Source organism: Oncorhynchus keta, chromosome 2 (assembly GCF_023373465.1).
Source record: "Oncorhynchus keta strain PuntledgeMale-10-30-2019 chromosome 2, Oket_V2, whole genome shotgun sequence".
Lineage (NCBI taxonomy): Eukaryota > Metazoa > Chordata > Actinopteri > Salmoniformes > Salmonidae > Oncorhynchus > Oncorhynchus keta.
The window spans coordinates 26,643,783-26,772,855 of record NC_068422.1 but is presented as its reverse complement, the minus strand read 5'-3'; the positions used below and the strand labels follow the sequence as shown (position 1 = coordinate 26,772,855).

General features: G+C 42.4%; 1 protein-coding gene across 2 annotated transcripts; it reads right to left on the bottom strand.

The window, feature by feature from the left end:
* Positions 1-9,432: 9,432 nt before the first annotated feature.
* LOC118361578 (golgin subfamily A member 7B-like) lies at positions 9,433-66,513 on the bottom strand. Of its 2 annotated transcripts, XM_035741617.2 has the most exons (5): positions 66,375-66,513; positions 43,315-43,440; positions 42,692-42,844; positions 27,491-27,592; positions 9,433-17,597 (listed from the first exon to the last, which is right to left on the bottom strand). In XM_035741617.2, exons 1-5 carry the CDS (start codon positions 66,384-66,386, stop codon positions 17,514-17,516), a joined length of 477 nt encoding a protein of 158 aa, XP_035597510.1. In that variant the 5' UTR covers positions 66,387-66,513; the 3' UTR covers positions 9,433-17,513. The 2 variants fall into 2 exon arrangements, with proteins under 2 accessions (XP_035597510.1, XP_035597519.1); XM_035741626.2 differs by lacking the exons at positions 9,433-17,597; positions 27,491-27,592 and adding an exon at positions 38,305-40,591.
* Between the last annotated feature and the right edge of the window lie 62,560 nt (positions 66,514-129,073).

Here is a 129,073-nt window from a genome sequence, read left to right as displayed (position 1 = left end):
GAATTACAGTTTCTTTCATTTGACAGAAAGGACACCCCTGCCCAATTCCCGGATCAACCCGTGCCAACCAGCTGTTAGTGGCCAGGGCTCCATGAAGAACCCTCCACTGGAGGTCCCCTGACCTCTTTGGTACTGGGGGTTTGTAGAGCGCCCTCCATCTAAAACCCACCATACTCTCCGCCCCACATACCCCCTGCCACTGATGTGCCTTCACTCCTGTTAGGCTTCTAATGCTCCTCACCTTAACGCAGAGGTTGTAGAGGGCTTTACCTCCCACCCCTCAAACTCCCCCAGGCTCGGAGTGTTAAAATCTAACAAGTCCTCCAGACCCCCTTGCCAGTCTCCAGTCTCTGCCGTCACCTGCAGTGGCGGGAACATTGGTGGCCCCTCTCCCTTTGGCCTCTCAAACACCCCCTTACCGGCTCAGACAGTGCCTCCTGGACCTCCTCCAGGAATCTCTCCAGCAGCCTAAGAGACGTTATTCCTGTTTGTTGCGCCAAGACCTCCGGGTTTTCCACCCCTCCTCTCCCAGCAGTCTCAGGTCACCCAGCCTTTGTAAACCCCCTGCCATCAGTTGCCTCTGCAGGGTGGCCGACTGAACCGATCTCAAAGGGATGGCTGGGTTGTGGAAGATGGGCTCCTCCCACACCCACTGCCCAGGCTCCACACCCCTTCTCGTGTGGGCCTTAGCAGCTGCCAGGCCCTCAGCACCGCAGAGTAAAACTCTGAGAGACCTGCTGTACTCAGCCTCTCCAGCTTCATGAGGAACAGCTGCCGGTCCAACCCTAATCCGCCAGCTCTCCTCAGCAGCGCGCATGCTGGTTCCCTCCAGCCAACATCAGTGTGGTACAGCAGTCTCTGCACCGCCTTTAGTCTGAAAGCAGCCATCCTGCTCTCCAGTTCCACCAGGCCCTGTCCTCCTTCGTGGACGGTCATGTACAAAACTGCTGCCTTCAGCCAGTGATGTCCCGACCAAAAAAAGTCCACCAGCTTGCGTTGCAGGTCTGCAAGCAGACCGGCGGGGGGGGTTGAGGACAGCCAGTTTATGCCACAAGGAAGATGCCACCAGGTTGTTGATTATCAGCACCCTCCCTCTATATGACACTTGGGACAGGAGCCACCTCCACCTGGCCAGTCTTGACACCACTGCCTGTGTCAGCCCCTCCCAGTTCTTGCTGACCCACCTCTCCGAGCCCAGGTACACCCCCAACACTTTAAGCCCTTCACAACCCCACTGCAAACCCCCTGGAAGCAGAGGAGGAGCCCTATCCCCCCATGCCCCACATAACAGAGCTTTGCTCTTTCCCCAGTTTACCTTAGCTGATGAAGCTCCCTCATACACCTTCAGACTGGTCTCTAGTTCCTGCATATCTTGCCCATCCCTGACCATCACAGAAACATCATCTGCATATGCTGAGACTGCAATTCCTGTCACCACATCCATGCCTGTCCAGCACACTCCCCGCAGTCTCCTGCGTAGCAGTCCTAAAAAAGGCTCAATGGCTAGTGTGTACAGCTGCCCAGATAGAGGGCATCCTTGTCTAATGCCCCGTCTCACCCAGACTGGCCTACTGAGCCCCCTCCCACCTTAACCATACATGACGCCCCAGCATACAACAGCTTCACACAGGTCACAAAACTCTTCCCAAACCCAAACACAGACATCGCATTAAACAGATACTCATGATCCACTCTATCAAAAGCCTTCTCTTGATCTAAAGAGACCAGTCCAAAGTTCACATTAGAACCTCTCGACAAGTCCAACATGTCCCTAATCAAGAACAAGTTGTCCGTGATTGAGCGTCCCGGTACACAATATGTCTGGTCCTTGTGTATTATAGAGTCCAGATGGGACTTCAGTCTGTTAGAGAGGACCTTGGCAAAAATCTTGTAGTCCGCACAGAGTAACGCCACAGGCCTCCAGTTCTTAAGTTCACACAAGTCCCCTTTTTTTTTGGGCAGGAGAGTCAGAGCCGCCCGACGGCAGCTCATCGGCAACTCTCCTACCCCTACGCATTCTCGCAACACGCAAAGAAATCCTGTCCAATTGTTCCCCAGAATTTTTTGTAAAATTCCACTGGAAGTCCATCAACCCCGGGTGCACGACCGGGGGACATCTGGGTTACTGCCTCTGCCAGTTCATGTGACAACAGAGGAATGTCCATTTCATCCCTCTGTGCCCGAGAGAGCTTAGGGAGTCCTGCGAACAAGACTTGAGCACACATAGGATCACACATTTCTGCCCTATACAATTCAGTATAAAACTCCACAGTCCGCTCCCGCATCTCCCCCACCACAGAGGTCACCCGCCCATCAGACAGCCGTAGACAATGCATACCCTTGGCTTCACTGCTCTGTCTTTCCAAACCAAAGAAGAAGGAGCTGGGAGCATCCATCTCCTTGAGCATGGAGAACCTAGCTCTTACAAGTGCTCCCTTTGCTTTAACCTGGAAAAAACTGCCCAGGTCCCTACGTACCCGGCTAAGTTAGCCTGGAGGCCTACATTGCCTTGCCCCACCATCTCTACCTCCATCTCACTAATACACCGCTCTAGTTCCCCCAACACTCTCCTAGCCTCTGAGGATGAGAGAGCTGTGTACTGTTGACAGAAAAGCCGAATTTGCACTTTCCCCACATCCCACCACTGACTCAGAGACTCATACTCCTCTCTTCGCTGCCCCCATCTTTCCCAAAAGTCTGGAAACCTGAGCAAAAAGTGGCATCTTGTAAGAGCTTTACATTGAACTTCCAATAAGATGCCTGCCGGGGCCCTGGTGAAATAGACAGCCGAGCCATGGTTATGTGGTGATCCGAAAACCCCACTGGGAGAATGGTAGCACTCAGAAGCCTATTGCTCTGATTCCTGGACATGTAAAAACGATCAAGTCGAGCTGCACTCACCCTAGCCCCAAAAACCTTCACCCACGTATACTGTCTTGTGTTTGGATGTTTAGTTCTCCAAACATCCACTAGGTCAAACTGATTAAAGATGTCCCTTAACACTCCCACTGACACTGAATGAGGCTCTTCCCCATTTCTGTCTTTTGTAAAATCCATTGTACAGTTCCAGTCACCTCCGATCACCAGCGTCTCCTCAGGCGCTACTTGTGAGAGTTCCTGTCTAAGACTCCCAAATAGAACCCCTCTTTCTCTCCCTGTGTTAGGCGCATACACATTTATAAAGACAAAACACATGTTGTTAATTTCTGCTTTAACAACAAGCAACCTACCCCTACACACCTCCTTTGAGGAGCAAATTTTTACAGCCAGACCCGGTGCAAAAGGACTGCCACCCCTGCACTAAGATTTGTCCCATGGCTCAACACACTTGCCCCTTTCCACCAGAGCCCCCAATCAACTTCATTCACCACATCACTATGCGTCTCCTGCAGAAACAACACCTGTACTTGTTTATGTTTTACATATTCACTCAACACACTCCTCTTTCCCGCATCTCTGGCGCCATTTATATTGAGCGAGCCTACCCGAAGAGTCTCCATAAGAAGTGGGAGAAAAGCCAGCAGAGAAATAGACCAATAGCAAAGCTCAAAAAGCCCCAGTGTCAGTAAGAAATTAAACATTTAAACAGTGTCTGAAGGTAAACCTTTACGCACTGTTGTGACCCACTTCCTCAACCTAAACCGTTTCTTGGGTGAGAGGACACCATGCCCCTCATTTCTCATAGCATGTTGTACTGATCTTACAAACTTTCTAGGATCAGGAAAAAAGCCTCAAGATTAACTTTTTTCCCCTTAGTCTCATTCAGGAACCTTGTCAGTTCTCTCAACGTGTACTTAGACCCCTCTGGTTGACTGGCTGTCAGCTCCGGGCCAATTGAAGAGGAGTCTGAAAAAAAATACCTCCTCATCCTCTTCCTCAGACTCACTTTCCTCCTCTTCTCTATCTCCCACCCTGACCACCTGCCCTTTCTCTCTGGTTAGGGCCTCACCCACAGCAACAGGCAACATTTCCATGATGCCTTTGTCCACACCCTTTTCTTTTTCCTCTTGACACCCTCCTCCTCCTCCCCTAATCTCTTACACTTCCCCACTATACTCTCCTCATCCACTAGAATAACCTGACTAGACGCAGTATCATCTGCACCACCCTCCATAGCATGACTAGGGCCAGCCTCAGCTACAACACCCTCCATAGCATGACTAGGGCCAGCCTCAGCTACAACACCCTCCATAGCATGACTAGGGCCAGCCTCAGCTATACCACCCTCCATAGCATGTCTAGGCCCAGCCTCAGCTACCCCACCATCTCTAGCCTGACTAGACCCAGCCTCTGCTTCTCCACCATCTCTAGCCTGACTAGACCCAGCCTCTACTACCCTACCATCTCTAGCCTGACTAGACCCAGCCTCATCTACACCACCATCTCTAGACTGACTAGGCCCAGCCTCTGCTGTCTGCATCTCCTTACCCCCTGCATTTTCACCTCGATTTCCCCCTTGCGCTCGTACCCTCCCCTTGTCTATGGCCTTTATGTGGGCACGCAAAGCTCTTGTGCCCCAAATCCCCACATTCAAAACACCGTAGACTATCTGTGCTGGCAAAACCTGCATAGAGCCCTTCCCCATGCCTCACTTTAAAATGCACATTTAGCTGTTGCTCATTATTGTTCAGAAACATAAACACTTGCCTCCTGAATGAAACAACGTGCTTAACGGCATCTGCCTGAAAACCTGCTGACAGTACACGGAAACCGCTAGCAAACTTACCAAAACGACTCAGCTCTTTCCTAATTTGATCATCCGTAATAAACGGAGGCAAATTTGCCACTACAACTCTTGTTGAAGGGGTAGAGAGAGTGAAATTGACACCAACACATCCCTTACAAATATTCCGCTAGCAATTAGCCTACCGACCAAATTAGCTCTTTTCATGAACACAACCACGGCCTTGTTCATTCTAGAAGCAGAATGTATAAACTCAGCTCCTACCTGTTCACCGACCGCGAGCAGAACCTCCTCCACCTTAACTCCGTTCTCAGGAACACACCTGAAACCATGCTGAATCGACAGCGTCTCTTGCGCACTAGGCTGAGAAGCCATTGCGCACACTATACCTTGCAACCCCCGGAACGTTACTCTGTCCTCTTCCACCCTAACTTTGAAAAAGAAACTTTGGATACCGCTAAAAACAAATATTGCATTAACCCTCCACCATAGAAAATAACATGTAAAGAAAAGAATAGAATCAAGAAAGTTAGTTAGGATAGAGCTTTCCACACCAAACACTCAAACTCCAAAAACACCCAGCATGCACCGAGAGAGAGAGAGAGAGAGAGAGAGAGAGAGAGAGAGAGAAAGAAAGAAGAGAGAGAGAGAGAGAGAGAGAGAGAGAGAGAGAGAGAGAGAGAGAGAGAGAGAGAGAGAGAGAGAGAGAAAGAAAGAAAGAAACTACATTATGTGTGGGGTCATTGGACTCAGCCACCTGCTTGGAAGTCCCATTGTGTGGTTTGAGATCACCCCAATACACAACAGTGGACACAAATTTGACCCCAATAACTACCGGTGGATATACGACAACAGCAACATTGGAAATATCCTCTGCATTATCATTTACATATGTGTATGTACAGCCGAAACACTGGCTCAGAAACATGACGTGAGCAATACAGTGAGCAAAAGTATTGGGACACTGACACATTTTGTTGTTGTTTTGGCTCTGTTCTCCAGCAAATGTAGCAATGACTATGAGGTTAATAAAGTGCAGACTGTCAACTTTAATTTTGGGGTATTTAGGAATTACAGCACTTTTTGTATATACTGTAGTCCGCCCATTTTAGAAGACAAAGTATTGGGACAAATTCAGTTATACCGTATGCGTGTTAAAATAGTAAAAAGTTGAGTATTTGGTCCCATATTCATAGCACGCAACGACGACATCAAGATGGTGACTCAACAAAAATTGTTGTATGCATTTGCCTTTTGTTTTGGTTGTGTTTCAGGTTATTTTGTGCCCAATAGAAATGAATGGATATGACCATGGTTACAGATAATCCTGAATGTATCATGAATAATGATGAGTGAGAAAATGACAGAGGCATAAATATCATACCCCCCTAAAAATGCTGGCCTCCTCTGTTATTGTAATGGTGAGAGGTTAGCATATTTTGGGGGACCGATAATTGTGCGTCTGTAACTTTCTCACTTATCATTATTCATGATTCATTCAAGATTATCCATAATCATGGTAGCATCCACATTACTGTGGAAATGTTTAGAAACACATTCTATTCTGAAACCTATTCTGAAACACAAGACATTATTTACCATTAATTTCTATTGGGCACAAAATAATCTGAAACCCAACCAAAACAAACAGCAAATATATCAAACAAATTTGAAGAATCACAATATATAGTCATTGCGTGCTATGAATATGGGACAAATATTTAACTTTTTACTACTTTAATACACATACAGTATAAGTGAATTTGTCCCAATAGCTTAGTTTTGGTCCCCTGGGGGGACTATGTACAAAAAGTGCTGTAATTTCTAAACGGTTCACCATCTGGATAAATATTAAAGCTGACAATCTTTACTTTAACCTCATCGTCATTGTATCATTTCAAATCCAAAGTGCTGGAGTACATAGCCTAAACAACAAATCATTTGTCACTGTCCCAATAGTTTTGGAACGGGGGACATGTCACATCTCGTCACGTCTGTAGGATGACTCCTGTCGTGATTTGGCCTCAGATTGGAGCTGCTTTGACCGTGATCGTCCTAGTACTGGCGTGTGTCAAATCAAATCAAATGTTACATACTTACTTACGAGCCCTTCCCAACAACGCAGAGAGAGCAATTAAAAACGTATCGAAAAATAATAACGTGAGGAAACGATACGTTGGCTATGTACCAGTACCGAGTCGATGTGCAGGGGTACGAGGTCATTGAGGTAGATATTTAGATATACTTTAGGTAGGTGTAATGGGACTGTGCAATAGGATAAATAATAAACAGTAGCATTATGTGAAGAGTGCAAAAGGGTCAATGCAGATAGTCTAGGTAGATATTTGGTTAACTATTTAGCAGTCTTATGGCTTGGGAGTAGCCCTGTTGGTCCAGACATGGTGCATGTCTTTGGTGGAGTCTTTGACAAATTGTAGGTCCTTCCTCTGACACCGCCTGGTATAGAGGTCCTGGATGACAGGGAGCTCAGCCCCAATGAAGCACTAGGCTGTACGCAGTACCCTCTGCAGCCTCTTGCAGTCAGATGCCAAGCATTTGCCATGATGCAGCCAGTCAATATGCTCTCAATGGTGCAGCTGTAGAACTTTGAGGATCTGAGGGCCCATGACAAATCTTTTCAGCCTCCTCAGGGGGAAGAGACATTGTCGTGCCTTCTTCACGACTGTGTTGGTTTGTGTGGACCATGTTAATTCCTTAGCGATGTGGACACCGATGAACCTGAAGCTCTCAACCTGCTCCACTACAGCCCCCTCGATATGGATTGGGGCATGCTCGGCCCTCCATTTTTTGTAGTCCACAATCAGCTCCTTTGTCTTGCTGATGTTGAGGGAGAGGTTGTTGTCCTGGCACCACACTACCAGGTTACTGACCTCCTCCCTATAGGTAGTCTCATTGTCATCGGTGATCAGGCCTACCGCCGTTGTGTCGTCAGCAAACTTAATGAGGGTGTTGGAGTCGTGCACGGCCATTTAGTTGTGGGTGAACAGGGAATGGCCCCCGTGTTGAGGATCAGCATGGCGGAAATATTGTTTCCTACCAAGGATCCAGTTGCAGAGGGAGGTGTTCAGTCACAGGGTCCTGAGCTTACTGATGAGTTTGGAGGTCACTATGTGGTTGAACGTTGAGCGGTAGTCAATGAACAGCATTCTCACATAGGTGATCCTCTTGTCCAGATGAGTGAGGGCAGTGTGCAGTGCAATGGAGATTGGGTCATCTGTGGATCTGTTGGGGTGGTGTGTGAATTGGAGTGGGTCCAGGGTGTCTGAGTCGATGGTGTTGATGTGAGCCATGACCAGCCTTTCAAAGCATTTCATGGCTACAGATGTGAGTGCTATGGGGCGACAGTCCTTTAGACAGGTTACCTTGACGTTCTTGGGCACAGGAACTATGGTGGTCTGATTGAAAAAAAATGTCAGTGAAGACACTTACCAGCTGGTATGTGTGTGTGTAACAAGTCAGTTCAGGGCTCTCCCACGCAAGATAATAGTCCAGATATCCTGTCCTGTCCCAAAGCCTGATCCACCACTATCTATCTACCTGTCAGCACCATCTTACAAAGTCCACATAAAAGATGAGCAGCTGAGTGCTGAGCAGTTACCCTAGTTGAACTCTTGGAAAGACAGCTACAAGATAAAAATCAACAAATGAAAGCAAGTAGTTACTGTAGGTACAAGGTAACGGAAACAGGACAACGGCAAGTCAATGACCACCGTTGTTTTTATCATTCGATTTATATAAATACAGTTTGGGAGTAGTAAAGGGAAAAGCATTTACTTTCATTTGACAAGGGAGAAATGTGAGATATGGAGAGGGAGAAAGAAAGAGAGAGAGGGGATAAGGAGAACATTTGAGGGGAAGAAAAAGATACAGACGGAGGTTTGAGAGAGAGAGAAAGAGGGAATGGAGAAAGAGTTAGAGGAAGAGAGATGTAGAGAAAAAGGAAAGAGAAGGAGATACATTTTCAAAATAAAGGGATGTTGAGAGGGAGAGAAACAGAGGCAAAAAAACAAGGGAAAGAAAGTGAGAAGTTGCGAGAGCGAAACAGATAAAGAGAAAAAAAGAGAGGTTAAGAAGGAGATAAATAGAGGGAAATAAAAAGAGAGACATCTCAGCTCTTACCTCAGATGAACTGGTGTCCATAGTGTTTACTGGGACTGAGGGACAACATGGACTCTGTTGCTAAACAACTGAAGGCTGAGGCTATTCCCAGGGACCAAGCATAACTAGGACACACACACACACAAAGACCAGCACACACACATAAACATGTACACACACACACACACACAGCCTGCCACAATAAATCAATCTTTGAAGTAATAACATTTTTTTTCCATTTACTGTTCAAACTTTCAAGGCTCACTTCAGTAATAATAATCTTTGTGAAAATTAAATACATAACTCTGACTGATAAATACTAAATAGGATTATGCAAATACATAAATAGGATACTCTAAATACATAAACAGTATTAAGTTAAGTTCCAAGATCCTCTTTTTCTCATTGCAGCAGACGTGAGTCGTGTTAACTCTTTGGAGATCCCTGTTGTAGACTACCTTATACAAGGAATAAATTATTTCAGCACTCAGAGTCAACAGCCTTAGCCTGGGTCGTATTCATGAGAGCAAAATAGTTTGCATCGGAAAATGAAAACAAGTGTTTCTATGGTAGTCCCTCCCTGTTTGTCTCTTTTCTTCTGTTTGGTGCCTAAGGAACACAAGCCAGAGTACCTGACTGTTTCTTTATTTAACACCATGCTACACTGTTGCATTGCCAACAACAGTAAGACAATGACAAGTTGACTGAAGCAGAAACAGAACCCAGCTTACTCAACATTACAAAACATCTGGTCCGTGTTCATTGGTGCAAGCAAAGGAAAACATTAAAAACTGTTTTACAACGAAAAATGTGTTACTTATTCGACACGTCAAGGTAGTTCTTCAATTTTTTTTGTCTGCTTTCTCCTGTTTCGAGCCTACTGAATACAACCGTACATTATAGGAAGATCGGATTATAACTCACTTTCACAGGTTTACATATCAGAACATACAGGTGAAGTCAGAAGTTTACATACGCCTTAGCCAAATACATTTAAAATCTGTTCAGCACAATTCCTGACATTTAATCCTAGTAAAAATAGCCTGTTTTTGGTCGGTTAGGATCACCAACTCATTTTAAGAATGTGAGATGTCAGAATAATAGTAGAGAGAATAACTTATTTATTTCATCACATTCCCAGTGGGTCAGAAGTTTACATACACTCAATTAGTATTTGGTAGCTTTGCCTTTAAATTGTTTAACTTGGTTCAAACGTGTCAGGTAGCCTTCCACAAGCTTCCCACAATAAGTTGGGTGAATTTGGGCCCTTTCCTCCTGACAGAGCTGGTGTAACTGAGTCAGGTTTGTAGGCCTCCTTGCTCGAACACGCTTTTTCAGTTCTGCCCACAAATGTTCTGTGGATTGAGGTCAAGGCTTTGTGATGGCCACTAAAATAACTTAACTTTGTTGTCCTTAAGCCATTTTGCCACAACTTTGGAAGTATGCATAGGGTCATTGTCCATTTGGAAGACCCATTTATGACCAAGAGATGTTGCTTCAATATATATCCACATCATTTTCCTTCCTCATGATGCCATCTATTTTGTGAAGTGCACAAGTCCCTCCTGCAGCAAAGCACCACCACAACATGATGCTGCCACCCCCGTGCTTCACGGTTGGGATGGTGTTCTTCGGCTTGCAAGCCTCCCCTTTTTTCCGCCAAACATAACAATGGTCATTATGGCCAAATAGTTATATTTTTGTTTCATCAGACTAGAGGACATTTCTCCAAAAAATATGATCTTTGTCCCCATGTGCAGTTGCAAACTGTAGTCTGGCTTTTTTATGGCGGATTTGGAGCAGTGGCTTCTTCCTTGCTGAGCCGGCCTTTCAGGTTATGTCGATATAGGACTTGTTTTACTGTGGATATAGATACATGTATACCTGTTTCCTCCAGCATCTTCACAAGGTCTTTTGCTGTTGTTCTTGGATAGATTTGCACTTTTCGCACCAAAGTACGTTCATCTCTAGGACACAGAACGCGTCTCCTTCCTGAGCGGTATGACGGCTGCGTGGTCCCATGGTGTTTATACTTGCGTACTATTGGTTTTACAGATGAACATGGTACCTTCAGGCGTTTGGAAATTGCTCCCAAGGATGAACAAGACTTGTGGAGATTTTTCTGAGGTCTTGGCTGATTTCTTTTTATTTTCCCATGATGTCAAGCAAAGAGGAACTGAGTTTGAAGGTAGGCCTTGAGATACAACCACAGGAATACCTCCAAATGACTCAAATGATGTCAATTAGCCTATCAGAAACTTCTAAAGCAATGACATCATTTTCTGGAATTTTCCCAAACTGTTTAAAGGCACAGTCAACTTAGTGTATGTAAACTTCTGACTCACTGGAATTGTGATACAAGTGAAATATGTGAAATAATCTGTCTGTAAACAATTGTTGGAAAAATGACTTGCACAAAGTAGATGTCCTAACTGACTTGCCAAAACTATAGTTTGTTAACAAGAAATTCGTGGAGTGGTTGAAAAACGAAGTGTATGTAAACTTTAACGACTTTAACTATACATACAGTACCAGTCAAAAGTTTGGACACACCTATCTACATTGTAGAATAAAATAGTGAAGACATCAAAACCATGAAAGAACACATATGGAATCATGTAGTAACCAAAAAAGTGTTAAACAAATTAAAATATATTTTACATTCTTCAAAGTAGCCACCCTTTGCCTTGATGACAGCTTTGCACACTCTTGGCATTCTCTCAACCAGCTTCACCTGGAATGCTTTCCCAACAGTCTTGAAGGAGTTAAAGCATATGCTGAGCACTTGTTGGATGCTTTCCCTTCACTCTGATCCAACTCACTCATCCCAAACCATCTCAATTGGGTTGAGTTCGGGTGATTGTGGAGGCATGGTCATCTGATGCGGCACTGCATCAATCTCCTTCTTGGTCAACTAGCCCTTACACAGCCTGAATGTGTGTTGGGTCATTGTTCTGTTGAAAAACAAGTGACAGTCCCAATAAGTGAAAACCAGATGGGATGGCTCATCGCTGCAGATTGCCGTGGTAGCCATGCTGGTTAAGTGTGCCTTGAATTCTAAATAAGTCAGACAGTGTCACCAGCAATGCACCCCCACACCTAGTCCTCCATGCTTCACGGTGGGAACCACACATGCAGAGATCATCCGTTCACCTACTCAGCATCTCACAAAGACACGGCAGTTGGAACCAAACGTTTCAAATTTGGAGATATTAGACCAACGGACAGATTTCCACCTGCCTAATGTCCATTAATCATGTTTCTTGGCCGAAGCAAGTCTATTTCTAATTGGTATCCTTTAGTAGTGCTTTCTTTGCAGCAATTTGACCATGAAGGCCTGATTCACACAGTCTCCTCTGAACAGTTGATGTTGAGATGTATCTGTTACTTGAACTCAGTGAAGCATTTATTTGGGTTGCAATTTCTGAGGCTGGTAACTCTAATGAATTTATCCTATGCAGCAGATGTAACTCTGGGTCTTCCTTTCCTGTGGCAGTCCTCATGAGAAACAGCTTTATCATAGCACTTGATGGGTTTTACGACTGCACTTGAATAAACTTTAAAAGTTCTTGAAATGTTCCATATTGACTGACCTTCATGTCTTAAAGTAATGTTGGACTGTCATTTCTCTTTGCTTATTTGAACTGTTCTTGCCATAATATGGACTTGGTCTTTTACCAAATAGGGCTATCTTCTGTATACCACCACTACCTTAACACAACACACTGATTGCCTCAAACGCATTAAGAAGGAAAGAAATATCACAAATTAACTTTTAACAAGGCACACCTGTTATTTGAAATGTATTCCAGGTGACTACCTCATGAAGCTTGTTGAGAGAATGCCAAGAGTGTGCAAAGCTGTCATCAAGGCAAGGGGCAAGGCTACATTGAAGCATCTGAAATATAAAATATATTTTTACACTATTTTGGTTACTACATGATTCCATATGTGTTATTTCATAGTTTTGATGTCTTCACTAATATTCTACTGTGTAGAAAATAATTAAAATAAAGAAAAACCCTGGAATGAGTCGGTGTGTCCAAGCTTTTGACTGGTACTTGTATATGACATTTTAACATCTACAATACATCTTAACTTGGCCATCACCACATTTGTGATGGGTTCCAGTTAGCAAGCTTACAGCGGCCTATGAGATTCAGTGTCCCATCAGATTTACAAAAAGCCAACGACATAACAACTGTTGGGGCTCTATTCAATATGTATCGGCGAGTGTTACAGGTTGCGTGATCGAAATGTCAAGGTCATTTTAGATTGTGCCAACATATGCAGCGTTTACGCAGGCCCTGCTGACACGAGAACATTGGCTTTAAATTTCAATCACGCTTTAACGCTGAACGCAATACGGATTGAATAGAGAGCCCTTGGTTAGTTTTCTGTCTTCCCTTCCATCTCCACAGTACAGAAACGTTCAGCACGAGTACATCCTCTTCTCTCAATATATACAGTTTTACGTCTTTACGTCTCTCAGTATGCTACTTTCCCATTGCTGGCTGAATAAAAATGCTACACAAAATATAACATGCTGTCAGTCAATACAGTATGTATGCATATCTTCTCTTTTATATATTTGGCACCTTCCACTCCTCCTCCCCTGAGTATCCTTCTCATCATCATCATCATCATCAAAGATTTACACAAAAACAAGACTTGGTCACTCGACTCCATGACGGCACTTTTACAGAGTAGATAGTAAATGGCCATGGTAGAAAAAAAATGGCAACATCATTCAAATGAATGGGCAAATGTTGTTGATTAGTGGTAAAGCACCATATATCTTTTCCTTTTTCTAGCATGGCCAGATAGTGACAATAGGGTCTACACATACAAAAGGTCAAAGGTTATTTAGATGTCCACTGATTGGTTCATATACATGTCCATAGAGCCCACCGGATGGCTCGTTGGCAGTGTTAGTCTATGTGTTGGTCAGTCAGCCCCAGGTTGGGTAACCAATTCAGAGGGATGAAACATGAAAGCATTAAAAGCATAGGAGGCTGGTCAGAGAGATTTCTAAGGTATCGAAGCAAAGGAGGCTGCACACCAAGCATGGCCAAACTGATATGAGTAGAGATTTAGAGGGTGTGCTCTGGAGGGTTTCTTGGTGGGTGATCTGATGTAAGTGCAGATTAAGAAGCATGTCTGACTGTTGGGGGATTTGGCTATAGGTTGCTCTTAAGCACAGCACTAGAATCAGATTATTCTCCCTAGATCCTAACCGTGACCATCAGTAGTAAATCACAAAACTGACCTTAGATCTGTGTTTTAGGGTAACTTGGTGGTAGCACTTCCTCAGTCCTCACACTAGAGGGTGATATAACTGTGCGTCACATAAAAAGGGAAAATGAAAATTAATAGTGAAATGAGGGATGACAATGTGAGACAGAAACTGAGACCACCTGTGTTTCCATGGAGACTTCTTTCGGAGACATGATTTTTAATACTATTCCTGTCAGCAGTGTTCCAAAGATTCAAAATTGCAATATGTGTGAGTATGTGTGTGTTTGATAGAGAGAGATAACGAGAGAGTGAGAGAAGAGAGAGAAAGAGCAACTACATTATGTGCAGGGTCAATGGACTCAGCCACTTGCTTTGAAGTCCCATTGTGTGATTTGATAACACAGAAGTTATACCCATGGCAATATTGCTTTATGTTATTTTATCCATCTCTATGGTTGACTGTGATAGCCAAGAGTCCACAGAGGAAAACCCAGTCAGACCCAGCTGGCATAGAGAAATGTAATCAGTCTCCACTTTACTCCTATTCAACTGATCTCTCTCTCTCTCCCATAGAAAGGCAGTCAGTTATGTCCATTGTGAGAAAGGCTCAATTATCCCTCTTTGTGTTTGTGTGTGTCTGTGTTTGAGAGAAAGTGTGTGTGCGCATGTATGAGTGTATGTGAGAGTGCATGCGCGGGGAGAATAATCCAACATACACACCAGGGGCCATCATTATTAGCACCCATTCATATACGGAGAGACCAGAGAACCAGAGAGCAGTCGTTATCCAGCTGTAGTGTTAAAACTACACTGAGTCAATCCGCTGTGAACCACATCTGTCTAAATAAGCTTTATACAGGCCTCGTTTGGAGCGACGAATAATCTGCAATTAGCCAGGCAGTTTAGCAGTGCTACAGGCCAGGGCAGGGACTAGCATGGCTATATTAAAGGGATGGAGGTTTGCTTGTGATTCCAATGAGCTGAGACCACAGAGAACACTGCTTGGCTGAGTGTGTGGGAGAGAGGGAGGGAGGAGAGAAGGAGAGAGAGCGAGCGAGCAAGAGAGAGAGAGAGAGAGAGAGAGAGAGAGAGAGAGAGAGAGAGAGAGAGAGAGAGAGAAAGAGAGAGTACAATGCATTTGGAAAGTATACTTTTTCAGCCTCATTCTAAAATGGATTAAATAGTTTTTTCCCTCATCAATCTACACACAAACCCCATGATGACAAAGCAAAAAAAGCAGGGTTTTATACATTTTTGCAAATTTATATAAAAAAATAATTCTGAAATATCACATTTACATAACTATTCAGACCCTTTATTCAGAACTTTGTTGAAGCATCTTTGGCAGCGATTACAGCCTAGAGTCTTCTTAGGTATGACGCTACAAGCTTGGGGAGTTTACAAGCTTTGGGGAGTTTATCCCATTCTTCTCTGCAGAGCCTCCCAAGCTCTGTCAGGTTGGATGGGGAGCGTCGCTGCACAGCTATTTTCAGGGATGGTGCCAGGTTTCCTCCAGACGTGACGCTTGGCATTCAGGCCAAAGGGTTCAGTCTTGGTTTCATCAGACCAGATCATCTTGTTTCTCAAGGTCCGAGAGTCTTTAGGTACATTTTGCCAAATTCCAAGCGGGCTGTCATGTGCCTTTTACTGAAGAGTGGGTGGAGTGCTGCAGAGATGGTTGTCCTTCTGGAAGATTCTCCCATCTCCACAGAGGAATCTGGAGTTCTGTCAGAGTGACCATAGGGTTCTTGGTCACCACCCTTCTCCCCCGATTGCTCAGTTTGGCAGGGCGGCCAGCTCTGGGAAGAGTCTTGGTGGTTTCAAACGTCTTCCATTTAAGAATGATGGAGGCCACTGTGTTCTTGGGGACCTTCAATGCTGCAGAATTTTTTTGGTACCCTTCTGCAGATCTGTGCCTCGACACAATCCTGTCTCGGAGCTCTATGAACAATTCCTTCAACCTCATGGCTTTGTTTTTGCTCTGACATGCACTGTTAACTGTGGGACATTATATAGACAGTTGTGTGCCTTTCCATCATGTCCAATCAATAGAATTTTCCACAGGTGGACTCCAATAAAGTTTTAGAAATATCTCAAGGATGATCAATGGAAACAGGATGCACCCGAGCTCAATTTCAAATCTCATTTGCTAACATTTCTAAAAAACTGTTTTTGCTTTGTCATTATGGTATTGTGTGTAGAGTGATGAGAGAAAAAAGATTTAATACATTTTAGAATAAGGCTGTAACGTAACAAAATGTGGAAAAAGTCAAGAGTTCTGAATACTTTCCTAATGCACAGTATGTGCCTGTGTGTGTGTGTGTGTGTGTGTGTGTGACCTGAGACCACATGGATATGTGGCTGCCAGGATATTGTATGCAGGAACCCAAGGCCAGTGGCCACAGGTGTGTGTGTGTGTTTGCGCATTTGCCTGTGTGTGCATGTGTGTGTGCGTGAGTGTATGTTTGCATATGCGCCTGAGTGTATGAATCTGTGTGTTTTGCACATGCGGCTGCGTGTGTGAGTGTAACCTTCAGTAGTGATATGGATCTTCAGCACCCAATGCTCTGAATGAGCATTGATAAATAATCCAAGGTGTTTCAGTTTGAAGTCCCAGACAGATACATGTAATATTACCAATAATAACTACCAGTCCTTCACAAACACACTGAAAGCTGAAGCAGTAGGTCCAAATAGAACAGGGCAGGACATGTCAACATTCACAATGCACTGACCTCGTTCTCGCAATGCCTGAAATGAAGCGTCTTTTCCAGAAGATTACCAGTAAGTTCCCAGCATTCAACGTGATAGTTATACTACTGCTGTAGTTATAATGTTGCTTCAAAATAGTCAATCCTAGTGATAACAATTGTTTCTTGCTGCTCATGATTGAATGTTGAACGCAACTGAGGATGACAGTGATGTATTGGATATGGCATAATGATCATAATTAAACTCATGGAAACACAGAGAATGGTGAAAAAGTAGAATGGTCATGGGTAAAGGAGTAGATGGTTGGGAAAGTGTGCAGAAATATGAGTGTAAGCATACCGTTAGATATTCAAAGATGTGTGTTTAGAGTGTTAGACTTGGTGTGTGCCTGCTTGAACATTATATCATTGCATGTGTCAGCTCCTGGCCTCATGGTACTTCAGTTTCCTGTTGAGAGTAGCCTACAAATCCTGGCCTTTCTCTCTCTCCTTCCTGACTCAGAACTATAGATAGTATATACATTCAATATATATTTCCTGTATCACATATACATCTATACTCAGAACAATAGATGGTATTTTGATTACATACACATCTATACTCATAACTAGAGATAGTATATTGATTACATATACATCTATATTCAGAAGCGTGTGCTCTCATGTTTCAGCATGCGGATGTTGGTGAGGGATCCGCTGCCTCTGTGGTGGTGGTGGTGGTGGTGTTGTTGGTACCCATATCCCTGGTGCTGTTCCTCCAGTCACCGCTGGCTGATTCCAGACGACACATTGCTGCTGGGGCTAGAGCCGCTGGAACCGCGGTCTTCAAACACACTCACCTCGATCTGGAGGGCACAGGGGTTAAGGAGTGGGAGGGAAGGGGGTAATATATGTACACAGATTGGGGATAAGGGGTATACTCTAGGCCAGGGGTCGGCAACTAGATTTAGCCATGGGACAATTTTATTCTGAAAGAATGGTCGGGGGGACGGAAAATCATTCTAATAATTTGTACACTGCAAATTGACCAAAACTAAGCCAAATAATAGATTGTATTTTAAAATAACAATAATTTCATACCTTGATTACATTGAGACATGATCACATATGTCTCTTTTTTTTGTTGTGGGAATACTTGGGAACAGATTTCCTAAATTAAACAAATTTTTGCTGTATTCCTGGTGATTTTAGTCTTAATTTATTTATTTTCATATGTTTATTTAAAACAAATACCTGTAGGCTGCCACTCAAAATAAAAATAACAGTAAGAAATAAATACAGCGTTTAGGTAATAATACATTCAGTATAAACAGGAAAAGAAAACGTAAAAAAATTGGGCCTCCACCATCAAACTCCCATTCCATTCCCCCAACCCCACCCAGCACATGTCTCCATCCAGAAGTATTTACAGTGCCTTTAGAAAGTCTTCATCCTTTTAAAGAAAGGGTAACCCATTTTGAATGTTGTATTGTTTTTGCCTCCAGTATCTATGCTGCAATAGTTTATGTATCAGGATGTAAGTTTATTTTATTTTAATTGTACCTTTATTTAACGAGGCAAGTCAGTTAAGAACCCTGTTATGGATGATGCGAATTTTCGCAGCTTTTTGTTAAAAATCGCGCAACATTTCAAAGTCCTGCTATTCATGCCAGGAATATAGTATATGCATATGATAAGTATGCGTGTATAGAACACACTCTGAAGTCTCTAAAACTGGTTAAATTGTGTCTGTGGCTATAACAGAACGTGTTTAGGAATAAAAATCCCAGGGAAAACTGTTCACCAAAAACACAAAAAAAATATTCATCCGCCAGTCAATGTATTGTCTAAGACGACAGAAAATAAACGAGGATCCCATTTCAATGCCTACAGCTTCCAAACGATGTCGCCAGTACTGGCATTTCATGGCTGCTTTATCCTTGGTTAGATGACATATAGGCACTTCCTGTCTTGGGGCGCACCGCAGGATGTTATGAAAGTGAAAACATGGACGATGATTTCAAGACTTGCTGCTATCGAATACAGATCGCCCCGTGATCAATTTGATAGATTATTAACATTTATTAATACCTAAAGTTGGTTTAGAAAAGTAGTTTGAAGTGATTTGTAAAAGTTTATAGGCAACTTTTGTAATTTTAAAAAGTGACGTTGCGTCTTGTAAGGGGGAATTTTCCTGGATCAGACTGGCCTTCATAAAATGACATTTTGGCTATACAATGACGGATTTAATCGGGGAAAAGACCCAATTGTGATGTTTATGGAATATATAGGAGTGCCAACAAAGAAGCTCGTCAAAGGTAATGAATGTTTTATATTTTATTTCTGCGTTTTGTGTAGCGCCGGCTACCGCAAAATCTTTTGTTTAGGTGTCGTTCAGCTATTTTGGGGGGTGCATGCTGTCAGATAATAGCTTCTCATGCTTTCGCCAAAAAGCATTTTACAAATCTGACTCGGTGGCTAGATTCACAACGAGTGTAGCTATAATTCAGTACCTTGCATGTGTGTTTTAATGAAAGTTTGAGTTTTATCGAAAACTATAGGTGGCGCTCTGAAATTTCCGCTGATTGATGTTCCTGCACTGGAACTACATTCCGCATCATCCCTAAGAGGTTTTTAAGAACAAATTCTTATTTTCAATGACAGCCTAGGAACAGTGGGTTAATAACTGCCGTTACTGCTGTTATGTCTGGACTATTTTTCCTGTGTTATCCGTTGTCCTGTGTGAATTTAAGTATGTTCCCTTTAATTCTTTCTCCCTCCTCTCCTGGAGGACCTGAGCACTGGGACCATGCCTCGGGACTACCTGGCCTGATGACTCCTTGCTGTCCCCAGTCCACCTGGTCGTGCTGCTGCTCCAGTTTCAACTGTTCTGTCTGCCTGCCCATGGAACCCTGACCTGTCTCTAACTCTGAATGCTCGGCTATGAAAAGCCAACTGACATTTACTCCTGAGGTGCTGACTTGTTGCACACTCTACAACAACTGTGATTTGACCCTGCTGGTCATCTATGAACGTTTGAACATCTTGGCCATGTCCTGTTATAATCTCAACCCGGCACAGCTAGAAGAGGCCTGGTTCCTCCCTAGGTTTCTTCCTAGGTTCCTGCCTTTCTCTGGAGTTTTTCCTAGCCACCGTGCTTCTAGACCTGCATTGCTTGCTGTTTGGGGTTTTAGGCTGGGTTTCTGTACAGCACTTTGAGATATCAGCTGATGTACGAAGGGCTATATAAATACATTTGATTTGTATAGCACTTTGTGACATCGGCTGATGTAAAAAGGGCTTTATATATACATTTGATTGGTTGATTCGATGTTTGTGCATCTCTGAGTGATATTCTATTGATTCCCTGTGTAAATATATGTTTTCATGTGTATCTGAGTTATTGGTGTTCAAGCAGGCAGAAATCTGGTATTTCGTAGCACCGTGATAAAGTCGCCTCACTACACTGGAAGTTAATAGGAATACAACTTTTAAATCGTGAAACCGTCTTTCATACAGATTTCAATACTCGGGAGGATGTCTTTTCTCAAATGAGCCATTGATCATATTTTTGCAATATTCCTATCTCAAGAAATTTGTCATTTAACTGAGGGTCTAGAACATTTTTCCTATGAATCTGCCTTTTTAGTCCAGGGTGCTTTGCATGTTGGAGTTGTCAGAGATATTATAGGAAGGAGATAGGAATCCAATGAATGAAGGAACGTATACACATTTACATTTACATTTAAGTCATTTAGCAGACGCTCTTATCCAGAGCGACTTACCCCATCCAGCAGACTGTCGACCAATTGCGTCCACGTTGTCATGCTGCATCATGCAGTTGCAAAGCTAATCGCCACGCAATCCCTTCTCATACAGTGTATACTGTATGTTGAGAAACATGCTTATTTTCCTCGATAGTATGTAATGTCATGATTCCAAAGCTATATGATACAACAGATAGCAAATTAATTATCGCACATCTCAGAAAATGTTTGTAATATTGTACTTCTTGTTGACGAAATTTGTGATAATGTTTGGTCTAATGCCCAATAGACTCCCATTTAATCCTTGAAGGATAGAGCTCCTTGTCCCAGAATCACCATTGTGAATGTTAGACTCCACTCTGTAAGTCACATCTACAGGTTCAACATGGCGAGATTGTAAACTCCTAAATTGATAATGCTGTTTGTTTAGGCAATTTTACAGCTAACTAACGTTAGCGTTAGATGCTGATATAGTCTTTTGAATTATTGTGTGTAGGTATGTTTGCTATCTATCTAGCTAGCTAGCCAGTCAGCTCATAGAGAGCATTGAACTGTGGATTTTGTAGTTGACATGAGCTGAAACAGATTTCCACAGCGATTTTCCATGTTGCTACCAACCTTATTATAACACCAAAATGAAACATTTGTTCACAAAAAAGTGTCATGGTGTCATTTAACACTGTAAATTAAATTGGATTTATCCTTAAACTTTGTCACGACTACCTCCAAAGTCAGTCCCTCTCCTTGTTCGGCGACGTTCTGCGGTCGACGTCACCGGTATTCTAGCCATCGCCGATCCACCTTTCATTTTCCATTTGTCTTGTCTTGTCTTCCCACACACCTGGTTTCAATTCCATCAATTACATGTTGTGTATTTAACCCTCTGTTCCCCACATGTCCTTGTCCGGTATTGTTTTTTTATAAGTGCTTGTGCACGTTATGTCTGGGGTTTTGTCCCATTGTTTATATGATTTTTGTTCCACTGTGATTTTTATCATTAAACTGCGCCCTTGTAACACAGTCTTTGCTCTCCTGCGCCTGATTTCTCTACCGCCAGTATGCACGCTTTACAAACTTATTATACATTTTGTTGTGTTACATCCTGAATTCAAAATGTATTCAATTGATTGTTTTCTCACCCATCTACACACAATACCCCATAATAACAAAGTAACAACATGTTTTTAGAAAATGTTGCACATTTACAACAAAAAAAAATACAGAAATATCTAATTCATATAAGTATTCACACCCTTGAAACAATACATGTTAGAATCACCTTTGGCAGCGATTACAGATGTGTTTTTCTGGGTAAGTTTTTGCATTCCTGGATTGTACAATATTTGCACATAATTATTTAAAACATTCTTCAAGCTCTGTCAATTTGGTTGTTGATCATTGGTACACAGCCAGTTTCAAGTCTTGCTATAGATTTTCAAGCCTGTTTAAGTCAAAACTGTAACTAAACCACTCACTCAGGAACATTCAATGTCGTCTTGGTAAGCAACTCCATATTTGGTGTGGTGTTTTAGGTTATTGTCCTGCTCAAAGGTGAATTTCTAGGATTTTGCCTATGCTTCGCTATATTCTTTTTATCCCCCAAAAATCCCTAGTTATGGGTATGCATACCCATAACATGATGCAACCACCACCATGCTTGAAAATATGAAGAGTGGTAATCAGTGATGGATTGTTTTGGATTTTCCCCAAACAAAACACATTGTTTTCAAAACATAAAGTTAATTTCTTCAGCACATTTTATGCAGTTTTACTTTAGTGCCTTATTGCATGTCACGTTCTGACCTTAGTTCCTTTATTATGTATTTGTGTTGGTTTGGTCAGGGCGTGAGTTGGGGTGGGTAGTCTATGTTCTTTTTTCTATGTTGTATTTCTGTGTTTGGCCTGGTATGGTTCTCAATCAGAGGCAGCTGTCGATTGTTGTCTCTGATTGAGAATCATACTTAGGTAGCCTGTTTTCCCCATGTTGGTTGTGGGTGATTATTTTCCGTGTCAGTGTTTGCTCCATTCTGTACAGGCTTCCTTCTATTCACTTTCTCATTTAGGTTAGTATTGCGGAGTAACTACAATGTTATTGATCAATCCTCAGTTTTCTACTATCACAGCCATTAAACTCTGTAACTGGTTAAAAGTCACCATTGGCCTCATGGTGAAATCCCTGAGCAGTTTCCTTCCTCTCTGGCAACTGAGTTAGGAAGGACATCTGTATCTTTGTAATGACTGGGTGTATTGATACACGACAATACATGACACCATGTATTGATACACCAAAGTGTAATTTATCATTTCACAATACTCAAAGGGATATTCAATGTCTGTTTTTTTTACCCATCTACCAATAGGTGCCATTCTTTGCGAGGTATTGGAAAACCTCCCTTGTCTTTGTGGGGTACAGAGATGAGGTAATCGTTCAAAAATCATGTTAAACACTATTATTGCACGTAGAGTCCATGTAACCTATTGTGTGACTTGTTAAGAACATTTTTACTTCTGAACTTATTTAAGCTTGCCATAACAAAGGGCTCGAATACTTATTGACTCAAGACATTTTAGCTTTTAATTTTTAAATAATTTGTAAACATTTCTAAAAACATAATTCCACTTTGACATTATGGGCCAGTATGTATAGGCCAGTGACACAACATCTAACAACAAAATGTGGAAAATGTCAAAGAGTGTAAATACTTTCTGAAGACACAAACTGCAGGGCACTCCCACATCATGAAGGAATATACCTACCTGATTTAGGGGACACAGACAACAGTTGGGGCTAATTTCATAGTAAAGCATTTCCTTGGTATTTTACCAAAACGCAACATGATTACATACACAGTGTTGGTCCCATGTTTCATGAGCTGAAATAAAAGATCTCAGAAATTGTTCATATGCAAAAGAAATCTTAATTTGCTCTAATTTTGAGCACAAATGTGTTTACATCCCTGTTAGTGAGAATTTCTCCATTGACAAGATAATCCATCCACCTGACAGGTGTGGCATATCAATAATCTTATTAAACAGCATGATCATTACACAGATGCCCCTTGTGCTGGGGACAATAAAAAGCCACTCTAAAATGTGCAGTTTTGTCACACAACACAATGCCACAGATATCTCAAGTTTTGAAGGAGTGTGCAATTGGCATTCTGACTGCAGGAATGTCCACCAGAGCTGTTGCCAGATAATTTAATGTTCATTCTCTACCATAAACTGACTCCAATGTCATTTTAGGGAATTTGGCAGTACATCCAACCGGCCTCACATCAGTAGACCAAGTGTGTAGTCGTGTGGCGAGCGGTTTGCTGATGTCAGCGTTGTGAACAGGGTGCCCAATGGTGGCGGTGTGGTTATGGTATGGGTAGGCAGGACAACAAACACAGTTGCATTTTATCGATGTTTTATCGATGATTTTATCAAGTTGAATGCACAGAAATACTGTGATGAGATCCTGAGGCCCATTGTGAGGCCCATTTTTTTTAAAGGTATCTGTGACCAACAGATGCATATCTGTAATACTAGTCATGTGATATCCATAGATTAGGGCCAAATTAATTTCAGTTGACTGATTTCCTCATACGTACCCATTTCAGAAAACTAGGTGTATGTCGCAAGTCATGACTTCAAAGGAGAGCCATTTTAATTATATATATTTTTTAATCAAAATGCGTTTTTTGGCAGAAATGCCTTCTGGAACATGTGAACTATCATGTGCCTTAATAACAACTTTAATGCCATCTGTAAATACAAATACAATCTTTAAATTACAAGCCTTACCACTAGTCATGATTGTCTGACATTAATGAGTGTGCATGCCGAGAGAGGAGTTTGGATTGGTCTGCCATATAGAAGGCTTATGTCTATTTGAGCTGGTCAGTCTGTGTTGGGTAAGCTTTTTTTCAAATGTATCGTGCAGTGGAGCTGAATAACTGTCACTCTCCACCTGGAGGATCAAGTTTTGAATTTGATAGCTAAAGAGATGGAGACAACATCTGTCTCTGGATTACATCTTCAAACTAAGGGCAAACGTGGCATGGCATCCGTGAAAGGGAGACACATCCATCATGCTTGATGATATATATATACGGGTAAGATAGTCTAGCTAGCTACATTTTCAGATATTACACGTTTGTAATTTTGACAGAAAGTGGTTTCATTTCAAGCTAAAGTGTCCTGTTAGCTAGCTAGCTAACATTAGCTGGCTGGCTCCCTAGCTAGCGTTACTTAATGTGACATGTGTGATCTTACACATTGTTTACCTAGCTAGGTTCATTGTTTACCTAGCTAGCTAGCTACATGTCTTAAGCTAAAGTGTACTGTTAGCTAGCTAGCTAACGTTAGCCGGCTGGCCTCCTAGCTAAGGTTACGCATATGACGTTATTATTCGTATCCAAGAGCCATTTGCGTTGCTAGTTAGAGCCTAATGTCAGCTAGCTAACATTGAACCTGGTTGGTTAGCTTCCAGCAGATTCATGCAGGGTAGTAACAACATGATTTGGCACTAATTACATTGTTGTTTAACTAGCTAACATTATCTGTCTGGCTCGTTAGCTAACGTTATGTGAAGTGCGTGATCTTACACGTTGTTTACCTAGCTAGCTTCATTGTTTACCTTGCTCGCTAGTTAGCTACATGTCTTACACTAAAGTGTACAACACCCGTTGAATATGGCGTGTGTCAGTAAACGTCGGCAAAAAAAGCGCAATGAAATTGTTGCCAGCAGAGCTGGTTAGGCTCTTTCATGTTATCCAGAGGTAAACAAATCATTGGCCAGAGCGTCAAGTGTGCGCTCTGAACACTCCAAGAGTGAAACGAGATGGGTGGGGCTAAAGCTTAAGAGGGTGCGAACAATGCTGAATGGGTGTAGCCAAAGAGCTCTTCACTAGATACCAAATCATTCAAAGGCCATTTTTTCAAAAGTGAGTTTACAAGTTTATCAATTTCAAAGCAGAATTACTTTCCCATTATTCCTCAAAAAAGTGTATGATATAGCATTTTGTAGCCTCTACTTTTATCCAATGTAAAAAACACAATTTGAAATGTTGAAATGTTGCTACATAAGACCAAATCCTTGTGGTGAGTTACATATGAACTGTAACTAAGTAAAATCTTTCAAATTGTTGCATATTGCGTTTATATTTTTAGTCAGTATAAATACAGTCTGTGAACGAACTAAAAATATATAAGGTTCTGGTTTGGATTAGGGGATGCCAAGGTCATTTTTTAAATATTATTTTCCAGTTAAAGGGTGTTTCAGATTCAATTAGGTCTGTGAACCATACTTTTTTAATGGCTAGCTCAGAATATGAGCTTTCCAAAAGTTGTTTATATATCATAGAGATCAGTCCTTTCAAGAGCTGCCATGGGAAATTACATAATTAGTCATGCTATTCCTTGTTTTACAGCTTAAAGAATAGTCTCTTGTTATATGCTTGTGTCTTTCTAACCTGATATAAACTTTGTGGGACTTAGTCATAAGACTGGGCGTATAGCTAAGGTCAGTTTGGGTGTGACCGCAGCATGTGACATCCCGTGGGTTTACTATCTACAGAAAGTCACATGTATGGAAACTTGCAGAAAGGAGCACATTATAGTGTTTTTGTGAATGCAGTTAGACGGTTCAGACCTCAGGCTATCAACCTTGTGCTATCTTAAATCTGCACAGACAACTAATTGCCTTTTACACACTATCTGCTGACTGCCACGTCTACAAAAAGCATGTGCTTCTCTATAAAAGCTGAGAACAGACACTGTTCGTTGAGCCTTAACTGCACAACTGTTTTAGTGCGTTGTTAACTGTTAAATTTTTGCAAATCTTATAATAAAGTGCTGTTTGAAAGAATCTGCAGTCTCTCTTCCCTTTGATTAGAATTTCTACGACAGAGCCCATATAGTTTATTTATAAATCCCATAATTGGAAAGAAAAAAGGAGTTGCCTGGTAATGTGTATGTATCTTTCAAATGTAGGAATGTTCTCAAACCATTACTGTACATGATATCGGCAAGGGTGCAGTTCCCACAGTTGGAGCATTGGGAGGATGCAAAAGGCTGCCCTTCAGATCGCAAGGCATTATTGTGAAATATTGGAGTATTACATTTCCATGATCATTGTAGAATAAATTCTTCATCTTTTCTGACTTTCATGGTTTCATAGACCACTCACAAAATAACCTATTGGCCTACAGCAAGTTAGTATAGGCTACCATTCGTCTAATCTCTCATTTAACTGGACCCAAGACACAGTAGTAAATAGATAAGCTAATGTAGATTCAGTGAAAAAAAGTGAATGCAAAACATTATTGCATTCAAGCGATCTGTTTACAGGTCCACAACTATTTGCAATTGATTTTGTCTTGCAGAAACGGTCAGAAACAGCAAATGTCACTTTTAAAAAAACATTCTGCCGCCACAGATATTTGATAAAGTTTGCCATTGCTATTTCCCCTAGATACTGTATTGCCCTAATTCCAATACTTCCAAAGTATACAGCAAATAAGGGCATTATTTGTCACCATAAAAGGTGAATTATGGGCGTTATTCAACTGGAATTATAATGTACGACAGGACTTGATTTATAACGGGCACGTGTATGTACGGGGTGTGCCAAGTTTATAAAACTCAATATTTTTGTGCGTAAGCAGTCTTATCAGAAATGTACAATAGTGTTACATTTATGCAACGGTTATAAATGAGGCCTAAGAGGAGAGAGCAGGGCCAGGAGGGAGAAAAGGATGAAGAAAAACAAGGTCTTAATAAAACTAAAACTATCTTTAGTGAGCTACAACCACACTGAAGTCGCCCTAACCCTCTAAACTTTTACTCTACGAGGCTTTGCCTAGTCACTTTAATCACCAGCAGTCAACTTTAAGGAAATCTATGTCTTGTAAGACACCTAACCTTAACCTCTATAATCAAATCGCTAACTTTTGGTAAGAAGACCTGCCGTGACAATAGATCAATATATTTCTCAAAAAGGATACGACTCTCATGCCTCTCTCAACAGGATCGGTCAGTAGCAGACCTCTGGGAGCGTAGATCTTCTCATTCTGTTCCTGGATATACCCTGAGATCTTCTTCAATACCTGATAGAGTGAGGGGAAAGAGAAAGAGGCAGAGGGAGAAGAGAGAGAGATGGAGAGGATGTTGCTTAGAATAAAATATGTAAGAGGTGAAATGAGGACAAGGCTATAAATCCCTGCCCCTTGCTTTTGCATTTGCACCCCTCTTTACCCTCCCCCTCATGTGCCCCACAGAGTGGAATAAATTATGGATAGAAGAAATGACTTGCACTAATTCTTTCTGTCTATGTCTGCTTGTCTTTCTGTCTACAGCTGCTTGTCTCTATCCAGTCTAAAGCACAAACATAAGCAAAACCCAGTGTATTTCTATTATGCTCTAAGGACACTACGTTATTCTAACACACACTTCCAAAGAACTCATGTTGAGTGAGACCCAATGAGTTAGAGAAATCAGAATTGAAGACTCAGAGTTTTTCACCATTTGAACTTTTCTAAACATTTCTCTCTTTTCCATTTAAAAGCTTTGGTCCATAATTTTGAGACATTGGTTGGTAATTGTTGAGATGCCCTTTTGTCAGTGTAATTCCCATTTTTGGATGAACTGTATGCAGTGTTTGGTTGAACTTCCTGGGCCCTGCTTCCTGTCCAAAGGGTGTACTTGTACATCAGCTGCCTCACGCTACAGAAACAGGAGATAAGCTCCTGCTCCTGCCAAGGCTTATGCAAGGCTAGTTACTGGGTTGTTAAATCAAATCAAAATCAAACAAATGTTATTTGTCAGATGCGCTGAATACAACAGGTGTAGTAGACGTTACAGTTAAATGCTTACTTACAAGCCCTTAAACCAACAATAGAGTTTTAAAGAGATAAGAATAACAAATCATTAAAGAGCAGCAGTAAATAAAACAATACCGGGGCTATATACAGGGGGTACCGATACAGAGTCAATGTGCAGGGGCACCGGGGTCGAGGTAATATGTACATGTAGGTAGAGTTATTAAAGAGACTATGCATAGATAATAACAGAGAGTAGCAGCAGCATTCCATGCAAATAGAATTGGAAGCCATTTCTTTAGCTGATGCAACCCGTCAGGATGCTTTCGATGGTACAGCTCTAAAACCTTTGAGGATCTGAGGACCCATGCCAAATCTTTTCTGTCTCCTGAGGGGGAATAGGTTTCGTCGTGCCCTATTCACATCTGGCTTGGTGTGCTTGGACCATGTTAGTTTGTTGGTTATGTGGACACCAAGGAACTTGAAACTCTCGACCCGCTCCACTACAGCCCCGTTGATGTTAATGGAGGCCTGTTTGGCCCGCATTTTCCTGTAGTCCACGATCAGCTCCTTTGTCTTGCTCACATTGAGGGAGAGGTTGTTATCCTGGCACCACACTGCCAGGTCTCTGTCCTCCTCCCTATAGGCTGTCTCATCGTTGTCGGTGATCAGGCCTACTGTTGTGTCATCAGCAAACTTAATGATGGTGTTGGAGTCATGTTTGGCCACGCAGTCATGGGTGAACAGGGAGTATAGGAGGGGACTAAGCACACACCCCTGAGGGGCCCCAGTGTTGAGGATCAGCAAAGGGCGATAATTGTGCACCTTACTTCACAATTGAATTTAAATTAGGCCTAACTGAATGATAAGGAGGGTGAAGAGGTTGACTTAATTTAGAACGACAATAATTTGACTGCGCGTCATGGCGGTTGATACCATTCTCTTTTACATTTTACTTTGTACAAATAAGCTGTTAGTGACTGTTTTATTTACTATAACTCTATTACTAATCAAATGTATTGTAAGGGAAACAAAAACATGCTACATGTTGCAGTAGGCCTTTAGAATAATGCAACACATATCATTGACTCTATCCAGCGAAGGAAACGATGCTAGCCCACTGAATGAATAACAAATGGATGGATGGGCAATAAATGTGCAAGTTACTTTACAATCCAATTTAAATGAGGCATAACTGAATGATAAAGAGGGTGAAGAGGTTGATTTAATTTAAAACAACAATAGTGTAATGATGAGTTTGTGTTATGCCTATACATCAGCATTGGCGCTCATGTTAATAATTCGTTTTATTCACTGTAACTTACTCATTTAATTTAAAACATGCTATGTGTTACAGTAGGCCTTTAGAATAATGCAAAACATACTGTATCCTTGACTCTGTCCAACTTGATGAGCGGGAAACAAATGAAGCCAGTCAGCCTGCACAGCCGGCCCATCGAAAATACACCTAAACTATACAAAAACTCATTTCACACATAATAAGAGTTAGCCTATAGACAAGATTACATGGACAATAATCTAATGGGTGACACTATCAGGCCTATCAAATTGTATATGAAGAGATCTGTAATTTACAGATGCAGGGAAAGGATCATCACTTTATCGAATCTCATGTAAGTAAAACATTTTGATTTCAATATAGTACCAGAAAGAGCATATTCTGCAGTTTCTATTACATACCTTAGTCAAATAATCCTCATAAATCAAGAGGTGCAGCTCTATTTCCAAATTTAACTTTTTTAAAGAATATCCACGCTGTCCATGCATTCAGCACATGACCACTCTGGCTATTAAGCAAAAACAAGTAAAATAATAAACATAAAAATAAAATATGCCATTTATTTTCTAAAATCATCCTTTACAATTGTTTATGCACTGGTGGTTTTATTTAGGAAAACAGCAAATAATTTCAACTGTCCACCTGGCTAGTTATATTATTATATTATTATTTGTTTCAATTTGTCAAAAGAATCTGTAACGGGACTTTTTAAATTATTATTATTCATTTTGGGATATATTTCCACAAATATTTCTTCATGCAATTAATCCTTTATAATAGTTTATGCACTAATTATCAAGCATTGAAGTCGGGATTTTACATTCATCTTAGCCAAATACATTTAAACTCAGTTTTTCACAATTCCTGACATTTTATCCTATAAAAATTCCCTGTTTTAGGTCAGTTAGGATCACCACTTAATTTTAAGAATGTGAAATGTCAGAATAATAGTAGAGAGAATGATTTATTTCAGCTTTTGTTTCTTTCATCACATTCCCAGTGGGTCAGAAGTTTACATACACTCAATTAGTATTTGGTAGCATTTCCTTTAAATGTATTAACTTGGGTCAAACGTTTCGGGTAGCCTTCTACAAGCTTCCCACAATAAGTTGGGTGAATTTTGTCCCATTCCTCCTGTAAGGCCTCCTTGCTCGCACACATTCTCTCAGTTCTGTCCACACATTTTTATATAGGATTGAGGTCAAGGCTTTGTGATGGCCACTCGAATACCTTAACTTTGTTGTCCTTAAGCCATTTTGCCACAACTTTGGAAGTATGCTTGGAGTCATTGTACATTTGGAAGACCCATTTGCGACCAAGCTTTAACTTCCTGACTGATGTCTTGAGATGTTGCTTCAATATATCCACATTATTTCCCCTCCTCATGATGCCATCTATTTTGTGAAGTGCACCAGCCCCTCCTGCAGCAAAGCACCCCCACAACATGATGCTCCCACCCCCGTGCTTCACGGTTGGGATGGTGTTCTTCGGCTTGCAAGCCTCCACCTTTTTCCTCCAAACATAACGATGGTTATTATGGCCAAACTGTTCTATTTTTGTTTCATCAGACCAGAGGACATTTCTCCAAAAAGTACGATCTTTGTCCCGATGTGCTTTTTTATGGCGTTTTTTGAGCAGTGGCTTCTTCTTTGCTGAGCGGCCTTTCAGGATATGTCAATATAGGACTCATATTACTGTGGATAGAGATACTTTTGTACCCGTTATCTCCAGCATCTTCACAAGGTCCTTTGCTGTTGTTCTGGGATTGATTTGCACTTTTCGCACCAAAGTACGTTAATCTCTAGGAGACAGAACGCGTCTCCTTCCTGAGCGGTATGATGGCTGCGTGGGTCCATGGTGTTTATACTTGTGTACTATTGTATGTACAGATGAACGTGGTACCTTCAGGAATTTGGAAATTGCTCCCAAGGATGAACCACACTTGTGGAGGTCTACAATTTCTTTTCTGAGGTTTTGGCTGATTTCTTTAGATTTTCCCATGATGCCAAGCAAAGAGGCACTGAGTTTGAAGGTAGGCCTTGAAATACATCCACAGGTACAAGTCAAATTGACTCAAATGATGTCAATTAGCCTATCAGAAGCTTCTAAAGCCATGACATAATTTTCTGGAATTTTCCAAGCTGTTTAAAGGCACAGTCAAATGAGTGTATGTAAACTTCTGACCCACTGGAATTGTTTTACAAGTGAATTATAAGTGAAATGATCTGTCTGTAAACAATTGTTGGAAAAATTACTTGTGTCATGCACAAAGTAGATGTCCTAACCCGACTTGCCAAAAATAGTTTTTTTAACAAGAAATTTGTGGAGTGGTTGAAAAACGCGTTTTAATAACTCCAACCTAAGTGTATGTAAACTTCCGACTTCAACTGTATGTTTGCTGCACCTTGCGGGTTGATATGCATCTGATGCATACTGCATGCTAAAGGGGACACCCAGCAACATTCTCTAGTGGGTACTTATAAACTGAAAGGCCAGGCTGTTCTAGTGTTAACACACACAGATCATGCATGCACATACATGCTCATAGACGCACCCACACACACACAGTAAGTATTCCTGGCTGGGTATACATTATCTTTATCATCAGTCATCTGTCATTTACTGAGATTTTATCAAATCTAGTATAAATAAACAACTTTCCTCACATGGCCAATATGATCTCGAGATCTCCATGTTGCACATATCTTATCTGACAAATATATTATCTTAAAATGACATGGAAGGAGAGCACAGAGCACACTTCTGCTTGGCTCAAACCTGAATGGCAATGCATGTCTTGATTCCCTTCCAGTACTTTTGCATGGTTTTGATCCAAAAATGCTTTAAAAAACAAACAGAAACATACATAGAGATGACTTCTGTGTGTCTCGATTTGCTGTGTGAAAGAACGTTTATGAGAACATTACAGAAACATGGAGATGAAAGTTGTGTGTGAGAAATAGCGAAGAGGGCCAGGCTGGGACTTTTTGATCTCTTTAACGTCTTGCTCTGTCTGACCTACTAACACACACACACACACACACACACACACACACACACACATGCACACACAGCTGAGGAGAGGATTAATCAGTGCGTGTGTTTGTGTGTGCATGTGACCGTAGGGACATCAAGAGAAAGATTAATCCCTTCATCAGTTGTGTTTGTGCCTGTCATTCGCTTTGACGGAACACACACAAAAGCCATGTTATGGTTGGAAGGGCTGTCCATGCCCACCGGCACCCAGGTGCCAGCTGTATGACACACACACGCACGCAAACACACACACACACACACACACACACACAAAGCAGTGGACAGCTGAAGGCAACATAGTGTATCAGAGGCTCAATCAGACCTTATCACAGAGCCTTTGGCTGAATGTGTGTGTGTGTGTGTGTGTGTGTGTGTGTGTGTGTGTGTGTGTGTGTGTGTGTGTGTGTGTGTGTGTGTGTGTGTGTGTGTGTGTGTGTGTGTGTGTGTGTGTGTGTGTGTGTGTGTGTGTGATGTATACGTGTGTCCAGCTGATAAGAGGCCACACACCAGTGAGCATGTATGAGTGGACAGATTCCCAGGACTACCCACGGTCTAGATCAACATCTTTGTCATCAAAGCACACTGATTACGCATAGCGTGTCAGAACAACTACAAAAAACAATGTTCTCTCAGCCGACACTCATAACTAATTCAGGTTATTGAACCAATTCAGTTTATTTCCCTGCGTCAAATGGCAGGTTTCCAAACTCGTATTGGTAACCAGTCAAACCTTAGTACACGTGCTATCTTAATTTGACCAGTTTCTTACAGCAGGAAAATATTCATGCAGCAACAGAAATTGTGAATTTTATGTGGATTATAATAAATGTATATTTTTGTATGGAGTGAATACAATTTTAGTTAGGATATATCAAGTCTGACATTTTAAAGTGGAAATTACACACTTGAGAAGGTTTTTTAAATCTTCAATACTATAATTTCCATTTCCTGCTGCAACAAAGTGATCAAATTAAGATAGAACACCTGTAGGTGGACGTCACAATAAAACTTGCTTACTTCAAGAGTCAGCAATTGCTGTGCACTTGCACAATGCAAACTAGCCATACAGACAAATGCAGCATGTCAGAACAGTTGTAATTCAACTGTATGCTTCACCATGCTACAGTTCACACCTCTGAAGAGGTGAGGCATTTCTGACACGTCCATTCTGTGATCCCTACCCCTTTCTCTTTAGCAGAATGTCTCAGTGTTTCATGTGAACTTCCCATGCCCATAAGATACCAGCCTTTAGACCAACTGTTCTTAGTGTCACCCAATACTGACGCTACATTGGCACTCTCAATGTCAAATTAGTTCAAATAATCTTGCTCCTCACAAACACAAGGCTACCAGTATGTGTGTATTTTCGTGTGTGAGTGGGGTGTGTGCGTGTGCGTGACAGAACCTCTCTGATCAACTCACCTTGGTCTCACAGTGTATATAAAACCCCATAGAGCCTGATCAAACTGAGACATTGTTAGATTGAAGTCAGCAGAAGCATGGCCCATCAGCATTGTAACTGCCCACAGGAGCATGGAGTGCTGCATAAGCAATCCAGCCGCTGTGATCGATGTTAGGTTAGCGTAGCATGTTAACGAAGATGCTACGCTAAGATGCTACGCTAACGTGACATCAATAACAGCATGGAATTTAAAAAAAATATATATTTCACCTTTATTTGACCAGGTAGGCCAGTTGAGAACAAGTTCTCATTTACAACTGCGACCTGGCCAAGATCAAGCAAAGCAGTGCGACAAAAACAACAACACAAAGTAACACATGGGATAAACAAAAGTACAGTCAATAACACAATATAAAAATCTATATACAGTGTGTGCAAATGGAGTAAGGAGGTAAGGCAATAAATAGGCCAATAGTAGCAAAGTAATTACAATTTAGCAAATGAACACTGGAGTGATAGATGTGCAGATGATGATGTGCAAGTAGAAATACTGGTGTGCAAAACAGAGCAAAAAAAGTAAATAAAAACAATATGGATATGAGGTAGGTAGTTGTATGGGCTATCTGCAGATGGGCTGTGTACAGCTGCAGCGATTGGTAAGCTGCTCAGATAGCTAATGCTTAAAGTTAGTGAGGGAGATGTAAGTCTCCAACTTCAGCGATTTTTGCAATTCGTTCCAGTCATTGACAGCAGAGAACTGGAAGGTGTTGGCTTTGGGGATGACCAGTGAGATACCTCCTGGAGCGAGTGCTACGGTTGGGTGTTGTTATGGTGACCAGTGAGCTGAGATAAGGTTGATCCTTACCTAGCAAAGACTCATAGATGACCTGGAGCCATTGGGTACAGAGCATACAGGTCGTAGTGGTGGGTGGTATATGGGGCTTTGGTGACAAAACGGCACTGTGATAGACTGCATCCAATTTGCTGAGTGGAGTGTTGGAGGTTATTTTGTAAACAACATCGCCAAAGTCAAGGATCGGTAGGATAGTCAGTTTTACGAGGGTATGTTTGGCAGCGTGAGTGAAGGATGCTTTGTTGCGAAATAGGAAGCCGATTCTAGATTTAATTTTGAATTTTCTAAGTCAGAACCATCCAGAGTAGTGATGCGAGACGGGTGGGCAGCAATCGGTTGAAGAGCATGCATTTAGTTTTACTTACGTTTAAGAGCAGTTGGAGGCCACGGAAGGAGTGTTGTATGGGATTGAAGCTCGTTTCGAGGTTTATTAACACAGTGTCCAAAGAAGGGTGAGCTGGATCAAGGAATCACCCGCAGCAAGAGCAACATTATTGACATATACAGAGAAAAGAGTCGGCCCAGTGCCCCCATAGAGACTGCCAGAGGTCCGGGAAAAACGCCCTCTGATTTGACAAACTGAACCCTGAGAAGTAGTCGGTGAACCAGACGAGGCAGTCATTTGAGAAACCAAGGCTGTTGAGTCTGCCAATAAGAATATGGTGATTGACAGAGTCGAAAGCCTTGGCCAGGTCGATGAAGACGGCTGCACAGTACTGTCTTTCATCGATGGCTGTTATGATATCATTTAGTACCTTGAGCGTGGCTGAGGTGCACCCGTGACCAGCTCGGAAACCTGATTTCACCTCGGAGAAGGTACGGTGGGATTAGAAATGGTTAGTGAGATCCGAGCTGGTCACGGGTGTTTGTTATCTTGGGTTTCGAAGACTTTAGAAAGGAAGGGCAGGATATAGATCTGTAACAGTTTGGGTCTAGAGTGTCACCCCCTTTGAAAAGGGGGATGACCGTGTCAGCTTTCCAATCTTTAGGATCTCGGACGATACGAAAGAGAGGTTGAACAGACTAGTAATAGGGGTTGTAACAATGGCGGCGGATAGTTTTAGAAAAAAGGGTCCAGATTGTCTAGCCCAGCTGATTTTCATGGGTCCATGGGTTTTGCAGCTCTTTCAGAACATCAGCTATCTGGATTTGGGTGAATGAGAAGCTGGGGAGACTTTGACAAGTTGCTGTGGGTGGTGCGGAGCTGTTGGCTGGGGTTGGGGTAGCCAGGAGGAAAGCATGGCCAGCCGCAGAGAAATGCTTATTGAAATTCTCGATTATCATGGATTTATTGGTGGTGACAGTGTTTCCTAGCCTCATTGCAGTGGGCAGCTGGTTGGAGGTGCTCTTATTTTCCATGGTGCAGAGCCAGAGCGCACTGCTTAGACCACTATGCCACTGCAGTTCACAATGTTCTAGCAAGCCGTGAGAATACTTGATGGTGATAGCGCATCGTTTTTTATTATTTTGTTAAGACCCCTAGATCTTGACATTGTGTGAAGTTGAGGCGATTATGAACGACAGACCAATTACAACTGTAACAAATGACCCTAATGATCTAGAACCCCTGACTCCGAACCATCTGCTCCAGCTGAAAGCAAAGCCAGTCCTGCCACCAGGACTATTGCAGAGAAGCAACCTATACTCACGAAGGAGATGGAAGCAAGTACAATATATCACTGACCTCTTCTGGAAGAGATGGATCAGGGAGTATCTTCCACTCATGCAGGACCGGAACAAGTGGAACAAAACTAAGAGAAACTTCAGTCCTGGTGACCTTGTTTTCATCATCAATGACACCACCCCAAGGAACTCTTAGCTAATGGGGCGTGTGGTGGAGGCTTTGCCAGGGGTCAATGGTCTTGTCAGGAGCGTCATGGTTAAGACCAAGACCAATACCTATCAATAAACTCTGTCTGCTCCTTGAGGCGGTGGAGTGAGATACACGCACATACATACACACACAGTGCTCCATCTTTGAATCATGTGCCCCTTCTTATTCGTGTATGTCGTACTCTTATATTCTTTGATGTCGTAGTCATACATTTTTGGGCGTCAAACTCTTTACATTATTGGAAGTTGAACACCTGAACACTTCAACTCAGACTGAGATCTATGGACTCATTTCCTATATGGGACCTTGTATATTTGTATATAGCTATGAACTGTAATAGTTATCTGGTATAGAATGATTTGTGTATTGGCTCTACGTTTGAATATTAAGTAATAGTTGTGCATTCAGTGCAGTTAACAATTAGGGGCCGGTATGTTAGAGCCGATTTGGACATATTTGTGTAAAAGACAGAACATACAGAGCTCCCATGTACGTTTGTGTAATAAATGAAATATGATGAAATATTAGGTACCTTCATGATTTATATTTACCTGATTGAGATGTATTAATTTGTTGTTAGTGTAACTTTGTTTCTGCCCCCCTCTTGCCCATTCATTGTACTGTGGTAGGTGTGTTAGGATAAAGGCAGGAAGTTCAAATCAAATCAAATCAAAGCTCATTTGTCACGTGCGCCGAATACAACAGGTGTAGGTAGACCTTACAGTGAAATGCTTACTTACAGGCTCTGACCAATAGTGCAAAAAAGGTGTTAAGTGAACAATAGGTAAGTAAAGAAATAAAACAACAGTAAAAAGACAGGCTATATACAGTAGCGAGGCTATATACAGTAGCGAGGCTACATACAGACACCAGTTAGTCAGGCTGATTGCGGTAGCATGTACATGTAGATATGGTTAAAGTGACTATGCATATATGATGACCAGAGAGTAGCAGTAACGTAAAAGAGGGGTTGGCGGGACACAATGCAGATAGCCCGGTTAGCCAATGTGCGGGAGCACCGGTTGGTCAGCCCAATTGAGGTAGTATGTACATGAATGTATAGTTAAAGTGACTATGCATATATGATAAACAGAGAGTTTATCGTAAATAAACAGCCACGAAAGGGCCCTCGGGTGGGGGGAGGAGTCCTAGCTAGACGTGGGAGTGGTATAGTATTTTTGACCATACAGACAGGTCATATTATGTATTTTCCATGTCAAGTAATCTATGATTTAAGTTGATTGGAGTGTCATTTCTTTGTTATATATAAGAAGAATAAACCTTTTTGTTGCACCATATCCCTGGATCGCATTGAATGTTTTGGCGGTTTGGAAACCTTGAGTGTGGACTGTATGCGTACGAAACAGTCCCGCTTCAGGATAGGGCAGTGGCTATGGTAAAGAGGAAAGGAAGCCACTACAACTCCCTTTATGTTAACAAGGCCCTACTTCAGAAACGTTATCTAACTTTGCTGTTGAAGTATAGACACCTGAGTTGCCTAATCCATTCACAGGATTGGTTAACTCTTTGTAACAGACGCAGGGAGTCAGGATGCAGGTGCAGTTAGTGAGTTTAATAATAACAAACATGGCACGATACAAAACAAGAGAAGCGTCTGACATAGAAACAAAAACAATACCATCTGAGACTGATAACAAAAGAGTGCTATATATAGGGTAAGTAATCAATGGAGTAATGAAGTCGAGGTGTGACTGATGAGACGCAGGTGTGCGTAATGATGGTTGCCAGGTGTGCTTAAAGATGGGTTGCCAGGACCGGTGATTAGTAGACCAGTGAAGTCAAGCCCCGGAGCGGGAGTGGACATGACACTCTTGCGGTTTCTAGGATCTCCACGGAGCTAGGCAAATCTATATTGAAAATATATTTAATCTTTATGTTCTGGTGCTGTTCAGGCAATTTAAAGTAGGTAGGCATTCCGGAGGTCAAGTTTAGAAAACCCTGTGACACCATGGAGGGGGGCAAAAGCAACACTGATAAGTGACAAGGGATACTTCTTCATGACAGTGATGCTATTCAACCCACAGACGTCTATGCATGGCCTCAGTGACTCATCCTTCTTCTTGACAAAGAAAAACACAGCTCCCACCGGAGAAGAAGAAGGCCTGATATGTCCGACAGCCAGGGAGTCCTGGATGTATTCTTCCATGGCTTCTTGCTCGGGGCGAGAGAGGTTATACAACCTGCTACTAGTGAGAGGAGCTCCAGGCTGAAGCTCGATAGCACAGTCGAAAGGTCAATGAGGCTGCAGAGATGGGGTGTGGGGCTTACTGAATACAGGAGCTAGACTGATATTCTGGAGGAACAGAAGACAATCAGTTGGGTCTGGACACTGTTTCATTCGATTCACCTCTGGATGCCAACGCTGTCAATGGAAAGCTACTCTTTTGTGTTTTGGAGAGAACTGTCCCTGTTATCCTGTGTCTGCAAATCACCAGGAAAAGATCAGTTTCCACATAATCGACTGTTCTCACTCCTCTCTGGTTCTGGGTCATCCATGGTTAAAGCTACACAACCCACAGTTTGACTGGTCCACCGAAAGGGTAACTACTTGGAGTACATTTTGTCATTCTAATTGTCTACAATCTGCCCTTCCTCCTGCCTTGTCTGCACCCCAGTCCATTCCAGAACCCCCAATCCCAAGTTCCCCACTACTGCTGAGCCTCCTCTTTTGCTGGACACAGGGAACAAGTGGAGACCAGGTGACCAACCTGGCCATAATATAGACAGCTCCGCTACCTCTCCTCTGGAGATAGACGGGTCTGGCTGCATGGGTACAGGATTAAAACATGCCTGGAGGCACTGAAGCAGATGTTATGGGACATGCAACTCTACCTCCCCTCTCCCGCCGACGCTCACAGAGATGGTTGTCAATGCGGATAGTGAGAAAAATGACTTCATCAAATCCATCAGGCTCCTCTCTGGACACCAACTCATCTTTGAGGGTCTCAGTGAGTGCGTTCCGGAATACTCCCTGAAGGGCCTCGTCATTCCAGCTGCTCTCTGCAGCGAGGGTGCGGAACTCACATGCCATTTCGGCCACACTCTGGGAGCCTTGACGAAGGGACAGAAGTCATTTAGCGGCATCCTTTCCACAGACAGGGTTGTCGAATACCTTCCTCATCTCATCTGTGAATCCACCTTAGGAGAAGCAGATAGGTGACTATCTCTCCCACAAGCAGTGGCCCAGGAAAGAGCTGCTCCACAAAGGCAGCCAATCAAAAAAATAATTTTGGCTCATTCACTAGCATAAGAGTAGGGCTGTTGCTCAAATACTAGTGAACATTGCACAAGAAAGGCTCTGCAAGTGCCAAGATTACCATCATAGCGCTCAGGAGTCGGAACAAATGGCTCTCGGGGTGGAGAAGAGGGACTTGAGACGGTTGTGAACTCGCGGAGGTTTGGACCTGTAGGTCAGACAGGGTCCGTGAAAACTCCTTGATGTTCTCCAGTAGGGCTTTCAGGGCTTGGTCATGTTGCTCAAATAGGCCGCCTTGACCAACAATACTGTGGTGAAGAGTAGTGGAGTCTGCTGGGTTCATCTCTGGGCCAGATTGTACTGTTAAGCAGAGCGACACAGGGGAACACAAGAGCAGACTCAGATGAGGAAGCAGGGATGAATGAACCAAAATATTTATTGTTACACTGGGAGATATGGTGTGCAGATCCGGAGAAGCTCGGATGAGTTGCAGAAAAACCAGATGTAGAGACGGAGGTTGGAGTTAGCTGAGTAGAACAGGGTAAACAGGTTCTGAGGGGAATCCAAGGCAGCGGTGGTGAGTAAAATCCAGAGCAAGGTAGTTGGGTGGTGAGATGTGGAAGAGGAGCCAGAGACAGAGCGGTAACTGCAATGAGAGGATAAACGGTGTCAGGCAGGGAAACAGGCACAGCAGAGTAACAGGATCTTGAATAATCATAAATGGCTAGAGTCGTGAACTGACTGAGCAGAGATTCGATCTGGCAGAGGGGAAGTGGCAGGACTGAGTATTTGAAGAGATCTTGATTATGGACTGAGTTGCAGCTGGTAGGGATCTGCTCTGACTCCAGCACACCTGGCTCCAACCACACAATCACACAGAGAGGGAGAGTGTACAGGGGGAGTAACTGCAGGTCAAGAAGACCCCGGATGAACACCAGAGGGTGTAGCAGGAGCAGATGTGACAGCAACTGAGCCAGGTTTGTAGGCCTCATTGCTTGCAAATGTCTGCCCACAAATGTTCAATGGGATTGAGGTCAGGGCTTTGTGATGGCCACTCCAATACCTTGACAACTTTGGAAGTATGCTTGGGGTCATTGTCCATTTGGAAGACCCATTTGCGACCAAGCTTTATCTTCCAGACTGATGTCTTGAGAAGTTGCTTCAATATATCCACTTAATTTTCCTGCCTCATGATGCCATCTATTTTGTGAAGTGCACAAGTCCCATAACATGATGCTGCCCCCCCGGTGCTTCACGGTTGGGATGGTGTTTCTCGGCTTGCAAACCTCCCCCTCTTTCCTCCAAACATAACAATGGTCATTATGGCCAAACAGTTCTATTTTTGTTTCATCAGACCAGAGGACATTGCTCCAAAAAGTACGATCTTTGTTCTCATGTGCAGTTGCAAATGGTAGTCTGGCCTTTTTATGGTGGTTTTGGAGCAGTGGCTTCTTCCTTGCTGAGTGGCCTTCCAGGTTATGTTGATATAGGACTCGTTTTACTGTGGATAGAGATACTTTTGTACCGGTTTCACAAGGTACAAGGCATCTTCACAAGGTCCTTTGCTGTTGTTCTGGGATTGATTTGCACTTTTCGCACCAAAGTATGTTCATCTCTTGGAGACAGAACGCGTCTCCTTCCTGAGCGGTATGATGCCTTGGTGGTCCAATAGTGTTTATACTTGCGTCCTACTGTTTGTATAGATGAACGTGGTACCTTCAGTCGTTTGGAAATTGATCCCAAGGATGAACCAGACTTGTGGAGGTCTACCATTTTTTTCCTGAGGTCTTGGCTGATTTCTTTTGATTTTCCCAGGATGTCAAGCAAAGAGGCACTGAGTTTGAATGTAGGCCTTGAAATACATCAACAGGTACACCTCCTATTGACTCAAATTATGTCAATTAGCCTATCAGAAGCTTCTAAAGCCATTACATAATTTTCTGGAATTTTCCAAGCTGTTTAAAGGCACAGTCAACTTACTGAATGTAAACTTCTGACCCACTGGAATTGTGATACAGTGAATTATAAGTGAAACAATCTGTCTGTAAACAATTTGTGTCTACACAAACCACTTGTGTCATGCACAAGGTAGATGTCCTAACCGACTTGCCAAAGCTATAGTTTGTTAACCAGAAATTTGTTAGACTGGTTGTAAAACAAGTTTAATGACTCCAATGTAAGTGTATGTAAACTTCCGACACTGTATATACAGTACTTAGTCAATGTGCAGGGGCACTGGTTAGTCGAGGTAATTTAGGTAATATGTACATGTAGGTAGAGTTAAAGTGACTATGCATAGATTATAAACAGAGAGTTGCAGCAGTGGAAAAGAGGGGTCTGGATAACCCTTTGATTAGCTGTTCAGGAGTCTTATGGATTGAGGGTGTGGTAGCAAAGAGAACAATTGACAATTTTTAGAGCCTTCCTCTGACACCGCCTGACATAGAGGTCCTGGATGGAAGGAAGCTTGGCCGCAGTGATGTACTGGGCTGTACGCACTACCCTCAGTAGTGCCTTGCGGTCGGAGGCTGAGCAGTTGCCATACCAGGCAGTGATGCAACCAGTTAGGATGCTCTCGATGGTGCAGCTGCAGAACCTTTTGAGGATCTGAGGACCCATTCTAAATCTTTTCAGTAACCTGGGGGGGAATAGGCTTTGTCGTGCCCTCTTCACGACTGTCTTAGTGTGTTTGGACCAGTCTTGCGTATGTCTATGTCTGGTGTGTATGTGTGTGTGTGTTTGGTACCTTTTCATAGCGTGTCTCCATACAGAGGAAGATGAAGTAGGCTGTAGCGCACGCCAGACATCCCTCCATGTAGGACTGGCCTCCGACCTTCTCTGCCTCTGCATAGTAGCTGTTCAATGTCTTTACTGTGTCCTCAAACAGAGTCCGCTCGATCTACACACACACACACACACACACACACATCCACGTAGGCGCACACACACAGTTAGCAAATCAGCACTATTAGAGTGAATGCTCCATCTGTCAGAAGACTGCAACACAAACATACACACACGCACATACACGCCCACGCCATATGTATACCAGCGTGAGGCTTTTATGTGACACTGTGTGAGCCATGATACACAAGCTGTTCTTCCACCACTTCAGGACACAAACACACACACACACACACGCAAGCACACACAAACACACAAATACACACACCACCAGGCACATTCTGTTCTCCCAAAATACCCTTTATTCTATCGATTTAGAAATACATGCGTCACTTGTGGCATTCAAGGATGGACAAAAGAACCTTGAAAGGCTCCAATTCTAGGAATGTGAAAACAAAGTGGAGTCATATGTCTGTGTCTGTCTCCTTCGTGTACCTGCCTGTGTGCATGTGTGTGTGTGCTCACCCTGCTGCCCAGCTCGGAGGGGAACTTGATCTGGAATCGGCAGACGGTTCCTTCGCTGTAGTCTCTCTGGATGAACACCTTGGTGGCTAGAGACGGACTCTGCCTCAACTCCTGAAGGTTATGGAACTGTGGAGGAAGAGAGAGAAAGTAGTATGAGAGATATGGAAGAGGGGGGGTGTCAGAAAAAAAGGGGTGAGGAAGAGCGAGGAGGGAGATACATAGAGAGGAGAGAAATAAAGACATGGGAGATACAGAGTGAGGGGAGAAAGAGAGAGATGAGAGAGACAGGAGGAAGGGGAGGAACAGAGATTGTCAAGGATCAAGGAGCCAAAACACACTGACAAAAATTGAAATTGAGAAAATACTGCAATGTTAGATCGGTCTTATACTGCCCTTCAGCCATTGAATGAAGATAGGTGGGTAAAATAATGTCTCTGAAGCACAAAGAACTGAAGCCAACCAGAAGAGTCAAGCATACTTACAGTATTGGAAGAAGGATTGGTCTACGGCAGTTTCACTGAACTGTGTGGTATTTTATATTATAAACCGGGTAGTTTGGTTCCTGGATGCTGATTGGCGTCAGCCCTATGTATATCAGAAAATATACCACAGGGATTACACAGAAATGATTGTTTACTGTTCTATTTATGTACAGTTGAAGTCTATATACACCTTAGCCAAATACATTTAAATTCAGTTTTTCGCAATTCCTGACATTTAATCCTTATAAAAATTCCCTGTTTTAGGTCAGTTAGGATCACCACCTCATTTTAAGAATGTGAAATGTCAGAATAATAGTAGAGAGAATGATTTATTTCAGCTTTTGTTTTTTTTATCACGTTCCCAGTGGGTCAGAAGTTTACATACACTCAATTAGTATTTGGTAGCATTTCCTTTAAAATGTTTAACTTGGGTCAAACGTTTCAAGTAGCCTTCCACAAGCTTCCCACAATACGTTGGGTGGATTTTGTCCCATTCCTCCTGACAGAGCTGGTGTAACTGAGTCAGGTTTGTAAGGCCTCCTTGCTCGCACACACTCTTTCAGTTCTGTCCACACATTGTATATAGGGTTGAGGTCAGGGCTATGTGATGGCCACTCCAATACCTTGACTTTGTTGTCCTTAAGCCATTTTGCCACAACTTTTGAAGTATGCTTGGGGTCATTGTCCATTTGGAAGACCCATTTGCGACCAAGCTTTAACTTCCTGACTGATATCTTGAGATGTTGCTTCACTACATCCACACCATTTTCCCTTCTCATGATGCCATCTATTTTGTGAAGTGCACAAGTCCCTCCTGCAGCAAAGCACCCCCACACCATCGGTGTATGCTAGCTAAAACACTTATTTACAGCAATCATATGCCAAAGCACATCCCAGAAAGCCGCTCAATCCCTAACAGGTACCATATACCCACACATTAATAAATTAGTGATGTACAGAAAACTTGTACACATTGTAAAATAGAAAACAGTATTCACAATGTGACCTACCCCTTCAAACTGGGAAGACCTGACGTTCGCGATCTCCCCCTATCTGCAAGCGGGGCCAATCACAACACACCTTATTGTCATCAGAGTTGAACCAACCAATAAGAATGCTTCAACATTAAATACACCTTTCTTTAGAGGCAAGTGGAAACATTTTTTAAAACATTTTATTTCACCTTTATTTAACCAGGTAGGCTAATTGAGAACAAGTTCTCATTTGCAGCTCCGACCTGGCCAAGATAAAGCATAGCAATTCGAAACATACAACAACACAGAGTTACACATGGAATAAACAAAACATAGTGAATAATACAGTAGAACAAAAGAAAACAAAAATTATTTTTACAGTGAGTGCAAATGAGGTAGGCCATTGTGGCGAAGTAACTACAATATAGCACTTAAACACTGGAATGGTAGATGTGCAGAAGATGAATGTGCAAGTAGAGATACTGGGGTGCAAAGGAGCAAGATAAATAAATAAATACTGTATAGGGATGAGGTAGGTAGATAGATGGGCTATGTACAGGTGCAGTGATCTGTGAGCTGCTCTGACAGCTGGTGCTTAAAGCTTGTGAGGGAGATATGAGTCTCCAGCTTCAGAGATTTTTGCAGTTTGTTCCAGTCATTGGCAGCAGAGAACTGGAAGGAAAGACGACCAAAGGAGGAATTGGCTTTGGGGGTGACCCGTGAGATATATCTGCTGGAGCGGGTGCTGCTGTGGTGACCAGTGAGATGAGATAAGGTGGGGCTTTACCTAGCAGAGACTTGTAGATTACCTGTAGCCAGTGGGTTTGGCGACGCATATGAAGCGAGGGCCAACCAACGAGAGCGTACAGGTCGCAATGGTGGGTAGTGTATGGGGCTTTGGTGACAAATCGGATGGCACTGTGATAGACTGCATCCAGTTTGTTGAGTAGAGTGTTGGAGGCTATGTTATAGATGACATCACCGAAGTCGAGGATCGGTAGGATGGGCAGTTTTACAAGGGTATGTTTGGCAGCATGAGTGAAGGATGCTTTGTTGCGATATAGGAAGCCAATTCTATATTTAATTTTGGATTGGAGATGCTTAATGTGAGTCTGGAAGGAGAGTTTACAGTCTAACCAGACACCTATGTATTTGTAGTTGTCCAAGTATTCTAAGTCAGAGCCGTCCAGAGTAGTGATGCTGGACAGGCGAGCAAGTGCGGCAGTGATCGGTTGAATAGCATGCATTTAGTTTCCCCTGCGTTTAAGAGCAGTTAGGAGGCCACGGAAGGAGAGTTGTATGGCATTGAAGCTCGTCTGGAGGTTAGTTAACACAGTGTCCAAAGAGAGGCCAGAAGTATACAGAATGGTGTCGTCTGCGTAGAGGTGTACCAGAGAATCACCAGCAGCAAGAGCAACATCATTGATGTATACAGAGAAGAGAGTCGGTCCGAGGATTGAACCCTGTGCCATCCCCATAGAGACAGCCAGAGTTCCGGACAACAGGAACATAACCAACCCTGTTACTCAAGGATGAACCAAACTTGTGGACGTCTACAATTTATTTCCCTGAGGTCTTGGCTGATTTCTTTTGATTTTCCCATCACATCAAGCAAAGATGCACTGAATTTGAAGGTAGGCCTTGAAATACATCCACAGGTACACCTCCAATTGACTCAAATTATGTCAATTAGCCTATCAGAAGCTTCTAAAGCCATGGCATAATTTTCTGGAATTTTCCAAGCTGTTAACCTCTCTGAGATCTTTCAGATGCAAGCGTCCCACCTCGCCAACAGCCAGTGAAAGTGCAGGGTGTCAAATTGAAAACAACAGAAATTAAAATTCCTCAACCATACAAGTATTTTACACCATTTTAAAGATACACTTCTCGTTAATCCTACCACAGTGTCTGATTTCAAAAGGCTTTTCGGCGAAAGCAGAACATATCATTATGTTAGGTCAGCAACTAGTCACAGAAAGCATTCAGCCATTTTCCAACCAAAGAGAGGTGTCACAAAAAGCAGAAATATAGATAAAATGAATCACTAACCTTTGACGATCTTCATCAGATGACACTCCCAGTACTCCATGTTACACAATACATGTATGTTTTGTTCGATCAAGTTCATATTTATATCCAAAAACCTCAGTTTACATTGGCGCCATGTTCAGAAATGCCTCCAAAACATCCAGAGAAATTGCAGAGAGCCACATCAAATAAAATAAATACTCATCATAAACCTTGATGAAAGATGCATGTTTTACATAGAATTAAAGATAAAACGTGTTCTTAATGCAACCGCTGTGTCAGATTTCAAAAAAGCTTTACGGCAAAAGCACAACATTCAATAATCTGAGAACAAGTTCAGCCACAAAAGCCATACAGTTACCCGCCAAATTGTGGAGTCAACCAAAGTCATAAATAGCATTATAAATCTTCACTTACCTTTGCTGATTTTCGTCGGAATGCACTCCCACTTCCACAAGAAATGTTTGTTTTGTTCTATTACGTCCATACTTATGTCCAAATACCTCTGTTTTGTTTGCGCATTTAGTTCACTATTCCAAAGGCACAATGCGCGAGCGCAAAATCAAGACGATAAGTCAAAAGAGTTCCATTACAGTTTGTAGAAACATGTCAAACGATGTTTACAATCAATCCTTAGGGTCTTTTTATGATAAATCTTCAATAATATTCCAACTGGACAATAGGGTATTTATTACAGAGGAAAAAGAAGGAATGGCGTGCCTGTGTAACTGTGCAGTAAACAACTGATTGGCCTCAGCCTAGTCCACTTGTGGAAACAGCTCTTATTTGACACCCTTCCACAATAGAAGCCACAAACAACTTTCTAAAGACATCTGCTGGAAGCCTTGGGAAGTGTAATCTGGCCCCATAGACACAGCATATTGGATAGGCAATCACTTAAATGAAACTACAAATCTCAGATTTCCCACTTCCTGGTTGGATTTGTCTCAGGTTTTACTCACAGACATCATTTAAACAGTTTTAGAAACTTCAGAGTGTTTTCTAATCTAATACGACTAATGCATATATTAGCATCTGGGACAGAGTAGCAGTCAGTTTACTCTGGGCACCTTATTCATCCAAACTACTCAATACTGCCCCCCTGTCACCAAGAAGTTAACCTGTTGCGATGAGCAAACCCGTATCCGGGAGCGTAATTATAGCCTCAAGCTCATTACCATAAAGCAACATTAACTATTCATGAAAATCGCAAATTAAATGAAATAAATATATTGGCTCACAAGCTTAGCCTTTTGTTAACAACACTGTCATCTCAGATTTTCAAAAAATGCTTTTCAACCATAGCTACACAAGCATTTGTGTAAGAGTATTGATAGCTAGCATAGCATTAAGCCTAGCATTCAGCAGGCAACATTTTCACAAAAACAAGAAAAGCATTCAAATAAAATAATTTACCTTTGATGAACTTTGGATGTTTTCAATGGGAGACTCTCAGTTAGATAGCAAATGTTCAGTTTTTCCAAAAATATTATTTGTGTAGGAGAAATCGCTCCGTTTTGTTCATCACGTTTGGCTAAGAAAACCCCCCGAAAATTCAGTCATTACAACGGCAAACTTTTTTCCAAATTAACTCCATAATATCGACAGAAACATGGCAAACGTTGTTTAGAATCAATCCTCAAGGTGTTTTTCACATATCTATTCGATGATAAATCACTCGTGGCAGTTTGGTTTCTCCTCTGAACAAAATGGAAAACGGAGGACACCGAGCAAACACCTGGTAAATGTAGTCTCTTATGGTCAATTTTCCAATGCATTTTACATTTACATTTAAGTCATTTAGCAGACGCTCTTATCCAGAGCGACTTACAAATTGGATGATATGCCTACAAATATGTCACAATGCTGCAGACACCTTGGGGAAACGACAGAAAGTGTTGGCTCATTCCTTGCGCATTCACAGCCATATAAGGAGACATTGGAACGCAGCGCATTCAAAATCTGGCTCACTTCCTGTATGAAATTGCATCTTGGTTTTGCCTGTAGCATTAGTTCTGTGGCACTCACAGACAATATCTTTGCAGTTTTGGAAACGTGTGTTTTCTTTCCAAATCTGTCAATTATATGCATAGTCGAGCATCTTTTCGTGACAAAATATCTTGTTTAAAACGGGAACGTTTTTCATCCAAAAATGAAATACTGCCCCCAGAGGTTCAAGAGGTTTAAAGGCACAGTCAACTTAGCGTATGTAAACTTCTGACTCACTGGAATTGTGATACAAGTGAAATAAGTGAAATAATCGGTCCGTAAATAATTGTTGTAAAAATGACTTGTGTCATGCACAAAGTAGTTGTCCTAACCGACTTGCCAAAACAATAGTTTGTTAACAAGAAATTTGTGGAGTGGATGAAAAACAAGTTTTAATGACTCCAACCTAAGTGTATGTAAACTTCCGACTTCAACTATAGGTAACCAGTTTATAATAGCAATAAGGCACCTCGGGGGGTTGTGGTACATGCCCTTAGCCGTGGTATATTGGCCATACACCAAAAACCTGAGGTGCCTTATTGCTATTATAAACTGGTTAAACACACCTACTTCCGGCGCCGACAGAGATGGCCACCTCGCTTCGCGTTCCTAGGAAACTATGCAGTTTTTTGTTTTTTTACGTGTTATTTCTTACATTAGTACCCCAGGTCATCTTAGGTTTCATTACATACAGTCGAGAAGAACTACTGAATATAAGATCAGCGTCAACTCACCATCAGTACGACCAAGAATATGTTTTCCGCGACGCGGATCCTGTGTTCTGCCTTACAAACAGGACAACGGAATGGATCGCATGCAGCGACCCAAGAAAACGACTCCGAAAAAGAGGGAAACGAGGCGGTCTTCTGGTCAGACTCCGAAAAAGGGCACATCGCGCACCACTCCCCAGCATTCTTCTTGCCAATGTCCAGTCTTTTGACAACAAGGTTGACGAAATCCGAGCAAGGGTGGCATTCCAGAGGGACATCAGAGACTGCAACGTTCTCTGCTTCACGGAAACATGGCTCACTGGAGAGACGCTATCCGATGCGGTGCAGCCAACGGGTTTCTCCACGCATCGCACCGACAGAAACAAACATCTTTCTGGTAAGAAGAGTGGCGGGGACATATGCCTCATGACTAACGAGACATGGTGTGATGAAGGAAACATACAGGAACTCAAATCCTTCTGTTCACCTGATTTAGAATTCCTCACAATCAAATGTAGACAGCATTATCTACCAAGAGAATTCTCTTCGATTATAATCACAGCCGTATATATCCCCCCCAAGCAGACACATCGATGGCTCTGAACAAACTTTATTTAACTCTTTGCAAACTGGAAACCATTTATCCGGAGGCTGCATTCATTGTAGCTGGGGATTTTAACAAAGCTAATCTGAAAACAAGACTCCCTAAATTTTATCAGCATATCGACTGCGCAACCAGGGGTGGTAAAACCTTGGATCATTGTTACTCTAACTTCTGCGACGCATATAAGGCCCTGTCCCGCCCTCCTTTCGGAAAAGCTCACCACGACTCCATTTTGCTGATCCCTGCCTACAGGCAGAAACTAAAACAAGGGGCTCCCACGCTGAGGTCTGTCCAACGCTGGTCAGACCAAGCTGACTCCACACTCCAAGACTGCTTCCATCACGTGGACTGGGACATGTTTCGTATTGCGTCAGATAAAAATATTGACGAATACGCTGATTCGGTGTGCGAGTTCATTAGAACGTGCGTCGAAGATGTCGTTCCCATAGCAACGATAAAAACATTCCCTAACCAGAAACCGTGGATTGATGGCAGCATTTGCGTGAAACTGAAAGCGCAAACCACTGCTTTTAATCAGGGCAAGGTGTCTGGTAACATGTCCGAATATAAACAATGCAGCTATTCCCTCCGCAAGGCTATCAAACAAGCTAAGCGTCAGTACAGAGACAAAGTGGAATCTCAATTCAATGGCTCAGACACAAGAGGCATGTGGCAGGGTCTACAGTCAATCACGGACTACAAGAAGAAACCCAGCCCAGTCACGGACCAGGATGTCTTGCTCCCAGGCAGACTAAATAACTTTTTTGCCCGCTTTGATGACAATACAGTGCCACTGACACGGCCTGCAACGAAAACATGCGGTCTCGCATTCACTGCAGCCGAGGTGAGTAAGACATTTAAACGTGTTAACCCTCGCAAGGCTGCAGGCCCAGACGGCATCCCCAGCCGCGCCCTCAGAGCATGTGCAGACCAGCTGGCCGGTGTGTTTACGGACATATTCAATCAATCCCTATACCAGTCTGCTGTTCCCACATGCTTCAAGAGGGCCACCATTGTTCCTGTTTCCAAGAAAGCTAAGGTAACTGAGCTAAACGACTACCGCCCCGTAGCACTCACTTCCGTCATCATGAAGTGCTTTGAGAGACTAGTCAAGGACCATATCACCTCCACCCTACCTGACACCCTAGACCCACTCCAATTTGCTTACCGCCCAAATAGGTCCACAGACGATGCAATCTCAACCACACTGCACACTGCCCTAACCCACCTGGACAAGAGGAATACCTATGTGAGAATGCTGTTCATCGACTACAGCTCGGCATTCAATACCATAGTACCCTCCAAGCTCGTCATCAAGGGTCTCGACCCCGCCCTGTGCAACTGGGTACTGGACTTCCTGACGGGCCGCCCCCAGGTGGTGAGGGTAGGCAACAACATCTCCTCCCCGCTGATCCTCACCACGGGGGCCCCACAAGGGTGCGTTCTGAGCCCTCTCCTGTACTCCCTGTTCACCCACGACTGCGTGGCCACGCACGCCTCCAACTCAATCATCAAGTTTGCGGATGACACAACAGTGGTAGGCTTGATTACCAACAACGACGAGACGGCCTACAGGGAGGAGGTGAGGGCCCTCGGAGTGTGGTGTCAGGAAAATAACCTCATACTCAACGTCAACAAAACTAAGGAGATGATTGTGGACTTCAGGAAACAGCAGAGGGAACACCCCCCTATCCACATCGATGGAACAGTAGTGGAGAGGGTAGCAAGTTTTAAGTTCCTCGGCATACACATCACAGACAAACTGAATTGGTCCACTCACACTGACAGCGTCGTGAAGAAGGCGCAGCAGCGCCTCTTCAACCTCAGGAGGCTGAAGAAATTCGGCTTGTCACCAAAAGCACTCACAAACTTCTACAGATGCACAATCGAGAGCATCCTGGCGGGCTGTATCACCGCCTGGTACGGCAACTGCTCCGCCCTCAACCGTAAGGCTCTCCAGAGGGTAGTGAGGTCTGCACAACGCATCACCGGGGGCAAACTACCTGCCCTCCAGGACACCTACACCACCCGATGTTACAGGAAGGCCATAAAGATCATCAAGGACATCAACCACCCGAACCACTGCCTGTTCACCCCGCTATCATCCAGAAGGCGAGGTCAGTACAGGTGCATCAAAGCTGGGACCGAGAGACTGAAAAACAGCTTCTATCTCAAGGCCATCAGACTGTTAAACAGCCACCACTAACATTGAGTGGCTGCTGCCCACACACTGTCATTGACACTGACCCAACTCCAGCCACTTTAATAATGGGAATTGATGGGAAATTATGTAAATATATCACTAGCCACTTTAAACAATGCTACCTTATATAATGTTACTTACCCTACATTATTCATCTCATATGCATACGTATATACTGTACTCTACATCATCGACTGCATCCTTATGTAATACATGTATCACTAGCCACTTTAACTATGCCACTTTGTTTACTTTGTCTACATACTCATCTCATATGTATATACTGTACTCGATACCATCTACTGTATGCTGCTCTGTACCATCACTCATTCATATATCCTTATGTACATATTCTTTATCCCCTTACACTGTGTATAAGACAGTAGTTTTGGAATTGTTAGTTAGATTACTTGTTGGTTATCACTGCATTGTCGGAACTAGAAGCACAAGCATTTCGCTACACTCGCATTAACATCTGCTAACCATGTGTATGTGACAAATAAAATTTGATTTTGATTTGGTTATCAACATAACTATAGCAGTGGTATACGGTCTGATATACCATAGCTGTCAACCAATCAGCATTCAGGGATCGAACCACCCAGTTTAGCCAATATACCACACCAATATACCACACCCTCTCGGGCCTTATTGCGTAAATATACAAAGCAGCTGGAAGTGAATGGCTTCAGCACACACATTCATGCACACACACACTCACACACACAATACTGCATTAATCTGTCAACAACAGTGCATGCTCAGCTATCGCTGCCATTACATAACTTCTCAATCAACAGCACAATTATAGTAATAGATTAAATTAAGAGGAACCACTTCAGAACAGTGTGCCGAAGTCAACTATATTACACCAAAATATTCAATGGCTGTGCATCCCAAATGGCACCTAATTCTCTTTATAGGGCACTACTTTTGACCAGGTCCCATAGGGCTAGGGTCAAAATAGTGCTCTATATAGGAAATAGGGTGGAGCGCAGTTATATACTTCAGGTTTGGAGAGGGTGAGTGAGCCAAAGTCAGCTTGTCCCGTGAATATTACAGGATTATTACCCTCTCTGTGAGGAGAGGAGTCAGAGACAAGGGGTCCACAAAGTTTATATTCATAGAAGAACACAAGGACAGCAATCTAACATGAGTGTGTGTCATTTTTACCTAAATTCCAAAGTGTTTCCTTGACACAAGTGTTGACGTTTAAATATTATATTTGACAAAGTATTACTGTGTAGGTTTTTTTGCCAAGGACTGATGATTATATTGATTCTTGACAATATGTTGGGAGTTGCTAAGGCTAATGAATCTAACAACAATGATGTAGCATACAAATACATGATCTTAGAATGAACATTTGAGCTTCTACATTCACTATCTGTTCTACACTCTGAGAAATAAGGATACGGTTAGGGTAGCGTATTGTTCCTGGGGTTACAAAAACATCAAACTACACAAAATGTACCTTCAGAGGTACACATACAATCTCATGTGGTACTGTTTGGCACCTTTTAGGGTACATGTGCAGATAATCTAGTATAATGGTAAAATTTCTTACCCAATATTCTGAATATAAAAGGTACAATCATCACACACTCTCAAAAACCACATCCATCCTCATCATATTTCCCAGCATGCTCTATTGCAAGTAGATTTTTAGAATTGTTTGTTTCAATGTGTGTCTTTGCATGCATATCGATTGATTGATTGTATGCTACACAAAGATAAATAACATCCCCACTGGGCACAAACTGGTTGACTCAACGTTGTTTCAAAGTCAGTAATGTAAACTGTTGTTTTGAAGGATTATGTCATAGTGGTAACCAATTTTCAACAGACAAACCTTGTATAAAATACACTGAAATTGTACCTTGAAAGAACGTCAGATCTTACATTCACTGTTGCTATCGAAGACATTCCAAAGGGTAAGTTTAACAGAACAAATTAAATATAACCATACTTTATATGTCATATTTCATAAATTATACTATTTAGGCCTATATAGCATTTGCAGCTATTGTGTCAATTCAACCCAGGGTTCAACTACAAATAGACAATACATATACAGTAGGCCCAGGGTTTCAAGCTTTGGTTGATTTAAAATGTCATCTTCAAGTTAATAATTTATTCAGTTCACGTCTCCATCGCAACCAAAAATCTAAGTTAAATAACCAAACTATATTAGATACTTTGTAGTCATGTAGCGCAAGTTGAAATCTGTGTTTTTCTGGATCAAACGCGCCAAATAAATTGACATTTTGGAGATATAACTACAGAATTTACCGAACAAAAGGACCATTTGTGATATTAAATGGACATATTGGAGTGCCAACAGAAGAAGATCTTCGAAGGTAAGGCATGAATTATATCATTATTTCTGACTTTTGTGTTGCGCCTGGCGGGTTGAAATGTGATTTTCATGTGTTTGTTTGATGGGGTGTTGTCCTCAGATAATATTATGGTTTGCTTTTGCCGTAAAGCCTTTTTGAAATCTGACACTATGGCTGGATTAACAAGAAGTTCATCTTTCAACCGATTTATAACACTTGTATGAATCATGAATTATTATTTTCAGTTTATCTGTTTTTTAATTTGGCGCGCTGCTATTCCACTGTGCGTTGTCAAATCAAACCCGTTAACGAGATTGGCACTAAGAATCACTAAGAAGTTAACGCCTAAACCTAACCCTAAACACAATTTGACGTCTCAAACAACTTCGAAATTTGACGTTTGAGGTTTGAGAAACATGGATGAACGTCTAATTCTGACGTGTGACTGTGAGAGCTACAGTAGTTGGTCTTCTTACTGGAACCTCCCATTTCACCACCTTCATCTAAAACAGGCAGGTGAAAGCATCCAAACACAATACAGTACAGTCCCCTTATTGTCTTGATCTCTCAGACGCTAGGGGTAATATCCCCCTGTGTCTGTGTGTCTGTGTGTCTGTGTTGGTACCACAGAGTGTTTCAAAACAGAAAGCAAGCATATCGGTATGTTCCAATCACAGTTACTTATATCACACAGACACCCATCCATTAAAACACACACCCATCACAAATCTTGTTGACAATGACATAACATTATTGTGCTACAATCATTTCAACAGATCAAACTCAGTGATCAAGACATCAAGACATCATTAAGACCTTATTAATAGTGATGTAATTACCATGGTAATTACTTCGTCCTACACTGTTGCTAGGGGAAGCATGAAATAATATGTCCTAACAGCAACGGAAACAGGCCTAAATACAGAGATAGAGATGGAGAGATAAAAATAGAGAGAGTGGGGGGGAAGATAAATAATTAAGAGACAGAGCAGAGAGAGAGAGAGAAAGAGATACAGAGATGACTATGGGCTTGCAGGCATACAGATATCAGTACCTTCTATTTTCCTAGAAACACAAAGCTCTGTACAGTCATATCAATATCGACCCGATAGAAATGAACTGCAGACAGCCTGCTAACAAACTTTCTCCTCATTGGCATAGGTTTACAAAGAGTAACTTTACATGCTGTTACAACACAAGACATTACAAACAGTCATTGCAGAATGTGTAAGTGATCTCTCTGTGAATTATACCAATGACCTTAGCGCTCTGCTCCTACCAACTGAGCTAAACTAGAACCTCTAATGTAGCAGAGGTGGTTTGGTGAACTGTTAGCTCACAAAACGTTGTTAGGTGACTGGGGCTCAAAACCATGTTCGTCATATTCATTGGAGACCATGTAATCTAAACAGTAGGCTAAGTAGGTTTGGCCTACTTTTGAACTGACAACAGAAGCATACACACACACACACTTCTGGGCTCAGCTAACCGCCCAGGAGGAAAGCTGCATTTGTGCATCCGTAAGCATGCCACTAATCATGAACACACACACACATACAGTAGATGCCTCCAAGGCCACTACTCATGAATTTATAATCTCTGCATTATTTCTCATGAAATTCCAGAGGGGAAAGGGGGAGAGAGAAGAAGGGAGCCAGGCTCCGGCAGTCTTCAATTAGTCCCATAAGATTAGTGTTTTTTCTCTACCTCCTTCCTTCTTTTTTTCTCTCCATCCTTCTGTTGCTTGTTTACCACAACAAGCGTTCTTCTTTCCTCGATGTTGCCTTTTTGAGTGATGAGGTAGCTACAGGAATTTGAATAGCATGAAATACAAAGATGTTATGAAGCTTGAAATTGAAACTATAAATGGTATTTTCAAGCTGCATATTATAGATATATTTCATGTACTTGATCAGGGGTCCGGTTAATGCAGAACTCTGCGTTCTTCCACGCAGAAAAAAAATGCATAAGAAATATCTTGCTACGTTTTGTAAATGCAGATCTAAAATGTGTCTAATCGTAATTTCTGCTTTGCATCAGGCAAATTTTGTGCTTCAATTGCACTTCTCCACTCACATGAGAATTCACGAACATCTGAATCATACGTAGCTTCATTTCTAGGGTGCTCTTCTCGGCGTAGAATACTTTTCTTTGGTAAAATACAAGATTAACTTCAAGCAAAACATGAGGAAATGTGCACTACATGACCAAAAGCATGTGGACACATGCTCATCAAACATGGGCATTAATATAGAGTTGGTCCCCCCTTTGCTACTATAACAGGGCTCCCAAGTGGTCTAAGGCACTGCATCTCTGTACTAGAGGAGTCACTTAAGACCCTGTTTCGATCCCGGGCTGTATCACAACCGGCCGTGATCGGAGTCCCATAGGGCGGCACACAATTGGCCAAGCGTCGTCCGGTTTAGGAGAGCGTTTGTCCGGGGTAGGCCGTCATTGTAAAATAACTGACTTGCATGTCAAATAAAGGTTAGATAAATATAAACAGCCTTCACTCTTCTGGAAAGGCTTTCCACTAGATTTTGAAATATTGCTGTGGTCACTTCCTTCCATTCAGCCACAAGAGCATTAGTGAGGTCGGGCACTGATGTTGAGCGAAAAGGCTTGGCTCGCAGTCGACGTTCCCATTCATCCCAAAGGTGTTCAATGGGGTTGATGTCAGGGCTCTGTGCAGGCCAGTCAAGTTCTTACACACCAATCTCAACAAACTATTTCTGTATGGACCTCGCTTTGTGCACGGGGGCAATGTCATGCAGAAACAGGAAAGGGTCTTCCTCAAATTGTTGCCACAAAGTTGGAAGGACAAAATTGTCTAGAATGCCATTGTATGCTGTAGCGTTAAGATTTCCCTTCACTGGAACAAAGGGGCCTAGCACAAACAAAGAAAAACAGCCCCAGAACATTATTCCTCCTCCACCAAATGTTTTAGTTGGCACTATGTGTTTAGGCAGGTAGCGTTCTCCTGGCATCTGACAAACTCAGATTCATCCGTTGGACTGCCAGATGGTGCCGCGTGATTCATCACTCCAGGGAACATGTTTCCACTGCTCCAGTGTCCAATGGTGGCGAGCTTTACACCACTCCAGCCGACGCTTGGCATTACGCATGGTGTTCTTAGGAGTGTATGTGGCTGCTCGGCCAGGACCATTTCATTAAACTCCCGACTAACAGTTCTTGTGCTGACGCTGATAGGAGAGGCAGTTTGGAACTCGGTAGTAAGTGTTGCAACCGAGGACAGGCGATTATTACGCGTAATGTGCTTCAGCACTCGGCGGTCACGTTCTGTGAGCTTGTGTGGCCTACCACTTCACAGCTGAGACATTGTTGCTCCTAGATGTTTCCACTTCACACTAACAGCACTTACCGTCGACCGGGGCAGCTCTAGCAGGGCAGACATTTTATGAACTGACTTGTTGGAAAGGTGGCATCCTATGACAGTGCCATGTTGAAAGTCACTGAGCGCTTCAGTCAGGCCATTCTACTGCCAATGTTTGTCTATGGAGATTTCATGGCTGTGTGCTCGAGTTTATACACCCGTCATCAATGGTTGTGGCTGAAATAGCCGAATCCACTAATTTAAAGTGGTGACCACATTCTTTTGTGTATATAGTGTAGCTGGCTACATTCTTTCTATGATAAACGTTCAAAATATGATGGCCATACTTTTTCTTTGTAAAGCTTGTGTGGCTGCCAGCCTAATAGTGTTGCACTTCTGTTGTCATTTGATGAAAATGAAGCTATTTTCTGCCAAATGTGTTGCACTAATGTATTATTATTTTGTGAATGAACACTATAGTTGCATACCCCTGATCATTCTATTGAATAAAACATTTAAAAAACACATGACTCCCCCCCTCCCCAAAAATGCAGGTGAAACCGTTTAAAAGGCTGGTTTCTGAATTCTAGTGTGACCCCTGTTGGTAATAGGAATCCATGTACTGTTCCAATTGCTTTACTTCAAAGTATAAAGACATGCGTTCACTCATAATGAACACAGAATAAGGTTCTGATCTTCTCATTGGCTGAGATTCTTCCTTAGCCAATTTCTAATAGAAGTTACAACACATACTGTATGCACAACACTTGTCTTAAAAACCTCTGAGCAGTTCTGGACTGACATTCTGGAGTACAAAGCGCTCTGTGAACGTTGTAGGATCCCGTCCCTTATAGTGCCAGAAAGGCCCATCTTTCTGCTCTCCGCTCCCACTCTCTCAGCGGAGCTGACTTGAAGTGTCAGGTTTCAGACCCCACATTTGTATAGGGAATAAAGTGTCAAATGTTCTGACCTATCCAGACAAACAATCAATTTGCTCTTCCTCTGAACGACTGAGCCAAGCCTGTGTGATGGCCAGTTCCCAGTCTCTATTTTTTCCTAGCCCTCCTGGTTTTGACCCTTGCCTGTCCTGATGCCAAATCCGCCTGCCTCACCACTGTCCACTGTCCTGACCTTGAGCCTGCCTATCCCCTGGTACTGTTTGGACTCTGTCCTTGTTTATGAACTCTTGCCTGTCCTGGCCTCGAACCTGCCTATCCCCTGGTACTGTTTGGACTCTGTCCTGGTTTATGAACTCTGTCCCCGACCTGCCTTTTGCCTACCCCTTTTGGTGTAATAAATATCGGAGCGTAACCATCTGCCTCCTGTGTCTGCATTTGGGTCTCGCCTTGTGCCCTTATATAATTATGTTTGGGTATGTCTATTTAGGCAGAAATCAACATTTTGCCCTACTGTATCATTCAAGAGGAACAGGCTGCTTGGAAACAACAAAAACACAGACTATTTACAGAAGAAACCAAATGTGTAATACTTTTCTTTTCTTGTTAAAATGTTACAAATGAAAAAAAACAGGCTAGTTACACAACTGTAACTGCACGCATTCACACATGCATGGGCATACACACACACACACACACACACAAACACAAATTACATTATTCCTTAGAGGGGACTGATTGGAGAGAACAATTACTAGATCATTACACATCGCTTCTGTTTTCTGTCTCACTGTATGGCTCGCTCTCTCCCTCCATGCCTCTCCCCTTTCATCCCTTTTCATTGGCCTCACCTCCATCTCTCCTCTTCCTTCCTCTGTAAGCAGATCTCTCTATCTACTTCAGTCTATGTCTGTCTGTCTGGGTCTCTCTTCCTCTCACTCGGTCTGTCTGTCTCTCAATCTCTCGCCTGTGTAGTACTGTGATCCTCTCTTCAGTTCATCAGTGTGACAGTGTGCCTCAGTGTTGTCTCAGACATGGTGTGGCCCCTGTCAGCAGGGTATACAAGCCCCCCCACACACACTGTGTGTGAAATCTTCCCTGACAGTCAGCATACAAGGACCTTGTACAGAAGGCACCCTTTCCTTCTCAACAACCAGCTTGGCATGACTGTTTTCTTCTGGATGTAGTACCCTGCAATTCTTGTCAAATTGCAAGATATAACAAACAAGATATTATTATTATGACCGCAGAAGAGCCATTGTAATTTTATCTCAGAGTTCTATTTAATCAAACTAGTCTTCAGTTGTGGTCTAATAGGAAACAACTCAGCATTTATTCTTGACTCAACATTTAGAAAAGATTGTTCTAGGCCACTGACTCAGGCCTATATGAGACTGTGTGACTGTGTGTGTGTGTGTGCGTGTATGTGTGTGTGTGTAAAATGTGCTGTTCATTTGAGACTCCAGTGGCTGATGGTAACAAACTGCAGCAGCCTGTTCACATTAAATATGTCATGGATAATTGATGGGCTTGGACATGATATGTGTCGCCAGTGTGTGTGTGTGTGTGTGTGTGTGTGTGTGTGTGTGTGTGTGTGTGTGTGTGTGTGTGTGTGTGTGTGTGTGTGTGTGTGTGTGTGTGTGTGTGTGTGTGTGTGTGTGTGTGTGTGTGTGTGTGTGTGTGTGTGTGCTTGCGTGTGTGTGTGCTTGTGTGTATGCATGCGCATGATTGATGGAACTTGGACAAGACTGCTGGAAGACCACCAGAGAAAATCAGCACAGCTCTGCCATCGACTCCAAGGCCTGGAAACACAAAAGATTAATCTGACAGCTCAGCACTTAGCTCCACTGCCTTACTTACAGCTACACATGTTCAGAGACACATGCACCCGCTCTCACACACAGACTACACAAACTGTGCTCCACTAACCAGTGGGTCTGAGAGAACACACACACACACTCACAGTCTGACAAGGGCAACAATTGCGCTCATTAAAGACAGCAAAGGTCTTAACACATCATGCCTCATATGCACACACACACACACACACACACACACACACACACACACACACACACACACACACACACACACACACACACACACACACACACACACACACACACACACACACACACACACACACACACACACACACACACACACACACACACACACACACAAAGTGGGCCAGGCCAGACAGTGAGATTCCCTGAGGCGAAACACTGAGTCACTGGCCTCAGCTGAGGCCTCACAGACATACAGTACAGTAGACTGTGACAGCTCTGAGCCCCACCCATCTATAGAGGATAGAGAAGTCAGAACAACACCCAGGGACACTAAGTCTGTGTCCAAAATGGCAACCTATTCCTTAGTGCCTGCATTGCAGTAAAAACAATCATGTTGGTGTGAGTTTATCCATGCACATGTGCATGTGGATTTGTTGGTTAGAGCATGGCGGTAGGAACTTAAAAATGAAGGGTTAAATTCCTGCAAGAATTACACTAAAAATGCATACACTTACTGTACTGTTTGGACAAAAGTGTTTACAAAGTGGCATGTTATTGCTTTAATACATTTTCTAAACAATGATTTGTCTAACAGGGTAATATAATAATAAAATATGCCACTCAGCTAACCCACTTACCAGCAACAAGCTGTACAGTGAGTGGATAGATTTTTACAGTAAGTACAGTACCAGTCAAAAGTTTGGACACCTACTCAATCAAGGGTTTTTCTTTATTTTTACTATCTTCTACATTGTAGAATAATATTGAAGACATCAAAACTATGAAATAACATAACTGGAATCATGAAGTAACTAAAAAAAGTGTTTAACAAATCAAAATATATTTTACATTGGAGATTCTTCAAGGTAGCCACCCTTTGCCTTGATGACAGCTTTGCACACTCTTGGCATTCTCTCAACCAGCTTCATGAGGTAGTCACCTGGAATGCATTTCAATTAACAGGTGTGACCTGTTAAAAGTTCATTTGTTGAATTTCTTTCCTTCTTAATGTGTTTGAGCCAATCAGTTGTGTTGTGACACGGTAGGGGTGGTATACAGAAAATAGCCCTATTTGGTAAAATACCAAGTCCATATTACAGCAAGAACAGCTCAAATAAGCAAAGAGAAATGACAGTCCCTCATGACTTTAAAACTTAGAAAGTTCCTTCAAGTGCAGTCGCAAAAACCATCAAGCGCTATGATGAAACTGGCTCTCATGCGGACCGCCACAGGACAGGAAGACCCAGAGTTAACTCTGCTGCAGAGGATAAGTTACCAGCCTCAGAAATTGCAGCCCAAATAAATGCTTCACAGAGTTCAAGAAACAGACACATCTCAAAATCAACTGTTCAGAGGAGACTGTGAATCAGGCCTTCATGATCAAATTGCTGCAAAAAAACACTACGAAAGGACACCAATAATAAGAAGAGACTTGCTTGGTCCAAGAAACACAAGAACTAGACATTAGACCGGTGGAAATCTGTTAATGGGTCTGATGAGTCCTAATTTGAGATTTTTGGTTCCAACTGCTGTGTAGTTGTGAGATGCAGAGTAGGTGAACGGATGAATTCCGCATGTGTGGTTTCCACCGTGAAGCATGGAGGAGGTGGTGTGATGGTGCTTTGCTGGTGACACTGTCTGTTTTATTTAGAATTCAAGGTACACTTAACGAGCATGGCTACCACAGCATTCTGCAGCGATATGCCATCCCATCTGGTTTGTGCTTAGTGGGACTACCATTTGTTTTTCAACAGGACAATTACCCAACACACCTCCAGGCTGTGTAAGGGCTATTTGACCAAGAACAAGAGTGATGGTGTGCTGCATAAGATGACCTGGCCTCCACAATCACCCGACCTCAACCCAATTGAGATGGTTTGGGATGAGTTGGACCGCAGATGGAAGAAAAAGCAGCCAACAAGTGCTCAGCATATGTGGGAACTCCTTCAAGACTGTTGGAAAAGGATTCCAGGTGAAGCTGTTTGAGAGAATGCCAAGAGTGTGCAATGCTGTCGTCAAGGCAAAGGGTGGCTACTTTGAAGAATCTCAAATATAAAATATATTCTGATTTGGTTATTACATTGGTTAACTTCTTATGGGCAGCGTCTCACCTGGCCAACATCCGGTGAAATTGCAGACCGCGAAATTCAAACTACAGAATTATAAATATTTAACTTTCATAAAATCACAAGTATAATACATAAAAATGAAGCTTAACTTCTTGTTAATCCAGCCTCTGTGTCACATTTGAAAAAGGCTTTACGGCAAAAGCACACCATGCGATTATTTGAGGACAGTGCACCGCATACAAAAGCATGAAAAACATATTTCAACCAGGCAGGTGCGCCACAAAAGTCAGAAATATCGATATACAATACATGTCTTACCTTTGATGATCATCTTCTGTTGGCACTCCAAAAGATCCCAGATACATCACAAATGGTCCTTTTGTTTGATTATGTCCTTCTTTATATCCATAAAAACTCAAGATTAGCTGGCGCACTTCGGTCAATAAGCCACCCAGTTTCTCTCCATCAAAATGCATACAAAATGAATCCAAACGTTACTAATAAACTTTTCCAAACAAGTCAAACAATGTTTATAATCAAACATTAGGTACCCTAATACGTAAATAAACAGTAAATTGTAAGACGGAGAATTTTTACGGTCTTTACCGGAGAAAAATAACAAGGAACACGCTCTCTTCCACGCGCTTGGTAACACTACAGCCAAATTGGGAGCCACCGAGAAAAACTATAATTTCTGGCAATTTTCTGCATGAAACTCTTTCTAAAGACTGTTGACATCTAGTGGAAGCCCTAGGAATTGCAATCTGGGAGGGTTTCGCCTTATAATAAAAGTGACAGCCATTGAAAACAGTGGTAGGCTGAACACATTTTTCTGGGGGATGGTTTGTCCTCTGGGTTTCGCCTGCCATATCAGTTCTATTATACTTACAGACATAATTTTAACAGTTTTAGAAACTGAGTGTTTTCTATCCAAATCTACTAATAATATGCATATCCTAGCTTCCTACCCAAGAGAGGTTAACACCTTTTGATTACTACATGATTCCATTTGTTATTTCATAGTTTTGATGTCTTCACTGTCATTCTACAATGTAGAAAATAGTAAAAATAAAGAAAAACCCTTGAATGAGTAGGCGTGTCCAAACTTTCGACTGGTACTGTTTGTATCATGTACCCTTCTTGGAATTGAACCCACGACGTGACTAGTGCCGTGACCTTACCAACTGAGCCACAGAACCACACTGAGAAGGAACATGCGCTTTGTGTATAGAAATCATCACTGGACAGTACTTCACCTTGTAACATAAATGAATAGTTACAACCATGCCAGTCACCCTGTCACATAGGGACATCCGCACTGCTGGCCTCAGCACTGCAAAGCATTACAACCTGCTACAACACAGACACACACAGCCTCTCTCTCCGTCTCTCTCTCTCTCTCACACACACACACACACACACACACACACACACACACACACACACACACACACACACACACACACACACACACACACACACACACACACACACACACACACACACACACACACACACACACACACACACACACACGTTGATGCTGTTAGAGGAAGCTGTTCGTGATCGAGCGTGCAAGCATGTGTGTGCATGTGTTTGTGTTGCTGTTAGTTAGATGAAACAGCATCACAGCACATCCAGGCTACGGAACATAGGCCGTTACAATCCTGTACAGATTAGGAATTGGAAATGAGCATTCAAATCCTATTTAGTTGCTATGTGTGACCAACCTGGTGTCGAACACAGATTAGCATCTCAGTGTAAGCCCACTGAGCAAAAGGCAAGGTATCACAAGTCTTCAGATCTTTGGCAAGGTTACTCATCAGGTGAGTATACTTCGCCTAACCAACTCCGCTACAATTGGAAACCATGCAGTTCTCAAACCCTGTCCTGATGGACGCTATATGGAAACAGTGATTGTCATATATCCTTGTTGACATCTTGTTAGTACAGTGACCATGACTGCTACTGTACTTGTTGGAGGCACAGCAAGGTGACAGTCAGATGCAAACTTCTCTACATCTCTAACGATCCACTGAATCTCATGTAGAATTCAGCAATCTCTGCATAGCAATGTATTGAAATTCTCAAAGAATGTGTGATGAGAAATATGACCACACGCACACACTTACACACACAGCTCTGCCGCTGTCCATGGTGCTGATCATGATACAGTGGAGTAACCACTAGGTGCATGCCCGCAAGCAAATTGGACTGACTCACATTCTCGAGCAAGATGCATATATTATTACCAAACAAAAATATAAATGCAAAATATAAAGTGTTTGTCCCATGTTTCATGAGCTAGAAAAAAAAGATCCCAGGAATGTTCCATACGCCAAAAAGCTTATTTCTCTCAAATATTGTACACAAATTGGTTTACATCCTTATTAGTGGGCATTTCTCCTTTGTCAAGACAATTCATCCACCTGACAGGTGTGGCATATCAAGAAGCTGATTTAACAGAATGATCATTACACAGGTGCATCTTGTGCCAGAGACAATAAAATGCCACTGATGTCTCAAGTTTAGAGGGAGTGTGCAATTGGCATGCTGACTGCAGGACTGTCCACCAGAGCTGTTGCCAGAGAATTTAATGGTAATTTCTCTACCATAATGTTGTTTTAGAGAATTTGTCAGTACGTTCAACTGGCCTCACAACCACTGACCACGTGTAACCAAGCCAGACCAGGACCTCCACACCCGGCTTCTTCACCTGCGGGATCGTCTGAGACCAGCTTCCCAGACAGCTAATGAAATTGATGAGTATTTATGTCTGAAATAAAGCCCTATTGTGGAGAAAAACAAATTCTGATTGGCTAGGCCTGGCTCCTCAGTGGGTGGAACTATGCCATCCCAGGCACACCCATGGCTGTGCCCCTGCCCAGTCATGTGAAATCTATATATTAGGGCATAATGTATTTATTTCAACTGCCCGATTTCCATAAATGAACTGTAATTCACTAAAATCGTTGAAATGGTTGTATTTATATTTTGTTCTGTAACGTCATATATATGCTTCGTGGATACCGGAATTGACAGTGACTCTTTTTGTGACATTCAGTACATACTCTAGGCTATGCAACCGGTATGTGTGTGGATGAGAAAGCTACCATTATATTTGGTCGATCGGTAAAATATGATGTTTGATGCAGTTTGCTTACAGGACTGCCTCCTTGCTCTTGAACCCCGTTTTCCGTCGTGTTAAAACGGGCCTCCCGCCACGGAATGATACAATAAACCGTCTGTCCGTCGTTCATTCCAAAAGCCCGTTTCTCATCGGTTGAATCAAAGGCACAGCGAGGATAGACTGCACATAGCTACAAAATCAACCTACCATGATATTTTTCTCACAAGGAGAAAAATGTATACATTTCCACTACACAAGAACGAATAAGATGTTAAATTAGCCGAAAGTCTTACCTCAGTCGCCATGTTGCCATGAGACGGTGCAGGATTCTGTCCTGTGCTGAAATAGGTGCTGAAATCGTCTGCTCGTGGGACAGCGTAGCTCCAGCTTCGGCGGGGTACACTTGCCAAGCTCGAGCGCGTGTGTGGGGAGGGAGCAATGCCTGTATGTATGTATGTCTGTTTGAGAGAGAGAGAGAGAGAGAGATGCTCTGGGGTGAGGGGGAGGTTGGTAATTACAGACTAGGCTAGTTTATAATTATATGGATGGAAAAGAAAGAAGACAAGTTCTTAGATAGTAAACTGGAGGACAGGAGTCTTCAGAGGTATGCTGTGTAAACATACACTGAATAAAAATATACATGCAACATACAACAATTTCAAAGATTTTACTGAGTTACAATTCATAAGGAAATCAGTCAATTAAAATAAATAAATTAGCCCCTAATCTATGAATTTCACACGACTGTGATACAGATGTGCATCTGTTGTCACAGATACCTTTAAAAAAAGTAGGGACGTCATTTGCCTCATGCAGCGTGACACATCTCCTTCGCATAGAGTTTATCAGACTGTTGATCGTGGCCTGTGGAATGTACTCCCACTCCTCTTCAATGGCTGTGTGAAGTTGCTGTCCTACACGTCGATCCAGAGCTTCCCAAACATGCTCAAATGATGACATGTCTGGTGAGTATGCAGGTCATGGAAGAACTGGGACATTTTCAGCTTCCAGGAATTGTGTACAGATCTATGTGACATGGGGCTGTGCATTGTCATGCTGAATCATGAGGTGATGTCGGTGGATGAATGGCACGACAATGTGCCTCAGGATCTCATCACGGTAGCTCTGTGCATTCAAATTGACATCAATAAAATGTAATTGTGTTAGTTGTCTGTAGCTTTTGCCTCCTCATACCATAACCCCACTGCCACCATGGGCATTCTGTTCACAACCTTTAAAATCAGCAAACCGCTCGCCTACACAACGCTTTACATGCTGAAACTGGGATTCATCCGTGAAGAGCACACTTCTCCAGCATGCCACTGGCCATCAAAGGTGAGCATTTGCTGAACTGCAGTCAGGTAAAGACCCTGGTAAGGATGATGAGCATGTAGTTGAGCTTCCCTGAGACAGTTTTACAGTTTGTTGAGAAATTATTTGGTTGTGCAAACCCACAGTTTCACCAGCTATCCATGGCTGGTCTCAGATGATCCCGCAGGTGAAGAAGTCAGATGTGGAGGGCCTGGGCTGGCGTGGTTACATGTGGTCTGTGGTTGTGAGGCCGGTTGGCCGTACTGGCAAATTCTCTAAAACGACATTGGCGGTAGCTTATGGTAGAGAAATTAACATTACATTCTCTGGCAACAGCTCTGGTGGACATTCCTGCAGTCAGCATGCCAATTCCACGCTCCCTCAAAACTTGAGAAATCTGTGGTTTTGTGTTGTGTGACAAAACTGCACATTTCAGAGTATCCATTTATTTTCCCCAGCACAAGGTGCGCCTTTGTAATGATCATGCTGTTAAATCAGCTTCATTATATGCCACACCTGCAAGGTGTATATGCCACACCTGCAAGGACTATCTTGGTATAGGAGTAACGCTCATTAACAGCGATGTAAACAAATTTGTGCGCGAAATTAGAGCAAAACAAGCCTCTTTTTTTGTGTGTGTGTATGGAAAATTTCGGGGATCTTTTATTTTAGCTCAGGAAAATGAGACCAACACTATTCATGTTGCGTTTAAAAGAAAATCAGTGTAGATGAGTGATTTGTCTGTGCAAAAAACAGAATTCATTTTTCTTTTAAACTTTGTGTCAGGGGTGCAACTTCACTGGGGACAGGGGGGACATGACTCCCTCACATTCTAAAGTTGCATTTTTGTCTCCCACAGTTTTATTATTGCACTGTAATACCGAATTAATGGCATCAGTGTGGTCGGGCAAACTCAACAACAACAAAAAATATAGATGCATGCCAGCAAAGCCACTACACAACCCAATGCAACACTAAACAATACACTATAATGGTGACAAACATTGCCCACAAACTGTTAGGGCCTACATAAAGCTATCCGAACAGCAGAACTTTCTTTTCAGCACCATGTAGTGAATCCTTAGCACTGCTACACCTAGCTATCAGCGGAGCCTCATTTACTGCCTTAAAAAAAACATAGCTGATATGACTTGCTTAAACAGTGTGGTTTCTACTGATAATTGAGATGCACAAACTATGGCATAAGGGGACGACGAGAGGATGAGGCTATCCATATTTTGAATTAAGACTTCTTAAGGTATAGGGGGCAGCATTTTCACTTTTGGATAAATAGCGTGCCCAATTTCAAGTTCCTGCTACTCATGCCAGGAATATAAGATATGCATATTAATAGTAGATTTGGATAGAAAACACTCTGAACATTCTAAAACTGTTTGAATCATGTCTGTGAGTATAACAGAACTTATGTAGCAGGCAAAACCCCGGGGACTAACCATTCAGATTTTTGTTTATTAGGTCTCTGTCTGTTCACTGAGTTCTCGTTGGCAAATTATAGTTCTTAGGAACCTGTTTTCAGGTCCTACCACTTCCACTGGATGTCACCAGTCTTTGGAATTTGGTTGAGGTTATTCATTTGTGCAATGAAGAAGTAGGCCATCTAGGAACTCCTCATGGACTTCATTGCAGCGTAGCCTAGTGGTTAGAGCGTTGGACTAGTAACCGGAAGGTTGCGAGTTCAAACCCCCGAGCCGACAAGGTACATTCTGCCCCTGAACAGGCAGTTAACCCACTGTTCCCAGACCGTCATTGAAAATAAGAATATGTTCTTAACTGACTTGCCTGGTTAAATAAAGGTAAAAATTAATTGAAGTATCTGTGTATTGAACACAGATAGCCCAGTCTACAATTTGATCGATTATTAACGTTTAGAAAATACCTAAAGTTGTATTACAAAAGTAGTTTGAAATATTTTGGCAAAGTTTATAGGAAACTTTTGAAATATTTTCTAGTGACGTTCGTTTTTTGGAAGCTGTTTTTGTCTGGATGAAATGCGTCAAATAAATGGACATTTGGATGTATATGGACGGAATTAATCGAACAAAAGGACCAATTGTGATGTTTATGGGACATAAGGGAGTGCCAACAAAAGAAGCTCGTCAAAGGTAATGCATGTTTTATATTTTATTTCTGCATTTTGTGTAGCGCCTGCAGGGTTAAAATACGCTACCCTCTTTGTTTACTATTGTGTTATCATCAGATAATAGCTTCTTATGCTTTCACCGAAAAGCCTTTTTCAAATCTGACATGTTGGCTGGATTCACAACGAGTGTATCTTTAATTTAGTATCTTACATGTGTGATTTAATGAAAGTTTGATTTTTATATAATTTTTTTGATATTGCACAGCTGCATTTTCAGTGTTTTTTGCCCAAGTGGGACGCAACCGTCCCCTATCCTAAAGAGGTTTTAAATGAGCGAACTAGGACGGACGTAGTCAATATAAATAGTTGTTCATCACTTTTGAAATGTACAGCAACAGAATTCCGAGCAAGGGCCATTCTTACAGTATTCTCCCTGTACACTGAGTCAGAACCGTAGGATAAATAAAGGGGGCAAATAAGCAGACAATGAAAGCTCTTACAATATTCAATGACATTTCTCTAAAGCAGGCTATAGGCTACACAAGTGCACGACCAGGTCAGAACATTAGGCAGAAGCACATGTGCTACGAACAGCTTACTACACAACATACACTTAGTATTACTTTCTTTGCTATAGTATACATATCTCCCTGGCATATTGTAATTTATGCAGCAGCATACAATACATTTTTGGACTCACCTTGTTGCGCTGTGCTTCCTTGAACAGGAAAGTGGAACGGCGGTCCTTCTTGTGGGCTCTAGATAGAGGGCCGAAATCCGACTTGGAATTCCTGAGTTGAATGACCATTCAAAATTATTTTCCATATTTTCCCAGTCAGAGCTAGTTTTATCTGAGTCCCCAGTTGTCTTGAACTCACAGAAGTCTGAGATTTCCCAGTTCCGAATTTCCAGTTGTTTTGAACGCAGCAGAAGTCATGCTGGATTGACAGCATGGTCAATGTATTCCAACTTCTCTGGCCCCTTTTTCGTGATATTCAATTGGTAGTTACGATCTTTTCTCATCGCTGCAACTCCCCTACGGACTCAGTGAAGGTCGGGAGCCAAGCAGCACCAATGTGTCAGAGGAAACACTGTCGAACCAAGGACCAAAGTCAGCTTCCAAGAAGTCGCTAGAGCACGATGAGACAAGACCATACCCTCCCCTAAACTGGAAGCTGATGGGCCAATTGTGTGCCGCCTGATGGGTCTCCCGGTCACAGCCGGCTGTGACAAAGCCTGGGATTAAACCTTGGGCTGCAGTGGCGCCTTAGCACTTATTGCTGAATTTGCGATTTCCAACTTGTTTAATGTTTGTCCAATTTCCGACACGTTTTATCTGTAATTTCTCTTCATATGACAAGGATTGAAAAGGATTTGCCAGTAGTTTGCCAACTTGATGCATCAAATCAAATCAAATGTTATTTGTCACATACACATGGTTAGCAGATGTTAATGCGAGTGTAGCGAAATGCTTGTGCTTCTAGTTCCGACAATGCAGTAATAACCAATAAGTAATCTAACTAACAATTCCAAAACTACTGTCTTATACACAGTGTAAGGGGATAAAGAATATGTACATAAAGATATATGAATGAGTGATGGTACAGAGCAGCATAGGCAAGATACAGTAGATGGTATCGAGTACAGTATATACATATGAGATGAGTATGTAAACAAAGTGGCATAGTTAAAGTGGCTAGTGATACATGTATTACATAAGGATGCAGTCGATGATATAGAGTACAGTATATACGTATGCATATGAGATGAATAATGTAGGGTATGTAACATTATATAAGGTAGCATTGTTTAGTATGACTGCTTGTTTAGCTTGCTAGCTAAGATTTTGAATGTATGATGTTGACATGATCAGTCCAATCAAAGCTATGGTAGATATAACGTGATTTAAAGTAAGGTCATTGGCCACAGATAAAATTGAGCCTTCTTGGATAGGCACTTCTAATGTAAATCTATGGCAGCACCCAAGGGGGCTTGAACTTTCTAGCTCTCCCTGTAGATTTTGCGGTGATGTAGTGTCCCCGTGAATGACAGAACACTGAGCCAATCATGGCGCAACTAGAGAAGATTACCAACCCCTACGCTCTGCATTTTCCGCTGGCTTCCCCTCTACCACAGAAAACACTGAGCTAGGCTTAAACACCTGCATTTTGGAGCTGCCTTAAGAAAGCAAAAAAGAGGCCATGTTTGTATGCAGTTTTATTACCTATTTTATTTTATTTTTTACATTGTTTGCAAATTGATATGTGACATATCAATGCCCAAACAGGCTCTGCCCTACCTCTCCTGAATGACGTGTCGCCACTGAAAAGCAACCAGAGCAGAAATTGGCTACTCTTTATTTGACTGATGTAGCTGTCAATGTAACTGCTGTTTGACTTAACAGAACAATTGTATTTATTCCCAGTGCTGAGCTAGTAGTGTAAGTGACATGTAACATTGGCTAATGTTTTATCCCCTCTCAACTGAAATTCTGTCTGAAGAGAATTAACTAGCAAGCTAGTTAGTAGCTACCACAGCCAGTTCAGCTCTAGCCTTTAGCTATCTGTCAGACAGCAGTATTTAACAGCTGTTTTGTGTATGGAAATGTTTTGTAGCCATTTTGTCCCGTTTCAACAAAAGTAAAATAACTCGTTTTCTCCAGTTGATGTACCATTAGAGCTAGCAAAACGTTAGCTAGCTCACTAACTTTATGTATTATTTTTGCCTCAAACACACTAGAACTGACTCAAACGATGATACTAGCAGCCAAGCGGTTAAAGACTGATATTCTGACGTTTGACAGCACAATGTGGTGGTGAGTTAAGACAGTCATGATGTCATGACTGTCCTGCTCGGCTCAGGTTACCAATGACCACAATCCTGCAGAGTGATTTCACCCCCACCAGAGGAGAAGGTTGGAGGAAGGTAAATTCCAGACCTTGCCTTGTAACTTGTTATGCCCAGAGAATTGCGGTTACGCCCACTTCTGAACCTAGCATTTAAGACATGTGAGTTAAGAATTACCATATCAGACTAAGTGACCCGAGCTGCAGCCAAGGTCTGAGTAGTCAACGAACCCAAAACGCAACACAAGGTTGAAGACAAAGGAACCCTTTTCTACCCATGCTACAGATGAATAGCTGCGTCTAAGCGGGTGAATTCAAGCCAGACCACCCGGTCTCCACTCCCCATCCAAACGTGGTATCTACACTGTTTTCATTCCTACGCTGTGAGCCCTGGGCTACAGGGCTGGCTGTCCTCAGAAGACCCCATTTAGAGCAAGGGCGAGGAATCAGACCACTAAGCCAAAAGGACACGGACATCGCGAGGACAACCAGAGAGTTGCACCAGAGAAGTGCGGCATTGAGAAGCATAAACGGTCCACGAGGAGACTCCCATCGGAGACCTTCAACACGTAATTATATCATTATATTCTGGCCCATAAGAGCGGCAGTTCTGGGCAAGAGTTAAAATAAGCAAAGCTGACAAATACACCCAAATGTATATTTCTCTTGTGTACTTTCTCTCTTTTAAATCCCCATTTTGGGTAACATGTGCCAGAGTGGTTTGGCCCATTGTACTAAGTTCTAACCAATAGCCTAGACTGTGTTTTTATGTATATTTTATTATCATTTTAGCTTTCTAGTAAATAAATAATCAACTAATATTGGTGTGGTACGAACTCACTGGTGGGACTCGGGTTTGTGCAGATTCCTGGATTATGCAACATTCAGAATGAGACTGTAGAGGAAATTGATTAATTAGCGACTGTTGTAAAATCAATATTCTGTTATTCTTTGAGTTAATTTGGGAAATAGATACTCAATAAAACAAATTTTCCCATGGTGCCCCAGGTTAATGAGTTAATAATTGCCTGATTAATTTAATCACGCAATTATAAATCGTTAATCATTCGATGAGCAGCAGTCGTCACATTAACTAATACAATGTCACGGCAATGAATACTATCGGAGATCCCCAAATGGGCACATTTATAGGCATTTGCGTGCAGGCCAGGTAGACTAGTCCTACTTCTATATGCCTAATCAGGTCCTTACTCAACATTGACAAAAGCTTTTCAAACAGAAGACGATGAATAAATGTAATAGAAAACTCATAAATGAAATGAAATAAGCAATTCATGTTTCATTCCAGAATGTGCTCTACTGCCATTTCATGGGTATTCATTGTTTCAAAACTTAATTGTGTGCATTGGGTGCTGTGTCCATCAATTCCCAATTACATCAACAGTAGTAGCTTACATTTATCTTTAATTCCCATAGTTAATCTGAAATGTTTGTTCGGTTATGTTAATTTCTGTTAATGCATTCAATATAGTAGTATTACTGTTATGTTGTATAAATGATTGGAGACAAGAGCAGGAGTATGTAATCGGGGGTTTTAATACTCCACCCAAAAATACAACCTGCCATAAAAGGCAAACGGACTAAGCCCAAAACAAACACGTGTACAAAATCACAGGGATGTAACCCAAACAAGAGAACGTGGTTAAACCTCTAATAAATACATGGGACGAGACCCGTAATAACGAGTGCATGAAAGCCAACACACAAAAGCACAGGTAATCACAAGCCCAACGGACATGGGAACATTAACCGACCAAACAATAGTGAACAGAGGGCACATATATACAATTATTAATCAGGGGGAAAGGGAACCAGGTGTGCATAATGAAACAGTTCAGTGACGCCTAGAGGCCGGTGACGTAGACCTCCGGACAGAATGAGCAGCAGTATGGGGAAATCCATGACAATTACAGTCATTTACTGTGTTTTGCAGAAATCACTACCTATGCTACACTTTTGATGAAGAAGTTTCTGTTTATTTCACTCCATTTATGAGTTTTGTCAATTTATTCATTGCATTTTGTTTTAAATGTTACTGTCAATGTTTCAAATCGATTGGTCAAATGAAAAGACTACTCTAGGTGGACCAAGATTTTTTTTAGTCAGGGACAGCCCTCGTAGAAATGCAGGAAATGAGCTTTTGATACCTCAAAAAGATCTAAGGGAGGACCCTGCCAGGTTATTGCCATCCCACTTCTAAAACCAAAGTTGCACCCCTGCTTTGTGTTTTCCCTTAGTTATTAATAATTGTAATGTTTATTCATAATTCAGAGGAAATACCTCCCTTTCCATCTGGCTCTCTACGTCAACTGTAAACAACAACAACCACCAGTTAACTCAGGCTGTTTGCCTGATAACTCATTCAAGCCTAAATACTGAGAGAGACACTTGAGACAACAAGCATTCAAAGTGTTTGTACATTAAGTGATTGCTAAGATCTCAGAGTTGTGAGTTCAAATCCCGCTTTGCCCCTAATTCACTGCAAGTGCTGTAAGCTACAGGAAGTAGGGCTACACTAGTCATAGTGAGATGTGATTGTGTTAACAGTGTAAATCAGTCAAACACAAATACTGCCATTGAAATTCGAGGGAGCAATAAATTACATAATCAGCAATGATTGGTACGTTTAACATTGAGTGCTTACCCACTGGGCACACTACATCATTTCAATGTGAGCAATATTTTGCTGAGATGCTGATCAAAGAGATTGCAAACTATATTCACAAACACAACCAAAAGTTCATTGAATTTTCAATGTGTTATCAATTACATATTAGTCATTTAGCAGACACTGTTATCCAGGGAGACTTACAGGAGCAATTAGGGTAAAGTGCCTTACTTAAGGGCACATGGTCAGCTTTGGAATCTGAAACAGCAACCTTTTGGTTACTGGCCTAACACTCTCAATTATTAACCGGTAGGCTACCTGCGGCCCCATTATTATCAATAGTTATCACTATGCTTTCAACCATCTTAAAGCACAACTAAATTCCAATGGATAAAGAATATCAGATTTTTTGTGTAGCTGTCACCCAAATGTCTATCACTGCGCTAGCAACCATTTCAAATCAAATCAATATGTCACCTTATTGTGAAATGCTTACCTACAAGCCCTTAACCGACAATTAAGTTTTAAGAAAATAGAGTTAAGAAAATATTTACTAAATAAACTAAAGTAAAAAAATAACAATCATGAGGCTGTATATAGGGGGTACCGGTACCGAGTCAATGTGTGGGAGTACAGGTTAGTCAAGGTAATTTGTACACATACTGTAGGTAGGCCCAGCAAAGCACAACAATGTTGAAATGGGAATACAATGTCAGATATTTTGTTTATTTATACAACAGATGAAAGTGTTATCACTGTGCTTCATCTCATAGCAGAACCAAATGACTTTGCCTGGATTGCAGTTGAGAGTACATTAAAAGTACATGGTGCCTTTAATACAGTGATCAATGCCATTCAAGATTCTGTGCAGATTATTACAGCAATTGTGAAGATCTCCATAGACTTGCAACGTCCTATGCATATGCTATCTTGAACATGCATGCTTTATATTATTGCATATGAAGACATTCATAGTAACAGTAATCTCAGAATGTGGCCATGGATTTGTTACTAATTTGCAGTAATACTAATTTGTAATATTGAATTGACAACGCAACCAAATAAACATTTAGTTAGATGTATCTACTGCTTGGATTCTTCCATCTGAGCCACTGGCTTAATCCCATTCTTTAACTTTTATTGTTGGTTGAGTTGGAGATGGGAATTCAGCATATCATTGTTAACGTCAGTTGTCGACGAGTTAATAGGCTATTTATTGTATTTCAAAAGTAATACAGGATTGTGTTTGGTTGTCGACTCAAACAAATATGAATATTTTTAAGTAGATTTATTTTCTGCTTGGATATCTGTGTCACTGACTGGTTTTAACTCCACTTTGTCTACAAATTAATAATTCATAACCTATGTTGGATTCACGTCTCCATCTCAACCAAAAATCTAAGTTAAAGAATATAACTAAATCAAATCAAACTTTAAAGGCGCTTTAAATCAAATTTGACTTCATTTAATCCTATTCTTTAGCTTAGATTTTTGGTTGAGATGAAGAAGTGAATCCAACATATAAATGCTTTATATTTAGACAAACTGCAATTAAAGCCAGAGGTCAGTGGCACAGATGGAACTATCCAAGCAGAAGATACATACATCTCCTTCAAATGTTGGTTGTTACAACTAAACACAATTCAACATCACTAAATGTCATTACAATTGAAATCAACCAGATCTTGAAACCCGAGACCTATACGTCTATTTTTCGTTGAAACCTTGTCCTGGGTTAAATTGAAACAATAACTGTTGATGGCTTTGCAAATGCTATGTGGCCCCGATTCCGACCAGAGTTAAGTATGTGTAAATGGAACTTAATTCCTTTTTATGCACTTTTCACTCTGAAGCATGAGAATAGCATGCTATTGTTTGGGGTGGAGATCTAAGAAATTAAGGTGTGGTGGAGATAACAATAATCCATATTCTGACCTTGACTTAATTCCCTACATAATTCCATTACTGGTACGTGAGAAGAAACCATGAATAAGGTCTAGCAAACCTGTTGGTTCCAAGAATCTACCAAAAATCTACTTTCTTTTTTTCTGATAGAATTAACAGCATTCTCCATGCACTGATTTTACCATGATGTCAAGCAAAGAGGCACTGAGTTTGAAGGTAGGCCTTGAAATACATACAAAGGTACACCTCCAATTGACTCAAATGATGTCAATTAGCTTATCAGAAGCTTCTAAAGCCATGACATCATTTTCTGAAATTTTCCAAGCTTTTTAAAGGCACAGTCAACTTAGTGTATGTAAACTTCTGACCCACTGGAATTATGATACAGTGAATTATAAGTGAAAGAATCTGTCTGTAAACAAAAGTTTGAAAAATGACTTGTGTTATGCACAAATTCGATGTCCTAACCGACTTGCCAAAACTATAGTTTGTTGATTATCAAGAAATTTGTGGAGTGGTTGAAAAACGAGTTTTAATGATTCCAACCTAAGTGTATGTAAACTTCGACTGTATGTGCTTTAGAATGTTTTAATTATAGTATATGGCCGGGCCTTGAATCGTTATGGATCTCAAACCACAAATAGCAGGTTAAACCTGGAGTCTGGCGCAGGGTTCACGATGACTGGAACATTCTAAGATTAGTGAGAATGAGGGTAGATGTATTACTGAGTTAATTTCCTCCACAACCTTCATAAGGTAAGTCTGAATACAAAATTCCGAGAAGCGTAATTTCCTAAGTCGGAATCGGGCCTTATAAGCCTAAATATAATGGATGACATATGAGTGATAAAGTATGGTCACATTTCTACTAATCTAAGATATTGAATTGTTTTAAGATGGTAATTGCATGGATCATTTAGCTATTTGATTTTGAATTTTAAGACCCTTGTAGGTCTTAAAATAACACATTCATAAATTACAAAACAGTCAAAAAATAAATCATAAGGAATAAGGTTTTGAAGTATGTGTCATATTGTATTTATTTATTTCGCCTTTATTTAACCAGGTAAGCTATTTGAGAACAAGTTCTCATTTACAACTTGGACCTGGCCAAGATAAAGCAAAGCAGTGCGACACAAACAACACAATAGAGTTACACATGGAATAAACAAGCATAAAGTCAATAACACAATAGAAAAAAAGAAAGTCTATATACAGTGTGAGCAAATGGCGTGAGGAGGTAAGACAATAAATAGGCCATAGTAGCGAAGTAATTACAATTTAGCAAATTAACACCGGAGTGATAGATGAGCAGATGGTGATGTGCAGGTAGAAATACTGGTGTGCAAAATAGCAGAAAAGGTCAATTAAAACAATATGTGGATGAGGTAGTTAGAATGGGTGGGCTATTTACAGATGGGCTGTGTACAGCTGCAGCAATCGGTTAGCTGTTCAGATAGCTGATGTTTAAAGTTAGTGAGGGAAATATAATTCTGCAGCTTCAGCAATTTTTGCAATTCGCTCCAGTCATTGGCAGCAGAAAACTGGAAGGCAAGGCGGCCAAAGGAGGTGTTGGCTTTGGGGATGACCAGTGAGATAGCTCCTGGACCGTGTGCTACGGGTGGGTGTTGTTATCATGTCCAGTGAACTGAGAAAAGGTGAAGCTTTACCTAGCATAGACTTATAGATGACCTGGAGCCAGTGGGTCTGGTGACGAATATGTAGCGAGGGCCAGCCGACTAGAGCATACAGGTCGCAGTGGTGGGTGTTATATGGGGCTTTGGTGACAAAACGGATGACACTGTGATAGACTGCATCCAGTTTGCTGAGTAGTGTATTTACAAAGCTATTTGTAAATTACATCTCCGAAGTCAAGGATCGGTAGGATAGTCAGTTTTACAAAGGTATGTTTGGCAGTGTGAGTGAAAGAGGCGTTGTTGCGAAATAGGAAGCCAATTCTACATTTCATTTTGGATTGGAGATGTTTAATATGAGTCTGGAAGGAGAGTTTACCGTCTAGCCAGACACCTAGGTATTTGTAGTTGTCCACATATTCTAAGTCAGAACCGTCCAGAGTAGTGATGCTAGTGGTGCGGGCGGGTGCGGGCAGCGAACGGTTGAAAAGCATGCATTTGGTTTTACTAGCATTTAAGAGGAGTTGGAGGCCACGGAAGGAGTGTTATATGGCAATGAAACTCATTTGGAGGTTAGTTATCACAGTGTCCAAAGAAGGGCCAGATGTATACAGAATGGTGTCGTCTGCTTAGAGGTGGATCAGGGAATCACCCGCAAGAGCGACATCGTTGATATATACAGAGAAAAGAGTCGGCCCAAGAATTGAACCCTGTGGTACCCCCATAGAGTGCCAGAGGTCCAGACAACATGCCCTCCGATTTGACACACTGAACTCTGTCTGAGTGTAACACTCAATGAGTGAATGGGTGTGGAGTCAGGCGCAGAGAGCAAAGGATGCGGGAAAAGACACGCTTTAATGTCCAAAATCAAAAAAGAACAAAATAGTATTACCCAACACAGGCGTAACTATTACTACAATAAGTACCCTTAGGTAAAATACCAGGACAGCGAGAAAACCCAACAAAACACTAACACCTCGCATACAAACACAGGAGAACAAGCCCGCACAAACAGAAGCGGGCTAAACAAACTTAAATAACACCACCCTAACAACCAAACAATGAACAGGTGAAAACAATTAGACAAAACCAAACGAACACGGAACAAAGCATAGTAGACCGGTGACGACGAGCGCCGAGCGCCACCCGAACAAGAAGGGGAGCCACCTTCGGTAATATTCGTGACACTGAGAAGTAGTTGGTGAACCAGGCGAGGCAGTCATTTGATAAACCAAGGCTGTTGAGTCTGCCGATAAGAATACTGTGATTTTCAGAATCGAAAGCCTTGGCCAGGTCGATGCACAGTACTGTCTTTTATCGATGGCAGTTATGATATCGTTTAGTACCTTGAGTGTGGCTGAGGTGCACCCGTGACCATTCGTAATGGTCAGTGATATGTTTATTAACTTGGCTTTCGAAGACTTTAGAAAGACAGGGCAGGATGGATATAGGTCTGTAACAGTTTGGGTCTAGAGTCTCAGCCCATTTTAAGAGGGGGATGACCGCGGCAGCTTTCCAATCTTTAGGGATCTCGGATGATACAAAAGAGAGGTTAAACAGACCGGTAATAGGGGTTGCAACAATAGTGGCGGATACTTTTAGAAAGAGAGCGTCCAGATTGTCTAGCCCAGCTGATTTGTCGGGTATCGGTGGTGACAGTGTTACCTAGCCTCTACGGGATATAAGTAGCCCAGGAAATATTAGTGTTTTTTGGAAAATTATTTAACCCCCTAACCCTAACCCTAACCCTAACCCTAACCCTTTTTTTAAATCGGACAAAACTACCTCCGTACTTCCATACATTTTTTAAAACTAGATTTAAAAACAGATTACTTTCAGACGAGTTACCTTCAGACCTTTTGGGGGTGTCACATGGTCGTAGAGAAACTCCATTGTGTTTGTGAGAGTTTCATCTTTCCATAGAGTGGTCAACATAGGCAGTTGCGGGGTATTGCGATGCAAAAACATGCCTCTAGCTTAAACTGACAGATTTTGGTTGGTATTATTTTATTATGTTACTTAGATTGATGCACAGGTACGTCAATAGAACTACCTTTGGAATTACTTCGATAACAACAGTGAATCTATTTTATTTTTTAATTGGAGATCTCGCAACAATCATTGTCATGATACCACATTGCTAATAGTCAGTGACAAATATCAAAGATAAGCAGGCCTGGGCTTGGTTAAAAACCTGGATGCGAGACCTAAGGGTAGCTGTAGATAAAAATAATACATATTTTATACAAGGTTTGTCTATGTTTAAATTTGGTTACCTTGATGACATAATCTTGTGGTTGAAATTTCACCCTCAAAACAACATTTGAGGATTTTTTTCAAATCCATAGTATTTTACACATTGATTACACATCACAATACGTTGAAAAATTATTAAACAGTTTGTGCCCAATGGGTAGGGTTGAAGGTTCACATCCCGTTTCACCTGCTAATTCACTGTAGCCATCATACAGTAGTTAATTTATTTGTGTGTGTCTGTGTGTGTGTGAGAGAGAGGGAGCGTGTAGAGTGCTTTATTAAACATTTATCATCAGAGTGTGTGTGAGTGCCAAACGGTACAGAAGCAGTTTGGGACCTTTTAGGATAAGCTATTCAATAAACTATTCACGGATAGCAAGTTTCTCTTGCTACCACTAGGTTTTCCTTATCCATCCCTCCCTCACTCCTTTACTCCTTATCCACCCTCCCTCTCTCTTTCCCCCCCATCCTCTCACACACATGTATGCACGCACACGCACGCAAACGCACATAGATACACCAACAGACTCCAGCCATTCTGAATTTAAATAAGATTCAATACTAGAATAGCCTCCACACAATAGGAAACTTGAATCCAGCTGCTTCCCTCCGATTGCCTGAATGGATGCATATCCAATCGCAGGCTTCCACATATTCCCCCTGTGTGTGTGTTGTTGCTGCAACATTAGTGACACCATCAGTCCATAGTCAAAGATGGTCAGCTGAGACAAACACTCACGTTTAGGCTTTTGCAAAGACAATCGTTTTTTTATTTGTATTTGAGGCTACAATTTTTGAAATGTTTTTTAAAAGATGCGTACAAAAAAAATTAAGCCTGTCATGTTTTGAATTCCTTTGAATGTCATGGGATTACATTTTTACTCAAACCTGATATACAGTGCCTTTGGAAAGTATTCAGACACTTTGACATTTTTCACATTTTGTTACATTGCAGGTTATTCTAAAATTTTTTTAAAATAAAAAACAACTACTCAACAATTTAGACGCAACACCCCATAATGAAAAAGCAAAAACAAAATTTGCTAAATGTTTAATAAATGTTCCACATTTAGTACAAATGAAAAACAGAAATACCTTATTTACATGTGTATTCAGACCCTTTGCTATGAGGCACAAAATTGATCTCAGCTGCATCCTGTTTCCATTGATCATCCTTTCTACAACTTGATTGGAATCCACCTGTGGTAAATTCAAATGATTGGACATGATTTGGAAAGGCACACACCCGTCTATATAAGGTCCCACAGCTGACAGTTTATGTCAGAGTAAAAACCAAGCCATGAGGTCGAAGGAATTGTCAGTAGAGCTCCGAGACAGGATTGTGTTGAGGCACAGATCTGGGGAAGGGTACCAAAACATGTATGCAGCATTGAAGGTCCCCAAGAACATCATGGTCATCATTCTTAAATGGAAGAAGTTTGGAACCACCAAGACTCTTCCTAGAGCTGACCGCCAAACGGAGCAATGGTCAGGGAGGTGACCAAAAACTCCTCTGTGGAGATGGGAGAACCATCCAGAAAGACAAGCATCTCTGCAGCACTCCACCAATCAGGCCTTTATGGCAGACTGTCATGTGCCTTTAACTGAGGAGCGGCTTCCGTCTGTCCAGTCTACCATAAAGGCCTGATTGGTGGAGTGCTGCAGAGATGGTTGTCTTTCTGGATGGCTCTCCCATCTCCACAGAGGAAACTCTCACTCACACAAGACAGTGTTGACTACAAGTCAGTGTGTGTTTGGGTCTGTGGTAGTCCTTGCTCGGGTGTAGAGTTAGCAAAAAATACAAGTCACGCTCTTGACAAGGAGCTGACAGTCAAGTTCTTGCTATAGATGGAAATGAGAGCTGTGTCAGTGTGTGCGTGTTTGCATGTGATCGTGTGTGTGTGTGTTTGTGAGTTCCTGTTGTGGATTGACACAGGCACACTGTATTGCCAAGACGTGTGCTTATATTTGGTTAATGTTAGACTGAATCCAAAATATATGGGATATTTTTGGGGGTTTGGAAATTACTGTCTTTTGGTTTACCAGTGGATGTTACATGGCTCGGTTAAAGTACTGGTTGGGGAGGTCTGATTTCCATTATGGTTGAATGAATGCATTCTCCTGAATATTCGGAATGCAAACTGATGCATTCATAAAGCATCTCTTTCTGGTCTCTTATTAATGTGTCTGACAGCATAGCTAACTAGCTAGCTAGCAGATTCACATCATCATTTCCTACGATCAGCTGATAGCCACTCTTTCCCCCAGGAGTCACTGGCACTTATACTTGCTTACAAAGTGTGATGAGTGATTGTGTTGTTGCAGAAAATAAATAGGCCTATAAAATGTTGACAACAGAGACAGTTGGTATGGTATGAATTTCGAATTATGAAAGTGTATTTTTTAAAGGTGTGTGTGGGTTTTGTGTGTGGGGTGGAGGGGGAAGCACACACACACACACTCACAAACACACACACACAAACACACACACACAGATGAAACATGCTTACTTTTTTTTATCCTAATGTATAATATGCATGGTTTTGGTTTCTACAGTGCCTTCAGGAAATATTCATACCCCTCGACTTATTCAACATTTTGTTGTGTTACAACCTGACTTCAAAGTTGTTTAAACAAATACTTTTTCTCACCTATCTACACACAATACCCCATAATGATAAAGTTAAAAGATGTTTTTAGACATTTTTGCAAATGTATTTCAAATGGAATACAGAAATTTCACATTTACAGTACATAAGTATTACTGTATACTCCTGAGTCAATACTTTGTAGAAGTAGCTTTGGCAGCGATTACAGCTGTGACTCTTTCTGGGTAAACCTCTTATTAAAGCTTTCCACACCTAGGTTGTGCAACATTTTCCTGTTATTATTTTCTAAATTCTTCAAGCTCTGTCAAATTGTTTATTGATCATTGCTAGACAATCATTTTCAGGTCTTGCCATAGATTTTCAAGTAGATTTAAGTCAAAACTGTAATTTGGCCACTCAGGAACATTTACTGTCTTCAGGGGTAAACAACTCCAGTATGGCCTTGCATTTTAGGTTATTGTCCTCCTGAGATGTGAATTCATCTCCCAGTGTCTGGTTGAATGCAGACTGAACAAGGTTATCCTCTGCTTACCTCCATTCCATGTATTTTTTATCATGAAAAACTCCCCAGTCCTTAACGAGTACAGGTATACCCATAACATGATTTAGCCAGAACAGCGGGTGCTCTCATGCATGCTTCAGTGTTGCTTGCCTCGAAGCACGCATAGATGTCATTTAGCTCATCTGGTAGGCTTGTTTCCCTGGGCAGCTCGCGGCTGGGCTTCCCTTTGTAGTGAGTAATAGTTTGCAAGCCCTGCCACATCCATCAAGCGTCAGAACCGGTGTAATAGGATTCAATCTTAGTCCTGTATTGATGCTTTGCCTGTTTTATGTGTCGTCGGAGGTCATAGTGGGATTTCTTAAAGCGTCTGGGTTAGAGTCCCGCTCCTTGAAAGCAGCAGCTCTACCCTTTAACTCAGTGCGGATGTTGCCTGTAATCCATGGTTTCTGGGTGGGGTATGTACGTATGGTCGATTTGGGGACGATGTTATCGATGCACTTACTGATAAAGCCGGTGACAGATGTGGTACACAGTACCAATCAAAAGTTTGGACACACCTACTCATTCAAGGTTTTTCTTTATTTTTACTATTTTCTACATTGTAGAATAATAGGGAAGACATCAACACTATGAAATAACACATATGGAATCATCTAGTAACCAAAAAAGTGTTAAACAAATCAAAGTATATTTTTATTTGAGATTTTCAAAGTTGCCACACTTTGCCTTGATGACAGCTTTACACAGTGCTCTGAAATTGAGTAGAAAGTGTAGATAGACAGAGTGAATTTACCAGCTACGTCTATCAACAGAGTCTTTTGTTAAGGAATGTAGTTAGCTGGCTAGGTAAACAATGAGCCATAATCCCAACTCATGACGTTACTACCCAGCTGACCAACCAGGTTCAATGTTAGCTAGCTAACATTAGGCTATAACTAGCAAAGCAAATGGCTCTGAGATATGAATAATATTACAAGACAGATCATAAACGTAACATTAGCAAGCTGACCTAAAAACAGCAGTCAACATCCCAAGCTAACTGGCTAACGTTGACTAGCTAGTGTCATGACTTTCCCTCCTGGGTGAAGATCCCACCTGAGAGGAAGGGGGGAAATTGTATCTCGTCAAACACCATGTTTTTCAAAAGTTTACTTAGGGTTGGTAATAGGCTGATTTGTTGGCTATTTGAGCCAGTAAAGGAGGCTTGACTTTTCTTGGGTAGTGGAATTACTCTTGCTTCCCTAAAGGCCCGATGGCACACACTTTCTAGTATGCTTACAGTACATTGAAGATATGGCAAATAGGAGTGGCAATATCATCCGCTATTATCCTCATCCATTTTCTATTCAAGTTGTCAGAACCCCGTGGTTTGTCATTGTTGATCGACAACAATCATTTTTTCACTTCTTCCACACTCACTTTACGGAATTCAAAATTAAAATGCTTGTCTTTCGTAATTTGATCAGTTATACTTGAATGTGTAGTCTCAGCGTTCGTTGCCAGAATGTCATGCCTAAGTTTGTTATGTCATGCCCTTTCCACCTGGACAAAAGGAACACATACAATGCATTTGGAAAGTATTCAGACCCCATGACTATTTCCCACATTTTGTGACATTACACTCTTATTCTAAGATGGATTACATACCCAATTGCCATTCCTGTGTTGTCTTTGCTGTGTGCTTAGGGTTGTTGTCCTGTTGGAAGGTGAACCTTCGCCCCCAGTCGAAGGTCCTGAGCGCTCTGGAGAAAGTTTTCATCAAGGATCTCTCTGTACTTTGCACCGTTCATCTTTCCCTCGATTCTGATTCTCCCAGTCCCCGCCGCTGAAAAACATCCCCACAACATGATGCTGCCACCACAATGCTCCACCATAGGGATGGTGCTAGGTTTCCCGCCAGACGCGACACTTGTCATTCGGGCCAAAGTGTTCAATCTTGGTTTCATCAGACCAGAGAATCTGCCGTCGCTGGCACAGGCAATCCAAGTGATGAAGGTGCAGATATATAAGGCACCAGTGCAGCGAAGCAGCATTCCGCTGCAAGTTACAGGTAGCACAGGCCACTTGGATAGGGATATTCGACAAGGAGAGGAAGCATCGATCAGGCCCGAGCGGTGTCCAGCCATAGGAAAGTTTTCCCTATAAATTTGCGCAGAATTGAGATTTGCTTGCTAAGCATAGCCATGTCATTCCTGTAATCCTCCGCTAGCAAACCATTTCCGCATTGGAACTCCGGATTGTCAATATTGTCCCAGACAAGAGCATAATAAACACAGCTTCTACAGCGCTGGAAGCGTTAGTTCGCTTATATAGCTTAGGTGATGCAAAACCACCAGTGAACATTCCCCTTTTCACTATTTATTGGACCGTGTTTTCCTCTCCCTTTGTCTCATAAACACTATTTTGTGTTATTATTTTGGATGTGTGTAAAACCTCTCTTCTCAAATGGGTTCAGAGCCCTGACAGACTGTTGACTTTGAGGAGAGAGAGAAGAGAAGTCGTTAAAAGGATATAGGAGCTGTCTGACTCCTCCTTTGAACAGGGCCAACAACACGGCCAACTCTACAGGATAAACATCATGGAGACACTGGGTCAGTGGGTGGCCCAGCCGCAGTCCCATCCTGCCTGGACTGTGTGTGAGAGAGAGAGTGAGATAGTGAGAGTGAGAGTGAGAGAGAGATAGAGTGAGAGAGAGAGAGAGAGCGAGAGAATGTGTGTGTGGTTGCTTTTCTGTGGGCGTGCGGGCATTTGTTTGTGTGTGGCCTGTTTTCAGCAGTTAGAGCTATCTGGAATTTCCATTGGTGCTACGGCCTTTCAGGAACGCTGAACTGTCCATTTTGTTGGAAAGCTACCCAGTTTTTGAAGACTGGGGTTGCATCCCAAATGGCTATTCCCTATATATTGCACCACAATCAAAAGTAGGGTGGCAGGTAGCCTAGTGGTTAGAGTGTTGTACTAATAACCAAAAGGTTGCAAGATCGAATACCAGAGCTGACAAGGTGAACAATCGGATGTTCTGCCCCTGAATAGGGCAGTTGACCCGATGTACCTAGGCTGTCATTGAAAATAAGAATTTATTCTTAACTGACTTGTCTAGTAAAATAAATAAAAATGTCCATAGAGTGTGTGTGCATGCAGCCAGGTCACCCAAGATCCAAGGTGATATTCAACAATACTCCAGGACATTGGGAGACAGCTTCAAAATTGGCCAATAGGAGCAATGGTGAGTGCTATTCCCATCGTGGAGGGTTGTGTGTTCAATCCCAGTGATATTGGATATTTGGAATTAATGTCTACACTTAACTGTAGAAATGTGATGTTTATCCCCCCTGGGACAAACGTTGAATACTGAAGTCAAACCTTGTCAAACTGTGAGATCTTCTTGGTATGTATGTGTATGTGTGTCAGCATGACCAGGCTTTGTGCCACCACAAACACCCTTCTACCCGCTGTTTGCCTAACCACAGGAGGAGACACACACTAACATCCAATCCCATCATGCTCCCTTCCAGACATGAAAGGACATGAGAATTCCTCCTAAGGAGAAAATAAAATAATATTAACTTGGAATCTTTCAGAAAGCAAATAAACATATCCAACAGTCTCCAAGTCTCACAGCACCCAGGACATCCTTGTCTATCATTGTCTATAAATCTCATACTTGGATGAGTTTGATGTTTGTTTGGTCATAAGATGTGCCAAGCACCGGTGTCTATTCAACCACAAGGATGGGTGATGTGGTTCCTGTATCAGCTAAGCAGGTTTGTTCCTGGTTCATATACATCGCCAGTCAAAAGTGTGGACACACCTACTCATTCCATGGTTTTAATTTATTTTTACTATTTTCTACATTGTAGAATAATAGGGAAGACATCACAACTATGAAATAACACATATGGAATTGTGTAGTAACCAAAAATAGGTTAAAAAAATGTATATATAAAAAAGTGGTGATCCCTGACCTAAACTGACCTAAAACAGGGAATTTTTACTCTGATTAATTGTCAGGAATTGTGAAAAACTGAGTTGAAATGTATTTGGCTAAGATGTATGTAAACTTCTAACTTCAACTGTATGTATGTGTTTGTGTGTTTTTCAAGTTTTGTCACAGTCATAATTACCTAATTTACAAGCCCTACCCAACAGTTCAGTATTCAATATCAAAACAATATAACTGATTAAAAACATTTTTACAAGAAATAAGAGAGGTAGCAATATAGAGGGTAAGTACCAAATGTACAATGTGCAGGGATACTGGAGTATTGAGGTGGATATGTAGGCAAGCATTGGGAGAATGTCACTGGCAGCAGGATAAATAATAATAATAATGATAGTAAACAGTTGTCGTGTCTTTGGCTATGCCGGATTAAGTGACATGACATGCTATTCTATAAAATAATTTATCTCTAATTAATATCACCTGATTGAGCTAATCATGTAAATGTAATTAACTAGAGAGTCGGGCACCACAAAATAATATTTATAGAGCTGTTATCTTCCCGAATAAACTCTTAAAGACCTAGTAATATTTTACATCGATAGCAGTCAATATTAATCGTCATCTTACTTCAGTCTCATCTGGAAGTTGTAAATTCTTGGTTATCTGCACGAACCCTGGCTAACAATTTGTATCAGCAATGCAAAATTGGGTTTAATTATTTATTTACTAAATTCCTAACTAATCACACAGAATTACACATACACATAATTAAATCATAACGTTATTACAATTTACGTCATAAAGGAAAACGTCCCTAGCGGGTGGAACAGATATGACAGCTTGTTACACAAAGGACAAGTGGCTGGGTTTGAGTGTAGGAGCGGGAAGACTGGGGAACAAAAGCGAAGCTGTGCTATCGTAAATACAGTATCTTATGCATTCTAAATTACCGCCCATTTGGAAAAGGAAAATGCAATAAATATTTACTCTGAGCTGCTCTTCGGTAGGTTGGTTGTAGATGGAAAGCCGTGTTGCCCAACCGAGTCCTTTGAAGAATGTCTCTGATTGTCAATTGGATACGTTGTAGTAACGTAGATGGGTGATAGACGGGATACTCTGTCTGTTCCTTCCTAACCCTCGTTTGCATCTGCTGTTGCTAAGTCAACGGCTAGGAGGTATCACTTCTGAAGTGAATAAGAGTTCAAAGTTCAACCAAAGCTCACGTTGATGTTGGCTTCGTTCTGTAGTTAATATCTGAACCATTCTGACATCGGACCGCCGTCCTACATCCTCGGAACAGGAAGTTATATTGTCGTCAAGGGCTTATATAGGAAGTGAGAGGAGGGCATGTTTGAAAAGTTTTATAGCCCATGTCCCTTCACAGGGGTGGGCCACTGATTGAGCAGAGCCATATCTTATGAAAACACAAATCTCACATTTTAGAAGCGAACATCACATTTCATCCCATCACAAATAATTTCATATTCAAGCGTTTAAATTGAACAACAATTCCATGTGAATCTGATAACTCTGATGTGTAGACTTTCCACTGTAGAGTTTATGTCATCTTATCATTGATGAGAATGTCTCAGATGACAACCAAACTGACATCATATTCATTAAGTACCACCGCATATGTTCAATTGTTCGGATTACCAAAATATAGTTCATTTCTCCCCACCTACTGATGTTCCCAGAATCTCTATGTTAACCAATGGTTTTGCCAATGTAATCTCAGTAGGGTAGAGAGAGGAAAAAGGGGAAAAGAGGTATTTAAGACTGTCATAAACCTACCCCCCAGGCCAACGTCATGACACAGTATGGCAGCAGCACAAGTGGTGGGTGGGTGGGTGTGTGCATGATGGTGAGTGTGTTTATTTACGTGTAAGTATATGGGTTTTCAAATCAAATTAAACAAAGTATCATATACAGAAACCCAGGCTAAAACCCCAAAAAGCTAGCAATGCAGATGTAGAAGCACAGTGGCTAGGAAAAGGCAGGAGCCTAGGAAGGTGCGGTAAGCCAGTGACTCATCCCCCGTAATAGCATCAGAGGCAGAGAATCCCAGTGGATAGAGGAGAGCAGGGCAGGCAGAGACAGCAAGCGCGGTTCGTCGCTCCAGAGCCTTGCCGTTCACCTTCGCATCCCTGGGCCAGAATACACTCAATCATATGACCTACTGAAGAGATGAGTCTTCAATAAAGACTTAAAGATCGAGATGGAGTCTGCGTCTATGACATAGATAGGCAGCCCATTCCATAAAAATGAAGCTCTATAGGAGAAAGCCCTTTCTCCAGCTGTTTGCTTAGAAATTTAAGGGACAAGAAGGAGACCTACGTCTTGTGAACGTAGCGTATGTTTAGGCATGTACGGCAGGACCAAATCAGAGAGATAAGTAGGAGCAAGTCTATGTAATTCTTTGTAGGTTAGCAGTAAAACATTGAAATCCACCCTCGCATTAACAGGAAGCCAGTGTGGAGAAGCTAGCACTGGAGTAATATGATCAAATTTTCGGGTTCTAATCAAGATTCTAGCAGCCGTGTTTAGCACTAACTGAAGTTTATTTAGTGCTTTGTCCAGGTAGCCAGAAGGTAGAGCATTGCAGTAGTCTAATCTAGAAATAACAAAAGCAAGGATTATCAAATATATATGTATACATATTATATATATACATGGTATTGTCCCATCGCTGCAACTCCCGTACGGACTCGGGAGAGGTGAATGTCAAGAGCCATGCGTCCTCTGAAACACGACCCTGCCAAGACACACTGCTTCTTTTCATACTGCTCGCTTAACGCAGAACCCAGCCGCACCAATGTGTCAGCGGAAACACTGTACAACTGGCGACACAAGTCAGCATGCATGTGCCCCGGACCGCCACAAGGAGTCACTAGAGGGCAATGGGACAAGGAAATCCCAGACAGCCAAACCCTCCCAGAACTCAGACGACACCCTCATGAGTCTACCGGTCGCGGCCCAGGATCAAACCTGGGTCTGTAATGATGCCTCAGTGCCCTAGACCTCTGTCTTTGGATAAATACTCAGATTCAAAGAGGGGTCCATAATTCACTTTCTAATGATCATGATTCCTCACTGCTGAAGTAAAAGCCATCCTCTCTTGGGGAATGCTGCTTTTTAGATAGTTAAACATTTCGGATTGTTCTTATTCTCCTCAATTAGGTTGGGAAAAAAGGCTGATCCAGCAGCAGTGAGGGTTCTTCAATATTGCACAGTACTGTCTTATCAAGCTAGTCAGAAGAGTTCCAGTTTGGTGGATCGCCATTTCCGTTCCAATTTTTTGGAAGCTTGATTCAGGGCTTGTGTATTTTCTGTATACTAGGGAATTCATTTCTTGTGAATTTTTGTTTTTGTTTTTAGGGGATCGAATGCATCTAGAGTATTATGCAAGTTTAAATTTAGATCCTCACTCAGTTAGGTGGTTAACCGATTTTTGTACTCTGACTTCCTTGGGTAGGTGGAGGTAGTCTAGAAGGGCATCTAGGCATCTTTGGATTGTCCGAGAATTTATAGAACGGCTTTTGATAATCCCTGGTTGGGGTCTGAGCAGATTATTTGTTGCGAATGCAAACGTAATAAGATGATGGTCCGATAGTCCATGATTATAGAAAAAACATTTAAATCCCACAATATTTATTCCATGGGACAAAACTAGATTCAAGAGTTGACTGTAGAAATGCATCGGTCCGGAGACCTGTTGGACAAAACCCACTGAGTCGATGATGGCTCCGAAAGCCTTTTAGAGTGGATCTGTGGACTTTCCATGTGAATATTGAAGTCACCAAACATTTGAATATGATCTGCCATAACTACAAGGTCCGTTATGAACTCAGGGAACTCAGTGAACACTCTATATGGCCCAGGAGGCCAGTAGGTATAAAACGTGATTGAGTAGGCTGCATCAATTTCATGACTAGAACCTCAAATGATGAAATTGCAGTTGTTTTTGTATTTTATTTTTTTGTAAATGTTAGCAAAACCACCCCATTTGTGTGATGCAAGGGTGATATGGTCACTAGCATAACCAGGAGGAAAGACCTCATTTAACTCAGAAAAATCAGGCTTGCCATGTTTCAGTCAGGCCAATCAAATCAAGGTTATGATCAGTGATTAGGACATTGACCATGACTAACTTGGAAGTGAGGAATCAAACATTACGTTGGCCTATTTTGAGATGTGAGATATCACAATCTCTTTCAATAATGACAGGAATGGAGGAGGTCTTTATTTCAGTGAGATTGCTAACGCAAACACTTCCAGGACCTAGGATGTTTAGTTTTGCCCTACCTAGATTGAGGCACAGACACAGTCTCAATGGGGATAGCTGAGCTGATTACACTGACTGTGCTAGTAGCGGACTCCACTAAGCTAGCAGGCTGGCTAACAGCATCCTATCTCATTGTGGAGCTAAAGGAGTTAGAGCCCTTCTATGTTGATAGATAAGATGAGAGCACCCCTCCAGCTAGGATGGAGTCCGTCACTCCTCAGCAGGCCAGGCTTGGTCCTGTAGAGCTTATCACTCCCCCTAACTGGGAGGGGCCCAGAGACAATAACTCGATGCCGACACATCTTTCTAGCTAATTTACTTGTGCAATAGCGTCAGTGTAGGTGTGATAGGCGGAAATACATGTAAACAGGGCTGGAAAGTGACTGGTAGCAGGAATATATAAATTCTTATGGTAATACTGTACATTAGTGCTAATATATACATGTAAACAGGAGTAATAGTGACCAGTAGCAGGATAAATAGAAATATACTTATGGTAATAGCAATCGATAATCAAATAAGAGCAGCATAGTGGTAGTAATATATCTAATTGTGTGTGTGTGTGTGTGTGTGTGTGCGTGTGCGTGTGCGTGTAACAAGCTATTACAGTCTCAAATCAGAATTAGACGTTCATGTTTCTCCAAAAAAATCTCAAAAACAACTTTCTATCACTGGATTTGAAAATACAACTTTCTGCAACAGGTACTCCATTACACCACCCCCATCCACAATGCCCAAGCAAAACTGATACCTACATGAAGGTATCAGCGCTCACAGTTGCCCTAGTGGCCAGTTTCTGTGTCAGCTCACAACGTTCTCAGACATGCATGGACGACTAATCTTTACTTCACAGGTGACCTGGCTGATGTGTGTGTGTGATGATTCACCCATGTCTAATCCCTTGTGAGTGATGTTAGAAAATTAACTGGGACAGGATTGAAGAGGTATTAATAATAAACACAACTGTATTTCCCCTGCCTAGAGTCAGTTTGAAGAATCTCACCAGAGGAACCAATAGGGAGAATAAAAAGCACTGTACCCTGCTTAGCCTTTTTAAAGGATTTTCGAAAGATGCAATATTTGGTCCAGAGAGGGAGATATCAAAGCAAGCAGTAAACTTTTCTACTTCCTCTGCAATTTTCATTGTAGATAATTGATCAGGGCTGGGGTAAATTATATTTCAATTTAGTGAATTTGAGAGATGAATGGAAGTTTTTATTAAATGTTTTGTGGTAGTCACATGTTAACCTGTTGAATCTAGGGGTCATTCTTTTTATTTTTGGAAAAATAACGTTCCCAAAGTAAACATGCTATTTTTCAGGACCAGAAAATAGAATATGCATATAAATGACAGCTTAGGATAGAAAACACTCTAAAGTTTCCAAAACTGTAAAGATATTGTCTGTGAGTATAACAGAACTGATATTGCAGGCAAAATAATGAGAAAAATCCAATCAGGAACACAGCGGTTTCTAAATAAGAGTCCCTTCCTATGCTTCCCTATTGAGCAGTCAATGGGATATCAACGAGATTCCTTTTTCTATGGCTTCCTTAATGTGTCTAGTATCACAAGACATAGTTTCCCCCCCTTATGGCAGGGGTAGACAAATAGATTTAGCGGTGAGTTTCTTTGTCTGAGATTGGATTTAGCTGGTGTGCTGTTACAGTTACACAGTGGTGGTGGGTTTGGCAGTTTTGATGTGCTGTGAATGTTACAATGGCTTTTCTGTAGTTCCTAAATCCTGCACTAATGAAGGCAGCATCCGCTCTTTGGCCAAAAGATGGCTGGCTTGAAAACCCTTGGCTACAGTGAAAACACAAAACTCATTTTATTGATGGATTATAATGTAGCCAGGGGAAATCGCGAAACCCTCTCTCTTTAAACATCAACCCTCTGTTGGCAAGAGTTTGCAGTTCTATAAATTGTGGGTGTGGCTGGTAAGGTTTCGTGCCATAAATGAGGTAACTGGACAATGCTGTGCCACTGTCCCCTATACTGGTGCAGCTGGCAACAAGGTTGACACCTGGTCCTGCATGGCTGTGCTGTCCCCTATACTGGTGCCTGGCACAAGGTGTCCCCGTACTGTCCCTACTGGTGCTGCTGGCAACAACTGGTGCAGCTGGCAACAAGGTGACACCTGGTCCACTGCCATGGCTGTGCCACTGTTCCACTGTCTCCTATACTGGTGCTGCTGGCAACAAGGTTGACACCTGGTCCTGCCATGGCTGTGCCACTGTCCCCTATACTGGTGCAGCTGGCAACAAGGTTGACACCTGGTCCTGCCATGGCTGTGCCACTGTCCCCTATACTGGTGCAGCTGGCAACAAGGTTGACACCTGGTCCTGCCGTGGCTGTGCCACTGTCCCTACTGGTGCTGCTGGCAACAATACTGGTGCAGCTGGCAACAAGGTTGACACCTGATCCTGCCATGGCTGTGCCACTGTCCCTACTGGTGCTGCTGGCAACAAGGTTGATACCTGGTCCTGCCGAGGCTGTGCCACTGTCCTACTGCCTGGCAACAAGGTTGACACCTGGTCCTGCCACTGTCCACCTATACTGGTGCTGCTGGCAACAAGGTTGACACCTGGTCCTGCCGTGGCTGTGCCACTGTCTCCTATACTGGTGCTGCTGGCAACAAGGTTGATACCTGGTTCTGCCGTGGCTGTGCCACTGTCTCCTATACTGGTGCTGCTGGCAACAAGGTTGACACCTGGTCCTGCCGTGGCTGTGCCACTGTCCCTACTGGTGCTGCTGGCAAGAAGGTTGATACCTGGTCCTGCCGAGGCTGTGCCACTGTCTCCTATACTGGTGCTGCTGGCAACAAGGTTGACACCTGGTCCTGCCGTGGCTGTGCCACTGTCTCCTATACTGGTGCTGCTGGCAACAAGGTTGACACCTGGTCCTGCCGAGGCTGTGCCACTGTCTCCTATACTGGTGCTGCTGGCAACAAGGTTGACACCTGGTCCTGCCGAGGCTGTGCCACTGTCTCCTATACTGGTGCTGCTGGCAACAAGGTTGACACCTGGTCCTGCCGAGGCTGTGCCACTGTCTCCTATACTGGTGGTGCTGGCAACAAGGTTGATACCTGTCTCCTATACTGGTGTCTCCTATACTGGTGCTGCTGCTGCACAAACACACACATAGTGTGTAGGTTATTTACAGTAGGAGATGGGCTTCTATCATCTTATCTTCTATCATTCTATATGGGCTTCGATTTAAAAGGTAGCTAGCAAATCTGGAACGGATTGTAGTGACCAGAGTTAACAGCTGTATGAGTTCACCCTTCACACAACATATGCTGCAACCTTTTGTAATTGTAATGTAGTTTGTTTCATATTGGCTGGTTTCCAACAATAGCTGAATTTGCAAAGTTTCTGTGGTGTTTGCTATAATCTTTGCTATCGTCAGTTTACTCCAAGATTGGCACACATGCGCTTCTGAGTCCCATAGCGACAATTTAGCTTTTGCAACGAGACCATTAAAGATATTCAAAACAATGGTAGAAGAGAGTGTAGTTCTGTTCAGTTGGGAGTTCAGTTTATCGCTAACCTTATCACAGCGACTTTGATGCACTTCAGCTGCATGCTGATCTTTGAATAAACTGACGATAGCAAAGATTCCATCTTTGACGACGCCACATAAATGGAATAGGTACTAGCTAGCTTAATAGTTAATGTTTGCCCGCTAGCTCTGCAAATTCAGCTAGTGTGTGTGTAAACCTGCCAACATAAAAAAAAAACATTCCCATTGTGAGGAAAAGGGCGGGGGGTCGCAATCTTTTGAAACGTAAAAACTCGCTATTAAGTGTCTATAATCAGCACAAGTGCTTTCATTGCGTATTATTAATATTAATGAAATTACATAGTTGTGTTGATAACATAACTAAGAAATTACCTAGTTACAATGATATATTGGGGGGGACAAATATATTGTTGTTCGGGTCCCCCCCCCCAGGGATTTCCGCCTATGGCCCATTGATATTTTCTGTGCTGGCTCATCTCTTTGTTTTTGTCCCAATTGGCAACCTATTCCCTATGTCCACTACTTTTGACTAGGGCCCATGGAGGTCTGGTAAAAAGTATTGCAATATGGGAGGCCATTTGGGATGTTGCTATGGAGTTCTGATGATTCAGTTGATTGGAGTAGTATGGACCTTGTAATACCAGAGTTGTGGGTTTAATGCAGAGCGCCACATATAGCCTACTGAATATACATTGTGTTTAATGTAAACTGTAAGTCGTGAAAGTGTAGGCTAAATGACCCTATTATATTACTTTTATATTTTTTAATATAAAAGCACATTAGGCACTTACTTGTTTCCCAAGATGTGACCTTACCAAAAATGTAATTTTTGTTGTTGTATCACAGCACATAAAGGATTGGGAATCTCTATTGTATAGCCTAGAAGTCTCTACAGTATACACGTGAATAGAACCTCAGTGACTTACACTGAGCTAGTGGAACTCACAACCCAGTATGTACTGTATATATTGTTGCTATCGTTTCAGGTATCTACTGTAACAGCATGTTACTGTGTCTTCTCAACCGTCACGAATAAAGACGTTAGTTAGGAACAAGGCAGAATATTTCTCCCAAAATAGATTTCCTTTAAATATATTTATGAATAATCAATGAGCTGAAATCTGGATGAGGTGCACTATGTGTGGCTCAGAGCTAGCTGCCCAGAGTGGAAATTAAATAGAAATCAGTAGAATCCGATAAACTGGTTGTAACTGGTTTTAATGACATCCTTTCAAACAGGTTTGCCTGCTCGGCTGTGACTATTTCCAATCAAGTCATTTTAAGGGGTGATGGGTCGGCCGGCGACCATATTGAATGTACCCATGACTGGTTGTTAATGCAGGAAGTATTGCCTGGGTCTGACGGGCTATTTCACATTTGAGTCAATTTATTTCATTTAATAAGCTAGAGTTGGATGGTCTCGAGGCAGAGTAAGATTGAGTAATAGCAGTCTGTCCACTCATAGAACCGGATTAATAATAGTAGGAGCTGTCACGAACTGGCCATAGAGAGGCTTTTTATTCTCTATTTTGGTTAGGCCAGGGTGTGACTAGGGTGGGCGTTCTGTGTTATTTTTTCTATGTTTTTGTATTTATTTGTTTTTGGCCGGGTATGGTTCTCAATCAGGGGCAGCTCTCTGTTGTTGTCTCTGATTGAGAACCATACTTAGGTAGCTCTTGCCCTAATGGGTTTTGTGGGTAGTTATTTTCTGTTTAGTGTGTTTTGCACCTGACGGGGCTGTTTTGGTTGTTTCTTTTGTTCCTTGTTATATTTAGTGTTCAGTTTATTAAAATAATGATGAACACTTACCACGCTGCATCTTGGTCCTCACCTTCTTCCACCAACGGCCGTTACAAGGTGCAATATTTGATTTAAAATCAAATCAAAGTCAAATTCTATTTGTCATATGCACCGAACACAACAGGTGTAGAACGTACAGTGAAATGCTTACTTACAAGCCCTTAACCAACAATGCAGTTTTAAGAAAGCACCTCAAAAACAGTAAGAGAAAAGAGTAACAAATAATTAAAGAGCAGCAGTAAATAACAGTAGAGGCTATATACCGGGGGTACCGGTACAGACTCAATGTCAATGTGCGGGGGCACTGGTGTCGAGGTGATTGTGGTAATATGTACATGTAGGTAGAATTTTTAAAGTGACTATGCATAGATAATAACAGAGAGTAGCAGCGGTGTTGCTGACTCCACACTCCAAGACTGCTTCCATCACGTTGACTGGGATGTGTTTCGTATTGCGTCAGATAACAACGTTGACGAATACGCTGATTCGGTGTGCGAGTTCATTAGAATGTGCGTTGAAGATGTCGTTCCCATAGCAATGATTAAAACATTCCCTAACCAGAAACTGTGGATTGATGGCAGCATTCGCGTGAAACTGAAAGCGCGAACCACTGCTTTTAATCAGGGCAAGGTGTCTGGTAACATGACCGAATACAAACAGTGCAGCTATTCCCTCCGCAAGGCTATCAAACAAGCTAAGCGTCAGTACAGAGACAAAGTAGAATCTCAATTCAACGGCTCAGACACAAGAGGCATGTGGCAGGGTCTACAGTCAATCACAGACTACAGGAAGAAATCCAGCCCAGTCACGGACCAGGATGTCTTGCTCCCAGGCAGACTAAATAACTTTTTTGCCCGCTTTGAGGACAATACAGTGCCACTGACACGGCCTGCAACGAAAACATGCGGTCTCTCCTTCACTGCAGCCGAGGTGAGTAAGACATTTAAACGTGTTAACCCTCGCAAGGATGCAGGCCCAGACGGCATCCCCAGCCGCGCCCTCAGAGCATGCGCAGACCAGCTGGCCGGTATGTTTACGGACATATTCAATCAATCCCTATACCAGTCTGCTGTTCCCACATGCTTCAAGAGGGCCACCATTGTTCCTGTTCCCAAGAAAGCTAAGGTACCTGAGCTAAACGACTACCGCCCCGTAGCACTCACTTCCGTCATCATGAAGTGCTTTGAGAGACTAGTCAAGGACCATATCACCTCCACCCTACCTGACACCCTAGACCCACTCCAATTTGCTTACCGCCCAAATAGGTCCACAGACGATGCAATCTCAACCACACTGCACACTGCCCTAACCCATCCTCCCCTCTGAAATCAACACTGGGGCCCCACAAGGGTGCGTTCTGAGCCCTCTCCTGTACACCCTGTTCACCCACGACTGCGTGGCCACGCACGCCTCCAACTCAATCATCAAGTTTGCGGACGACACAACAGTGGTAGGCTTGATTACCAACAACGACGAGACGGCCTACAGGGAGGAGGTGAGGGCCCTCAGAGTGTGGTGTCAGGAAAATAACCTCACACTCAACGTCAACAAAACTAAGGAGATGATTGTGGACTTCAGGAAACAGCAGAGGGAACATCCCCCTATCCACATCGATGGAACAGTAGTGAAGAGGGTAGCAAGTTTTAAGTTCCTCGGCATACACATCACAGACAAACTGAATTGGTCCACTCACACAGACAGCATCGTGAAGAAGGCGCAGCAGCGCCTCTTCAACCTCAGGAGGCTGAAGAAATTCAGCTTGTCACCAAAAGCACTCACAAACTTCTACAGGTGCACAATCGAGAGCATCCTGTCGGGCTGTATCACCGCCTGGTACGGCAACTGCTCCGCCCTCAACCGTAAGGCTCTCCAGAGGGTAGTGAGGTCTGCACAACGCATCACCGGGGGCAAACTACCTGCCCTCCAGGACACCTACACCACCCGATGTTACTGGAAGGCCATAAAGATCATCAAGGACATCAACCACCCGAGCCACTGCCTGTTCACCCCGCTATCATCCAGAAGGCGAGGTCAGTACAGGTGCATCAAAGCTGGGACCGAGAGACTGAAAAACAGCTTCTATCTCAAGGCCATCAGACTGTTAAACAGCCACCACTAACATTGAGTGGCCGCTGCCAACACACTGACACAACTCCAGCCACTTTAATAATGGGAATTGATGGGAATGATGTAAATATATCACTAGCCACTTTAAACAGTGCTACCTTATATAATGTTACTTACCCTACATTATTCATCTCATATGCATACGTATATACTGTACTCTATATCATCGACTGCATCCTTATGTAATACATGTATCACTAGCCACTTTAACTATGCCACTTTGTTTACATACTCATCTTATATGTATATACTGTACTCGATACCATCTACTGTATCTTGCCTATGCTGCTCTGTACCATCACTCATTCATATATCCTTATGTACATATTCTTTATCCCCTTACACTGTGTATAAGACAGTAGTTTAGGAATTGTTAGTTAGATTACTTGTTGGTTATTACTGCATTGTTGGAACTAGAAGCACAAGCATTTCGCTACACTCGCATTAACATCTGCTAACCATGTGTATGTGACAAATACAATTTGATTTGATTTGATTTGATTTAGCCATTTGTTATCTGTTTAATAGTCTTATGGCTTGGCAGTAAAAGCTATTTAGGAGCCTCTTGGACCTAGACTTGGCGTTCCGGTATCGCTTGCCGTGCGGTAGCAGAGAGAACAGTCTATGACTATATGACTAGGGTGGCTGGAGTCTTTGACAATATCTATGGCCTTCCTCTGACACCGCCTGGTATAGAGGTCCTGGATGGCAGGAAGCTTGGCCGTGGTGATTTACTGGGCCGTACGCACTACCCTCTGTAGTGCCTTGTGGTCGGAGGCCGAGCAGATGCCATACCAGGCAGTGATGCAACCCGTCAGAATGGTCTCGATGGTGCAGCTGTAAAACCTTTTGAGGATCTGAGGACCCATGCAAAATCTTTTCAGTCTCCTGGGGGGGAATAGGTTTTGTTGTGCCCTCTTCACGGATATCCGGCCTTGTGAATGTTGACCTGTTTGAAGGTCTTACTCACATCGGTTTCGGAGAGCATGATCACACAGTTGTCTGGAACAGCTAATGCACTCATGGATGTTTCAGTGTTACTTGCCTCAAAGCGAGCATAGAAGTTATTTAGCTCATCTGGTAGGCTTGTGTCACTGGGCAGCTCTCAGCTGTGCTTCCCTTTGTAGTCTGTAATATTTTGCAAGCCCTGTCACATCCAACGAGTGTTGGAACCAGTGTAATACGATTAGATTTTAGTTCTGTATTGACTCTTTTCCTGTTTGATGGTTCGTCGGAGAGCAGAGCGGGATTCCTTATAAGCTTCTGGGTTAGAGTCCTGCTCCTTGAAAGCGGGAGCTCTACCCTTTAGCTCAGTGTGAATGTTGCCTGTATCCATGGCTTCTGGTTGGGGTATGTACGTACAGTCAATGTGGGGGGGGAATGTCCTCGATGCACTTATTGATAAAGCCAGTGACTGATGTGGTGTACTTTTTGGTCATAAGAGACAGTAGCAGCAACATTATGTACAAAACAAGTTACGAACAACGCAAAAAAAAATAGAATGGTTGCTTAATAGCCGATAAGACGGCAGCTCTCCCCCGGCACCATCGTAATAATTTAATCCGTTCGTTTCAGTTTATATGATCATGAAATGTTGTGACAGCTGATTGAGGCTGTCTTCTAGGTTTGTGTTCTGGCAGACCAATCCAAACTCATCACTTGCCATGTGTAACAGGGTTATATTGGTGATACCCCTTGCCGCTTTATTGTTAAGCCAATAGGTTTTTGGTTTTAGTTTTGTCTTGCCTTCACCTACTCAACATGGCACCTTATTGGCTGGTTTGCGTAGCTTGCTTACGAGGGAGGATGTTTCAGTTAGAATTGTCCCAGTGAACAAGCACCATACCAGCGGTAAGTTGTTGGTTGCAAAGCACTGTATGTCAAAAGTGATTTTTATACTCCCAAGTTTTTTTTTCATTTTTTCACCTTTATTTAACCAGGTAGGCTAGTTGAGAACAAGTTCTCATTTGCAACTGCGACCTGGCCAAGATAAAGCATAGCAGTGTGAACAGACAACACAGAGTTACACATGGAGTAAACAATTAGCAAGTCAATAACACAGTAGAAAAAATGGGCAGTCTATATACAATGTGTGCAAAAGGCATGAGGAGGTAGGCAAATAATACAATTTTGCAGATTAACACTGGAGTGATAAATGATCAGATGGTCATGTACAGGTAGAGATATTGGTGTGCAAAAAGAGCAGAAAAGTAAATAAATAAAAACAGTATAAAAACAGTATGGGAATGAGGTAGGTGAAAATGGGTGAGCTATTTACCTATAGACTATGTACAGCTGCAGCGATCGGTTAGCTGCTCGGATAGCTGATGTTTGAAGTTGGTGAGGGAGATAAAAGTCTCCAACTTCAGCGATTTTTGCAATTCGTTCCAGTCACAGGCAGCAGAGTACTGGAACGAAAGGCGGCCAAATGAGGTGTTGGCTTTAGGGATGATCAGTGAGATACACCTGCTGGAGCGCGTGCTACGGATGGGTGTTGCCATCGTGACCAGTGAACTGAGATAAGGCGGAGCTTTACCTAGCATGGACTTGTACATGACCTGGAGCCAGTGGGTCTGACGACGAATATGTAGTGAGGGCCAGCCGACTAGAGCATACAAGTCGCAGTGGTGGGTGGTATAAGGTGCTTTAGTGACAAAACGGATGGCACTGTGATAGACTGCATCCAGTTTGCTGAGTAGAGTGTTGGAAGCCATTTTGTAGATGACATCGCCGAAGTCGAGGATCGGTAGGATAGTCAGTTTTACTAGGGTAAGCTTGGCAGCGTGAGTGAAGGAGGCTTTGTTGCGGAATAGAAAGCCGACTCTTGATTTGATTTTTGATTGGAGATGTTTGATGTGAGTCTAGAAGGAGAGTTTGCAGTCTAGCCAGACACCTAGGTACTTATAGATGTCCACATATTCAAGGTCGGAACCATCCAGGGTGGTGATGCTAGTCGGGCATGCGGGTGCAGGCAGCGATCGGTTGAAAAGCATGCATTTGGTTTTACTCACGTTTAAGAGCAGTTGGAGGCCACGGAAGGAGTGCTGTATGGCATTGAAGCTCGTTTGGAGGTTTGATAGCACAGTGTCCAATGACGGGCCGAAAGTATATAGAATGGTGTCGTCTGCGTAGAGGTGGATCAGGGAATCGCCCGCAGCAAGAGCAACATCATTGATATATACAGAGAAAAGAGTCGAAGTGATGATTTAAATGTACAATTTATATCAATTAGTTTGTAAATGTCATTTGAACATCACACATAAGATGCAGCGTTTTTTGGTGCATATTTGTTATGCATTTTGTTTTTTTGAGAATACTAGCTAATACTAGCTAGCAACTTACTGTGTCTGGTGGGGGGGTTCGTATATTTTGTACAGTGTGTGAGTGCTGAGTTGCATGGTGAGCTGTGCATTGCATGACGTGCAATTTTGTGCTGTTTCTTTCAGGTACATTGCTCAAAATATTATATTGTATATTGTAATTGTATTATTTTGGTAACTACATGCACAGTGAACAAGCACCAAACCAGCGTGCGTGAGTGCAGAGTTGGATGGTGAGCTGTGCATTGCATGACGTGCAATTTTGTGCTGTTTCTATCAGAATAAAGCTCCATTACTGGTGCTACAATTTGGAGTTTGTGTCGACGATTGACAGTACACAACGCAAGAAGAGTACTGTTACAGTGGTGCCATGACCTTTCTTCTGGATCGTGTCACCCTTCGCTGGATTTCCATCTCAGAACTTCGCCGTGGTTGCTGTTGAAGAATCAGATAAGACGTTGCTGGTGCAGTTCATGGCGATATCGCATTTCGCCACAAGAGGGCGGTACTGCAACGTTTTATTATCGAAATTGATCATTTCTCTTGCTGAGACTCTCTTCACAGATAAACTATATACATTTTGTGTTACTTGTTTATTTGCGTATATCTGATATAAGTAGGGTGAGTTTTACCAGTGTACTAGATATAGGTTAGATTTTGACGTGAGGTTAAAAAAATATATATATATTTTTTTGCTATTTACATTTTTATTAGTGTGTTGATTTCCCCATTGTTAAGTGACTAGGGGGCAGTATTTTCATTTTTGGAAAAATAACGTTCCCAAAGTAAACGGCATATTTTGTCAGGACCAGATGCTAGAATATGCATGTAATTGACAGCTTAGGATAGAAAACACTCTAAAGTTTCCAAAACAGTAAAAATATTGTCTGTGAGTATAACAGAACTGATATTGCAGGCAAAAGCCTGAGAAAAATCCAATCCGGAAGTGACTCATGTTTTGAAAGCTCTGCGTTCCAATGTGTCCCTATTGAGCAGTGAATGGGCTATCAACCAGATTACTTTTTCTACGTATTCCCCAAGGTGTCTACAGTATTGTGACGTAGTTTTATACTTTTATGTTGAAGAATACCTGTAAGCGGCTACATTGTGTACGTGGTCACCTAATGGCTCTCAGAATGATTCTCGCGTAAAATACAGAAGTAGCCATTTTTCCTTTCGCTCCTACTGAAAAATGGATATATTATCGAATAGATATTTGAAAAACACCTTGAGGATTGATTATAAACAATGTTTGCCATGTTTCTGTCGATATTATGGAGCTAATTCGGCGTTGTCGTGACCGCAATTTCCGGTCGATTTCTCAGCCAAACGTTAAGAACAAACGGAGCTATTTCGCCTACAAAAATAATATTTTGGGGAAAAAGGAACATTTGCTATCTAACTGGGAGTCTCGTGAGTGAAAACATCCGAAGCTCATCAAAGGTAAACAATTTAATTTTATTGCTTTTCTGATTTTCGTGACCAAGTTACCTGCTGCTAGCTGGACATAATGCTATGCTAGGCTATCGATAAACTTACAAACGCTTGTCTTGCTTTGGCTGTAAAGCATATTTTGACAATCTGACATGACAGGGTGATTAACAAAAGGCTAAGATGTGTTTCAATATATTTCACTTGTGATTTTCATGAATAGGAATATTTTCTAGTAATATTTATGTCCGTTGCGTTATGCTAATTAGTGTCAGTCGATGATTACGCTCCCGGATCCGGGATGGATAGTATCAAGAGGTTTTAAGATGGAAGGTGTTGGGAGAGGTAGGGGTTTCCTAACATTTAATCTGTCACCATCTGATGGTAGGGGTTCAGCCATTGTTCCAGTTTCTTCTACACCTATGCCTAAACTGGAGGGTTTTGGGAGTTTTGATGATAGTTTACCCATGGAAACACCCAAGGATGTGTATGAAAGAGCCAAATACAGGGAGTGGGGAGGTCTCAATGGATATCATAGCAGACATAGTACAGCAGATTGGTCATTCCATTGGGGAGAACATTGCCTCGTGTTTGGAGTCAAAGACAATTGTTGGACATGTTGGGGACAATGTTATGGGGAATGCATGCAGCTCTAGGGGTATGGATGTGTAAGGCCTGAACCTGGTATTGAAGTCTGATATCAGGGAACCGGTGTACTTTCGGGGGGGATGGCTCTGAAAAGTGCACAGTGCATGAGTGGGAGGATATGGTCATGGTGTACATGCGTAAGAGGGGCGTATCTGTGATTGACATGTAGTTGAGGTTATGGGTAGGCTTATGGGAAGGGCCCGCGATGTTGTTAAAGTGGGCATACGCAGCAATCCCTCCGTTGATTTATCTAAAGGCCCGAGTCCCTTCTTTGACGTTCTGAAACAACATTTTAGTGACACTGCTTTTTCAAGCATGCCCCTCGCTGACTTTTATGACTCATTACCTCTGACTGATGAACAACAATTTTAATATTGGCTCAGACTGAACAAGGCTATGGAGGTTGCTGAAGATTGTCTAAAGAGACAGAAAAAATCTTGTGAGCTCACAGTCATGTTCATCAGACATTGCCCTAATGCTGACCTGTCCCTTATCTTTAAGTGCAAGCCATTACAGCAGTGGACCGCTGCAGATGTTCATGCGAGGCTGGATGAATACAGGAGGGAGCGGAGGTACTCTCACTTATCTAAGGTGACCCCAGCCATCACAACAATGAAGCAGGAAGTTGGTGATGTCATGCCGATCACCATGCCTGCTGTGAGGCCCCACATGGAAATACTTCATGCGTTGCCTTACCCAGCCCAGACTATTCAGGGCTCAGCTGAGCCGATGGAACGTATCCTTGCAATGCTGGAGCGTGTGTTGGAGCAGAGGCCACAACAGTTTGACCATAAGTTCCAACAAGGGAATAGGAGCAAATTGAAGTCTAATGGGCCATGTAACGTGCGCGGGGATGCTGGACATGATACTTACTTTCACTGCAGGGCCAATCACCTCTGCTCTCTTTGTCATGTCGCTGGCCATGCAAGCTCTTAGTGCCCCAAGGCCGCAGCTCTGAGCACAGCTGGTGGAGTGCCTACAGTAACCACTGCTCAGCTCCCGGAAAACTAGTAGGCCTGTATGTAGAAGGGAAGAGTGTAGGGCTTTTGTAGAGTCCCCATCGGTGAGAGCTGTTGATTTGGAGTCTGTATATAACAGTGTTTGTGACGAAATGGAGACTGAGAAGAGTATCATAATGCAGAACATACTTTCCCCGTATGATTATTTATTCTAGGCCAAGGTCTTAATAGGAGGAGAAGTAGAAGTGAGAGCTATGCTTGACAGTGGGTCCATGGCTTGCACCTTGAACTGGTCTTACCTGAACTGTTGCATGCAGGAGTGTTGAAAAGTCCATCATTGAGTCCTACAGAGGTAGTCTTGGTTGGTTGTGGTGGGTTGAAGACGAGGCCTTTGGGAGTATGTGAGCTGGAGATGGAGGTGTATGGATGTAGAGTTGCCATGCCTACTCTGGTGGTTGAAGGCCAGAGTGATGACCTCATCTTGGGCAGCAATCTCCTAAAGCACTTGATTCGCCACCTGAAGACTAATGGAGATCTCTGGAAGAGGGTTTATACTCCTGTGTGTGACGGGGGTGAGGAGAGCAAGCTAATCGATATGATGGCTAATGTGGAGAGATAGAGAGATAGTGAAGTACCTGACAAAGTTGGAACTGTGAGACTTAAAGAGGCTGTGACTCTAGAGCCTATGCAGGAGCACTTAGTCTGGGGCAGAGTACGAAACACTCAGAATCTATCAGCGGGCAGTGCTGTTCTCATTGAGCCCAGCAGTTCAAGGTCAACATCAAGGTCAATACTGGTAGGGAGGACAGTAGCTCTATTGTGGGGGGATGGGTTGTTAGAGTGATAAACCCTTCTCAGAAGACAGTGACATTGAGACGAAACGCCACTCTAGCCGATGTCTTTCCTTACGTGGCTCTAGAGGACTGTTTATGTGTGAATGATGATTCATCAGCAGCTTTACAGCAGCAAGTGCAGAGAACGGCTGATATACTCACTGACTGCCAAGATGACTTGACACTGACGGTTCCAGCCAACTTCACGATACTGACGGACCTGACAGTTCAAGTGATCCTGAGGTCTTACGTGACTTAGGTTTGACTGATATTTATGTTGACTCCTGTCAAGTGTCTCCTGCTGGTAAGAAGAAACTCATACAGCTCAGAGCTGAGTACCAGTGAATTTTTTCTAGGCACAATTTGGATTGTGGAAAAGTTTCCTGATGTCTTCACCGCATTCAACTGAGTGATGAGAAACCCTTTCGGATGCCATACCGACACCTTTCACCAAATCATTATGAGTAGCTCAAACAAGCATTGAATGAGATGGAAGAACGTGAAATCATAAGGAAGTCTAGTAGTGAGTTCGCCTCTCCCCTTGTCCTTGTATGGAAGAAGTCTGGAGACCTGAGACTCTGTACTGATTATTGTTTGCTCAATGCTCGCACCATCAAAGACGCCCATCCACTCACTCACCAGGCTGACGCGCTGACTGCTTTAGGCGGAAATGCCTTTCTCTCGACAATGGACCTTACCTTTGGCTACTACAATGTGGAAGTGCATGAGGATGACCTGAGATTGACAGCTTTTACGTCGCCATTTGGATTGTACAAATACAATCGTATGCCACAGGGGTTAAGTAATAGTGCTGCAACCATTATGAGGATGATACTAAACATATTTGGGGATCAGAACTTTCTTAGCCTGATGTGTTACCTTGACGATGTCTCTGTCTATGCGCCCACTGAAGATCTGGCTATACAGCGCCTGGAAATGGTTTTTGAGCGTCTCAAGGCTCACAACCTGAAGTTGGCGCCAAAAAAGTGTAACTTTCTGCAGAGGTCTGTGAAGTTTCTGGGGCATATCATTAGTGTGGATGGTGTAGCTACAGACCCTGAGAAGGTAAGGCCATTACAGGAGTAACAGAAGCTGATCTGATGGAAGATGGCACTGACATTCCATTCTCAGAAAAAATTGAGGTCATTCCTTAGGATGGTGGTGTATTATCACCAGTTCATTGAAGGTTGCTCGACCATCGCAAAGCCTCTCTTTGGATTGACTACTGGACACAATGCTCCATGCTGGAAAAAGAAGGGACGCTAACCTGTCAGGAAGTTGACGGCTGCCGACTGAACAACAGAATGCAGACAGGCCTTATTCCAGCTAAAGCAAGCCTTACTGGACCAGGTTCTGTTGGCCCACCCCAACTTCGACAAACCCTTTCTACTCTTGGTGGATGCGTCCAGCAATGGCTTAGGTGCTGTACTGTCCCAGGTGCCGGAACAGGGAGCTACAGCGAGACCTATAGCCTTCGCGAGCAAGTCCCTCAGTTATGCACAGTCGAGGTATCCTGCGCACAGGATCGAGTTCTTTGCCATGAAATGGGCTATCTGTGACAAGTTCCACCACTGGCTACGGGGACAGCAGTTAATGGAATGGACGGATAATAATCCCTTGACATACATTCTGACCAAAGCAAAGCTTGATGCATGTGAACAGAGATGGGTCGCCAAGCTGGCACCGTACGAGTTTGACATCAAGTACATCCCTGGAAAAATAAATGTTGTTGCAGATGCTTTGAGCAGAGAGCCCTTCATAAGACCCAGTGCACTCCATCGCCTGACAAGGGTCCCGTAAGAGACCTTACAAGCTGAAGCCGACGCTGTGCGCACAAACAGAGTGCAAGATGTGTTTCGCTGGTCCCCCCATCTGGTGCTTTATCAAGACATGAAGTTGCAGCTGTTCTTCATTCACACAGGTGCTGGGTGGGTGAAGTGGGCTCACATGCACTGCTGTTGCCACAGCTTCCACAGGCTGTTATGCCATCAGAGCAGACCGATGTTGATGTTCTGCCACACGACCTACTGATGAGTAAGCAGCGTGATGACAATGTGATCAGCAAAGTCATCCTCTTTGTTAGAGATGGGGAGAAGACCATCCCGGAGAGAGCGTGCCCATGAGAGTGTTGAGGTTTTGTGTTTTCTCAGAAGTTGGGACAAGTTGACCATGAAGATGGGTGTACTGTATCGTGTTTCGAAGAATGTGGTTACAAAGAGGAAAACGTATCTGTATGTGGTTCCAGCCTCCATGAAAACAATGGTGTTGAAGGGTGTCCATGATGAAGCTGGCCACCAGGGCCAACAGAGTACAGTCTACCTGACAAGACAGAGGTTCTTCTGGCATGGCCTGGAGAGGGGGGTAAAAGCTTATGTGAAGTGCTGCAGGAGATGCGTGGTGAGCAAGACTCCTGATCCGGAAGCAAGAGCTTCTCTTGAGAGCATAATGACAACTGAGCCTCTTGAACTAGTGTGCATAGACTTCTGGTCTGCAGAAAATTCTTCAAACAAGTCCTTGGATGTGCTCATTGTTACTGACCACTTTACCAAATTGGCTCATGCCTTCTTGTGTCCGAACCAGTCTGCTAAGTCAGTAGCTCATCAGTTGTGGAACAGCTATTTCTATGTCTACGGGATGCCTCGCCATATACACTCAGACCAGGGAGACAACTTTGAGAGCGCTTTAATTAATAGCCAAACCGTTGAGTGTTGCAGGTATTCAGAAGTCTGAATGTACACAACGCAAGAAGAGTACTGTTACACATGTCCAGCCCACTCATTATGCCAGCCATGATGTCAGTAAACATTGTCAAAAAAGCGTAATTAAATTGTTGCCAGCAGCACAGTTTCAGTCAACAGCACTCTAGATAACATGAAAACAGCCTAACCAGCTCTAATAGGGCGAGTAAATGGTCAGAGTTTGGGTGGGGGCTAAAGATTAAGAAGGTGTGAACGATGCTGAATACAGAGTATACAAACCGTATACAAACAGTGGACACTATTTTCATGCTTTTACGGTCTTCACATCGTATTAAGATTTGAAGAAAATAGTGGGAAATAAGTAGCCAAAGTCCAACGATAGCGGATACAAATGTAATGAAGTAATGACTTTTCAAATTACAATTTGTTACCTACACTACCTTACGAACCACATAGCACATCATTACAGCAGTATGTACCGGTATGTTAGCTAGCTACCTAATGTTAGTTGGCTACTAATACATCAAACTTGCCAGTATATTAACTATATGCTATCTAACTAACTACCAAATGTTTATTGACATGACTATTCCCTTCAGTCTTGGCTAAGTGGTATAGTTGTTGTGCATTCTCAATGGACATTCGGGTGCTTACATTAATTTGCTCTGGCTATCTACTCCGGTTATAGACCACTCTCGTCTGAGAGTATCAGAGCGCAGAATTACTGATAAATTTATGAACACCCATTGAATATGGGCAGTGTCAGTAAAAAAGCATAATTAAATTGTTGCCAGCAACACAGTTACAGTAACCAACACTCTGGATAACATGGAATCTGCCTAACCAGCTCTGCTAAGGCATATAAAATTATCAGAGTGAGGTGTTCTCTCATTTTAGTCTGGAAGTAGCTCGCAAGTTAGCCAGTTAGCTTGGGTGCTTGACAGTTGATGTAAGGACATAAGCCTCGAATCAACCCTACTCCTTGGCCAGAGCGTCCATCGTGTGCTCTGAACGCTCCCAGAGCAAAATGCTCTGAATTTACAAACAGAGAATCTGACAACGCTCTGAATTTACGATCGCCCAGAGTGCACTTAGGAAAACCCGTTCCTAAGAAATATCGTTTGCCAACGAGAACACACTAAACAGACAGAGACCTAAAACAAACAATTCTGAACGGTTAGTCCTCTGGGTTTTGCCTGCTACATAAGTTCTGTTATACTCACCGACATGATTCAAACAGTTTTAGAAACTTCAGAGTGTTTTCCATACAAATATACTAATAATATGCATATCTTATATTCTTGGCATGAGTAGCAGGAAGTTGAAATTTATCCAAAAGTGAAAATGCTGCCCCCTATCCCAAGAGGTTTTAACTAGGCAAGTCAGTTAAGAACAAATTCAAATTTACAAAGACCGCCTACCCCATCCAAACAACGCTGTGCCAAATGTGCACCACCCTATGGTATTTCCAATCACGGCCAGTTGTGATACTGCTGAGATGCAGTGTCTTAGACCTCTGCGCCACTCGGGAGCCCAAGAGAGAGAGGACCAGAGCTCTGTCGTATATAGTATGTAGTATATTCTCATTAAGCATGTAGTATACAGTGTGTTAGTATGGGTATTCGAACACAGCTATGGTCATTTTCATTTTTTGATAAATTCTTAGAATGTTTTGGAATTACATACACTATCGGTCAAAAGTATTAGAACACTTATTCATTCAAGGGTTTTCTTTATTTTTAAAAATATTTTATACATTGTGGAATCAAATCAAATCAAATGTATTTATATAGCCCTTCGTACATCAGCTGATATCTCAAAGTGCTGTACAAAAACCCAGCCTAAAACCCCAAACAGCAAGCAATGCAGGTGTAGAAGCACGGTGGCTAGGAAAAACTCCCTAGAAAGGCCAAAACCTAGGAAGAAAAGTAGAGAGGAACCAGGCTATGTGGGGTGGCCAGTCCTCTTCTGGCTGTGTCGGGTGGAGATTATACCAGAACATGGCCAAGATGTTCAAATGTTCATAAATGACCAGCATGGTCGAATAATAATAAGGCAGAACTGGACTGGGGACAGCAAGGAGTCATCATGTCAGGTAGTCCTGGGGCATGGTCCTAGAGCTCAGGTCCTCCGAGAGAGAGAAAGAAAGAGAGAAAGAGAGAGTCAGAGAGAGCACATGTGGGGTGGCCAGTCCTCTTCTGGCAGATGTTCAAATGTTCATAAATGACCAGCATGGTCGAATAATAATAAGGCAGAACAGTTGAAACTGGAGCAGCAGCACGGCCAGGTGGACTGGGGACAGCAAGGAGTCATCATGTCAGGTAGTCCTGGGGCATGGTCCTAGGGCTCAGGTCCTCCTAGAGAGAGAAAGAAAGAAAGAGAGAGTTAGAGAGAGCACATGTGGGGTGGCCAGTCCTCTTCTGGCAGTGCCGGGTGGAGATTATAACAGAACATGGCCAAGATGTTCAAATGTTCATAAATTACCAGCATGGTCGAATAATAATAAGGCAGAACAGTTGAAACTGGAGCAGCAGCACAGCCAGGTGGACTGGGGACAGCAAGGAGTCATCATGTCAGGTAGTCCTGGGGCATGGTCCTAGGGCTCAGGTCTTCCGAGAGAGAGAAAGAAAGAGAGAAAGAGAGAATTAGAGAAAGCACACTTAAATTCACACAGGACACCGAATAGGACAGGAGAAGTACTCCAGATAAAACAAACTGACCGTAGACACATAAACTACTGCAGCATAAATACTGGAGGCTGAGACAGGAGGGATCAGGACACACTGTGGCCCCATCCGAGGACACCCCCGGACAGGGCCAAACAGGAAGGATATAACCCCACCCACTTTGCCAAAGCACAGCCCCCACACCACTAGAGGGATATCTTCAACCACCAACTTACCATCCTGAGACAAGGCTGAGTATAGCCCACAAAGAAAATGGAAAATGTTGAAGACATCAAAACTATGAAAAAACACATATGGAATAATGTAGTAACCCATAAAGTGTTAAAAAAATCGACAACCAATATTTTTTGGTCTACCATATTAATCATGCATTGAACTGCATCAATATATTCTGCCAACAATGTCTTAGTGTACGTCATGGAACTTTGAGTCAAATACACCCTATTTAAAAAAAAATCTATTATAAAGTTGGTTTTGTAGCATATCTGCAAAGTAGTTGAAACTCTGTCACTTTAAACTTTAGTTCACCGGTTACTATGTGTGCTAAACGTGAAATGCTTTTTGCAATGGGAAGTCATATTTGTATATTTCGATTGTGAAATGCTTAATGGTTTTGTTTTTGTATTTTTATGATTGGGACCAACTGGCTTATTATGTTTGAGTTGATGGACTGCTTATCCTTTAACATCATGCTGTGTGTGACTGCTGTCTTTCCATCGGCCCTATGCAGTGGTGTAGTGGTGCCTGGAGAAGTGGGTGTACTCAAAGGAAAGTCACCTTGTGTTTTCCTACAATTTCTAGGAGTTTTCCTATAGATTTTTCTGATTTTCACATTCAAAATAAAAAATATACACTTAAACTCCACATCAATCTGATTGGGTGGGCCTGTCAGGGCCTCCCCTGATGCAAACAGCTCATGATGACAATTGCACATGACAGATAGCCCACTAACCAACACTTCAAACTAAACTTTTTAAATACCTGGTTTGCATACCCATTGTTGCCTTAGTTAACATTTACTAGTAGATATCGTAAGTTGAAACGTCTTTCCTACCCATATCGGCTACCGATGTCATTCTCCTGAGAGCTGCCTCATGCCAAAAAACAGATGATATTCTGCTGAAACTAGGTTACATGTGCGGCTCGCATGTGAATATATTTCACGTGCTTTGCGATTGTGTACTGTAGACTATTTTGTGCATGATTTCTCTATTGTAGTCTACTACAAGCCGTATACCTCCACTACACTACTTTGATACGCATCAGTAGGGATTAAGAAGTGAGTACAAGCAATAAATGCTGAAAGAAAAGTGGGTATATGGTTTATCCCTGCTTATAACCTCCACTGGCGCTTTATGTTTTACAGAAAGTGCACTCTCCTACATGAGTGCACTGGTATTAGGGTTGTTGTCCTTTTAGAATCACGAACCTGTCTCACACTAAAGGACTTTATGTTCGCCACTGCACAAACATGTCTATAATAGATAAGGCTGTTAAGATATTCATGTTTCAAGAAAGGAGTGTATATATTTGGCCTAGTTTTATGTGCTGACTGAGTGGAAGCAGATAATTCTGACTTTTTTTGCTCTGCTGGTCTCGGGAAGAAATTAGGAATCCTCCCTTTCCACGGCCAAGTCAAGACCAGGTACAAATGTATCTGACACAGAGACAATACCAAGACACTCAATATGTGGTCTCGAGACCGGACTCGACTCGAGTTTACAACACTGCAAAGTAGACCTGCACTAATCCCTAGCCAGCACTTTCCTCACAAAGGGTCTGGAAGATAACACAGCACCAATCACTGCGCATACATTTTATAAGCAGGAGATGACTATAATCGTAGTTGACAGCTACTATTCAAAGACCATATAATCATGTCATTGATGCAGCTTTACTGTGAAAGCATAATGCCATGGTGAAGTAGGTGTGAGAAAGATTAAATGAATCATGGTATATTATAGAGCTAAAATAAGCCACTGCACTGTCAAATCCTGCATCAAAAGGTCTAATCAAATTGTATTTGTCACATGGTTCATAAACAACAGGTGTAGACTAACAGTGAAATGCTTCCTTTACAGGTCCTTTTCCAACTGTGCAGAGTTACAGAGAAAGATAAAGATAACAACATTGAAATAGAAATTGTCACAAGAGGAATAAATACACAGTGAGTAACTAATAACAGTAACAAGTAAAAAGAAATATGGCTATATACAGGGAGTATCAGTACAGAGCGGAAGTATGAAGTAATTGATGTACTGTAGTTATGTATGTAGGTAGGGGTAAAGTGACTAGGTAAAAGGATAGATAATAGACAGTAGCAGCAGTGTGTGTGTGTGTGTGTGTGTGTGTGTGTGTGTGTGTGTGTGTGTGTGTGTGTGTGTGTGTGTGTGTGTGTGTGTGTGTGTGTGTGTGTGTGTGTGTGTGTGTGTGTGTGTGTGTGTGTGTGTGTTGGGGTGTCAGTGTAAGTATGTGTGAGTGTGTAGGTAGAGTTCATTGTGTGTGCATTGCAAGAGAGTTAGTACAAAAAAAGTGAAATGCAGGTAATTGGGTTGCCATTTGATTAGCTATGTAGCAGTCTTGTTTAGCAGTCTTATGGCTTGGGGTAGAAGCTGTTTGCTGTCCTGTTGGTTAAAAGTGCTGCATGGTCAATCCGATTTCTGCATTGACCAAGACAGAATTCACTGTGATACGGCCTCTGCAGAAGTCAGGGCATTCATACTTCTTGCGCTTCACGGGAGAAGTGCAAAGGTGTTGTAAAGGAAGTTGTCAAGGAAGTGAGTTTGTGTTTATGCAGGACCTCACCTACCGTCAACCAATCATGTCAACACGGAGCTTTACGGAGCCTTCCGCATTGTTAAAACATTTGTGAGTTGCACGGCGATCCTGTACGGAGCTCAATTTGGCCACTGCGTGACTCCGGAGGCCCCGCAATTGCGTCACACCATCGATATGGCCCCTCTGACCACATTTTCGGATAGAGCATAAATTGTCTCTTATAGACTAGGTGCACTGGTACCGCTTGCCGTGCAGTAGCAGAGTGAACAGTCTATGGCTTGGGTGGCTAGAGTCTGACCATTTTTAGTTTTTTCCTCTGACATCCCTCATGTAGAGGTGCTGGATGACAGGGAGCTTGGCATCAGTGATTTCAATATAAACTCTGTATGCCCAAACTCAGAATCAACTAGGCTTCCCAAAAATAATATGGTCAATGATATGGTCCCTTTCCTGCCTTGATTTTAACCACACCCCTTTCAAGTCCCACTTTGTTGCACAGTGTTACCAGGCTCTATGCGCCAGAAATTCAAGCCTGGGGATGAGGTTAGTGGAAGCATAGTGGTGTGAGAAAGATTAAATGCCTCATGGTGTTTTTTCAGAAAGGCCACTGTCCTATACTGTATTGTACTGTCTTGGACTGTCCTGTCTTGTTCTGTCCTATACTGTATTGTACTGTCTTGGACTGCCCTGTCTTGTACTGTTCTGTCCTATACTGTATTGTACTGTCTTGGACTGCCCTGTCTTGTACTGTTCTGTCCTATACTGTCTTGTACTGTCTTGGACTGTCCTGTCTTGTACTGTTCTGTCCTATACTGTCTTGTACTGTCTTGGACTGCCCTGTCTTGTACTGTTCTGTCCTATACTGTATTGTACTGTCTTGGACTGCCCTGTCTTGTACTGTTCTGTCCTATACTGTCTTGTACTGTCTTGGACTGTCCTGTCTTGTACTGTTCTGTCCTATACTGTCTTGTACTGTCTTGGACTGCCCTGTCTTGTACTGTTCTGTCCTATACTGTCTTGTACTGTCTTGGACTGTCCTGTCTTGTACTGTTCTGTCCTATACTGTATTGTACTGTCTTGGACTGCCCTGTCTTGTACTGTTCTGTCCTATACTGTATTGTACTGTCTTGGACTGCCCTGTCTTGTACTGTTCTGTCCTATACTGTCTTGTACTGTCTTGGACTGTCCTGTCTTGTACTGTTCTGTCCTATACTGTCTTGTACTGTCTTGGACTGCCCTGTCTTGTACTGTTCTGTCCAAGTAGAGAAGATACATCAAACACACACATATACACACACACACCCACATCGCAGAGAGATGGATATGGCTCCAATGGCCTAAGGACAGCCAGGGCCATCTGGTCAGCCATATGAGGGCAGGAAGCTCGCTTGGTTATTTGTGTGTCCATGTGTATGTCTGCATGTGTGTGTGTTTATCATCAAGCCATCTACTCAGATCTCTTTCTCCACAATCGTCGACTGGCAGCTTTCCAACATCATGATAGGAGCAGGGAGGGTAAACTGGCTTGACATGTGAGGTGTTCTCTGCTGGCTGTATATGTATACACAGGTACCAATGTCTAATCACCCTAGTCCTTATGTCTTTCTCTTTGCTGCTTTCACCTGTTTTTAGTGTAAATTAAGGAAATGGGATCAGAGACACTTTTGACTATTGAGACGCACCCCAAGAGTAACTGCAGATTAACTGGCATACAGGGGTCTATCTGAATATACCATGCATCTCTTCTGTGTTTTCAGATCAGTGGAGATGAAGGAGACTAGACAGACAATGAGAGGAAGCTTCAGTAGAGTATTGAGCCACAGCCATATTATCAGTCCCGGGCTAGTGCAGATGAAGTAAAGGAGTCAAGGGAGAGTTGCTAATATAGAGTAATTGATGTCAGCTCAGGGCCAGTGTGTAGGGTCAACGAGATGCCAAAATCAGCCTGTGTCTACTGTCTCCCTCTAGTGGTCAATCTGGGAACAACCCAGGTAGAGGAGAGAACAGTCTGGGTGGACAGGAGAGGGAATATGGTACTCAGTGGATGAACATGTAAATAAGAAGTCATCAGCAAGTACTATAGTAGTTCAGATAAGGTTACAGTAAGGGTTCGTATAATGGATTAAAGTGTTAGGGGGGAAAAGTCATACTACGTGTTACATAAATAAATACTATGTGTTTGCAGTATAGTAATTTAGCAGATGCTCTTATCCAGAGCGACTTACAGTGAGTGCATTCATCTTAAGATAGCTAGGTGGGTCAACTAAAAAATTACAGTCATAGTAAGTACATTTTTCCTCAAGAAATAAGTTATTGGTTTCTTGTGTGGGGGGGGGGTTTAGATGTTTTAGGGAAGATGGGCAAGGCACCACAATGCATTAGTTTGGTTTAGATATTTGTGTGTAGAATGTAGAAATTTTTGATTGTTTATGTGATGTAAGATTGAACTGAATCAGCAATTTAGTAAGCCAGCAAAACACTATCCTAATTCAACTGAACAGAAAACACTGGATAGGTATGATAGATTCTACTGGATTGTTTTGGCCTGCTTTTAATCATCCCCAGTCGGAAGTTTCAATACAACAATAAATAATTAAACAATTCAATCAAAACATATGTTAAGCTATTAAAAGGATACCATTTCCCTATTCTGAAGGAAGGCGTTGAGGAAGGAGAAAGGAATGCACAGTGTGTGTGCGATGGGAACTGCTCACAGATCTCAAACTGTGTATGACATGAAGGTTCACCGTTGTTATTGAATATATCCACACACAATGTGTCCTCTTTTTATTTAACCAGGCAAATAAGTTAAGAACAAATTCTTATTTACAATGACTGCCTCCCGCGGCCAACACTGGACCAATTGTGCACCGCCCTATGGGACTCCCAACCACAGCCGGATATGATGCAGCCTGGATTTGAACCAAGTACTGCAGTGACGCCTCTTGCATTGAGATGCAGACCACTGTGCCACTCAGAGGCTTTCAATTACAGCTGGTGTCTAATATTGTCTAATATTAATATTCAGGAAGTCTCAAGGTATTGGTTTGTGGTGGTAAACAGACGGCTATGAAAAATATAGATGAAAACTCTCTTGGTGGATAGTGTGGTCTATAGCTTATCATAAAGTACTCTACCACAGGCAAACAATGCTGGAACTAAGACCACGCTCAACGAGCTGCTCATCCATAAGTGGTGCTCCTAGTGGCCCGCTGACTTTAATGCAGGCAAACTTAAATCCGTTTTACCTAATTTCTACTAGCATGTCACATGTGCAACCCAAGGAAAAAAAACTCTAGACCACCTTTACTCTACATGCAGAGATGTGTACAAAGCTCTCCTTCGTCCTTCATTTGGCAAATCTGACCATAATTCTATCCTCCTAATTCCTGTTTAAAAATTAAAGCAGGAAGTACCAGTGACTCGCTCAATACAGACGTGATCAGATGACGCGGATGCTATGCTACAGGACTGTTTTGCTAGCACAGACTGGAATATGTTCCCGGGATTCATCCAATGGCATTGAGGAGTATACCACCTCAGTCATCGGCTTCATCAATAAGTGACGGAACGTACTGTACATATCTCAACCAGAAGCCATGGATGACAGGCATCATCCGCACTGAGCTAAAGGCTAGAGCTGCCCCTTTCAAGGAGTGGGACACTAATCCGGACACTTATAAGAAATCCCACAATTCCCTCTGACGAACCACTGAACAGGCAAAGAGTCAATACAGTTCTAAGATAGAATCCTACCACACCGGCTCTGGCGCTTGTCGGATATGACATGGGCTGCAAACTATTCCAAACTACAAAGGGAAACCCAGTCATGATCTGCCCAGTGACGCAAGCCTACCAGATGGGCTAAATGCCTTTTATGCTCGCTTTGAGGCAAGCAACACTTAACCTCTCTGCGCATAGAACCCGTTAGCGGGATGAAATTTGACAACATATGGTGATCACTACATAAATAGTCATATTAAACATTCATGAAAATACAAGTGTCTCACATGTTTCGAAAGCCTAGCATCTTGCTAATCCAACTGCATTGTCAGATTTAAAAATGGATTTACTGCGAAAGAATACGATGCAATTATCTGAGGATAGAGCCCCATAAAAAACAACTATTTCAAACAGCACAGGCGTAACAAAATCACAAACTGCAATAAAATAAATTGTTTACATTTGACGATCTTCCTCTGTTTGCAATCCCAATGCTCATTGTTACACAATGAATGGTCTTTTGTTTGATAAAATCCATTTTTATAGCCTAACACGAAACATTTTGTGAACCGCTTGTGTCGTGAATTCCGTCTCATTCCATTTTTGACGACACATTCAATGTAAATACACACACTAAATGTGACTTTCCCAGTCATGTTTGGTTTCATTGCAATCAACTGGTTTGTTTGTAACACAACCAAACCTGATGGGTCATTTCGCGGGAGGTATTGACTGAAAGAAACCGATTTGAAGACAACAGGTAATGACATCATTGTGCACCAATGATATGACCGCTGTTTAGTTGATTGATTGTATTTTAACCCAATGACCACTGATCGTCTTGAAATCTAGCTGGGCAGATAGCCAATGAGCTGAGGCAATATGTAATGTTTATGTGTTGGAAGACCAACCCATGTAGTAAACTCCGGCGTAAAGAGGGTCATTCGCCATTGAAGTTTCATACCGGAAGGAGCAACGCATGTTACGCACAGCGTTGTTTTGGTAAAGTGCGTCTTCAGCTGTTTATATATCAGTCAGTATGGCGACTAAGTCAGGGAAAGCTAAATCTAAGTCTAGATATACAGATGTACACACAATTTTAGAAGAAATTGATCGGGAAAATTGTTGGAGGACGATTCATTTAGCGATTCCCAAATGGAGGAATGTTTTTTTGAACGGAGAGGACATCGTTTTGGACTGGTAAGTCCAGTGCCAAGGTGTCCATCCCCCACTGAAGCTGGTTCATCCAGCTCCTGCCACAAGTGGTGTTCATCTGCCCAAATGTATTTCTGCAGGCATGGATGTGCCTCAGGGCCAAAAGGGCACAGCATGGAGTCGTCGTTCTTTGCAAAATGAAATCCCCCATCACCTGCACCACATGCTTGGTGACCCTTTGCTTTACAGCAGAAAGAGTCTGCTATGGCACCTGGCATCAGCAACACAATATTGTGTAGAGGACTGAGGGTCTTCCAAATATTGAAAGTATTATTTTGTAAATGTATATATATTTTTTCATGTTTTTTCTCAATTTTTTGGGGGGAGTGTTAGAATACCATTTTGGTATTTTGTATATAGTTATTCCATTCAAAATGTATAACTTCACCAATTTGGCCACTTGGGTACATTTGGGCTACTTGTGTGGGACACCTGGGTGACTTCATGATAAATGTCATGTAGTACACTCATTTTGGAAGTTATCATTCTGAAACTCTGCACAAGTACTGTTGCCGTTTTTCACTTAAATGGTCCCCATCATACTATCTGAATGTTTATTTTCTCTTGTTCATTTTAAAGATGACGATACAACAATAAAAATGAAAAAACGTATGGTTTTTTCATTGTATTATCTAAACCAGATCTATTGTGTTATATTCTACTACATTATATTCACATTTACACAAACTTCAACGTGTTTTCTTTCAAATTAAATCAAGAATCTGCATATCCTTGGTTCTCAGCCTGAGCTACAGGCAGTTAGATTTGGGTATGTCTTCAGGCGGAAATTGAAAAATGAAGGGGGGTGGCTGTAAGAGGTTGAGGGCACCAGCTGTTCCGGACGACTGTAACCATGAAGTGCTTTGAAAGGCCGGTCATGGCTCACATCAACACCATCATCCCGGAAACCCTAGTCCCACTCCAATTCGCATACCGCCCCAACAGAACCACAGATGATGCAATCTCAATCATACTCCTTACTGCCCTTTCCCACCTGGACAAAAATAACACTTATATGAGAATGTTGTTTCTTGACTACAGCTCAGCGTTCAACACCATGGTTTCCACAAAGCTCATCACTAAGCTAAGGACCCTGGGACACCTCTCTCTGCAACTGGAACCTGGACTTTCTGACGTGCCGTCCCCAGGTGGTGAGGGTTGACAACAATAAGTCAGGGGTGCATGCTTAGTCCCCTCCCGTACTTCCTGTTCACTCACGACTGTGTGGCCAAGCACGACTCCAACACCATCATTAAGTTTGCTGACAACACAACGGTGATACCACTGATCACTGACGACAATGAGACAGCTGATAGGGAGGAGGTCAGAGACCTGGCAGTGTGGTGTCATGACAATAACGTCTCCCTCAATGTGTGCAAGACAAAGGAGATGATCGTGGACTACAGGAAAAGGAGGGCTGAACACGCCCCCATTGACATCGACAGGGCTGTTGTGGAGCAGGTCAAGAGTTTCTAGTTCCTTGGTGTCCACATCACTAAGGATCTATCATGGTCCAAACACCAAGAATGTCATGAAGAGGGAATGACAATGCCTTTTCCCAATCAGGAGACTGAAAAGATTTGGCATGAATCTCCAGATCCTCAAATAGTTCTACAGCTGCACAATCGAGAGCATCCTGGTTGCGTCACCGCCTGGTTTGGCAACTGCTCGGCATCCGACCGTAAGGCGCTACAGAGGGTTGTGCGTACGGCCCAGTACATCACTGGATCCAAGCTTTCTGCCATCCAGGGCCTAAATACTAGGTGGTGTCAGAGGAAGGCCCAAAAAATTGTCTAAAACTCAAGTTACCCAAGTCATAGACTTTTCCCTCTGCTACCACACAGCAAGCGGTACCGGAGCACCAAGTCTAGGTCCAAAAGGCTCCTTAACAGCTTCTACCCCCAAGCCATAAGACTGCTGAACAATTAATCATTTGTCCACCTGGACTATTTGCATTGACTTTGTTTTTCCACTGCTGCTACTCTCTGTTTGTACAAATAACCAAAACTAACCTGTTCCCCTGCACATTGACTCAGTACAGGTACTCCCGTATATAGCCTCATTATTGTTAGTTAATTGTGTTACTTTTTTTATAGAAAAATGTTTACTTTAGTTTATTTAGTAAATATTTTCTTAAAACTGCATCGTTGGTTAAAGGCTTGTAATTAAGCATTTCACTGTAAAGTCTACACTTGTTGTATTCTGTGTATGTGACAAATACAATTTGAGTTTGATTTGATTTGATGAAACCAAGATTGAACTCTTTGGCCTGAATGCCAAGCGTCATGTCTGGAGGAAACCTGGCACCATCCCTACGGTGAAGCACGGTGGTGGCAGCATCATGCTGTGTGGATGTTTTTCAGCGGCAGGGGCTGGGAGACTAGTCAGGATCGAGGGAAAGATGAACGGAGCAAAGTACAGAGAGATCCTTGTTGAAAAGCTGCTCCATAGGGCTCAGGACCTCAGACTGGGGTGAAGTTTCACCTTCCAACAGGACAACGGCCCTAAGCACACAGCCAAGACAACGCAGGAGTGGCATCAGGACAAGTCTCTTAAAGTTCCCGAGTGGCCCAGCCAGAGCCTGGACTTGAACCTGATCAAACATCTCTGGAGAGACCTGAAAATAGCTGTGCAGCGACACTCCCCATCTAACCTGACAGAGATTGAAAGGATCTGCCTCGGAGAATGGGAGAAACTCCCCAAATATAGGTGTGCCAAGCTTCTACAGTGGCGTCACACCGAAGAAGATCGAGGCTGTGATCACTGCCAAAGGTACTGAGTAAGGGGTCTGAATACCTTTTTTTTATACCAGTTTGTGCCTTGTTACTATGGGGTGTTGTGTGTACCGATTGAGTAGAAAATAATTTTAGAATAAGGCTGTAAAGTAATAAAATGTGAAAAAAAGTCAAGGGGTCTGAATATTAAACGAATGCACTGTATACTGTAGGTAGGGGTAAAGTGACTAGGCAACAGGATAGATAATAGGCAGTAGCAGCAGCACATGTGGTGAGCCAAAACATTTGTGCAAAGTTGAGTAAATGTGTGTGTGTTTGTGTGTGGTAATGGTCTGTGACGTTCCCACCACCTCCCAGATAGAGCTGAAGTGACGTTAAAACACTAGTGTTCCCTCAGTAACTCAATACTGTAATGTAGAACTATATGTTTTTCAGTAGAGTTCTTTTTGCATCTCCCAGTTTGGCTTGGAATGTGCACAGTAACACAGATGTTGGTTCACAGTCTACCTTCTTTTTATCTGTCTTTTTCTTGCCTTCTTTCTCACTTTGTCTCTCTCGCACGCACGCACGCACGCACACACACACCGACACACACACACACACACACACACACACACACACACACACACACACACACACACACACACACACACACACACACACACACACACACACACACACACACACACACACACACACACACACACACACACACACACACACACACACACACACACACACAGGGGTTCTATTATCACAATCTTGGAGGCCCTTCCTTCTTCTTCCCGTAACCGCTGGCTACACTATTCAGGCCTAATCAGAGGAGCTAATGCGTGGGATGTGTGTGTGTTCCTACAAAACTGGATTTGCCAGCCAATTATGGTCTATGCTTCTCCAACCCAAGACCCCATGGGTGCATATGGCAGTGGAACCCTAACTTTTCTTATGCAGTGAGTGACCCACACTGATATTTTACTAAACAAACAAAACAATTTCTTAGCCAGTCTTTTGCCTCAACTCGAGGGAATCAACCAAAACTTTCTAGTCTTGATCCAATATTTAACTAATACTATTGAGAGAGAGAAAGAGAGAGAGAGAGAGAGAGAGAGAGCAGGACCAACCAACATAATCATTTCATTTAGGTGTCAATTAAGTCCGTTTTCCTCTCCCTCTCCTCCTCCTCTCTCTTTCTCTCAATTCTTATGCACTGTCTCTCCCTTTCAACCAACATTATCTTCCTCTCTCTGCCTCTCTTATCCTCTGTCCTTCATCTCTGTCATGCTCTCGCTCTCTTCATTTTGTCACTCCTTCTCACCTCACGGTTCTCTCCCTGTCTCTCTTCCACTCCCTCCTTCTGCTCTATCTCTTCATCTCCTGCAGACTCTGCCCATCTGTCATTGCTTTGAAGTGATGTCTGTTTTCCACCCTGTCAGAGTGAGAGAGAGAGAGAGAGAGAGAGAGAGAGAGAGAGAGAGAGAGAGAGAGAGAGAGAGAGAGAGAGAGAGAGAGAGAGAGAGAGGGGGAAAACCATCCCACCCAGCTTTGGCCTATGTCTGCAACAGAAGGGCCAAACTCAGGAAGTATGTTAATCACAGCAATGTGAATGTGTCTTTGTGTGTGTCTTTGTGAGTGTGTGTGTTTGTGTGTGTGTGTGTGTGTGTGTGTGTGTGTGTTTGGTTTTACTATCCTTGCAGGGACCAGAAGTCCTCACAAGGTTAAAAGAAGAAGACATATTCAGACAAGTTGGGATATTTCGCCAGTCCTCACAAGGAAAAATTATTTTTAGGCTTGGGGTTAGGTTTAGAATTAGGGTTAGTTGTTAGGTTTAGGGTTAGGGGTTAGGGAAAATAGGATTTTAAATGGGAAGCAATTGTTTGGTCGCCACAAGGATAGTAAAACAAACGTGTGTGTGTGTGTTTATGATCTCTGTTATTTATAAAGTCTCCCAGGACAGGGTTCAGGAAATGAAAGCCTCTCCCAGGAACATCATCATCCCAGCTCTCAGAGTCATCCATGCCTACACCAGTCTGAGAGAAAGACACTGTGAGAGAGAGAGAGAGAGAGAGAGAGAGAGAGAGAGAGAGAGAGAGAGAGAGAGAGAGAGAGGAGGAGAGAGAGAGAGAAGCAATGTTAACATGTGTTTCCTGTCACGATCGTCGTCCTCCTCGTCTGAGGAGGAGTAGTTGGAAGGATCGGAGGACCAAAATGCAGCGTGGTATGTGCTCATCGTGAATTTAATGAACAGAGAACACTTGAACAAACTATACAAAACAATAAATGAATAACGACTGTGAAGCTATAATAAGAACTGTGCTGACACAAGCAACTAACATAGACAATCACCCACAACCCACAATGACAAAACAGGCGACCTGAATATGGTTCCCAATCAGAGACAATGACCAACACCTGCCTCTGATTGAGAACCATATCATATATATATATATATATACACACATTACCAGTTTAGGACACACCTACTTATTCAAGAAGATAGACGTTTTTCTTTATTTTGACTATTTTCTAAATTATAGAATAATAGTAAAGACATCAAAATGATGAAATAACACATATGGAACCATGAAATAACCAAAAAAAGTGTTATATATTTTAGATTCTTCGAAGTAGCCACCCTTTACTTTGATGACAGCTTTGCACACTCTTGGCATTCTCTCAACCAGCTTCATGAGGTAGTCACCTGGAATGCATTTCAATTAACATGTGTGCCTTGTTAAAAAAGTTAATTTGTGGAATTTCATTCCTTCTTAGTGTGTTTGAGCCAATCAGTTGTGTTTTGACAAGGTAGGGGTGGTATACAGAAGATCGCCTTATTTGGTAGAAGACCAATTCAATATTATGGCAAGAACACCTCAAATAAGCAAAGAAATGACAGTCCATCATTGCCTTAAGATATGAAGGCCAGTCAATCCGGAAAATGTCAAGAACTTTGAACGTTTATTCAAGTGCATTCGCAAAAAAACATCAGGCGCTATGATGAAACTGGCTCTCAAGTGGACCGCCACAGGAAAGGAAGACCCAGAGTGACCTCTGCTGCGGAGGATAAGTTCATTAGAGTTAACTGCACTTCAGATTGCAGCCCAAATAAATGTTTCACAAAAATAATGTGGGCCTGCCGACAATGCAAATATTAAAAGGGAATGTCAGCTCATTGTTTTACTCAAACTTGATATTTAAAAACAGCTTTGGTGATTAAGATTTATTTCCAAGCAGTCTCAGGAGCCAAACCTTTTATCGACAGTCTTGATTGCTTCGAGATTACATTGGGCAGACAAAAAATCTATATAATTGAGAGGAGGGGAGGCTATGCTTGGTTTTTATTCAAATAAAACAAAATGTGGAAAAAACATGAGTTTTTTATGTTTCTAAATAGAAAGTACATTGGGCTACTCTTGTTCCATGCGCATATTAACAGTGCGCGTCACGGTTGGATAGGCTGCGTTTCCGATGTCAAAATTCATGCCATAACCAACTGTATTACTCCTGGTTGGTCTTACATATCCCCATCAGGACTTCCTGAAATTAGTACTTTGGATTCATGTATTTCAGGACACCTCAAATATTTCCACTCGCCCACCTGAGCACAAGCGAGCTTATATAAAACAGGTAAATTGCCGAACCTGGCTTTAGGGCTTGAAAAAGCCAGTGTGCCAGTTTTTACATGACGAAATTGCAAACTAACGTGCGTTTGACACTAGTGCCACCTTAACGCCAGCTGAATATAGAACCCAGAGAGCGAGACAGAGACAGAGAGACATATAAAGTGAGAGACTCCGAGATGGCATGATTAGAAGAGCCAAAACAGACATTCTCTTCTGGGCCCACACTTCAGACACAGTCTAAAAAATATGCTTGGGAACACAGAATAAAATCATAAATGTTATCAAAAGTGCTGTACTGTTCCAGTGCAGTGCATTGCACACTGCCCAGATTCCATTTAAAGGCCTCAACAGCAAATTCAAGCAAAAGTTTCTGAAAGTGAATGTTCTGTTTCCATCTCTGTAAAACTCTCAAATGTAATGGTTTCATCAGTGGTGATTGATATGAGATTAATGGGTGAGGTATTACAGGCATCAGTCTCGTTCAGGCAATATGTAAGACTGTATCTACATGCCAAGTGTTATGCTAGTGTGGAACATATTGTGTGTCTCACAGCTTGAAGCACACATTGGAGGAGCTGAGTGCAGTAGGGTTTAAGATGGTCGATGCTAGACTGGACAAATATTGTCAGAACTGTTATTGTCGTGCACAAGTCATTCCAGGCCTGACACATTGCATAAAATGATCCATGTCCGCCTTAGTGCACAAGAAGCTCTTGGGCCGACATAGCGCACAAAATGATCAAGGACAGACTCAGTCATTAATATCCAGGACCGACAGCTCACAAGACAATCTACAGTAGGACTGACCAGTCCTGCCACAGGTCATATTTGAACAGGTGCATTTATCAATGTTGGAAAGAGGACAATGGAAAAAGACATTGTGCAGTAAAACAAAAGCATGCATGTGAGAACAATAGTTTTTAATTAAATACAGGAAGGGAGTAGCCTGTCTGTGGACAACATAAATAGCTGCTAAATAACACTAAGTCCAACCATATGGATCCTATAATAGCTATTAAATAACTCTAAGCTTAACCAGACCACGTTTCTAATCACAACTACGACCCAGGAAATGAAGAGAAATGACAGAACCAATCAGGATCAAAAAGAAAGTCTGGGATATAGGTCAAATATCAGGGAGAAGAGGGATGGACCTGTCAGCACCTAGAGAGAGAGAGGGAGAGAGAAAGAGAAAGCTGGAGGGAAGACAGATAGAGAGAGCGATTGAGAGAGAGAAGACAGAAAGGGAGAGAAAGGGGAAGGAAGGAGAGAGAGTGGGAGAGAAATAGAGAGACAGAGAATGATTGGATGAATGGATTGAGAATAGAGGGGTAGTCTGGAGAAGAGACAGGACTTGTCAGCACCAAAACTACTCCAGGAGTCACAGAGGGAGGAGAAGATCCATCCCATTACTCAACGCCTGTATTCAAGTCCTGCTGTCATGGAAAAAAGAGAGAGAATGAAAAGAAAATAAGAAAGAGAAGACGCTCTCTGAGATGAGATGTGATTCAACTTGGATCATTCTCCAAACAGAAGAATGTCAGTCACAAAACCTTCATTTACATTGGAAATGAAGGAAGAAACATTATGGAGTACCAGTACACAGTACAAATGGTGCTAGCTTGAACCTGAAAGGGTTATTCGACTGTCCCCATAAGATAACCCTTTGAAGAACCCTTTTTGGTTTCAGGTAGAACTATTTGAGGACAGCTGAAGAACCCTTTTTGGTTTCAGGTAGAACACTTTGGGGACAGCGGAAGAACCCTTTTTGGTTTCAGGTAGAACACTTTGGGGACAGCGGAAGAACCCTTTTTGGTTTCAGGTAGAACTATTTGAGGACAGCTGAAGAACCCTTTTTGGTTTCAGGTAGAACACTTTGGGGACAGCTGAAGTACCCTTTTGGAACCCTTTTTTAAAAAGAGTTTAGGTCAATCCCAGTAGATTTATACTGTGACAGATTGAGTAAATTCAGACTATATTAAACCAGACCTGGGTTCAAATACTCTTTTTTGCTTTAGCCTGCTTGGAGTGCCACATGGGTAACGTTTGCACTTTTATGGCTATTCTATTGGTTCTACTGCGCCAGTCAAGCACAAGAAATGCCAAGTAAAGTATTTCAAATTATTTAAAATAGTATTTCAACCCATGTCTTTCTCAGACTGAGCAGTACAAACTCCTTGTTTTCTCACCTTGCTGTAAGAGGCCTGTTTACAGGACACATCACTGACTCACTTCAGCCCTTCACTCCAGACTCCAGTCTGTGTGTTAACATGTGTGTTTATCTTCCCTGGGTCAGCCTGTGCTAACATGGGTCACAATCTGTGTAATTACGATATAGCAATTAAACACGGGAGTGTTAGATGTGCAGAAGATGAATGTGCAAGTAGAGATACTGGGGTGCAAAGGTGAAAAATACATAAATAAATACAGTTTGGGGATGAGGTAGTTGGATTGGCTGTGTACAGGTGCAATGATCTTTGAGCTGCTCTGACAGCTGGGGCTTGAAGTTAGTGAGAGAGATATGAGTCTTACGCTTCAGTGATTTTTGTAGTTCATTCCAGTCATTGGCAGCAGAGAACTGGAAGGAAAGGCGAACAAACAAGGAATTGGCTTTGGGGGTGACCAGTGTAATATACCTGCTGGAGTGCGTGCGGTTGCTGCTAGGGTGACCAGTAAACTGAGATAAGGCGGGGCTTTACCTAGCAGAGACTTGTAGATGACCTGGAGCCAGTGGGTTTGGCAACGAGTATGAAGCGAGGGCCAGCCAACGAGAGCTTACAGGTCGCAGTGGTGGGTAGTATATGGGGCTTTGGTGACGAAATGGATGGCACTGTGATAGAATGCATCCAATTTGTTGAGTAGAGTGTTGGAGGCTA

Excerpts from the sequence above, each read along its gene's own strand:
- LOC118361578 (XM_035741617.2), bottom strand. Across the intron at positions 27,593-42,691 it reads TGGAGACACGCTATGAAAAG|GTATTGAAGAAGATCTCAGG; the intron begins GTACCAAACACA and ends TCACTCTATCAG. Across the intron at positions 17,598-27,490 it reads TTGAGAGAGGCATGAGAGTC|ATCGAGGTGAGTGTGTTTGA; the intron begins GTATCCTTTTTG and ends TGTGCCCTCCAG.